Genomic DNA, 144,179 nt, shown 5'->3' on the forward strand with positions numbered 1-144,179 from the left:
TTGTAGGGGAGCTTGTGTTGCTTATCTATCCTTCCGGCCATCATATCGTATAGTAGATACACTTAATATGTGTCTCTACAAATGCGATATGATACCTGGTGCAGAAAGTGCACTAATTACCTGGCAATCCTCTTTTATTTGATTGTCTGCTCAGAAAATCATTTTCCGTACCAAAATATCACATGTGACGCCAGTGATAAATGGAGAAAACCACGAGGATGGTGGTAGAGCAGTGGGTACAAGGCCATATGCTCCTCGGATGGTACCAAAATGATAAGCAAAGGGAAAGTAAGGGTTATGTTCGGGGTCTGGAAGGAGAACATTTCGCATTTATTTTCATTTTTTTTGTCTTTTCATTTGTTTCTATTGCTACAATATATGCAACTCGGTGCAAGAGAACGTGACGGCCAAGGAAACGGAAAGCCAATAGCCCAAACAGATCAGGAACAGGAAGGAGGACTACGAACAAGGAAACAAACAACAGATGAGAAATCGTTTACTTATTTATTATAACTACGATACTAATCACAATCATTTTGGTTTTCTTGTCTCGTTTCAGCAAACCAAAATCTCTCTACTATCTCTTCATTTTCTGCCTCCGACTATCCTCTATGTAATGTATCTGAAACTTGTGGGACTGGTTAACAGCCGGCGCCTGCTTGTGGAAGAAACTATACGGACTAGCACATACGAACAGTTAGGCTTTGTAAGTCCTCATCTTGACAGAATCTAGATGGGCGGAGGAACGTCTGCCAGGGTGTGGGCTGAGAAATGACGACAATAATTCAAAATCTAAAAAGCCGTGGGTAACTACAATTTTTTTATGCTTAGAGATTTGTAGTGTTGAGACCTAGGATTCTGGTCATCCCTAGAATCTAGTAGCAACACGGCGCGTGCTTCAGATGGCCGATAGAAGCGAAGGGAAACCCTGACGACTGGCAGATTGAATTATTTTTGCTGTTAATTCAACTAGACCCAAACCGATGCAGTATCCTATGGTTTTTGGTTCATTACAAAGTAATTTTTAATTAGGTACATTAATCTAAATTAAATATTATTCTATTTACACAATGTATTTAAACTTAAGCGAATTAGCCAAAGTATTGGGATGACATCAATTCAAATCCAAATCTAAAGTATACATCATTCTATTGCACAATGTAATAAATTTAAAATTTAAGTGAACTATTCAAAGTATTGGGACCATATCTATTCAAATACTAAAAATCTGCCTAGTAATCTTGAAGAAGCATCATCCGCGCGAACTATGCCATCAAATAAAGTGGCTATGTTCCCATATGTAAACAACTTTGAATACGTCCCTCCCCTCGACTGATTGGATTGACTGTATTGCAAGCATCTTCAAGCGACATTACAGGAACCAGTTTTAACAAACTTAGTACATCAATTATCATTAATTAATACTATTTTATAAAGTCGCATATCTTCATTTAAAGTCTCATATTCTATTGAACATAATCATCCCTCCCCTAGGTTGACGGGTTTGACGGTATTGCAACCATCTTCAAGCATATTTCAGTCAGTTTTAAAGAAGTTCTAGCAGACAACTGCTTTAAGATGGTTATTGCATTACGCCTCGACAGTGGTGCATCGAGGAGACCGAGAGGGCTTATGGGCCTTTTTTATGTTTTGTGTTTTTTCATACACTGCACCAGCCCAAACTAACAGTCAACTAAGAGCCTGTGCACACTGGCGTGGCCGATTGGCGGGTCGCCGTGGATTGACTTTCTATGGGCTGTGTTTGCAGACATTGTTCAACAGATTAACGGCAGTATTTGTGAGCACGGCTCGCAGTGGAAGTCATTGTGTGTCGATTTATCGGTCGACCTCGTCAACGTGCACAGGCGCATTAAAAAAATAACAGTAGAACCCTATTAGTTGTGTTGTGTTGTAATAATTGTAGTTTTTAGTACTAGTGTGCAATTGTGTGCTAGCCGTGTGTCTAACTGTGTATGTGGGCGTCTGAGTATTTGTGACATATGGACCAGGGAATGGATGCAGAACTGGCTTATATGATGGAATAGTAGGTGATCCTTCTTGGGATTCGTTGGTCACTTTTTACTGGTGTTCAATTCGTGCATTAGATTCGATTCATTCGGATTGGATAAATGAAGGTACGATTAATTTACCGACGCACGTCAATCATCCATTCCCGTCCAGCATAGCATGAGAAACTTCTAACGGAATCAATTGTCGTTAATGGTAAATATATCATTTACTGGCATTTAGACGATTCCAAGTAGTTTTATTGCATGGTACAGTACTGCCCATAAAAGCATAAAAGTCCCATATTGAAAAACAGCAAGCCGAGAAAAACACTATTGAAGATTTACATTCTCATTGAGCCTTATGGATGGAACAACCATGTTTTGGTATTTTTTCGGTATTTTCATAACAAACCTGGTAATCTTATTTGTTCATTGTGATTCAGTGGTGATAAAGAATACAATCCAACAGATAACTCATTTTCGTCGAAAATCCATATGGGACTCTTATGCTTTTATGGGCAGTGTACCATGCAATAAAACTACTTGGAATCGTCTAAATGCCAGATAATGATATATATGTATATATATATATATATATATATATATATATATATATATATATATATATATATATATATATATATATATATATATATATATATATATATATATATATATATATATATATATATATATATATATATATATATATATATATATATATATATATATATATATATATATATATATATATATATATATATATATATATATATATGTATATATATATATATATATATATATATATATATATATATATATATATATATATATATATATATATATATATATATATATATATATATATATATATATATATATATATATATATATATATATATATATATATATATATATATTTACCATTAACGACAATTAATTCTTTTGTAACATGTGTTGTTCAAGTAATATTCAATTACAGTACTAACTCTACTCTTTATTTTATTTTATTTATTTTCGGTCTCATGCGTCATATTCCTCTGATAACTTTTCCGAGTTAATTTAACATAAAAGGACAACATTGCTGTCAACAATGATTATTCGCTGCCATCAGACGTCGCCAGGTTTTAGAAAAATTGAGATGTACTTTCATATTCAATTGAATCAGATAAGTAGGAACGAACAACAAACTGCAAGTAGCATATTACAAATGTCTTATTTTAACATCATGCATATTTGTATTAACATAATATTTACAGGTAACACACATATCTCAACACGCAACACTTCCCATACACACGTAAACATTCACACACGCAAATATACAAATGCTCGACAGGTGACTGGGCCAAGTGCATTCACTCGTAGGATCTATCATTTCGATGATCGCCTCGATTCTACGAAACCAGTGCACAATTAAGCTGATATAAGCTAGTCTCGTCTGGTGAATGCATGTAACCTGGAAGCCCCAGACACGACAGGACGAGACGGACAGATGACGGACTGGACTCGACGGGGCCTAGTTCAGAGTTTTAGGCATTCTTCAATGCACGGCTAGCGACCTCAAAAAAAAAAAAATTCTATTGAACATAGCTTTCCACATTGACCTATAACAAAATAACGGATGCAGGTTACACTACGCCTCGATAGTATGTCTGTGTGTGTATGTAGGTGTATGTGGCAGTTTCTACATGACAGTCGGAAAGCTAGCTGTGGGTCGAGTCTTCTAGTAGCTCTTCTTCTACGCCTAATTTACCGAGCCCTTGTGCCATTCAGCACCACGGTCCCTTGGGCTATTCAGCACTGCAACTCACTTGTCGTACCATTGAGCACCACTTACTCGATAAGCTCCCGACTTGTTCGCGGACTACTCGGTCTATTCCCCGACGATGGACCTAGCCTACTCCGACGGAGAATTCCCCAGCGAGAGAGGTTCTTTCGAGGCCGAGCCAGCCAACCAGGCATCGAGGTCAGTTCGGCGATTCCGTTTGGTGGTGTCCTGTCGCGGTCTACTCAGTCTAGTCCCCGGCGGTGAATGTAACTGACGCCGACGGAGATTTCCCCGACGAAAGAAGTTCTCCCGATTCGATTCTTCTTGATTTTCGCTATATTCTTCTCGGGTTAACCGGTGGGGTACCGTGGTCGGTCCGGCGATTCCAGGTGGAGCGTGGCGTCCGGTTTGCTGGCGCCCGGTGACCCATACCAGGTGCTTCATTGCGGTTTACTCGACTAATCCCCGGCGGTGAATCTAGCCTACTCTAGTTGGGAGTTTTCCGGCAGTGATTACTTCCCCGCAACTCGCTGTTCGTCACGCAATTTCCGTTGCAAGGCAGTCAAGATCAGCGCTGCCACTCTGTTTCTCGAGTTCCACGTGTTCACGTCGCTTGTCATTTTGTAAACGACATGCTACGATGTCTCCTCAACGTTTCCACACTCTGGGCACAACGGTGACGTTGCGTGCCCGAACCGATAAAGATATTTCCTGAAGTAGCTGTGACCCGACAAGAGCTGTGTGAAGTGGAAGTGCATCTCTCCGTGCTTCTATTGAGTCACGTCGACAGGTTTGGGATGAGGCGGTAGGTCCACGTTCCTTTTTCTGTACTGTCCTATTTCTGCTGCCACTTCGTCATCGAATCGATTCTCACAATCTTTTTCACGTTTCTGGTGTTTCTCCGATTGTAGCACTCGATATTCTCCGCCAGGGTGATGCAGATGAGGTCCCGGCAATAACGCATGCTGCATCCGATTATATGGTTCAGTACGCACTCGCAACTCGTACGGCTATTAGCCGGAATGTCCTGTTGATCTTTTCACGTTTCCGCTTGGTTTTCAGTGCAATATCCCAGACAGGAACCTCATATCGCATTATCGATGACGAAACAATAGAGATAGCAGATGTTTTGTGCTGCTTCTCGGTCCGCCGACGTTTGGCATGATTTTCGCTATTGCATTCGTTGCCTTCGCCGACATTCCGCAGGTGTAGTTGACGTGGTTATTGAAGCAACTGCAATCTTGGACAGACCGCACTCACCCTCCGAGCATTTCGTCAGCCTGTTAAGAATGATTCTTTCCAGAAATTTTCCGAGTGTATCCAACAGACATTTGGGCCTATACGAGGCCGGATCGCTCGGTGGCTTTGGCAGTAACTCCAGATTCTATACCTTTCACATTTCGGGGAAATTGCCTTCATTTAAACATTTCTGCAGCACCATCCACATGTTCGGATATACCAAGATCGCAGCTTTCAGCACCACATTTGGTATTCCATCCAAACCGGGGACTTTCTTTGATTTCAGGCACTCGATGCTTCTGCGAGCTCAGCGTTAGTCACTTTCCGAGCGTCCGTGTTTGCTCTTTCTTCTGCGCCGTACGGTGTTGGTGACCAGATAGTTGGATCGTGCTTCGGGAAAAGACCCTCAGTGATTATCTTCAGCTTACTGGGGCACATTTCGGCTGGCATCATTGAGCCTTTCATTTTCCCCATCACGACTCGTTACGCGTCGTCCCAGGGATTGGCGACTACTTCTCGGCAATGTAGCAATATTGTGCACTTGCTAAACCCGATCTCCCGTTTTAAAGCGGCCCTAGCTTCCCGAAACTCTGCAGGGATACACCATTTTGTGTTGGTTTCTCTACTACCCCACTCCACAGCCCACGCGTTGAAGTCACCACCAATGAATACCGGCTTTCGACCGATCAAATGCTCGGTAAACTGCTCCAGCATTTGCCTGAACTGCTCCACTGTCCTGCTTGGAGGAGCGTAACAGTTGCATACGAAGACGCCGTTGATTTTACCAATCACGAAGCCCTCGTATGAGCGTTCTACCACTTCTTGATTCGGGAATCTGCCCATAACTTGTATTACAGCCGTTCCCGATCTAATCGGCACTCATTTACCGCTATTCAGGGGGACTTGATACGGCTTTGCAATCTAAGCGACATCGCACAGGAGACTGCCACAACAGTTGCTGTGCGGTGTCACAGTGATTCAGATTTATCAGGATTATCTCCATTACCGTTGGTCTGCAGTCGCCCTCTTGTAGGCAGGACATTTAAAGCCACCTGTCTGATGGTAGTTTCCGCAAGCACGGCCTCTGCGTGCAGTATCGCGCAAGATGGGCCGTCTCCCCGCATTTCCAGCACATTCCGGATCTATCCGGGCCTTTGCAAGCCTGCCTGTCATATATCCAAAACCCAAACACTTGAAGTATTTCTCCACTTGTATATTCACTCGTGGGGCGGCTCTCAATTGGCATCTGGACCAGCCAACCGTAACTTGCCTTGTTTGCAGCGGTTACCGGTAAATGAATCATCGTTGCCTGAGTTCCTCCGTATCTTTTCTTTAACCGGATCGTCATGTGAATCTCGCTCTGGTTACACTGCTGCTTCAGTGCACCTCTCAGCTCGTCTTCCGTCGTGTTTTCATCAAGGTCCTTGCACACAATCGCCATCTCCGGGTTTAAGACTTTAAGTTCTGCCTTTTCACCCATTGATTTGGTAATAGTCTCCTGCAAGGATGAGCTGCTGAGAAGGTAGCCTCAGAAGACGCCTATGCTGGCTCAGCTACATCAGCCCTACGCGTTGCCGTGCCATACTCCTTCACGGCAGACAATAGTGCCTTTCGAGTTCTAAGAACCATCTCCTTAATGTCCTTATGGACATTGTTGGTGGAGCTCCTCCACCCAGCACTTCGCTGTCACTACTTTTGGCGTCTGTGGGGTGTGATTTATTCTTGATGAATGACTTCAGCTACTGCTGGTGGTGGTGACCTGACCAAACCACCTCTGGCGAACAGATTCGCTGCGCCTGCTTTCTTTCGCCCCATTTTATTGGGTCTCAACTCCGGGCCGCTATCTCCACTCGATGTACATAGTTACCTCTTGTGATTCCATGATTATCTATGCGAGCAGTGAGGTCATACTAGCCCATATAATTAAATACCATTCCAGAAAGCTTCGGAAATTTCCAATACAGCGCCAATTCGTTAGTTGGGTGTTCGCTAGTTCGGCTGTTCGTTAGTTGGGTGTTCGCTAGTTGGGGCATGCCCCAACTAAAAGACACTCTTATGTCAAAACTGAAAGTCAAAAACTGATTGACGTTTGAATGTCATTGATTTCAAGGGGTTCATTGGTTGATTTCTGTGGCGATCCAGGAATAATCATACTTTAAATTCAATGGAATTTTATTTTTTGATTTCATATTTCGGAATGATTTTAGTGAAATAAATGTGTTAAATATTTCGCTTCTTCCATTCAGCATCAATTAGTTTGTGTCGCAGAGACGTTAGGTTAGTAACTTTTGAAGGTCATCTCTGATGTATTCAATCATATTATCCAATCTTTTTTAGCTAGTGGCAACGTAGTATGTTTGTGCTTTATCGGCTTTTTCCCAACGGTGTATCCATTTCCTGTTTTATGTGAAGGAATTTATCAAAAAATAATTGATGGCAAAAAGAACACTAATGACATACTTGGTCACAAAAGAACAACTTTAAACTGGAAGGAAACAGCCAACTTTTGTGAATTGTAAAATATTTCTGTTTGTTTTTTTTATGAAACAAAACAAAAAATCAGCGTTTCCCTTGGGTAATTTTTGTCAGCTGTCAGTTGCTCCAATTAACGGATACTATTCGCTAGTTGGGGCGCAGTCGTGACCCAACTAACGAATTTGCGTTGTATCTGCCGTGTATCCTATATTGACGATCTGTATACTACAATGCCAATTTGTGTCAGTTTACCCTACTCAAAAAACCTGTAGATTAGCATGATCAAAACATCTCGTCTTACAATAGTACGACGATAACTCAATTGGATAAAGCGTCAGTCCACTCAGTGTCAACGAAGCTCTCTTCGGAAGATGGCGTGTAACGAAATATAATTTCATCAATCGATAGAATTGAAATGTGGAAGGGAAAAGATTTTTTTTATCCACCTACTATTTTATGCATCACTAGATCTAAAATCTACATGCCACCATAAGCTGTATGGTTCTTGAATGGTATGTTGTCAAAATGTATATGGAAAAAGCATATTTTGGTATGGTGACTGTTCTTAACAACCCGTTGTTTATATAGTCGAGTATGGAAAAACGATAATGATTATGTTCGATATTATCGTACATAATTATCGTACAAGGGGCGACTCCAGAAAAAACATTTCGAGAAGGATTCGAAATTTCGATTTTAGAATTAACATTGTACAATACGTAACACCTCATTTAATGAAAATCAGTATTGGTGGTCAAATTTGGTTTGAAATGATTTTGAGGTTGAAACTAGTATAAAATTCAAACTAATTTAAAATTTCTCAACAAGTTGAAAATTTCGGGAGGGGTCCGGACCCTTAGGACGCTCCCTCTGGATCCGCCACTGCAATGTACAATATAACTGCCTATTCTTCATAGTTCGCGTTAAATATATTATATTACATCATATTAAACAAAGTTGATTAAAATTTATTCGAAAAATGGTATGTTTCCCGTCCTTACAAGTATCCAAATTTCACAAGGTCCCTAATCATACCACGTGCCCTTTTTCTATAAATTGCATCCGCATTCGCCGTACTGCTAAACTCAATTTCTTCAACTGTAGAATCATCACCGCTTTGATGTGCTTTTTGTGCCTTCTCCATGTGTTGGTCTATATCGGGCAGTTCTTCACTCGGTGTGCAAATTACTGGCAGCACAAGGAAACTAATCAGCAAGGCGAAGCGCCCAAATCGTTTCAACTGATCCTCGAACGCCGATTGCGGAAACTGCCGCTCTGGATCTCCACCCAATAGAAGCAAACAATCACTGAGTGATTTGTAGTAGTCCTGCAACAGTTGGTCATAGTGGTTTGCCCGTAACACCTCATCCGTGCAGATGAAGATGAAGTAGACAAAATCCAAGGCCGGTGAAACGTAACGGCATAATTGCCAGTCCAGCATACAAATATCCGTTGGTTTCACATTCTGAAACAAAATTTATTAAATCATGGTTGTTGATCACTGCTAAAATACTTACTTCATCTTGATAACGGAACATTGTATTGTTAACCCAACAGTCTCCGTGTCCCAAAACTGCATATGGTTCAGCCTGACTTCCATCTGTATCATTTCTGTATAATTCGGTAACAACTCCCCGAATTGGTTGCATTTTCGTTCTACTTAGCTCGTCGTTCTCGTCGAGAGTTGATATCGCACGCTCACAGCTACCGTTCATCATTTTTGCCATAGCTTGTCTCGGTTCATACTGGATCAGAAGTCCTAGTGGATCTTTAAACTGTTTGAATCGTTCAAACAATTCCGGTTTCTGATCTTTTAACGCGAAAGAAATAGCATGAAGTTTTCCTAACTGTTCCACCAACATTCGAGTGTGCTCGTAATCCACTGGCTCCGACTTCTTCCACATTCGAAACTGTTTCTCCCGCAGATCCTCCATAATGATAACACCCTCAAGCTTCTGAACATCGCAATATGCGTAGTAGCTTTTGGGAAAGCTCCAGAATCCTTTGGGGTCACCCTCAGAAATTCCCATTTCTATTTGAAATTTACGCATCATCGGCAAAACCTCATTGTAAGCTTCTACTTCGCGATGGAATAACCGAATCGTGTACATCTTTCGGGCCTCACTCTGCGGAAGAGTTTTACACACGACTACCACGTCGTCTCGGTTCTGCTCCCGAATGATCACCTTGAACAAATCACCCATGAATCCATCTCCCTTCTTGGAACCATCCTCGAACTCGAACCGTACTAATCCTTCCGTGAAACCTTGTTCCGAAGCTACCGTATTCAAACCACTCTGAATGTAATCAGGTAACTTCGCAAACACAGATTCGTCAGTCATGTTTCAGTGGTTCTGCTTTAACGTACACGACAGTAACAACAGCCAGGCACCCAGTAGTGTTTTGCATTTTTATAATTGCAATCAAGCGTGCACTCGTTTTTTTTCTCAGGCATGATAAACCGGTATTTGATTAGATAAGGGTACCAGATGTCCGAATTCATCCAAGCATCAGATTGAACACCACCTGGCAATGGGTTAGGAGAATCTCGAATAATCATATAATAGACCATTCGTATCGATGCTCTTAAAGATTAGGCATCGCATGCGAGTGCAAAAAAATAAAACCTGTTTCTTTTTTTATTTCAGACTTTATTTTTTGTACTCAAAATTTTGCTTATCTGTACTACCAAAATGGCTAGTTGAGTACCTTTTAACAACACGAAATCTGGTTGATTCCCATTTGGACTTACACACCACACAGATAAAGATGAGAGTGAAGCTAGTTTATGCCATAGAGAACAGACGTCCATCTCGAGCGTTAAGTTGTATAAAATTTAACGGTCTATTCAAAAGTAATTGTGATATCATCTCAACATGTGTTACGAGTTTGATTGAATCGACACCTGATCACACAAAGATTAATGTTTCAATGGATATTCGTTCAATTGTCGAATAGTATTAAACTTTATAGTTCGAACATGGTAGTCTGTTCTCTTTGCATATGCACGTTACGTTAGGCCACAGATAACAGACGTTTAGGCTAGAACAAAATTTCTTAAAAAACCTGTGTAAACTTTCAAATTGATATACGTTGAAAATCCGTGTTTCACTATTGCCATCTGCGCAACTGTTTGCTACACGTGTTTGACAGCTGCACTCTAACTGCATTGTAGTGATCACTGCGCCATCTGCAAACGTTTGCCAAACATGTTTCAGATGTCTGATTTATTCGGAATTTCAGCAGCGGGTATTTACACATGATTCAAATCGAGCCTAAACGTCTGTTATCTGTGGTTAGGCTGACTGGTGAACTCAAAATAATGTCTGATCATGTACAATAGATCCTTTAGGAAAGTTGTTCTGAGCCATTCCAGAGGAATTTGACTCACTTTTCGATTATTCTGTACTATCTGTAGATATACCTACTATTCTTATTCAGCGAGAGTAGATATGGTGAAACTTAGAAAAGAATAGCGAGGACAAAAGCTTAATGGGCTGTGTATGAGACACGATCACGGTTACATTTCAATTTCAGATGATATCAGTGTAGACGAATTTCGCGCCAAGTCGAACAAATGTTGGCAGCACCCTCTCAGATTTTAATGAAACTTTCTGTACATGAAGACTTTGTCACAAAAAGCCACTTTGCCTTTTTTTCTTTTTCCAAAAATGATCTAGACTGTTTTTTAAAAAGGGCCAAACTTTTTTTACCAATTTTTTTCAAATGGTTATTGTCTAAAAATGCAAATCCTACAAAAAATATTGTAGGAGTGGTTTTCACAAAATTTGTCAAATTTTCTAATAAAAATATTGAAAAAAATCTTCATTGACTCCTACACTGAAAAAAATCGATTTTAAAAATTTAAAGTCGATTTACAAAAAGCCCCATTTTTGATTTGGTTGAAATATTGTTCCAAGATACATAATTATGTCCCCTACCTACCGTCAAAATTTTTGAGGAAAACAAGTTTTTTGAAAAAAACTTTACCTTGTCCAAACTTTTTTTCTTCAGTGTATTTTATCGAAAACTAAACCAATGAAAGTCAATCATCTCAGAAACTATTTTCTCAGCTGCTAGCTGCCTGATTCATGCAAAAAGTATCAGCAACGAATTTGGTACATATTCACAAACTTGAATGAAGACTGGATATCGGAAGACTGGAAGACTAAAAGACTAGAAGACAAGAAGACTGGAAGACTTGAAGACTGCAGTTCATTTATTCCTCTCAAAACTGATAAATTTTATGAAACAATTGACAAACTTTTCTAAAATTTATTTTATGTCTGATGGAGCAGCAGCACAATACAAAAATGAGAAAAAATTTGCAAGCTTGTGTAGATTCCAGTCAAAGTATGAGTTAAGGTTGGAGAGAGACTGGGCCAAAATCGAAAACGAAAAAAGCAGTTTTTTTCCACACCGAGTTGTAGATCTTCATACAAATTAATCAGCTTATGCAAAATGTTACAGTAGGTACTGCTGATTGATTTTTATGAAGATCTAACACTCGGTGTGGAATAAAACTGCTTTTTTCGTTTTTGATTTTTGCCGATTCTCTCTCCAACCTTAAGCGCAGAATGGCATTTTGTTTCAGCATCCCATGGAAAATGACTCTGTGATGCTATTGGTGGCATTCTCAAGCGAATGGCAAAAAAGCTAGTCTTGCTCGCGGCTATGGAAATATCATAACAAGTCCCCAAGAGTTAACTGGACAGTTGAACAAACTGATAAAAATATCACAAAATTAATTTTCTGCTACATATTCACTGAACAGCACAACAAAATGTCAGAAGAACTCTAAGAGCTGTATAATAACGCCAAAACAATATCTGAAACTCAAAAATTCCATAGTTTTCTACCTATTCCTGGGGCAAAGTAGAGACGAAAAGGTATTCTAATTCAGAAGATGAACCAAATTTTTTTTCCTTGCATAGAAATAATACAAAATAGCATGCATGAAAATAGTTTTAAGACAAATGTAATATATAAAAATAAATAAATAATTATGTAAAATTCAATACATAATATTGTGGTGGTTATTTCTTTCTCTAATTCTTCCTCAGCACTAAACAAGAAAATAAAAAAAGTAATAATGGAATATTTGTTTAACGACATAAACTCTTTTAAATGGGATTCTTGATTAAGGGGTTACATACCTTTTAGTGATAATAATGTCAAGAAAGTTTGAATTTACGTATAGAAATAAAGGAATGATTTCATTACATCAAACTTATAATATTTTGATAGTACATTTTTCAGTAAAATAAACAAGCATAAGTTTATACAAATAAATTTGGCGGAGTTATGGCTTTTTATCCGAAACCCTTTTTTTATTCAAGAGGATTGCGGTGATCACGATTGGAGACCAATAGATCATCGAAAATCACAAAACTCAAAAAATTCTATTAGTATATGAGTATTCCTCGTACCTTAATGATTAGTTGAATAAATAATATTTTTTTCCTGCATTCGAGAACGTTTTTAGCAAAAAATCGCTTATTTAAGCTCTAAAAATTGTATTAAAAAATTCTTATTGATGAAACAAAAATTTATGAATAAAAAAGGAATTAATTACGATCAATTAAAATTTTTTTTTAAAAAATGATTGAGTAGTTTTTTCGGCAATCGTGATCACGGAAAAACCATTTTTAGTAAAACGACATTTCGAGATAATCGAGTTTAAAATTTTAAATTACCACTGCTCTTGGTAGAGGAAGCGTGCTTGGAAGCGCTGTAACTTTCGATCTATTTCTTGGATCTTTATAAAAATTTGGGAAAACATTCGCAAGGAGTTGTACTTTCAGATAAAGTAATAAAAAAAATCGATTTCATGAAAAATGAAAAAATAGTTAAGCCCTTAATAAACTGCTTAGTTGCTAAATTTGACAATATCTTCTCACAAACTGAGTTTTATTGGATTCTGAGATGTTTATGACTTTCATTTGTTTATTAGTTTTCAATAAAAATACACTGAAGAAAAAAATTCAGTTTTGACAAGGAAAAGTTTTTTTCAAATAACTTTTTTTTCTCAAACTTGAATTTTTGACTGTAGGTAGGGAACATAATTATCTATCTTAGAACAAAATTTCATCCAAATCAAAAATGGCTTTTTTGGTAAATCGACTTTAAATTTTTAAAATCGATTTTTTGCAGTTTAGGAGTCAATGAAGAATTTTTTCAATATTTTTATACGTAAATTTGACAAATTTTGTCAAAACCACTCCTACAACATTTTTTGTAGGATTTGTCATTTTTAGACTATAGCCATTTGAAAAAAAAAATGGTCAAAAAAGTTTGCCCTTTTCAAAAGACAGTCTAGCTCATTTTTGGAAAAACAAAATATCCAAAGTGGCTTTTAGTGACAAAGTCTTCATGTACAGAAAGTTACATTAAATTCTGAGAGGGTGCTGCCAACTCTGAATACGATTTGGCACGAAGTTCGTCTATAGGTTTCAATAAATTCAAAAGTTACATGTATATACCATCTATTGTATCTTTAATATTTTGTTGGAATAGCATCCAACTTATAAGCGATTACTATTTTAATACGCTCTGCATTGTTTTCGATTTTTATTCCTATTATGCAAAGTAAATTCACAATACATTTCTTTAATTTTAACGTACCAATCAAAAAAATGTTGCTTGTCAGAACGGAAATGTTGCTTTTCAGAAAAAGAACATGAATTTCTCAACCCAAGTAACAAATTCAGTTTTGTGGTACACTTGTAGATATCTTCAAGGCTAATTTCATAAAACAGAACATAAAACCAATTACTCTACAAAGCTGCTTTAAGACAACCTTTTAAGACGAAAGAGAACCAAACTTAAGAAGGTTCTCAAGAGTATTTTCCAAGGTTCTCTTGAAACTTTTTGGCAGTGGCGTAGTAGTGGAAGGGAGGAGGGGGGTTGGGAACAAACCGCCCCCCTCCCCCCTGAAATATTCTGAAAAAATTTGAAAAAATTGAATATGTTCAACAAAACTATGCCTAATATTTGAAATAAAATTCTTAAAGTTTTTCATTTGCAAAAGTTATCTTCTGAGAATGTTTCCTAGTATTGAAACTTGGCGACAGACCTCGACACCTACCGGTCGGCTCGTTGTGGAGGATAGGTCTACCGCCGAGGACTACAACGAGTAGATCGCGGCGAAGCTGGCAGCTAAATGGCTACTGGTATCACGACAAAACTGGAAGCTTATTGGTTCACGAAACGGACATCGGTACCGAGAGAAATTCTGTCACATTCTGTAGTCCTTCACTGACGGCGAAAATGGACTGAAGTGTGCGAGAAGAATCCCCATGGCGACCACCAGGCGATTCGCTACCGCATCGGCCAATGGAACCTGCTGCAGCACGGAGAAGGACGACCGGCTAGCTAAAGTGGAAGACGAGACTTTAACAAAAACCTCTTTGTTGAGTCACTTCGGCGAAGAGAGGAATCAAGTATGTTGATGGGGCTGATCTAACAAGAAGGATTGTGACGTTACAATGCCACGAAAACTGGAGTCATGCAGTAGACGGTGTGCAGCTTACTGCTTAAATAAGTAGCTCAGTACGCTACACGCTGCTTGTCATAGAGCCAGAAGGCGGGCTTAGAGAGCACGATCGAAGAGTGAGAGAGCAGCGCAAACGACGTTTCGAGAGGCTAGAGACGCTTCAAAAAGCTTAGCAAGCCAGTTTGCCATAAGTAGCTGTGCTGAGAAGTAGACGTCAATCCCTGGGGAACGCGTATTGAGTCGTTATGACGAAGGTGAGGGCCCGTCGACACCTGCTGAAATATGCCCGGGTAAGCTAAAGATAATCGTTGAATGTCATTTCCGGAAGCACAATGTAACTACCTGGTCACCGACACCGTACTGCGAAAAAGTGAGAGCAAATACCCCGGTCCGGATGAAATACCAAACGTGGCGCTGAAAGCTGCGATCCCGGCATATCTGGACATGTGTAGGATGCTACTGCAGAAATGTTTAGATGATGGAAATTACCCCGAAATGTGGAAGGTACAGAAGCTGGTGTTGCTACCAAAGTCAGGGAAGGCACCGGGCCATCCAGCCTCGTATAGGCCAATGCCGCAGCACTGCACCGAAGAATGAGTCAGATCCTGAAGAGCTACTTCCAGAGTAGAGTACTGCTGTACGAGATGAACGAAGGGCAAAAGTCAATGCGAGTCGCAGCGGGCGTTCCTCAGGGCGCCATTTTCGGTCCACTGCGGCTGCCCGGGAAAGTGAAAATCATGCGATTCGCGTACGACGCGCACTAACGGTGATTAGTGAGACACTTGGAGAAGTGGAGGTGTTGGTGACGGATACAATAGATGTGATCGAAAGCTCGATGAACGGGTCAAGCTGCAAATAGCTCACCACAAGACGGATGTGTTGTTGGTCAGCAAAGCGGTTCAGCGCATACACGTCAGCGTCGAAGGGCACGTGATTGCATCGAAGCGTGCACTGAAGCAATTCGAAATGATAATCGACGACCGATGGAGCTTTAACAACCACGTTCATTATACCAAGTCAAGTGTTTCGTCATCGATACTTCGATATGAGGTTCCAACCTGGGGTGCAGCGCTGAAAACTAAGCGGAACCTCGAAAAGCTGAATAGGACGTTGCGGCTGGTGGTCGTACGATTGCGTACAGAATAATATCATCGGAGGCAGTATGCTACAATCAATGAAACGCAAGAAACGTGAGGAATATGACGAGAATCTATTCGAAGGTGGCGTGGCAGCAGGAATGGGACAATATGAAGAAAGGAAAGTGGACCTACCTGCTCATCCCAAACCTGTCGACGTGGGTCAATAAAAAGCACGGAGAGATCACCTTCCACCTGAAACAGCCTCTTGTCGGGCCACGGCAGCATCAGGATGTATCTTCATCGGTTCGGGTACGCAACGTCACCATTGTGCCCGGAGTGTGAGAACGTCGAGGAGACACCGAAGCATATGGTCTTTGAATGTCCGAGGTTTGCAAGGAGCTTCTTAAAACGGGAGGACAGGGCATCAACCCGGATAATGTAGCCTACAAAATGACAAGAGATGTAAAGACGTGAAACGCAGTCAGTAGAGTTATGATGTAGATCATGATCGTCTTACAGCGGAAACGGCGTGATGAACATCGAGCAACGGGAGAGCAATCACCCCCAGGGAACTCTCTGCAGGAATAAGATAGAGCCACCGCCGAAAACTAGTCGAGTAGACTGTAACAGAGCACCAAGCATGGGTCGTCAAATCCCCAGCGACCAACCACGGCACCACACAGATTATTCCGATAGAAATATAGCGAAATCCAAAGAAGAATTTGCATTGGGAGAACTTCTTTCGGGAACTCTCTGTCAGCGTAAGCTAGATTCATCGCTGGGGACTAGACTGAGTAGACCACGACGAGACACCACCAGTTGCGGACACCAGTGAACCGGACGCTCTGCTTGACCGGAATCGCCGAACTGACTTCGGCACCTAGCCGTATAGCTCCGTTTCTGGAGAACTTCTCTTACCGGGGAACTCTCTGTCGGAGTCCATCGTCGGGGACTAGACCGAGAGGTTCGTGAACAAGTTGAGGAGCTGAATGGCTCATCAAGGAAAAAGTGCTGAATGGTACAAGAAGGGAACTTAAGGGCTTAAAGAAGTTGCGGTGCTAAATGGCACCGGACACGGACCCAAAGGGCTCAAAAAGTTTTGGAACTGAAACCAAAGAAGAATCAGCATCGGGAGAACTTCATTTGCCGGGGAACTCTCCGTCAGCGTACAGTCAGATCCACCGCCGGGAACTAGACTAAGTAGACAGCGACGAAATACCATCAGTCGCGTCGGGGCTCCAGCAAATCGGATGCCCTACTCCGCCGGAATCGTCGAATTGAGCTTCTGCATCTGGCTGGTTGGTTCGCTTTCGAACTTCTCTCGCCGGGGAGCTCTTCGTCGGAGTAGGCTAGATCCATCGTCGGGGACTAGATCGAGTAGTTCGCGAACAAATCGGAAGCTCAACGAAAAAATGGCACAATGGAACCGAAGGGCTCTGTAAATTAGACATTCTGAAATTTACCGCCAAGATTGTCCTCGTAGGGGAAGAGCACTAATTCTCGACTCACAGCTAGTTTTCCTAATACCATACAGAAATTACCACGTTGTGAGGATGGTGTGGATGGTAGTGTGTCAAGAATGGGTGCTGTAACCCTACTAAAAGAACTAACTGCTAAGTCATTGGATAGAGTGTGTGCTCTGCACATAAAAAACATCTTCCCGAAGTAATGCCGTAAGGTAATGCCGAGGAGGAATCAGGTTGCGTGCAAGAGTAGTTGTATTAGCGGGTCGGATGGCTACCCAAATTGCACACAGCCAGCCAGTGTCAGCATTTTTTGTGCTTTGTGAAGCTTTCCGTTCACGCATCTGCGCCATTCTCCGTTTCCTAATGTGCTGCCAAGTATTTAACGCAAAATTCTTTTCTCAAACACACCGAGCACTCCATAGTCTGCTTCCTTCAAATCCCATGCATAATTGCAGGTCAGAGCAACAGGGAGTATCAGCATTCTTTAGCTGATTACGTAAATCATAAAAAGTCCTATTCGATGCCCCAATATTCCTTTTTACCTCGCGCATAATATCATTATCACATGTCATTAATATTCCACGAGATATTTAATTTTGTTGACAACCCTGTACGGTACCATATCCATTCTCACCGCTTCAACTACCTCGTTCTCTATTAACTACCTACGTACTTACTTTGAACTTTGTCTTGACAGAGTTTATCGCAGTCTCCCTGTTAAAAGGCAACGTGCCATTTCCACTGATCTGCGATTACCACCAACGATATCGATGTCATCATCGAAGTCAAAAAACATCGTGCAGATGGTTCCGTTCCTTTGTATATCAGATTTTCGTGTCGCACTCTCGAGCGCTATGTTGAACAACCGATCAGCGACTTTGTCACGCCGCTTCAATCCATCTAACGTTACAAACGAGTTGGATGTCATTTCGGTTATTTTGACGTTTGATTTTGACCCATCCAGAGTCATGCGAATTAGCTTAATCAGTTTGATCGGAAATCTATGTTCAAGCATTATCTGTTACAGTTCGTTTCACAAACAGATGATTAGTTCGCATGTTGTATTCCCGGATTTCTTCCAGGATATGACGCAGGATAAACATCTAGTTGATCGTATTCGCCCACAATGAATTCAACTAACGGGTGCCCTTACTGTTTACAAACTTGCGTAGAATGCTGTAGTATGTTGTTTCCTAACAGAAGGTCCAGCGATATGTGTAGTGTTAATAGCAACCAATCAACGAGTAGCCTATTCCGAGTAGAGTGGTTAGATCAATCCGGTTTGGTTGGACCAGAAACAGTAAAATATACTCCGAATAATCAACTTTTTCAACGAATCGACAAAATTGGAGATAATAAAACACAACGGAAAATGAAATTCATCTGGCTGATACTTTTATTTGCAAAACATAATTTGTGTATCTAGTTTAACCCATTTTTTCTCTTTTTACAATGTTATTTCTCAGAAAAAAATACAATTTACAAAATAAGTAACAAACACAAAACTATGAATCATAACCTTCACAGGAAATGGAACAGGAACAATGCATACTCGCCTGTGTATATTTCATCATTCGAGAAAATTTACTCCGTAATGCATGTGTCGTGAATTAATCTCCCGACTTTCCTAAAGTAATTAGATCTACATGTTTACTCCAGCCGTTTGTTCCTTATTTGTGACAATCAATTTTTCAGTAAACTCAAGTGTGATTTTACGTTTAGCATTAGAACGAGACTACTAGACACCATTTGTTTTCTGTTCTGCATACAACAGGTAATGTTTACTACCATGGCCCCAACTGTTGATTTATTTTGTGTTGTTCAATAACTAAACGTTGAAAGAATGTAACACAGTACGGAAAAAAGATGTTTGAATAAAAATATTCCTTACTTGAAATCTATTGTTTGATGTGATTTTATTAGTACAAAACAGTGTTGTTCTAAATCGTTATATGCATTTTAGTACTACACAATTTTGTTAGCATAGACAACAAATTTATTGTAAGTATATAGTTTATTGATTTCATTGTTCCTAGTTTTCATCCATTCCTCTGCTTAATAATTTATATTTACAAGTGTTTGTATAATACAGTAACGTTTTTATCTCTACTTTGATGTATCACGATTTTTGGAACAAGGGAAACTAAAGTCTTTCTTTAGTTTAACAGCTAGTTTATGTACAGTTTCTTTCACTTGTAGTATATCGATTAGCATTTGTGGCTTTTTCGTTAAAAATAGTGCATATCGTTTGACCAACTTTTTGCTTAAATATACATCATAAAAAGTGGATATTACAATTTACAAAAGCATATTTCCAAAACTGAACAATTGTCTCTTACATTTACAACTTTACTACTCAATTCAAATTGCCGAGTTTGATTACCTCTATGTTTCCACTCTCAATGTTCCATAAAAAAACGAATGTTCCGATATCGCTGTCGGTTGGATCACAAGTAATTTTTTTATTGATATTTTCAAGGTTTCTTGGGCTTACTCCTGGCCAAATCCTTCAGTCTCCTCGATTGCGTAGTTTAGCTTCTCAACCAGCTGATCATAACTTTTGTACGGTGGCAAATCTAACCGGTTGAAACACGTGTGTGATCGAGGTAACCACGTATCTTTACCGACCTTCTCAATGCAGAACCGCTGGGGACCGTTGGATCCCATCAATTCGGCGAACCCACCGACGGGTACTCGACACGTCCCTGTTACAAATTGCAACAATCTGGCCCGCTTCTCGTTGTCGGTTTCCCGGACGAACTAACAGAAAAAAAAATCGGTTGATTTGTTTCCCTCAACTATTCAACACCCTCAATTATACAAACCTGCCAAAACCAGACCACTTGTTTGCTGTTGCGGTTGTAATGACGGTAGATCGTATTTCGCTGCCAATCGTCTACGTCGATCTCCTGCATGCCACACAACATCAACTCCAGCTCTCGCTCATCGAAATATTTTAACCACTCTAAAGGTACAACCTCGTTGAAACCCTCTAGGAAAGTTTTGGTTTGTTCTTCAATACCTCTGAAAATACAAATCCGAAATCAAGAGTATTTCAATTTGTAACCATATTCATGACATACCTAGTCATCCGCCATTCGGTCATCAAGGAGATGTATTCCTCCTTGTTTTCTTCCGTGACTCGCTCCTTGTCACCCTCCTCCTTTAGCTCGTGATGAATAATCTGCCCTAGCACCTCAAAGTCCACACTGAACCACAGCTCCAACCCGCACTCATCAATGTTATTGTCCCGCACCCAGATCAATGAATTGTAAAACTCTGGATCAATCGATTCAATATCTTTGGTCGTTAGCTTTTTATTTAGCATTCGCTTGTAGAACGGCATCGTGAAACCAGAATAAATAAATCGCCCATGATACAGGGCCATCGCAATGAATCGCCCAATGAATTTAAAGTATTGAAGGTGGTCCGGATTAACGTAACTGGCCGGGTTAATCTGCAAGCTATAGTTGTTTTTGTTGGCATATTCAAACAAGCAGTACATCGGATTGAGAACTTCATGGGAAAGCAAGAAAAACCATTCACGCGAAACACCGCCATAATCTAAACCTTCCTCTCCACGGAAGATAATATAAAGCCTTCTTCGCAATTCATAGGCCGGCAAACGCATGATTTGATGGTACGAATCTTCAAACAGTGTTTGTCGAGTAAGCGTAATTTTGATATGGGAAGCAAGGGCATTGCTTTGACAAAGGTATCTGAATTGACTAAGTTTCCAACGGAATGAACGCTCATAGGCTCGTGGAACTCCATAAACTCCCTTTCCACCTTTGGGGGCACCTGGTCGGGGATCTTCAAAAGTTGTCTTCCGATTATTGTGATCTACGAAGAATCGTTCGCCAGTTGCAGTGTAACGAACTTCCCATCCGGGCGGGAGCGGACCTTCGGCAAGCATGTTTACTTCCTGGCCTTGTGTGCGGGGATCTTCCCATTGGGTGGTGCGATTTTTGTGATTCACAAAGTATACCCTGTTATCTGGTTGGACTCGTTTCTCCCAGCCATCGGGTAGTGCCCCTAGACCGTCATCTTCCTCGTGTGAAACTGAGGTCGTATTGGATTGTTGAGCATGCTGTGGATAAAGGAACCGTTGATTGCCTTGCGAAATGATGTGTTGTCGTTGTCCCTGCCAGTGTTGGAAGTGCATCAGCCTTTCGCTGTTTGGTCGTTGCCATGTTGTTGTTCGAGTGTTGTGATCGACATAATACACTCGACCGCGGGCGTCTCGTCGCATTTCCCAACCAGCGGGAAGGGGTTGTGGCTTTTCCCAGTAAGTCGAACGTGTATTGTGATCCACGTAATACCGGCGTCCGTATTTATCTACACGCATTTCCCAGCCGGCAGGTAAAGGCTCATCGTCGACCTGATTTTGCTGTGCGGCAGCTTGAAGCATCATTTGTTGATCGGTTAAGCTTCCTCCAATGGGAACCATTGCACCTGCTGCTGCTCCACCGGATACTTGAGGTGCTACTGCACCTCCGTTCATGGGAACCATCGTGCCAGCTATATTGGCTTGCACCGGACCATTGCTAGTACTGTTGATACCGTTTAGCAGTGAATCTTGCGAAGAGTTCGAATACACCGGGCCAAGTCGCGGGTGTCCACCCGAGTGTGGATGTACCACTTGCGGTTGTTGCTGCTGCTGTTGCTGTGGTTGCTGTTGATCCCAGTTAATACCACTACTTCGGCGGACGGCTCCAGTGGACGCGGCTGGTGCCATCGGGGAAGTCCCAGTCGCCACTGGCATTGCTACGCCGTTGCCCATAGAACCTGTTATTTAAATATTTAAAATTTGATCAAGTTCAAGTGAGAAAAATAGCCACCTGCTGCTACTGCTGAACCACAATTGCTGTGATTGCCCGTCACCGATGGGGAATGATGAGTCTGATGCTGTTGGCCACTGCCAGGACCCGGCGCAGGAGGCTGCAGTTGGGAAGATTGAGATGGCGCCGTAGCCGTTCCACGTAATCGCATACGTGCTCGAATGCCACCGTTAAGAATACTGCTGCGGTTGTTGCTGTTACCGGCTACATCCATTGACGAGAGCTACATATGTGAGTAAATGGGAAAGGGAGAAAAATAAATGAATAATGAATGAACAAGCACATTATGAATTTTATTGATTTTCCCACTCCGTTATCAGCAGTGCGTTTAGCGCTAGGGGAAGCTTCATTTTCCGAAAAATTGTCCAATACATCAGTAGCGTAAAAAGGTACTGAACTATTGAATTGATTTTTCCGCGAGACTTTCTAAATGCTTATCTTTATCACTTGTTTAGACAAAACACCGGTGTCCCAGTTAAGACATGATTGTTATCGCAAAGATAACAAACGGACAAGAAATAACACAACCCACTAAACGCACCGCTAATTCTATCACCTGTACCAAAACAATAAAGATGACATAGATCCCGGTGTTGATAACCTACCCCGTTTGTATTGACGTATACTGAAGCACCGGTGACGTCACTGCCGTGGTTACTACCAGAACTCATGCCAGTACTATTTCCCGCTCGCACCGCCATCGTACGCATATCAATTTTCAGCCCGTTCAACACCGCCACCAGTTCTCCAGTTTTAGACGGCTGTCGGGGTTCGTTTGCCTTCGAGGACGTAGAACCATCCGTCAACAGGTCCATGCTTAGTTCCAGATTTTCCAACGTTCCGTTGTAGTGCTCAAGAATGTTAGCCAGCACGACGGTTTGCTGACCTAGGAGTGAATCCTTCCGGAAACTGGAATGATCCAGCACTCGAAAGTGCAGCACTGAACTGGCCGAAACTATTACCGTAAAACGTTCGTTCCATTTGGGCGCGTTGGTGTTCTTCACGAAATCGGTTTTTCGTGTACTTTTATTATCGATTGCGATTTCCACGTACGGGTTCGGTTTCAGGAAGCCATTGCTGCGCAACGATGCGTGTTCAACTGAGTTGGGAAGAATAAAATGTAAAGATGAACTTTGGTGAAAAGATACTGCAAACATTTTCACTCGTTGTCTAAAACACTATTTTTCTATCGATGGTCGTCAATATGAAGAGAAGTCTGCTTCCAGCTTGTTAATATAGTTATTATATATACACTTTATTTTTTTGTTTCAAAAAGAATGTAATTTGAAGGAATGACAAGGAAAACATATTTAAACTTGTTTTTTTTGAGAGGCCTATTTGCTTGAGAAAGACATTTTCAGAGGGTGTTTGATTCCAGGATAGGAGTAACAGCAATATCAGCTACGGGGTTTAGGATGGACAACGATGATAGAGAAGAGGACATCAAGCTTACAGTTAAAGGCAAATGGAATAACATTGACGACGTTAATGACAGCCTTGGGCTGCCAACATAGCTCGCAAGGCGACGTTGGCTGGTCCGAAATTAGTGAGATCTTTAGGTCGGAACTGGTTTGACACAAGCACAGTGAAAATGCAAACAATCACGTAGTAGCTCTCTTGAGGCTCTCTTGAGAAAAAAGGAAAGAGAGGGAAACATTTGAATACTGATTGTTTTTAGACGAGACTTAGGTTAGGGACATATAGGAGTAATCGCGGTTTGCCTTCACATCCCGAACTTTAACCAAGAGTAATCTTTCTCAGACCCTGAGGGAATCTATTAGCCGAGACTTGGCGGAATGATACTCGGCCCTCATCCACCCGCTTGGTACAAGGTTTCGTAGATACTTTCGAGATTATCGAATGCAGCATCCTATTTAGTTCCCAGTTCCTCAACAAAATTTGCCACCTTTCGAGAGTCGTCTGATGAATAATGCTGAAAAATTTGCTTGGCGCCGCATGAGGCCAGCAATTTCATTCACAGATGTCCTGTTACTACTTCTTGCAAGATGTCAGGTGTCTTCTTGCTTACCAACTTCGTCCGGTTGCGCTTTGAGTTCAGCGCAGCAGTCCGGTTCGGAACGCCATACCTCAGTATTGAGGATGAGACACCCGCCAGGAAACGTCTCTTGCTGCATCTTGCTCCTCCGATGTTCGGCATGATCCTTGCCACTGTGTTAATTGTCCTCGCTGCTTTCTCACACAATTAGTAGACGTGGCTACTGAAAATTAACGAATCGTCGACCACCACACCCAGGGGCTTCAGCGCACGCATCGATGGAATTGAGGGTTCATCAACACTGATCACGGCACGTTGGATTTTTTATGGTTTGCTGACCAGCACTACCTCTATCTTGTATTGAACCAGCTGCAACTGTGCAGCACTACGGCGATAGCAACTCAGCTAGCGCTGTTGAACCTGTTGAACGCGTTCTTCACCTCTACTGTTCTACCGTGAAATCTCTTTTCGTAATCCAGACTGCCTCTGCGATAGCCCGTACTCACATTCCGCGTAGTTCGCCAGCCTGTTCAGGATGACCCTTTTCAGAAGTTTACCAAGAGTATCCAGCAGGCATATTGACCGATACGCTGCTAGATGGTGGCTTCCCAGGCTTTCATCTTCTGGATCTTCCACCCACCTGGTAGGTAACCTTCGTCCAGGCATGTCCGGAAACGCCAGGATCGCGGTCTTCAGTGCCACGTTAGGTATACAGTCCAGACCGGTAGCTTTCTTCACGTTAAGTCCTTTTTCCACTGTAAGGAATTGGTTGTTAAAGATTTCCACTGTCTGCATGGACGTACGGTGTAGGACGTTGGGTAGTGCTTCGGTAAGAGATTCCCCACGATAGTCTTCAATTTATCAGCCACTTATCAGCTGGCGTCGTTGAACCCTTAATTTTGGCCAGTACGACTTGGTAAGTTAGGGGTTGGCGTCTACTTCTCTGTACAGCGCCCTCTAACCGGTTGACTTGCGCTACACTATCTCACGTTTAAAAGCGGCTCTGGTTGCCCGAAATACACCCTTACGCTCTACTTTAACTGTCTCTGAACCTGCTATCTGAACGTGTCTTCTGGCTTTTATGCAGACCGCACCGAGGATACTGAGCCTTTCGTTCTACGAATACGCCAGACGGCGGCAGTTTCTCGTCTCCAATTACCTCGGCATTGTTCATGCAGAGAAATAACATATTCGAATCAAATATTTTGCGACTTTGATTCAAAGTTATAGATTTTGTTGAAACAGAAATAAAATTTCTCTGTTTCAAATACCAAACATTGTTGGTACAAAAATATCGGCATTAGTGACAAAATAATCTGCATTTTGATTCTAAAATCCCTGCAAAAAGCAGGGAATATTCGTATCAAATATATTAAAACTTTGATTCAATTTTTTTTTTATCCCTTTATGGGCAGCTAGGGCCGAGGGTGGTGGCTAACGGGTTTCATACATCCTTGACCTGACGGACAAAGCTATGGTGCCTTGAACACAGGCAACGCAGATCCAAGGCCATCATTGAAATGATAAGTTCTGCGTTTGAGATGTACTTCCCCCGGTTGCCAGACGAATATCTGTAATTATTACTTGTTGCTTTGTATGTATGAATCTAATGTTCAGTCCTGAGTGGTGTATGCGTGGAAGGTGTGGTTTTTAGCGTTCGAGTCCAGGAATGCATATCTGTCTGGGTTAGCGTGGGCGTTTACTAATTGTGTAATAGTGTGATCGCTAAAGGCTCGAGCATATGAATGCCAGCGTGTCTCCAACTTTGCGTGCATAAATCCGATTTTAGATCCGTGTTGCCATTCGCACATTCACGTGTATTCTCGAACGATCGCGCGCGGACCGTGAATCTAATAATTAATTTTCAGTGTATGGTAGAGAAACGTGTTGTCTAGTGAATCGGTCCAACTGAAGGCATGAGTCTAGGCTGATCGAGAGTAGAGAATTCCGAACGTAGCCGGTCTATGATCGCGCGAGTGGTGGGTTAATGCTTGAGACCGCGGTTGTAAAGTTATAGGTGCTGAAAAGTTCACTTAAGTAAAGGGGTGTTGGCGAAATTGCGAGCGTAGGTGTGTGTGGATGATTGAAATTGTAATGTAAGTTCGCGTTTTTCACCAGGTTTGTGTTATCGCGAAAGTTAGGGGCGTTTGCACGTTTTGGATGTGAATGTATATGGGAGAATATGCAATTGACTGTGCTAGTGAATATCAGTATGAACCCAACTCAAGATACAGTAATAAAAGGAAAAATATCATGCCGAATGTTTCTTTTTTTAGGTCAGTAACCGTGCATTGAAAAATGCTCAAAAACTCTGAACTAGGCCCCATCGAGTCCAGTCTGTCCGTCTCGTCCTGTCGTGTCTGGGGTTTCCAGGTTACATGCATTCACCAGATGAGACTAGCTTATGTCAGCTTACTTGTGCACTGGTTTCGTAGAATCGAGGCGATCATCGAAATGACAGATCCTACGAGTGAATGCACTTGGCCCAGTCACCTGTCAAGCATTTGTGTATTTGTGTGTGTTGAGATATGTGTGGAGCCTGTAAATAATATTTTAATACGAATAATATTTTATACTTCAAAACAAGAAATGTGCAATATACTACTTGCAGTTTGTTGATCGTTCCTACTTATCTGATTCCATCGAGTATGAGAATACAACTCCATTGTTCTAAAACCTGGCGACGTCCGATGGCAGAGAAGAATCATTGTGGGCAGCAATGTTGCTCTTCTTGGATGTATGAGCTCGAAAAGGTCATCACAAGAATATAACGCATGAGACCGAAAATAAATAAAAAAAAAAGAGAAGAGTTAGTATTGTTATTGAGTATTAGTAATATGCCGATTTTTTTCGAGAGTTGTCCTACTGGAACTGTAGAGCTAATTGATTTAATTAAGGCATGGACCTAGACTTCTGGAATCGAGGATAGAGACTTCCGGACGCGAACGATTCATGAATGCGCGAGTGCGGGGGACTGTAGGTTCACGCTTGAGACTGCGTTTGAGTGATTACAAGTGCCGAGACGTTCATATTATCACCGGGATGTTATAATGTCTGGAAGAGCGCGAGTATAGGTTGCGTGGATGGTCGCGAAGGGCTTAAGCATTTTTATATTTGTTTGTCGCGTGTATGTGACTTTGCATTCGATTTTTATGTAGCTTCGCGCGAACACGGGCATTTGGAGGTTCACTCTCGAGACCGGGATTGTTAATTTATAAGTGCTAAACCATTCACTTAGTCACCAGGGTGTTATACTTTTTACGAGATCGTGGGTGTGGTCGTGCGTGGATGATCGCGAAGGACTCGAGCGTTTGTATGTGGACGTTTTTGTCACGTGTGCTAGTGTGTAACTTCGCGTGGACACATTATTTTTATAAGCGTGTGGCCATTCGCATGTTCGCGTATTCTTCAACGATCGCACGTGGACGTCTAGTCTAGTTTTTATTTCTATTGTTCCAACTAAAGGCATGAATTTGGGCTGCTATGATCAAGGGCGGAGACTTCCGGACGTGACCGATTCATGATTGCGCGAGCTTAGGTTCTTAGGTTCCAACGTTCACCCAATCAATCGGGGTGTTTGAATATTGGCGAGATCGCGGGCGTTCGTATTTGTGACCAGGTTCGTGTTATCGCGTAGGCCACGTTTGTACGTTTGGAATGAGGTGCCTGCAGAGGTCGCCAAGTTAAGTACTAAAATTGATCACAATGTAGCTTAACTAAAAAGAAAATAATCGTATCCCAAGTTTATGTGATATCATCACTGTAATACTGCTTTGGTGGAAAAGCCCCCGGACCACATCAAGGTACAGTATCATGCCGAGGGATATTAAAACTTTGATTCAAATTCAAGTATTTAGTTGAACCAAAAACATTGGTTGGTTGTACAATAGCATTATTTAAAACAAAAATATTGCTGTTAGATTTAGAAATATTGCTTGAAATAGAAATATTGCTGTATCATACAAATAAAAAACTGGACGTATCGGAGGTCGAGAATAAAGAATTGGAGTTCAAGACGCTAGGTTTAGACTATGTGAGCATTATAAAAATGTAAATACAATTTGATAAGTGCAATACAGTCGTGAGTGCTTTCATAGGTGAGAAAATTATTTATTAATGGAGTAATATTTAAGAACCTAATATTATTATTATTCCAGAAAATTGATACACCGTCGAAATTTATCGAACGAGAGGAAGCAGAGGAGCTAAAACAGCTTTTTTAGCGGAAAGCTTGGAAAAGTTGTCATTTACGTAATTATGCAAATTGGAATTTGGGATTGGGATTCGGTGCAAAATATGGGTAGAAGAAAAAACAAAAATGAAGACATTAATATTAATTACACCTTTTTTGAAAACAAAATAAGTTTTTTGATTCAAATTCATAAGATTTTTTCATTGTTTTAAAAAGTAAAAGCATATTTCAACTAACAAATAACATATTTTGTTTCAAAAAAAGATATCATAGATTCAAATAAAAATATTATTGAATCTACACAAAATCCTATGAGAGCTTGTTAGTAGAAACAACAACCATTTTTTTGGAATCTAATAACAAATATTTTTGAATCTAAAAAATTTGCAATTAGGCCCTGATTCAAAAATATATATTTTTGATTTTTAAGCGAATTATTTTGGAATTTAATATACATTTTTCTGCGTGCAGCCTTACATTCTGCTTTACCAGGGCTTTCAACAAAATGTAACCTATTTCGTTGGTCAGCCTGCTACCCTACTCCACGGTCCAAATGTTATAGTCTTCTTCTATAACAACCGGCGATCGTCCGACTAACGAGTCGGTTGGTGCGTCCAGCATGGAAATCATTGTACTGCTCTGGTACCACCCATCACTTGGATTTTCGCTATTCCTGCACTATCCACCATTCTCAGTTACCGTTCACGGGAGGTGCACGATACGCCTCAAAAATAATTGCAACGTCGCAGTTTCTGTTTTCGACTACCACAAGGGTTTGCGAGTTTTCCACAATTAACATCTATTTAGCTCCAGACTTTTGCCTTGCTTTTTGTCATTCTCTCCATCTATTCCATCGTTTCAATCCTCTGCGTACTTGAGCCATTTAGCCACTTCAATCGGGTATTCTCCAACGGCAAATTACCCCAAGCCATTTAGCTCCGATTTCCGTGAACTATTTAGATTCCAGCTTTGTCGCGATCTACTCGGATAGTCCCCGGAGTTGAGCCTACCTTAGTCCGACTGATAGTTCCCTGTCCGCAGAATTTCTCTCGATAGCGATAACCGTTTTCTTGAGCGATAGTGGGATTTCGCGCGGCACCGATGTCCGTTTAGTGATTAATTTAGCGTTTTAATCTAGTCAACGGGCAGATGCCGGTCTGTCGACAATTTTCACAAATAAAATAACAAATAAAATATTCTTAGAAGATAATTTTTCCAAAATGAACTTAGAGAATTATATTTAAAGCATTAGGCATATTTTTGACGAACATATTAAATGTTTCAATACATAAAATCGTATTAGTCGGCTATACGCAAACAACAATACTGAATTCTTCCAAGTTTGATAAAATGTATATTCGCAGCGGAGTGAAAACAAGAATTTCCGTTTACTATTACCGACAGCATCGTTGTTTGATAAACTATGATTAGGTTTCCTGGGTGAGCCGCTTTGATCCGGTTATTGTACGAAGACAATTGATTCTTTGTTGATACTTCTGTTTCATACACCTTATATGACATACACACGTGCCTTACGAGTCTAACCAGACCCCGAAATATAGTATGGACGATAGTTTGATCCATACAAAAGCTATAATTGAGTTGGTCCACGTATTCTAGAAAATACAACAGTTTTCTCCTTGAAGAATTAATAGCCCAAGTAGATAAATTGTTCAAAGTCGTGCTCCTAGGTAACTTTGGGTACCATAAAAGAGACCACTGCGTTGCCTGCAAGTTGCCAATGTTGTAAAAAAGGGGGCTTAGGCTCACTACAATTGCAGACGAGAAGGGAAATGTCACCCGCTAAAACACTGCTTAAGGCCAATTTGCAGTGGGTCGTGATTCTGAATGAGATATTCATTGTACGGTTCAAATATGTGCCGGCGCAGGGACTTCGCGAGCGCGTGTATCATCGCGAAGGGTTCGAGCGTTTGTACGTTAACGTGTTCGATCGTGTGTGCGTTGGTATGTCGCGTGTGCTAACGTGTATGTAATAACTTCGCGTGCATAAATTCGATTTTGTAACTGTGTACCTTTCGCATATTCGCGTGTGTTCTTTGATTGTCGGGCAAGGAACGTGAATCTGATGCTTAATTTTCGGTGTATGGTTCAGATACTAGAAGAGAGTTCCCGGTCATGACGCAAATGTACTTTTATAACAAGCTTAAATGATATAGCCCCGTTAAACTACATTTCTTGACCGTTTTTTTCAAAAAGACATATCTGCAATGAGTTACTCTCTTTGTTTACTTTCTCTTCTGTTAATAATTCGGTCACTTTAAAATTTATCCCTCAACTCTTAGCATAATATGCTAGTGAAAACCACCGTATTTCGATCTGTACTGTAAAATAAGTGAAAAGTGTTATAGTGACGCCGTAAAAATCGAAAGAGAAAGTAAACAAAGAGAGTAACTCATTGCAGATATGTCTTTTTGAAAAAACGCTCAAGATTTGTAGAAAAATGAGTTACTTTGACGAGATGGCATAATCTCATTACTTTGGTATTCGATCTAGAAAAACTTAAACAAAAGAACAGAATAATACAAAATTCTGTTCTTTTGTTTTTAACAACTTATATCCCGGCGTCCAATATTATCTGGTTTTGTACAGTAGTTTGATTGGTGCTTAGCAGACGGAAAAACGTTCCAAAATGCAATCTACCTTCTTTTTGTACATTATGGTTTTTCTTAGTGTCGAATTTGATTAAGAGTACTCACCTGTAATGCTAAGCTGGTGGATTCCTTCTTCCATCTGCATTTGTATGTTTATACTATTTGTAATAGGTTGTATATCGCCCTATAGGATCACTTTAGTTGAATTTCGAGGAAAAATTCTAGAACAAAAGAAAAATGAAATTGTGTCATGTAGCATTTTCTGCATAACGATTCTACGATTGTTTTACTACCCATGAACGCATAGTTGTCCCGTTTTCTATGGGATTGCCTATCTTTATGGGACTGATATGCGATCATGGGCAGTTTATGACTATCTGATTAAGAGGTTTCAGTTTTTGTTCCTTTTACAACTCTCTTCAGATTTTGTAATTTAACGGAAGAAATTTTACATAAAAATTTACTGCTTGTCAAATACTTCTATCGCAGAATAGAACGGAGGAGGCACACAGTTTTCCTTTGCGCAGCGTTTGTTCAAATCGTGCGTCCTTGAAGTATAAAGTCGTTTAGATTTTTTTGGTGTATCATCACCGACAGATCCCTTGCCTCAATGGTGGTTGCTTAAAATAATTATATTTAAAGAATTCCTAGTGAAGTGGAAGTCAAAGCTGGCACCACATGTCGAAGTCCGGTAACCGCGCTCTGACGACCATAGTTGGTTCTCCTGAACCGTAATCCCAGGAGAAAGTTTTTCCATAGAGCTCGAATGCGGAGTTAAAGTTCTAGACGTCCGAGCATTGTAAAGTAATCAATCATGGCAGACAGTAAATCCGAGACGAACAGGGCTCAAGAGCGGATCCTCCGGATGCCTAGAGTATCGAAATGTCTATGGTTTTCGTAGCTCTGAAGTTGGAATCGGTTTCGCCAAGGACGATGTCGGACTGCAAAGCATATGAACTAGCATCGAACAGTCTCGATTCTGTCAACGCCGTTCTGGTACGGATTATAATACCCCAATGTTGACAGAACCAATGCGCAATAGAGATTTTAGACAGCGTACGTCCCTAAAGTTTTTCGCTAATCGGAAGATGAACCCAAGTTATAATCTTGATGCCCTATTTATGATGAATGAATTATGTGGTTTGAACGTTATACCGAAACTATGATGACTCCGAGATCCTTGACGAGAGTGTCATGGAATGCTCGAGTCGAACAAATACAAGTGATATTGAATCTAATAACGTCTCCGCCTGAATTTGACGATTGAGCATTTACTCGGATTCTCGAATAAACCATTCTGTTTAGATCAAACCACGTACTAAAGCTCCAGTACACTCAAATGCTTTGCGCTCCAGAACACGACGATTGTCGTCGACGAGAGAAATACCTAACATCTGGTCACAAGATGTCAGAGCAAAAGGCAAATTACTTGAAGTGAAGAATACATCAGCGCTTAAAGTGTTCGGAGCAGAGGTATACTTGCCATTTGTAGATGGTTGGAAGACTCTTTCACCCTTCACACACACAGAACAGGGACGACTGATGATCACTGGTTGTAATTGCTCGAAGATCGATCGAAAGCGCGATGTGAACAGCAGGAACGGAACATAAGTAGCTTACGGCTAGAGTCAGACGATGATGTAAAAGCGCGAAACCGTTCAGCCGTTGTATCATTACAATTTGTATAATAATTGCCGAGAATGCCGTTTTGGAAAACTTCTTCTTCACTCACACACAGGACCGGAACGACTGATGGACGCTGGCGGTAAGGGCTCGACTGTGGTGGGGAGATTGAAGAATTCCATAGTACCAACTGCGTTGGGACCCACTACGCACTCAGCATCAACACACTTTTACAATGGCCGTGCAGGGCATTGCCAATCGTTTCGGAGTCCTCAGGGCCGTTGGTGAGCCAGGTAGAATTAGCGGAGTAAAGGCTTCTTCTGAAGGCGTAGGAAAATCAGCCTATGGACACCTATGTTGTGGGTACAGCTATTCTCAAACACCCTGGACAGTACACCTTGCCGCCATTTGTCAGGGTTAAAAGCTGTCTCATGGTACTTTGGGTGAGCTCCAACTGTGAAGGGCAGGAAGTTCAAAGTGCTGACGCCTATGCCTCTTTTAACAAGCGGAAAGACCTTTATCTCCTCGTTGCCATTTAGTCCTTCTTGGGACATTTTTTCGACAGTCTCCTTGCTAATGCTGGGATGAAGATGGGAAAGATACAACCAAAGCAACGCTGTGGGAGCTATAGTTGACTAGCTTTCGACCGCTAACAAGAATATTGCTCGGATCAGAGTCACCCTCACGACGACATTTCTGAGTGGGTCGAGAGGTACCGGGATTTGGTCGGCCTAGAGTAGCTACCGAGACCTAGCGAGGCATGAAATTACGCTGAACCAAAAAAAGGGTTCTAAGATTCAGCGATTTAAGACATTATACGCCCCTAAACTGCCTATAATCGCAAGTAAGTCCCATGTAGATAGGGAATCCCATAGAACATGGGACTAACTTGCGATTATGGGCAGTAAAGTTGTTTGCTATCCTGAAGATAAACCCTATCTGTCTTGACATCTTATCAATGCAGGCATTGTGTGGTTTGAACGTTAGTGCCGTTAGTAGCATCCCTATTGGACAGTTTTTATCATCTGCCAGTCGTAAATCAAATTTAAATATTTTGAATTTATCGTGTTACTCCAGCTATGTCCCTGTCACTACGCCACCTTTCTAAAAATTATCTAGAACTTCTGGCGTCGCAGCTCATTATTCGAAATGTAATTACCAGTTACACAAAATAATTTGATGGCGATTTTGATTCAAATAACTATGTGTTGTCGCGTTATACGCTGCTGACAGCATTTTAAAATATTTTCCCTAACATTTGGATACATACTGCTTGCATTGTCTGCATTCTACACTGCTGCGATCATTGCTTTCTTTACCATATTGAACTGGTCGTTTGAATCTACTGCAGAGCCCAGTACTAACAGGACTATGAATCAACGCTCTTATCAGAATAAAAGCAACGTCATTGGTGATAATCAGATATGACGAAGCAAATCAAATTAGAAATAAAATTTATCTGAACATCGCTAATAATGTTATCTCAGGTGTTAGGTTTTTATATACTTTACTACACCCTAACGGAGTAACTAAATATAACTAACCTATTAGCGGTTTTTAAGAGATTTTTTTCACCAGGAGATGGTAAAAAGCAGACAAATTTACAGCTATTTTTACTGACTGCAATGTTCAGTTGTATTTCTGTTATTTTGCTGTGGTCATACTTTTGCAATTCAATTCCTTATTGACGCCTGATGCGCAACTGGAACATCTTTTTGAGTTGCTTCATTAGTTTATCTACTCAGCATTTTTCTTGTTCAAACCAGTCAACCAAAGTATAAACTACCAATATAGTGTACGCACACAAACGTAATGCAAATTATTCATCAGAATCATGTGATAGCAACATTTTTCAATAATCTCTTAAAAATTATTAATAAAAATGCATTTTCGTTCCGTAAGCAACTTTTGGTCACACTTCTTTGATTGTCTTGTCTGAGGTAATTATACCTTATATAATTTTACCACCCACTAACCTTCGATAAAATGTTATTCTTCTGCATTTTCTATCTCTAGAAAACTGACTACTGAATCTCTCAAAACAATATAGCAAAAAAATGCATGAATCACTTACTTTTCCTCGTCTGAACCCGAGGAGATTTTCCCTTTTTGTTTTATGTTGTGTCCACGAAAAACTTTATTTTATTCCCAGCGGTCGCTTCTTCTTTTTTTTTTCTCCGCTTTCTAGTTACAGTAATTGCAGGCCAGGCGCTGACAATCCCGATATTTTTTAGCACTTCTCGAAATTGGCCTTGCCTGCCTTCTCCATAGCCACATCTAGTAGAATACTTCTCTATGCGTTATTGCACACGAAACGACACAATTTGGCCACGGTGTTCGACACGGAAACAACACTTATTTTGGTGCAAATAGCGTAATGAACAATATTTTCATTCCGTCTTCCAAATTCAATGGCTACGTTCTCTCTTCAGCAAAAAGCATAAAAAGTCGTCACTGAGTGCAGGTTGGTGTACACGATTTGACAGAGGTGATAGAAACGTCAAGTCGCGATGCTGAATTCACAGATGCCAGGTACTTTTTTCAAATGTCTGCAATAATAATTTTAAAAGTCTGGGAAGAACAAAAAATCTCGACAAACATACGATTACGGCCTAAAAGCCAACTGTCAAAATCCACTTTGAATGGAAATTCCGGACAAACCTTTACACGCCAATCACAGATGTTGATAATAAACGAAAGAGAAAAGTTTTCTCTTTCATAAACTGTTGTGAACTGTGTTCGACTGGTAACGGTTTGTCTGGAATTTCCCTTCAAAGTGGATTTTGACAGTTGGCTTTTAGGCCGTAATCATATGTTTGTCGAGAAATGTGAGGCAAGCTAGTGTAACCAAAAGCCTTTATATTCAAAAATCTGCAAATATCTGCAACCAAACTAAAAAATCTGCAAATATCTGCAACTAAACGGAAAAATCTGCAAATATCTGCGTCATCGAAAAAATCTGCAGCTTAAATTAAAAGTCTGCGAATTTGCAGACTTGTCTGCAAATTTGGCATCTCTGGCTGAATTATTGATCAATCTACTGAACACTGAGAAACAAAAATCTACACTGAGAAATAAAATATGCAGAGAGCAAATTTTCTATTTCCGTCTCTTTTATTCTGCTGTAATTTTTATGCATTTGTAAGCATTCCATGAGAGGATAGATCGTATATGTCCAATGCATAAAATTTACAGCAGAAGAAACGAGAGGCAGATATGGGTTTTCCGATTGATGTGCACCGGTGTAGTGGAGTGCACTGGTTTTGCACTTTCTAGCAGAAGTGTCAATGGAGCATTTCCAGTTTTCTGTACTTCTGCTAGAAAGTGCAAAAATGGTGCAGTTCCAGTGCACTCCACCACACCGGTGTCAATCAACCGAAAATCCCAATAGAAAAGTATGCTATCACAGATAACAGACGTTTAGGCTGGAACAAAATTTCTTCAAAAACCTGTGTAAACTAATTAAGTTTTTTTTTTTTTTGTGTTTCGAATTCATCTCGTCAGTAACTAGCACCATCTGGGTGTCTAGTTAGACGATGTATCTAAACTAGTACCCAAATTAGCACTAGTTAGACACAAAAAATTCCAAACAGTTCACACGACATATGTGAACGCCTAAAGCCACATGTCCCGAATGATGTCCCGGGAAGCAAATATAGCTCTGGTTTGCTGACGAGAAAGCGAAGACGAACTCTTGTCTTTTGGTTCAAGAAACCAAACGCCTGGTATTATGCAATAAAAATTGGACTAAACCGTTTTGCGCGTTAAGGGCACAAGACCTAATTTTAATTAAGTTTTGTTTTTTTTGTGTTTCGAATTCATCTCGTCAGTAACTAGCACCATCTGGGTGTCTAGTTAGACGATGTATCTAAACTAGTACCCAAATTAGCACTAGTTAGACACAAAAAATTCCAAACAGTTCACACGACATATGTGAACGCCTAAAGCCACATGTCCCGAATGATGTCCCGGGAAGCAAATATAGCTCTGGTTTGCTGTCCAATTTTTATTGCATAATACCAGGCGTTTGGTTTCTTGAACCAAAAGACAAGAGTTCGTCTTCGCTTTCTCGTCAGCAAACCAGAGCTATATTTGCTTCCCGGGACATCATTCGGGACATGTGGCTTTAGGCGTTCACATATGTCGTGTGAACTGTTTGGAATTTTTTGTGTCTAACTAGTGCTAATTTGGGTACTAGTTTAGATACATCGTCTAACTAGACACCCAGATGGTGCTAGTTACTGACGAGATGAATTCGAAACACAAAAAAAAAACAAAACTTAATTAAAATTAGGTCTTGTGCCCTTAACGCGCAAAACGGTTTAGTCCAATTTTTATTGCATAATACCAGGCGTTTGGTTTCTTGAACCAAAAGACAAGAGTTCGTCTTCGCTTTCTCGTCAGCAAACCAGAGCTATATTTGCTTCCCGGGACATCATTCGGGACATGTGGCTTTAGGCGTTCACATATGTCGTGTGAACTGTTTGGAATTTTTTGTGTCTAACTAGTGCTAATTTGGGTACTAGTTTAGATACATCGTCTAACTAGACACCCAGATGGTGCTAGTTACTGACGAGATGAATTCGAAACACAAAAAAAACAAAACTTAATTAAAATTAGGTCTTGTGCCCTTAACGCGCAAAACGGTTTAGTCCAATTTTTATTGCTGTGTAAACTTCCAAATTGATAAACGTTGGAAATCCGTGTTTCACTATTGCCATCTGCGCAACTGTTTGCTACACGTGCTTGACAGCTGCACTCTAACTGCATTGTATTGATCACTGCGCCATCTACAAACGTTTGCCAAACGTGTTTCAGACGTCTGATTTATTCGGAATTTCAGTAGCGGGTATTTACACACGATTCAAATCGAGCCTAAACGTCTGTTATCTGTGATTTAATCTTAAGTCAAAATGTCACATATAGTGTACCAAAGTTTTGCTAGTATTTGGTAGATGTGATGTTTTGCATTGTGATGTTTTTCCAAGTTGACAGTAGTCAGCATCTTTGTCCAATGCCAAACTTCAAATCTACATTCTCGATTGTAATACAGTACAGGAAATACATCACAGCCTGTCAAACCGTCATAGTAAAATGTGCCAACTACAACCCGGTCAGCGTGTCAAGCAGAAAGTTAGCAAAAGTTGAGCAAAGTGAAATTGACGCTGGCAGAGTTTCTGCGAGCATTTTGCGCGATTTGTGCGAAAATTCTGGCAACGAATTCGCTCAAATGCAACAACCGTTTCTGATAGAAGCGGTTAAACCAAGCGATGCTGCTCACTTTTATCCAGAATCCAGCCAGAAATGTATCTTTGTACGCTGCCGCATCTTTGTCAGATGCTTTGCTCGATTCGTGCTAAATTCTACCAGGTAGGAATTGCCAGGATCTTTGCACAGTTTATGTCCGAGTTATGCCAGGGTTTTGCTCGGTTCCTGTCAAAATTTGCCAGAAAACGCGAGCGAAACCGAGTTCGCCCTAGCTCAACTAACCCGACAGGATACGCGCAGAAATCTGAATTTTTACATGCGATTTTCTCCGTTTGACGTTTCTGTTGGATATACCGTATTGAAAAACAGCTCTAGAAATATGCATGGTTAGCATACTTTCTATTCCCGTCTCTTTTATTCTTCTGTGATTTTTATGCATTTTCTAGCATATACTTCTAGTAAGCATTAAATGAGTGGATAGACGAATATGTCTAATGCATAAAATTTACAGCAGAAGAAACGAGAGGCAGATAGAAAAATATGCTATCGATGCATAAATAAATTTCTAAGTGTACACTAAGGAAAAAACCTGTTTTAATCCACCTAGCGGTGTAATTGTGCCTTTCTTAAACACAAATACTAGAGTTTCATCGTTGTTTATATTCATTGTAAACTTTCAAATGCAAAGATTACATTTTTATTATTCGGCCCATGACAACTATACAGCTGAATAATGATAATAAGAGTGTGCTTGCTGAATTCCTAGACTCTCCTGAAACACTCACACGAACAGGAACGATTCAAGCGACGTAGTTCTGCTGTTTTAACGTAGCGCCGAACAGTTGAATACCACAAGGCGAAAACTGAAGAAAAAAGGAAAGTAAAGGAAGAGAAACAAAGAAAAACTGAGCTTAGAAAGAATAACAAGAAACCACCTCGTAAACAAAAGAATTAAAAATTAATATTTAGTGCAAGAAGATTCCTGACGAACTTTGAATCTTGATTTATCATCCGCTTGAGGATGTTACTCCATAATACTGCTACAGATGAATTGTTACACGAAATATATTATTGTTAACTCTATTGTATAACATTTAATGCTGCTTTGTTAAGTCTGCAGTAACCTAATTGTACCGAAAGTTTTTCTATTTCTCAAAATGATACAACTAAAAAAATACTTTATGCAGTCAGCCTTCCATAGAAAGATTAATGTACCATTTTTGATTGGCAGTCACTGATTTGCTTATGTTCTTCTTCCATGCATTAAATATACTGCAAGGAGAACGAGTCAGTATGTCAGTTTAGTAGAAAAAACTTCACTGTTTCCAAAATATATTCAGTCACATTCAGTGTGTCCAAAATATGCTTGGAACACTGTCCAAATTAGTGTGGAAGGGTCCGAAATGTTAAAAATTCATGCTGTGAAGAAATGTCATTTTTAAGTTTATGTCAATGTATAAAACTTCCAATGACAGTTTTCTTTCAAGAACAGTAATTTTGGAGCAGACTCGTGCATGTATTGCATTAAAAACATAGGCAAGCGAATATTTTTTAACGTTCACGTAATTTCACTTCCTCTAGGAGTCCAAAATTGGTTGGTTACCCTATCAGATTCTGGTAATAGTCTAATCCACGATGACGTCATCAGTTTTAACTTTGACAGTAGCTGCGGGTGGAACTGTGTTCGATGTTTTTCTTCTTGTGTTGTGTTTATTTTTATTTGAAAATTGACAATCACTGCTTTTGTTTACCAAACTGTATTTGGATAGTTGTGATTTTTATTTAAAATGACTCATGACTGTGTAGTAGGTAACTGTAAGTCGACTGAAAAGACGTTGGAAGTTCGTTTGTGTTAATTCCTGCTGTAGGTAAAGCAGCGGAACTGTGATACACATCGATTGGGTACTCTCACATAAGTTGTTTAGATTCTGAGAGCAACGATGTCCCTGAAAACATGAAAATGTACAATCTTTTTGTAGAAGATTGTAGCGATAGAAAAAAGCGGATTTCATGATAATGCCAGCTCTAAGAGCAGTACACATTATTATTCTTATAGAGGCTTTTCGAAGATCTGAAAAAAATCATCGAACTAGAAAAAAGGTACATCGTGATGCATGAAAATCGCAACTCTCCACCAAATTATCAAAAAATTAGTTCAGACAGATTCCCGATGCGGTCGACTGCATCCGGGCGCTTTGCTTCTTCATGTAAATAGTTGTACCTGTATGAAAATTTCTAGTATATCCTTACAGTGGAAATATGAAAAGTAACTGAGTTGGTGCCGATTTCTTCACCCACACTGAACTTTTAAAAATAATGCGTGGGTAAAGAAATCGGACCTTAGTTTATTTAGTCACTATTTTTGAGTAATTATTCTCAGGCAAGAATCTGAGTATGTTTAACAAGATTTGTTTTCATTTCAGATGAAACACCAAATGTAGAGAATTCAAAAACGGATCATTCCGAGTCCATTCCGATGAAAATCGCGAGTGTCGATTGTTAAAACAACGATATCGTTTGCAATTGGCACGGTTGCAACAACGTGTTGACTTTCTAGAAACGGTGCTACGATAATTAAAACGACGGTTTATTGGCTGAAAAATGACTGTCATTAGCAAATATTCAACTTATTTACAATTTTGTAGAAAGTAGCCAAACCTTACTGTGTAATGACAAAGAATGAAGTCTTCGTAATGATATTGCAAAATCTTCTAAGTAACGTTTCATTTGATGAATATTACTCATTGTGCGCTACAACAATTTCGAAGCATTTTTACCGAACAGTATTCGCAATGTACGAGTGCTTAAAGTATGCAATCGAAATTGTATCAAAAGATACAATCGATAAGCATACGCCGCGATCGTTCAAATAACAGTATGGGGATAGAAAGATATTTATTATTGGCAGTTTAGAGATTAGTACAGAGAGACGGTCGAATCCTAAAGCTAAAGATCATCAAAGCGCTTACAAACTTATGCAAACTACAAAAATTTCTAATCGGCCCGGCAGCAAATGGAACGCTTGTGTTCATCTGTTGCTTATACGGGACGATGCTCTGATCAGTTCATAATCAAAAAAGTCCGAATTTCTCGATATTCTCGAATGCTAGTTCTTGCTGACAAAGGATTTGATATCCCCAATATAATCACATCTAAAGAAACTACTTCCTTAGTAAAGGGACTAAATTAAATTCGTTAAATATTGATAGAGGTAAACGAATCACGTCGCTTAGAGTTCACGTGAATAATTGGTGTTCTGAAATTCAAATTTACTTCTCTTAAAGGAACAATTCAAGTCGACTCTTGGAGATGGAATTAATGCCGTTGATTTGATTGTATATTTGGCTTGTATTTTAGTTATTTTTTTTTTCCTTGAACATTACCATCGCAATAAAGCGTTGAAGATTTCTAATGGGATTTTTGATTGATGTGCAAAGGTGTAGTGGAGTGCACTGTGCAAAAATGGTGTAAAACCAGTGCACTCCATTACACCAGTGTCAATCAATCGAAAATCCCATAAGTGTAGCAAATACGTTTCGATAACAACCCAGTAAAGTTTAGCCGGAATCCTACCTGTTTCTAACTCGCACTCTGACTCCAGTGTCCCTGGTGCCGGAATACTATTTAGAACCAGGTTCATTTTTCGGTATAAATTACTGGGAAATACTATGAAGCTCCAGATCAAACCATTCGGAATTTGATTCAGAATCCAAAATGGATTCAGTATGGCATCGAGCTCAAATGTAACAATAAACTCCGAAACTGGGATAAATCCTCAAGAAAATACATGAAATTTTTATTGGTAGGGCAATTCAGAGGTTCTTTTTTCACTATCCAGAAAACCTTGGCTTACTGGACACAACTTTCCGGAGACACTATCTTCCAAAATGTTCATTCTCGCATCAAGTCAAACCATTTTACTAGTAAGGTTTAGATTGTTGCAATGTAGCTAAAAACCATACAGGACTCATTCATGATTCCGATCACCGGGTGCCATTGAACTTTGAACCCATTGAACGATAAGTGACATTTATAACTAATTTTTTTTCAAATCCGTCTGTCCGTCGACTGTGCATGCAAATTTGCCGAGCAGATTATGGCATTCAAATGGGAGCAAGCAACACCATGGCAGTGTGAGGTCGGGACATTTTCTCGTTCATCCGCATTGAATAGATCGCTTGAACAAAGAATTTTCGAATGTTTTCTAAAACTATAGAACTAGCAAGTGAAACTATTTTATTGGTTAAACTTACTTTTCCCACAACCACCTATTTTACTCTACTATCATGTCTTCGACTGTATGTACAAACCAGTTTAATTTTTATTGTAGCGATCCAAACTACGTTTTTTTTTTATTATATTGCCAGTATACGACGAAAGTTCAAAAAGTCAACAACAAGTTAGTCGTCACGGATGTTGATAGCTCGCATAGTCGAAATACAACATAGTATGGATCAATGTTTCTAATAACTTTTATTTTATTGATGTACCATGATGTATCAATCGATAAATAAACTTCTGGTTAGCTATTATTAGATTTTACACATCGGAGGACAAAGAGGTACCAAGAACCGTAATATTAATTTCACCCACAAATAACAAAATGCTCTAAATAAAAACTCTAACCAAAGCTACTCTTCGTTGCCCTGATATTCAGTGCAAACTAGCAGATTGTCGCATTTAATAAGATTTCAAAATTTTATTAAATTACGAAAAATTACTACAAATCGTATTAACCAAATGTAAACAATCGAACAAAACGTTGGTCGCAGTGTAAAATGTACCCAACAAGCAAAAACAACAGCTGTCATTCCACCCGCAGCAAACGTCAAAACGGCCGGGAAGTTGAAATCGTGGATTGGACTATAATTCACAGTTAAACAGGATTGCTGCCTTAATATGCCCTTCATTTTCACAAAAGCGTAAAATTTGAATGATTGAAATTATTTTCAAGATAATCTGTCAAGTGTGTACCAACTTTAACGAAAAAACGTTCCCAATCTCTGAGTTGATTCGATGACTTCTCACTCGCCACCCATTCGTACTAACAATCCAAAGTAGAGACGACCTCGTTGAATTTTGCTGCGAATTTTGGTAAGTTTTTATGTGATTATGTATATCTTTTGAGCTTTTTCCCGTGTTTAGTTAGCAAAATTGCTTATTAAGATTCAAAATATCTTAATAGATTATTGGCATTTGTTAGTTCCGTTAGTTAAAATTGAAAAAAAAGTTGCTCAAAATTCTAAGCCATGTTGCATTCAAAATGGCGGGCGCCGCAGTCAGTGATTTTCTGAATGGCGTTGCTGATGTTCCACATGAATAATAATGGCATTGTAAAAATAAAAGTTATTAAAAATGCGTTTCCCAATTTACAGCTTCTACCGGATAAACAACCAATATGGCTGATAACGATGATCTTTTAGATTATGAGGATGAGGATCAGACTGAGCAGGTTACCACTGAGCCGGTAGAACAACCTAAAAAGGATGTGAAAGGAACGTATGTTTCGATTCACAGTTCAGGCTTTCGTGATTTTTTGCTTAAACCGGAAATTTTGCGTGCCATAGTCGATTGTGGTTTCGAGCATCCGTCTGAAGGTGAGTTATTACATTTTTAGTATATGATGTAGAAAGCAAACTTCCAATGATGAAAACAAAAACTCATTTGTAGATAGGGACATCTGATTATAAGGATGATTGATTTAAAAATTAGCTGAGTCTAAAGCGGTTTTTACAAGATACATAGTTGCGATAAAATTAGATCTTCTAAGAATTTTTTTTGTTTTCTATTTCAGTACAACACGAGTGTATTCCACAGGCGGTGCTCGGCATGGACATCCTGTGCCAAGCTAAGTCCGGTATGGGAAAGACGGCTGTCTTTGTATTGGCAACCCTGCAGCAGCTGGAGCCGACAGAAAGCGTCCCGTACGTGCTGGTTATGTGCCACACGCGCGAGTTGGCTTTCCAGATCAGCAAGGAGTATGAACGTTTTTCCAAGTACATGCCCAGCATCAAAGTTGCCGTGTTTTTCGGTGGTCTGCCTATTCAGAAGGACGAAGAAGTATTGAAATCTACAAATCCGCACATCATCGTTGGAACGCCGGGTCGTGTGCTGGCGCTTATTCGGAACAAGAAGTTGAACTTAAAACATCTGAAACATTTTATCCTTGATGAGTGTGATAAGATGTTGGAGCAACTAGGTAAGGATTGCAGATTGATTTGATATCAAGCTTATACTATGTGATGAAAACAAACACCATTTTGTAGATAGGGACATCTGATTTTCTATCAGTGAATGATTCAATATAGTCTTCTGATTAATTTTATCATTGCCAGTCGACTAATCAAACTTGCAAGATAATTTTCTAAAGTACGTTTTTATGTTTTCGATTTTAGACATGCGTCGTGATGTACAGGAGATTTTCCGCAACACACCACACGGCAAACAAGTGATGATGTTTTCTGCCACCCTTAGCAAAGAGATCCGACCGGTGTGCAAGAAGTTCATGCAAGATGTAATTACAACCAATTCTACTACTACTACTAGCACTACCACTACCACTGTCTCCAGTATCGCTGAGAGTATCTCTAGTGTCCGCTCCAAAAGCTATTGTGTTGGTGGGAATAGTTTACCGTACCGCTGGGAACCTGGGTTTCGTGGAGAACACTGGCCATCATCTAAACATAAATTTCAATCGCTAACACACCACCAAAACGTTAATAGTTGCAAATGGCAGGCGACGGGAATGGTCACCTGAAAAAAATTATCAACCTGGTAATAGATGAGCTTAATAACGTATTACGGTGTCGTAAAAACGGGACAAGTCGTGGAAAGGTTTGTATGTCCCGCGCGACCAAAATGCTACGAGTGAAGGAGTGACCAGTAGATATTATAATCCTCTAAAACCGATAATACAACACCTACCCGTTAATAGTTGGCTTTCAGGAATCACTAATTTTCATTCAACCCAAAAAAATGGCACAATAAATAATAACTATGTTAAAAAATCTACTGGTCATGCGGATCCAAAAACAAAACAGTGGAGGCGGATGTGCAGATACCACAGATTTCCTGACAGTTCAATGAGGGAGCCAGCGAAGAAGCAAAACCGACGAGGAATTGCAAATTGACATCCAGGACAGTTTTGTCCACCTATGCAGCAATTTGAGAGCCAAATCCGTATGTAGTTAGTCTGTATTTTCATAATCGCTATAGACTTTGTCTCTTTTCAGAAAGTTCAAATTTTACTGTTCAGTCCTAACTTCGGGTCCGGGGTCGAAAAACTTTCCCACAAACCAACAGTCTTTTCATGCGGCGTGTAAACTAATCTAGCAGATAGCGTTTAACATTTCGCCGAACGCCTGTTCTAGTATCCCCCTTAAATTACTTCTCGCGTGTTTGTGTGAAATACTGAAGAGTGCAATTGTCTTACTCAACTGTCAATTTTTGTTTCCCTCTGTGATATCCCCATTTCATGTAATATCAACCAGCCTATGGAGGTATACGTCGATGATGAAACAAAGCTTACGCTCCACGGGCTTCAACAGCACTACGTTAAGTTGAAGGAAAACGAGAAAAACAAAAAACTGTTCGAACTGCTGGATGTTCTTGAATTTAATCAGGTGCGCTTTAATTAGAAACAGCTAAAGTTGAGTTGTATTAACAGTTTCACATTCGTAGGTCGTTATTTTTGTCAAATCGGTTCAACGTTGTATGGCATTGGCGCAATTGCTGACTGAGCAAAATTTCCCCGCCATCGGAATTCACCGCGGCATGGTGCAAGAGGAGCGTCTTTCGCGGTACCAGCAATTTAAGGATTTCCAGAAGCGCATTCTGGTCGCAACCAATCTGTTTGGTCGCGGAATGGATATCGAGCGTGTTAATATTGTTTTCAACTATGACATGCCCGAGGACTCAGATACGTACCTGCATCGGGTAGCTCGCGCCGGACGATTCGGTACCAAAGGTTTGGCTATTACATTCGTTTCCGATGAAACCGACGCGAAAATTTTGAACGAGGTGCAGGATCGGTTCGATGTTAATATTACCGAACTGCCAGATGAAATTGATCTCTCATCGTACAGTAAGTATATTGGAATATGAGGTGTTGGTCAATCGATTTATTTGCGTTATTTCGTTGCAGTTGAAGGACGATAAATGCCACCAAGGGCAAGAATAGAAGATAAGTTTAGTTTATTGATTGAGTAAATGTAAAACAAACCTATCTACGGGCCAGCTTTTTATTACGAATATGTAAAGATGCCCTTCACACATTGGACACTGTTACATATTGATTTGTTTTGGAGCAAATCTCATTTTTAAAGAACTTATCTATTCTACTACTGTGTGTAGTAGATGGCAGTATTGACACTTTGAAGAAAACACAGGCATTACTAACAATTGGTTAGTTCTAACATTTCCATACCTAATAATAACGAATATGATAGGAGGTCAGCGCACAGTGGAGTGGTTGTACGCTAGCTACTAATTTCAATAAAAAAAACGATAAGATGAAAGTGTAAAACTTGAATTTACTATAATTGAGATGACCATTCCATAGTTATGAAGCAGAATTTTTTTATATCGATTATAGAGGTTTCAACCTTAACTCCCCATAAAAGCATAAGAGTCCCATGTGGATTTTTGTCGAAAATGAGTTATCTGCTGGATTGTGTTCTGTATCACCACAGAATCATACTGCACAAATAAGATTACCGGGTTTGTTTAGAAAATATAAAAAAATACCAAAACATGGTTGTCCCATCCATTTGGCTATGGATGACACAATCTTGAACAGCGTTTTTCTCGGTTTGCTGTTTTTCAACATGAGGCTTTTATGCTTTTATGGGCAGTTACGGTCATTTTCCTCTTCGAGTTAGAAAAATCTCTTATGAAAAATTTCCAACCCTATGGGCTTGGTCGGGAATCGAACCCAGATGCGCTGCGTACAAAGCAATCAGTTTACCAACTACGTTACGCCCACCCCCTCCGACGTAGTACACTCAGGATTTTTTTACGCCGGGGATACATGCTGCGTAAATGAACACCGCGTAAAATTCAAAATCCGCGTAAATGATGACCACTTAAATTTAAGAATTCGCGTTAAAGGGAACCTCGTTGATGGATACCGCGTAAATTCCAAAATCCGCGTAAATGAAAACCAGCTTAAATTACAAAATCCGCGTAAAAAATACCGCGTAAAAAAAATTGAGTATTGTAAATGTGCTCCCCATCGACGAAAAGGACCTTGTTTCATCGAAGTACGATTCACTTCGTAGCACGAAGTCAAGCGAAAAGCGCGTTACAGTCATCAAACTGAGTTGCGGAGAGAGAAAGGGACGTGTAGCCCATTACACTTCCGGAAGCAACGAGGAACGTGTTTTTGGCAGTACACATTGGGCCATATTCTCACAGTCACGTCACCTAGTGACTAGAAGAAAATTTCCTTCTAGTCACTAAGTGTATGATGTAGAAAGCATAACAGTTTTTGCAACCGGCTATGACAGTTGTGCCTCCAGCTGGAAAGTTTTGTTCTCGAGAGAACGCTATACGCGTTTGTGAAGTTAGAAAGAGAGACCAGTGGTCGTTGGCACTCTCGACAAGTGGTGTTTCGACAGCAAACCGCGGGTAGACGAATTTGCTTACCGCGGTGGCAGAAATCGACAATGATCGTGCCTGTAGTATTGGTGTCGTCAGGAAACTAATCGACGAGAGGGGAAGCATCATAGGTCGACCCATTTGTTCTATTTGTCTATCGCTGAAGCGGCACGACGAAGAAGGACAACAAGTAGCACCAAAAAGTGTGACAGTGGGGTTTTCACAGCAATCCACAGGTAATCAAATTTGTCTACCGCGGTGGTGGAAATGGAGAGAGCACGCTTGACGTACTTCACATCAGAGACAGCTGATAACAGGTATATTTTTCATTTTTTTGCAATAGTTTTTCTTGCTAGCAAAAATGGATGACGAGATGGAAGCACCGACAAACTGATCTGGCACTGGATTTCCAAATTTGGCAAGATATTAGAGAGTCGACGCAAAATTTTGTAACTCGTACTGTCAAACGGACGTCCGTTTGACAGTACGAGTTACGAAATTTTCAGTCAACTCTAATAATCACCGAAGCTAGGGTAACCAACCAATTTTGGAACCCTAGAGGAGGTGAAATTACTTGAACGTCAAAAAATATTTGCTTGCCTATGCTATTTACACATGCACGAGTCTGCTCCAAACTTACTGTTCTTGAAAGAAAACTGTCAATGGATGTTTTATACATTGACATAAACTCGAAAATGACATTTCTTCACAGCATGAATTTTTCACATTTCGGACCCTTCCACACTACAGGTCGGACTGGATTATCCGGGGATATCAAAAAAATCTCACCTCGGATAATCGAATCAAACTTTTTTGCGTTATTTTATAAATTTGAGCTTCATTCGTGGAGAAGTTGGGAATAAAATGGTCCGGATTTATTATTCATATTGGTAACGAGTTATCGGTATGTATCAGTTGTTTATAGCTATTTGTGTAAGATTTCTAAGATAAACTTTAATAAGGTGTGTCTTTTGCAATACAGGTCAAACTCGATTACACGGGTCTTCGATTTTCCAAGGTAAATGATTCGATTACTCGAATACCAGAAAAAATACAGTTAGTAAGTAAACTGGGGGTCGTCTGTTTTTTGGCTCCAGTTTAATTTACGTGGTGGTGTTACATATCATAGCTAACATGTCTTTTAACCTCATTCTAGTTAGAAGAGTGCGTGTTGCGCCCGCACAAAGAGATCCTTGTCCTTGTAGCATCATTTAGTTGACCAAAGTAGTACCGGAATGTCAGGTAATAACTACGCGTGTAGTCTTCCCAAACTCTCCCATTCATACTTATCACTAGCAAAGGACTACAGGGTACGTAGATGATGGGTTCCCGGCCGCCTCAGTGAGAAGTACTGCTGGCGCCCTCTTTACATAGCCTATCATCCATCTTTGCTTGAGCTACCCAAGAATTGAAATCACCTCCAGTGACGGCTGGGTCTCTTGTCAGAATCTCGTTAACCATTTCTAGACCAACGTTTTTCTACCGCGTATAGGGTCCCAAAACTATTTTTCCTTAGAATTGTTGGCGTGAAGAAACACGAAAAAAACTGGTTTAATAAAGAAAGGTGCTTCTTTTGCAGTGCTAGAAGCAGCTCAATATTTACCTTCCGATATAGTCCTATTGCATGAAAAAGGTAATTGAGGGAAAACTAAATTAGAAAGTTTTAGCAGATTTCAACAATATTGCCAAGCTAAGAAAATATTCCAAAATTTCATTCTAACCATTAACAGTAACTATCCCTGGCAGCACTGCTTCAGCGGATCCTAATCAGATTAATTGTAATAACTTCTGTTCTACTGATAATAAAGGGCGAGCACGAAATTATTGCGACACATTCAACAAGGCATAACTTTTTTACCATTGGGTAAAAATCAACCAAATTTTGCACACTTTCTCATTGATGTGTATTGTTTACATGCTGTCAAACTCGAGGTCGTGTTTTTCGATTCAACGAAAATGGAGGTGAACCAACGCGAGTCGAGAGAACAAATTCTTTCCAAACACCTGGCATTTCCTGACCTGTCGCACCGGCAGTTGGGAAAAATGTTGAACATTCACCAGACTGTTGAAGCTGTTCCAGGAGCGATTGACGTTGGACCACGGCAAAGGAGCTGGAAGAAAACCGGGACCGGAGAACAAAAAGTGGAAGCGGATGATTAAAGCAAATCCCAACGTCTCTAGCCGTGATTTGGCTAAAAAGATCGGCATGTCGCAGAGCTACGTCCAGAATGCAAAGAAGAGAGCTGGACTACATACATACAAGGTACAGAACTTCCCAAACCGCGATGAGCGGCAACAATCGACGGCTAAAACTTGAGCACGGAAGCTCTACGAGAAGACGCTGACAAAATATGGCTGCTGTGTGATGGACGACGAAACGTATATAAAAGCCGATTTTAAGCAAATTCCGGGGTTTGAGTTTTTCACCGGCAAGAGCAAGTTCTATGTGGACGACAAATTTAAGAAGAAGAAAATGTCGAAGTTCGCCTCCAAACATCTAATTTGGCAGGCCATCTGCTCTTGCGGAGTGAGGAGTGAGCCTTTCGTGACAAAGGACACAGTAAATGGCGAGATCTATAAATCTGAGTGCCTCGAGAAGCGCAGCACGACGAAGCTCCGCTATTTTGGACAGATTTGGCATCATGCCACTATTCTAAAAGTGTCCTGGAGTGGTATGAGGCCAATTCTGTCCATTTTGTTCCAAAGGACATGAATCCGCCAAACTGTCCGGAGCTGCGCCCGGTGGAGCAGTACTGGGCAATGATGAAGCGGGAACTTCGGAAGAGCAAGCGGACAGTTAAAGACGAGAAGGACATGTTAAGAAAATGGAAAAAAAACTGAGAAACTGGTACCGGATGACACTGTAAAGACTTTGATGGGGGGCATCAAGCGAAAATGCGTTCAATTTTACACTCAAGGCTCCATCGATTAACTTTTCTTTTGATTTTTGAAGTAAATATATGTAAAAAACTATAACCCAGGGAAGCTACTTGGAACCGTTGATGTTTCTGCTGTATTAAGTGCTGAAGATTCCTCTCCGGTCCTTCGCAAACGATGTCATGCTATTTCGTCCCATTCGCTCAATTGAGAATTACAGATTTCTTGAACAACAGCTTGAAAACTTCGCTGTTTGTGAGGGAGTATGAATCGCTTGTGTGTAAATGTCGAAAAAGAGTTCGGTAAACAAATTCTCAACAAAATACATTCTGGCAGACCTCGCCAGGCACGTAAAAGCGAAATGTAACGGGGGAGGGAATTAACTCTTTAGGCTGTCCTAGGATTTAACTCACCAGTTATGATCACCCTAGATAAGCAATTCCCCCAGATGATTTTCGGATTAGTTTGCATCAAAGAAAAAGCAACAAGAAGTCATGAGAAGCAAAATATTTATCTTTCTAGTAGACTGATGTCGTTATGTATTTCTGTGAATCGGGTTCCTTTGACAGTGGGGAAAGCTACAACAAATCAAAGATTTCGTATAGCAAAGCTCTAGCATTCGTCAAGGAGACCTTGTGTGAGGGGTCAACGTTGTTTCCAGTATCGGTAAAAATATACCGTTCAGCACATAGTAATGATGTTTTCATTGTCTGTTCACCACTAACGCTCACACTGGCTAGAAATTATAGTTCCTATATTTATAGTTCGGCGGAGACAGTGACGTGAACCAATCGAACGTGTTAAATATGCCGGCATCATTTAATGCTGTGGCGATAATACAAAAAAAAAAAAAAAATTGAATTCGTTTCGCTATACGTGCATGTAAGAATTTGCTCAGGACTTTGATAAAGTGAATGTGCGATTGAGCTTCAAAGTTTGCATTGGATGCTAACATTTAATTTCTGGAAGGTGTTACCAGCTCTCACATTTTTGTCTCCGCCCAACTACTAATGTAGCGACGACACTAGAATCTTACTACTGAAAACTTTGATGGTAGATAATGTATATATTTGTATAATTTATGACTTTGATTCAAATGTGGGATATCAACTGTCTTGTTTTCCTCCCCTTTTCCTTTTAAAAACCTATAATTGTTGAGTCAATAAAAAAAATTCTTACATAGTAAAAATATACATTAATTCAATATTTTTCACGTTTCCGAAAATATCTAATCAGTAAAACTCGCGCGATCACACCTTCGGATCGCATCTGCTGAGCCAGTTTGTAAACGTTCACCCTGGGAATAATCCCAGGTTCAACCACAGTCAACTGAAATTATTAGCACTAATCGCAAACTTATTCAATAAGACGCATAGATAACGATTTAACGTAAAAGTATATCACAAACTTCTTCTGGCCGAAGATGTACCGTGCACAGGTTGACAACAGTTGAACGCCTGACAGCAGGCTGGTTTTCATAACAGACGGGTGGCCATTGATCTTCGCCAGATTTCTGTAATACTGTGTCGTTCAATCGTCCGCCTTCTCTGCGCAACGGTGTCTTGGGTATAGTTGCTGTTGGATAAGGAAAGTAAGACTCGAACACTGCTTAAACTGATAATTACTAACGCTAGAAGTAAGTTACACAAATGGAAAACGAAAGGACATTCGGTTCGGCTACTAACGACTTTTGTTGTCAAGGGATACAGGGTTATCTGCTGTTGTTCAGTTTCATCAAGATCATTGATAGGACAGTAGTTGTTGATATTATCAATGTTACACTCAGAACGGTCATTGCACTCGCTAGTGGAGTGAAGTTTTGCTACTACTAATACTACACACATATTTGGCTCGATAAACGACAATGATGGCCGGTGGATGACTGCTGTCATTCCACGGCATGGGAAGTGAATGTTATAAGAGTAATGGGATTTCAACCGTTGATCTACTAGTACGGTAGTTAGCTCAATACGGTTTACTTGCGCTTGAAGTCACCAGAGGTTCTTCGGTAAGACGTAACCATTCTTGGAGTAGAGGTGCTTGCGGCAACCCTGGTCCGAATCTAGCAGCGCGTGAGCAACAGAATCGTTGCTATCCGAATTCGGCACCGTGATGCCCCCAATGAAGGGTTTCACCATCCCGGTAGACCCGCCTTCGTCGCCGTAAGTTGTTATGGTTTCCTTTTGACCATCTTTGGTCGAACGGGTGATGGTAGTTTTAGTGTGGCCCTCCGAGTCGCGAACCGTTTTGCGAGTTTCGTAAGTCTGGCGGAACAAACAGTTAGGCAAAGGTAGCTAAAACTATTTAACTTAGAAATTTTACTTACTCCATCAGGTTTCCGGATTGTTTGTGAAATTATACTCTGCCCGAACATGCGTGGCCCTTGGAATGTGCCTTCGAATATACCGTCATGGAAACGTTGAGATGGCATTCTGCGTGGAGCACGCGGACGCACTGCCGGCAACGGATCCGATTCTTTGTAACCATGAATCCAGTCCATGATCTTTTGCTCGTCAGTAAGCTTCATTTTCGGTTCCGATCTGGAAGGTGTGCCTGATCCGCGCTTCTTCGGTAGCAGCTCTTTTAGATCCGGTGAGATACGTTGCAACAGGGTGTGTAATTGATCCGGATAGATTCTGAAAATAAGGGTAGGTTAAAGAAAGGCACAACTTTAATTTACTCGCCACTCACTCTCCATCGAGATCTGTATCAACCAGATTTTCTTTCATGAGCTCTTTTTTGATTTCATCTTCGAAACCAGGCTTCAGGAAGTCCTGTTTCAAATTGTGATCAAAAGCTTTAATGGCACCGTCTGAAAACAGAAAACGAGCTAATAAAACTTTTTACTTAGTGATGACAGCACATACCATCAAATTCCTCCAAACTCTTCATCATTTCCTGGATCTGATGGTCGAAGTGCTTCTGAATCTCCAACGGATTGGTGAAAATTTGAACGCCCATAATTTTTTGATTGTCAAAGAGATCATCGTCGCTGTCATACTCCTCGACCCAGACGGGTTTACGGAATTCATCCTTTACGGTTGGTTTCTTTTTTCTGGCAAGAAAAAAAATGTATATTAGCATAGGTATATTTAAACAGTCGACTTTTTTTATTTTAGTATGTTTAAAATGCTGAGAGAAGGATAATAATGCCTATCACTTTTGTAAGCTGCTATAAAAAGCTGTTGAAAGTTGGTAAACTTCAACGTAAAACAATTTTTTTATACCTGAACTTAAAATAATTTGATTTTTTCTGATACGTAATTGGGTTCCCAGAGTTGGATATTGAATATCGATCGGTTCAATAACTACCAGAGAATTTTGACATTACAATATATCAAAATAAATATACGTCAACGTAAAAACAGAATCATCAAAAATCAATTTCTATCCAAGCCGGCTTTGCTAAAATCAGACAACTAACCAACAACAATAATAATATCCCATTATTGCGACATGTCTAGCCTTGAGCGAGTGTTCTGAGCAATACCAAAATTATTTAGGCACCTATTACATATTTTGTTGTGCATCATCTTCATAAAACAAACATGAGCAAAAAAAAGTAAACCGAATCCTCTCACCTTTTGTCATCGTCGTCCCCTGTGTGACCATCCAGGCCCATCATCTTCTTCAACAGATCCATCTTTACGACGCAAATTTTGACCGGATAGAAGAAACTGGTCGCAAGAGAAAAATCGGCAGGCTTTTGCACTATTGCTGCAGCAACTAGGTTTGACCTCTGAGGATGCGCTGATGCTTTTCGTTCGATTGATCGTTTCGCACGGAATTTGCTAGCTTTGCCGTCACTTCAATCTTTTCCGATTTCAGTATCCAATATGGCACAATTTGAGCACGGTTTAATACCTGCACAATTGGTATTTATTGGAGAAAATTCGAAAAATTTACTAAGCACAAAAGATCTAGAAAACGAGAAGCAGTTATCAACTGAAGAGCGAAGAAAAATCTAGCTACCAAACGATGTCAAAAATCCGACGGACTTGCGCAATGTGAGAGCGAGCTTTTGGCGAAAGTCACGTACGCGCATTCCCTCTCCGGCAGCTAGAGTTGCCAAATGTTATTGAGTATTTTTCAACAGAGTCAATACAAGAGTTGCGTAAAAAGAAATGAAAAAGAAAAATTATATATGCTAACATTTATTGCTAAAAAATTTAAAAAAATACAGCTTTCTTAATCCAGTTAGATCTTTCGGTATCGATACTTTACTGATATCGATACAATGTTCACGACATCGAAAAGAATCAAAGCAACTAGTAGGTTGAATTAAAGAGACTACAATGGCAAAGAGATGACATGCTCCATTTGGAATTCAACTTCAGCTATAAGCTTCTACAGCTGAATTGAAATTCCAAACGAAACATGGCGTCTCTTTGTTGTTCTATACTGAAAAAATTCAAACGTTAATTCTATTTGCTTCAAACTACTTAAGATCCATATGAAGAAGAAATGCACACATACCTTCTATGTGTCAACTGTATAAACTATCTATGTACACACTTAAGTTATGTGTGCGTATTGTTATAGAATCGGGTTTTATGAGCCTTATAATTATGAAATGTGAATGTAAGATTAATATTTCTTGTAAATACACACATTAGGTTTATGTGCCTGCAAATAGTGTCTGTATGCTTACGCTATTTGCAAAAATCTATGTGTAAAATCAATAGGTACAATTTTACATTTTTTTGAGTGTAGTCTCTTTAGGTAGAATAATATAATTCGGAATTTTTAACGATTTTGGAATGATTTTCTAGTTAAATGCAAATACCGATTCGGGTTACACCGGTGCGGTATTGGTTCTTGCATTTGAGTTGCTAAAATAATTGCAAAACCGTCCCTGAGACTTTCTGATCAGCTAATTATCGTCGACAAATGAAAGATGTTTGTCGAACGGGGTTTAAGTAATACAAGAAAGCCAAACGGTTACGAGGCCAACAGGGTGGGAAAACAAACTAAAGCTTGACCCCCATAGAGAGGTCTTGTAGTTCCTGTTTTGCTATTTAGAACCGACACGTAAAAGCTAGCTTGTTATGCAATAAAAAACTGCACCTGTACACAAAGTCGATCACAATGAGTTCCTTGATGTCCACATCAAACATACCATAAATTGCCCTAATACATATGAAAAAGAGTTCCTTAATCCATTTTGAAAGTACTGCGGAAAGGGAAACAATAAAATGATCAATGAAATGAGATACTTATAAATGTATACAGCTGTATCTTACGGGGTTAAATAGATTCTCCGAACGTAAACATGTCTAATCAGTTTGTCTCAGTGGCTAAATTTCTCGGGCTGGCAATATAAACATTTATTTCACTTAACTCGTGTATTCAAAAAACACAAGTCCCGAAGTTCGCGAAAACAAAAAAACACCTAGTCCCAAACCTTCAGAAAATGGTTAAGTGTCAGCCAACAGAAAAAAAATACAAGTTCCTAAAGAGGGCTGCGTTATTACGATGTTCACCCGCCGTTCACTAGCACCGGCGGACGAAATCAAAATTGCATTAGCCATCATGCTCTGGGTTGTCACTATGTTTCAAATAGTATCCCACACTACTTTTACAGTAAACGGCAAGTTACGGCGGGTAGCCTAGAACAAGGTTTCAATAGCCTACCGATCGCCAGCATATAGTTTAACCCGCCAAGCCGCCTTTTCATTTACTGGGATCTAGCAGACCAGCTAAAAATGTCTGGCAAAATCTGTCACTTGACAGTCATCAAAATTTATCAATCGATTTTTGATAAATTTGGGAAAATATGCCCCAATTTTCCAAAATGTGTGTGCAAACACTTCTATAATTCAAAAATCTGGCAGAATGTCCGGTTTGTCTTTATGTCTGTAAGCTGCAAGAAAACTCTGGCTGTGCCAGCTAAATCTGGCACAATGGCATCCCTGATCATGTCTGAGCAGGATGTGGGCAGTACTTGCATTCGATACCAGTATCGATTCCAAGTATCGATGTGTTTTAATATCGCAATGTCCCTTAGGTCCGATTTCTTCACCCTCGCTTAGCGCTTAAGCCAGGTTTAAACGTACTGGTAAACCTGGTTTAAAAGTTGAGCGAGGGTGAAGAAATCGACCCTTAGAAGTTCATTTCATCAACAAATTACGGAGTGTCGTTCCCCTTGCTCTAAACTCGGCGCGATTTCCGTATACCCCCTATGAAAAGGATATTTCAAAATTGTGCAATGAAGGGCTTCGCTGGACAAACGTTGGGCAACGTTCTACAAACCATTCAATAGGCGTCCATCGTTGGAGAAATTTTAAACAATTTTTTTGGGCGGGTATCGACTGAGTGCATATAAGGAGAGTGACGATAACTGTTAAAAATGGAACATTATTATTTGTCAGTTCCAAACGAGTCAAATTCATATATTTTGAGGTCTTTTGTTCGTTTGGAATATCACTGACAGATGATCATGACAATTGTCTCACTCTCCTTACTCTGGTGGGATTTTCGATTAGTTGACAACGATGCAGTGGAGCGTACCGGTTTTGCACTTTCTAGCAGAAGTGCAGAAAACCGGGTATGTTCCATTGGTACTTCTGCTAGAAAGTGCAAAACCAGTATACTCCCTCCGGTGCACATCAATCGAAAATCCTATGAGTATCGACTGTCACTGATAAAATAAAGTACCCATTAATGCGTAGAAAACTACGCATTTTCAATAAAAGTGGAATAACCCATTAAATGGGTAAAGAGTTTGTACCCATAAATGAGTACAGACCTTGTACGCCAACTGGATATTTTTTTGACGGCTGGATCTTTTGGCTGCTCTAAAAATGCCGAATTGGTGCATATTTGCAACATCCTCAGTAGTCTAAACATCCGTTGTTTTCGGAGCATTGCCGAAATGTTCTATTTCCGCCACGGACTCCGAAGCAGGCCGATAATTTGCAGGCTCCACTACGATCCTTAGCTTGCAGGTTAACTCGCTTGAAATAATTCGTAAGGATTTTTCACCCATTCTTAAGATCAATATACCCATTGACATTACCTCATCGAGTAGTTGTGAAATGGATAAAATGTACTCATTGTTCAAAGTCCCTCTAAACCCTAAACAAGGTCTTAGCATGCGTCAAAACTGTTAGTGAAACGGAGACAGCCTAAAAAACGTGATATTGATGACGTAGACGCTACCATTCGCCCTTAGAAACCGTCACACATACGATCACAGAGGCAGTTTTCGTTTTGACGCATGCTAGGAGCTTCCTATATTGAGATATCTGACGTTTAAAATACGCACACCGAGATCTCGCATTTTTATACTACCGCCCTCCCCTTAAGCGCACAAGCGGTTTGTTTTCCTCCCAATTCGCAGTGCAAATGATTTGTTTTCCTCCCAATTTAAACGTCAAAACGACACAATACTAACGCAGCTGGATAAGTCTATAAGGACTTTGCTCATTGTTAGAAACAAAAAAATCCCCTTTTTGACAGCTCGAATAACTTCCAAAAATGGGCAATTTGAATACATAAAAAGGGTAAGTTTTTTACTGTGGTTTTTATCCGCGTTTGCTACCGAATTGAAATGTTAAGGTGAAAGGCTTTATATTCGTTTTTTACCTGTCATAATGGCGATCAGCTTCGTCCTGTTTCTAATGTGCTAAGAGTTCTTATTTTGACAATAATCGTTTACGCCATCCAACCCAATAAGAGGACATTGTCCTCCAATGCGTCGGATGTTTGTTCAACAAACCCATTCATTCCTAACGAGGCGTAGTCAACTATTGTTAGAACAGGGGCTGTTTAAAAATACGAACCAGATATAAATGATCGCTATTAATTGTTATCGCAAGTAAAAATCTGGTTAGTCATAATTTTAGCCATAGCCATAGTTTTAATCCCAGAAAACAATGATAGCTGAACAACTATAACAAGAACTGTTCAAGCTATTATCCAGCTAAATTGTTTCATGAAATGAATGATAGATGCCCAAAATTAACCAAAGGAATGTAAGAGGGTAAACTTCATCTGTTCAGACTTCTAATAATTGTTCAATTGTTAAAATAATGAGATTGAAGTACGATCACAACTATTGGATAACTCCCATTAAATACAACCAGATTATAGTAATAACGTTTCGGTTTCTAGCAAACAAAGTTTGCTTCTCTTATTTCAATACAAGCTGTTTGTAGTTGATATCTTAGCACGCTTTTTGGAGCGCGGAGGAACTAAAGGTTTTTTTTTTTTCCATACGTTTATTTGACACGGCATTTGCAAAAGCTTTTTACGCCAGTTTCTTTTTTTACATAGCACGTTACAAAAATCCTTAAGACTAATTTTAACTATACTAGTACTTTGTCTAAAACTAACACTGAAATCACTTTATTGTTTGCTTTTTTCCTTACATTGTTGTATTTCATACTGATCTAGTATTTTCGGGTGTATTTATTTACTTTTTTTCTGTTATTGTCTAAATTTAAAAACTAAATATTCTAGGACACTTTAATTGGTGAATGATTAGCCTTGGATGAGAGTATGAGGAGACGAATTTAATTAAATTTTGACAGACGCTGTTTTTAGAAAATGATAGATAAGTTCCATGTATAGAGGATCGCGATACGCCAGGATGTCTCTAACAGGAACATGGATTGGTCTTCCTCGGACTTGTAAAGAATCTACTAATTGTGATCTGGCTTCACGATATTCAGTGCAGGACCAAACAACATGCTCAATGTCATGGTAACCTTCTCCACAAGCACAATGATTACCCTCAGCGAGCCCAATACGACGGAGATGCGCATCTAAAGTATAATGATTGGACATGAGCCTAGACATCACACGGATGAAGTCCCGACTTACATCCAATCCTTTGAACCATGCCTTCGTTGATACTTTAGGGATAATTGAGTGTAGCCATCGTCCCATATCTCCATTGTCCCAAGATGTTTGCCAACTAGTAAGTGTCCTCTGTCGAGAAGCGCTATAAAATTCATTGTAAGCGATGGGTCTTTCATATATTTCACCATCTAGTGCACCAATCTTGGCTAAATTATCAGCTTTCTCATTGCCCGCAATAGAGCAATGGGCGGGGAGCCACAACTAAAGGTTTTGATCGAATCTGTTATGTCCTAAGACCAGATCAAAAATCTACATACTCATACATTAAGGAATTTGTATTTAGCGCTAGTTAGTGACATGGAAATTATTTACAAGATGAGTTTATTAAATAAGTATAGAATTAGTTGGCAAAGCTTTCTCGACAAGTTAATTTTAATTTAAAGTGAAACAAGGACCATGTGTAACTTCCGCATTATGTTGCAAAATTATCAAAAGCAAGTTTTGCGATGTTAAATTTTCTATTGCAGTTTACATCTATACATTACAAAACAATTCTTTAGTGGTGGTGATCTTTTTTCTGGAAACGCTGTCCGCAGTATCCACAAGCGTGAGCTCCAGGTTTATCCTAAAACGGGAAGGAACTATTACTAACAAGCATGAAAAGGGAAACACTCGAGTGCAATACTGACCAGATTGATGTACACCTTCGGATGTCCTAGTGCCGGGTCAGTACCACCGTCACAGTACACAACCCGTTGAGTTGACTCGATTATCGGTGTCTCATCGATCAGCTTAATAGCCCAGCTTGGGTTGACAACTTTTTCGGCGTTTACGAAACGAGCGTTACGGTAATCCTTCTCGTCGTAGAACTTAACATACAAGGAGGATATATTAGGCGAATGTTTCCTTACTTGCGTAATCAATGTTGCTTGTTCTTACCTGGCCAGTATGGGTTATTTCATCCTTGATGATCGCACAGCGCGAAGCCAACACTTGTGTCGTAATGCCACGGATCCCTAGCTGACTGAGGACACGAGCCGCAGGTGGAATTATCATTCTGCAAGCCATTATTCACGGTTTATTTGGGTTTAGAAAAATTGGAAAATATTGTACAGATGAACAGCAGGCAATGAAAGCTAGATCTGTCAATCGTGATAAATGACTTTTCATTACAGCGGTACGGTTACCAAAATTTGACAGCTTCTCGGGAAAATGTGTGCGTGCAATGTTTTCAGGCAAGGTGAACGTTTTTCGCACAAACAGAGCGGTTTCTGAACTTGCTCTAGTGTTCGGTTCAGGAGAAGGTGGAGGAAAAAGTGTTCATGACAGCGAAAAAAGTTTAATATTTTGATCAAACAGTTGAAAAATTTGTTTTACAGTAATATACAAGTTATATTTTGGTCTATAAGACGAATATCGATTATGTCACTGGTGTATTAATAAAATCCCCGTCGGTAGCTGGCTGCCAGCGCCGAGCGAGAAAGTGCTACGTGAAAGTTTACGCGAAACAGCGGAGAGCGGAGGAGTTTTTCCTGTTGGTGTAAAGTGCTTCGGAACTTGGCACTTTCACTGCGACTGCTGCTGTTATTCGGTGGTTTCCCTTCTCCCGAAGGGTGCTCGGTCATAAATCGTCGCGAATATCGGAAGAAACAGCCAGACAGCGCACGGGAAACACAGAAAAACGGCACAGCAGAAAGTCGAGAAAAGTAGGACAAAACCATTTTCACTAATACCGTCCATCATCGCATCAACTGCAGAATGTAAGTCCGTGGCGCATTTTGTTTTCTTGCAATTATGTGCAACCTGCAGGTGACTGTATGAGCGCTGATTCACAGTAAGGTTCTAGAAAATGAAGAACCTTCCTACGCATGGTTCGCTAGTTAATTAGCCATTGAAGGTTAATAATTGAATGGCTTTAAAATGCTTGCTGTTGGCCACATAGACAATAATTTCTTTTGCAGCGCACTTCAAACAATAGTTTAGACAATTGCATACTATGCAGAATTTGCACTCTCGATTCAAGAGGATGTTTTTGTCAGATTTTTAACTTTTTACCTCGACTGAGTGTATAGCCAATTTAGAGTTAATTTCAGTTTTGAGAGTTTTATTTATTATTTGAAATCCTTTACTTGTTCTCACTAAGCGAGTTCAAATTTAGGGCTATGCCTTATCATGCAACAGTGGCATTCACTGTGATACACAGCAGGATTGTACTCAGTAATTTTCATAGAATATCTACACTAGCTATATTTCGTAAAAAATGCGTTTCACGTTTTTGTTCACGAGATTCAAAAAAAGTTAAACATTCACAGAATCGCTGAGCAAAATGACAACCGTGCCAAATCAGGAAGACCTGGAGGCAAGAATTGCTAGGATCAAAAAACGCAACGAGGAGATTGAGAAGAAGCACCGAGAAGCCGAAGCAGATCGTTTAATGGCAATGAAGGAGAACGCCATGGTGGAGATCAAACCTCCGAAGGATGATGATTGGCCACGGGAGCATAAATATGATAAGATTGAGTTCACGTACGATCTGGATGCAGATGCACTGGCAGAACTCGAAGGTAGGTGTACCAGCGACAAATAGGTTAGCAAGTGCAATGACTTCGCCTGCTAACTGTAAACGTGTTACGTTTAGTTGCTTTTTGCTGCTTCTCTTCCAACGTGTGTATTGAGGCTTGTCCGTTCGGCTGCTTACAATTTAATTAAAACTTTTCAGAGAAAAAGAAAGAGAAAAACGCATTCATTCAAAAAATTGCCAAGGATTATAAAGTCTTTGCCGAAGGCGAAGGGCCACCGCCGGATCCTGCGTACAGTTTTCTGGCAGATGTCGAACGGGATGGTGAAAAAATTATGCCTACGAATATTAACATTATCAATAAAAGCAACAAGAATAACTTTGAGCGAAAAAATCCAAACAATCGAAGTGGTCGCCTCTTAAGTGGCAGTGCCATCGTCGGCAGCAGCAATCGTGGACGAGGTGGAATTGCAGTCGGTGGCGGAAAGTCGAATTACAGTGGAAACTTGCAAAGATCACTATCGACTAATGAGCACGATGGCAGATCCAGGCCGGAACATAGTCGTTTCAATAACACTAGGACAGGCGGAATAGGAGTTGGTAGCGGCACCGGAGAAGGTCGCTGGCGTCGTGATTGGGAGGGCGATAGGAGCAAGGACGACAACTGTATCCACAATCAAAGCAATGGGTTCAAGGGTGAGCCAAATTTGACCGTATCTATTTCACAAGATGGGGAATTTAAAAGTGTGAAAGGTACATTCAAGAGGGTATTCAGAAAATGTTCTGTAAATCCGTTTTCTCTTATGCTTTTAGTGACATCACCACCAATTATTGGCAGCGGTCGGGTTGGTCCACGTCAACCAGCGAAGCCACAGTTCCAATTTCAAACGACTGGCAATCAGCCAATGGATTATCACTCTCAACATGGCCATCCCCAGCAGCAAAGTACTAAACCATCATCGCATCAACGAAGTAACAATGAAAACTTCAATCGAAATGTGACTGGGCGAAAATCTGATAAAGAAGCTAAACGGACACCTAGAACCGGTGGTCAACAAACGGCAGCAAATAAACTGGCTGCAGGTGGAAGCGTCCAGGATCGGTTGAATCGCAATCGGGTTGTAAACATCGATAGAAACGAAAACACCATAAAGGTCAGCACGAATGGGAGCATTCATTCGGTCGAAAATGGTTCTCACTCCTTAAAAACAAACGCTACATTAAAAACGATTTCCAAGATTATCGAAAAGAATGCTGAGATCGATGAAAAACTAGCCCGCCAAATGCATCACGAAAACGAAAAGATGGCTAGTCGTATGAAAGAGCTCCGTATGCAAGATGGAGCTTAGACAAACCTGGCACCGGGCGGGATCGACTTTTGTTAGATTAGTGCACAGCAGCCAATTTAACACTGCGAGATTCACTTCCCCTATCCCTGCTAACACTATTACTAGGTAATGAAGTATCTGCGGGGGATTATATTGGTACACTCGGCAGCTTTTGAACCATAATGCAAACCCTAGAACATGATGAACATCACAATCTAACCAGTCTAGGCGAAGAACATAACGCAATTCATAACTATCGGCGTGCAGGCTAACGCAACAACCAGTTTTATTCGATTGATACTGTCCTATTTATTATTTATATACACACTTAACGTATTTTAACCTAAATCTTATCGAAACGAATTTGCTGCATATTTAATTATATCAACTAATTATCAAGTATGCATGTTACATTTTGTCATTTATTTTACCTACACGTTATACGATCGGAAGCATTTAGACACCTACACCCATTTATCCCATTGAGGCAAGTTCAAAATTTGTTTCTTATACATTTCATTTCACGTTTTTATTATTAGCATGGCAATATAAAAATGCGTATTCGTAAAGTGTTAAAATATATTGCAAATAACATTTGATGATAAAATTTGGTGTACTGTTTTATTCATAGAGTTGTTAGAGAAACCGACCAAGTATTATTGGACGATCTCAATCTGTTGTTCGGTTCACATCTAATCACGCTGATGAACATTGTAGTTCATGTTGGAAGGATCGCAGTGCGCATGAGAACGGCGAAGGTAGTGAAATTCGCCGCCTGGGTCGCGTACGCGAACAGCATGTCATGAAGGGAAAGAAATGGTAAACATTAGTTGCGTTTGAAGCCTATATGAAGTGCTGTTTCGCGTGCAAGGTGACAGCATATTATTTAATTAGAAGATAACAAAAATAAAGCGATTAAGTGCATTTCTCATGAGAGCCACAAGGGACCTGTAAGGCGGAAAGTTGGCGAACGCTGGGCAAGGTACGAAATCACTGATTGATGTAGAAGTGTACATTAGTGTAGGGAATTAAGAGCGATATATGTAGTGTCATTTCAGTTCTTAACTTCGCACTCCACCGGTGTAATCGGTGCTATACTTATTCGAATGTGGGTGTAATCAGACTATCTCCTTTTGAAACTATGCCAATGTAATAACACGTAACGCTAACTATAAATCGGTGAATTTTAGTATAACTTCTATATAGCATTTTGGCACTCGAGTCTTACTTTTTTGCTTATATAAAAATGGGCTATGCAATCACTCCGAACCTTGACTTACTAGCCGAAGCCCGAAGAGGCGAGTGTCATACCCTTTGACTCAGTTGGTCGAGATAGGAAAATGTAGGTGTGTGTATGTATGTGTTAATCAACGTCACATAACCTGCTTAGAGATAGCAGAGCCGATTTACGCCAACTTACTTTTGGGGTTTTCGATTGATTGACACCGGTGTAGTGGAGTGCACTGAAACTGCACCGTTTTTGCACTTTCTAGCAGAAGTGCAGAAAACTGGGTATGTTCCATTGACACTTCTGCTGGAAAGTGCAAAACCAGTGCAATCCACTACACCGGTGTCAATCAATCGAAAATCCCATTTCAAACGAACGTTATAGCGCACTGATAGGCTGTTATTGGTCGTTGGAACGGGCATAGCGTAGTTGGTAAATTGATTGCCTTGTACGCAGCTCACCTGGGTTCGATTTCCAACCTCGCACATAGGGTGGGGAATTTTTTCAAAAGAGATTTCTCTATCCGAAAAGAGGCGAATGACCCTAAGGTTAAAACCTCTATAATCAAAATTTTAAAAAAGATTATTAAAACGTTCCGGTTCCGGAGTTGCAGGGTACACAGCGCGAACAAATTAAATTCTCATACAAAATGTTATTTTGCCTTGATATGCAGTTGAGAACCGCGATGGTTAGCTCCGTGTAAGCACCCTCAACTGCCATTTCGAATGAAGCAAACGACCAGAATACGTTTAGAAAACGTTTGTAGGTAGCGCAGCGATCTTAAACTACTTACAGCCAGGGATACCAGGTATATTTTTCAAATGTCTTAGGCCGACACAAAATTACTAGAACTAGAAGAAGAATTCATCTTGCTTGGTGCCCTACTTTCTTGCATGTAATTGTCGAATTAGTTTCGAGAATAGGGTCACCATCCTTCCGGGTTTGATCCGAAGATTCCGGTTTTTGGGGAGATCTCCGGACCACCGGGTTGTAAATCTATATCTCCGGGTCTGGCGAGCCAGCGGATAATTTTAATCTTTATAGTACAGAATTTATTTGTTTCTGTCGGTGTTAACGTTGGCTGCTCTTGCAGCGTTCCTGAACTGTTGGCCAATGAGGGTGAGCTTTACTTCTTTGTCCTTCCTAGTGACAGTGGTAACAAATATCCGGATTTTTTGCACCCGCAATAAACTCCAGAATACACCGTACACTGTTCTCCACACTATGTCGCTTACCTGATGCTTCACTCTGCCCTTCCCGTTTACTGTGGTGAAGAGAAATGCTCGTTCGGTTTATCCTCAACAGCGAGAGTGACTGGTGCTTTTGAATTATTTGCTGTTAGTCGAGGACGTAAAATTCTTCACCTATCTAAATTGCTTGAACTAACGCACAATTTACAATTAAGGGATTTCATAAGAAAGTGGCATGACCATCGTCGATTCGAACAAAGCTTTGCAGTTGTGTTCGGCTTATGAATGTCCATATTATCCTCTGGCAATTAGAACATTTTAACACAAAAGCCATTTTTGAAGGGAGCGTAGAATTGTTTGCTTGCATTTCTGTTAAATAGAAATTGTACTCTTATAGTGTTTTATACTTCTAAATACACCAAATCAATATTGATTGGATCACAGAGAGAGATGTTATTCCAAGAAGAACAAATTTTGAAACAATTGGGTCATTAAGCCATATGCTGTTTTTGATTTTTTTTTCCTATGCAGCTAACGTTAAAAATATGTAATCGAACTTCTCTTTCACTTCACGCAAAATAACAAATAAAAATCGCTTTATAAAATTGAATTATTACGACCACACCTGCCATTGAAACCTTGATCCCTATCCTCTTGCGGGGATACCTGTCAAAAATGCTAACCCGTGTGGGTAAATAGACCTTTCTCGTCAAAAAAAATTTTACATGATAGGATGCTTCCTTTTTTATCCCCAATTCGTTACTGCCGATTGCCGCGATGATTTGGTACCCCTAACTATTGAAAAAATCAAAAATAGTGCAAGCTGCTCATTTAACTCCATATTCTGAATACCTATCTAGCCCAGAGTGTATGTAAGGAGAGTGAAGACAACTGTCATGATTATCTGTCAGTAATATTCCAAACGAACAAACGACCTCTCAAAATACATGGATTTGACTCGTTTGGAATGACACTGACAAATAATCATTGTTCCAATTTTGACAGTGTCGTCACTCTCCTTATATGCACTCAGATCTAGCCCAGAGTGTATGTAAGGAGAGTGAAGACAACTGTCATGATTATCTGTCAGTAATATTCCAAACGAACAAACGACCTCTCAAAATACATGGATTTGACTCGTTTGGAATGACACTGACAAATAATCATTGTTCCAATTTTGACAGTGTCGTCACTCTCCTTATATGCACTCAGATCTAGCCTTGTTTCCCCGTATTTTTACACCATTTGGATGAATTTCCTGTGGGGAATACTACAGTCGTGATTCGCTAGTTGGACATTTTTTAACTGGACTGCTTTTTAGTTGGACCTCCGCTAGTTGGACCATTGTCCAACTAAAAAGCATCTGAACGCCAAAATCTCATGTCAAATTTACTTTGACAATCAATCTGACAATATTTAGAGATGTGAACAGATGCATTTACACTGCCAACATCTCCTTTGGAGAGTTTTTGACATTTGTCACTCGGTCCAACTAGCGAATCAAATCCGTTAGTTGAACAAGGCTGTGGCCCAACCAGCGAATCACGACTGTAAAGGATGCCAGATCTGCATATATATTAGTAAATCTACAGATTTTGCATTTTCACTGCAGATGTTTTGCAGATTACAAATATTTAGCAGAACAAAGCCTATGCCAGCCAATTTATATACAAGCCTTCAACATTTTTGATCATTTAAAATATATACATACTACATTTCTATGTCAAATTTATTGAAGATTTTTGTAGAAATCTGCAGACTTTTATATTTTCACTGCAGGCTATTGTTTAAATAGACCTGGCATCACTGATGCTGAAATGATTCATTCATATACCTGTCAAAAACATAGAGTATTGCATGAAAATGTATAACCTCACTTTTCTGACAGTTCAGTGTGCTTGTTTACCTAAGACTTGTTTACATGGACTTTTAAAATTTACATTAATTGAATACTTTCGTTGCTCTTTGAAAGACTATCAACTCAAGAAGGATGAGGATTGGAACAATGGGAACCTGGTGCCACATTATGCAACCAATTCGAATCGACCTTTTCACACAAGCTTGAATACAATAAACCTTTCGTTTCGAGATGAGTAATGTCACCCCTGGTTCATACATTGACCAATCGGCGCTGGATGCAAAACCCGGTGGCATATGCTGAATCGTAAGATCAAGCATTGGGGCTATAAAACGATTGCTTTCTGGATGATGGATAAGGATTTGTACACATTTGTTTGTTTGCTCGTGGGTTAAGTCCTAACAAGATGATCCGATTTATTACTCATTTTTAGGTGGTGAAGTTTACCTGAACTTTATAGGTAACGAATTCGGTCGATGATAAGTTGTTGAAATGATCGTTCAATGCCCATACCGAAAAACGTTTCCATTGCATTGGTCAGAATGCCTACCAGCGTATGATAGCTGCAAACATGAGGACAACAAGGTTATCGCTTTCGAATGGAACAATTACTTATTATTCGTGTTCAAGTTCCATTACAGCAAAAGTTTCGTCGATTGACGATTATCGCATTGTCGTTGATTTAGCCGGCAAATGCAAAACAGTGCTCGGCACTGACGATAAGGAGTAAGAAGGATTTGATAGGAGTGATAAGAATGCAGAGCATTATACATTCTGGAAGAATATCAGGGAGGAGAAATTATATGTAAATTTATATTATATCCCGAGTTGCCATCATTTTTGCACCGCAATAAAGCTTTCTGCAACTGCTGTTGTGTTCAAATTGGCAGGAAATAACTAGGCAGCGAATGATAAATTGCATAGTCAATTTATTTACTTTTTCAGAAGGATAAGTAATTAGTATGTTGTGAATATATATGTGTCGCCGGTGCTGTGTGTAATGGTGGTACCGGACGGAACCGTTGGTCAGCAGACCGTCCTTGTCGTACGGGTCATAGATGCGACGTTTTTTCTCATCTGATAGCACTTGACATGTTTCGGAGATCTGTCTTAACGCTCTCTACTTAGCGCAGGATACGCGAAACCGCTGCTAGCTTTCGAAAGAAAATTCCTAGCTGCTGCTACTCTATCAGTCTCTCCCTCTCGACTGAGGACTACAATTTCGGTCGACTAAATTGTGCTATGAAAATTGTACTTCCTGGAATTTCACCTAACGAGATCAATTCATTGTGAGGAATTTCGCTGCGTTCCAATATTGCTCGCCTCTGTAGGTGATAATGTGTGTGGATTCACTTCGGCAGCCAGGTCTTATGTTTTGGGTAATTTTGCTATCTTATTCTGCTGAATAAATCATCTGGCTAAAGCCTCTACGTTATACTATGGTCACTTTAAAAACGCATTGCTATTTAATCTTGTAGCTCTTGGTAAGTCAGTCCTGGCACTGTTCTCGACTAATCCTGGCACTATACCGCTGACGTCGCACTTATTACGGTGATCTAACTTGGCGAGAGCGGCAGTGATTTCGTCGGAATTGTTCACTCGACAAGCGGGAAGTGCAAGGGCTCTGCTACTTATGCCTGAGCCCCTCGTTGAAACCTTCGTCGTGTCGGAGTGTTGGCTTCGTCCGATACCGGAGCGTATTGCTGAACCGAAGCAGTCTGCTACTGGCGCTGCTTCCTTCGAATTGGAATCGCTGAATATTCCCGTTAGCCGAATGTCCAACGTGGCCGAAGGCAAACCGATTGCAGCAACACCACCAACCGTAGCTGAAATTTTGGCCTTTAATCTAAGTCCCTGCCATTGAAATAGCGACAGACGAGTGCGGCGCAGGTTGGGACCATCAGTTGACTCGGTGCTGGACAGGGCGAAACAGCTGCAACAGGAGCGGACCTAGTATGGGGTGTAAAGGTCATCAATTGCCATAGATCACCAAAATGCTCTGCGACTAACATTGTGAACAAAACAAACCAAACGAAATTGATCGCAACAACGATAAAATAATCTAAATGCTACCCAAACATTTGAAAATGAGAAAAAGGCAAAAGAAGTTTTGGTCGAATTCATTATAATTCTATTTAAAAATTGAATACTGTTTTATTTAGTTTGATTGCGCATATTGTTTACATCAGACACACCCCTTAATTCATTGAGTACGTATTTCACTGCCTTTATAATCCTTTTGGAATCAGTTACAATAATCCTTTATAATCATTTTATAATAAGTGTATTGCTAGTTAGGACTTTTATATCAGCCGTGCTCTTTTATAATTTGTTATAAAATCATTATCAAAATTCTTCATAATCCACTGTTGCGTTATGTTTATGTACATGGCCTGATAGATAGTTTTTAACTGGGACGGAACGTGTGGATACGAAAAAACCTAATGTCATGTCATGTCAACCTAATGGATCTTTAATTTGGAAAAATTGTGCCAGTTTTTCATATTTATTGATATCAGGTGTCCTTACGAGTGCACTCATATCATTCTTAAACCTTAATTATTCTTTTCTGATTTTTAAATTAAAAAAAACCAAATTAAATTCAACCAACAAACTGACAGTTGTCCGACTAAATGACGTATCTGCAAATATCTCGTTCGCCTCATTGTTAACCGGGACAGCACCCCACACAGCATGATCTGGTACTTTGTCAATCCGCTAACAGCCTGCCATCCCAAGTTTCATCTGCAAACTATGGTAGATCTGATAAGGCAACCTATAGAGTCGTGCAAGTCGCATGGGTTTGGATGTGTTATTGTCCTAAAAGGAAACAAACTAAAAAATGTTTTTTTCAATAGTTTCGGGCCAAAAAATTAGAAAAGTACTGAGATATAAACTCACGGTACTAATCTGCATCAGAATATGCCTTAACCCGCACATCCCTAAAGATCCCTATTGTAGTCAGGGGGAGCTGTCAAAAGCAGCCAAAGGGAAATGCAGTTAAGGGGGACTGTCAAATGTAGCCAGTCCATTTAAAATATGTGAGGAAGAAAGAGTGGCTATGCAAGACAAGAGATAAAATGAACAGAAAAAAGAAAAAGAAAACATCTATCCACAGGTTCTGTCCCAGGATTTTAATAGAGAACATCAAAATTCGATTTGTTTGCATTTGGCAGTAGGCCTTTTTCAAATGTTTGGCTAGAAATTCCTTGCTTCTTCAATGAATCATGTACAAGAAAAGTAAAAATATTAAATTTAACGGAACAATGTATGATGCCGACATCAATTAAAAAATACAGCTGAGCGACCTTGTTGGGAAAGTGTTAACATTTGGCAGCGAACCAAACCAAGTTTCTCATACTATGTTCGAATCAACAAAAATTCCAAGATCATGTAACCAATCTCTTAGAAATGTCAAAAAAGTGAGGTTAAACATTACCATGCAACGTTCTCCACCGAGAGGTTCACTTTAGTTTGTTTACATATCCAATGAACTTTGTACCGCGACTCACCACTTCATTTGCCGCGTTGCCAGGAAGCCAAGCAAAAATATTCAAAACAGTGCTGCCTAAACACATATTTTGAGTCCCACCATTCTTGCAAAGGTGAAAAAAATACTCAACATTCTTGCATTTTTCAAATTTAAAAAAATCATTAAAAAATCACGATAGCTCTAAAAAGTCTCATTTCAACGGAAATATTCTTAAAAATGTGTAGAAAAATAAGAAAAAAGGGGGTTAGGTCGGACGAGAAAGGTCTATTCACTGTCAAGGACAATTGATAGTGTCAAACGAAGACGTGTTCACATTTTTTTTAGAAAATCAATTAAGAATCTTTCTGAAGTGTTAAAAAATGTATACAGAGCCGTAGCGTGCGGTAGGCTAGGTTTTCCCCCGCCAAGGGCGCCAACCTTTAGGGGGCGCTAAAATCTTGATCTGCTTTATAAAATAACTGAGGTTAAGTCTTAAAATAAGTCAGGATAGGAGTATCATTCCCACGTACACACAACATTATTGTTTGAAAGTCGAGCTAAAAAAGAAAGTCAAAGTAGACAGCTAAGAGGCGCATAATTCCATATTAAATTTGCAAAAGGGCGAATAAGATTTGTAAACAAACTTTTATTTTGATGATTTCTCTTAATTTACTATAATTTCAAAGCAGAAAACAATTGAAATTACTTCTACGAAGGGTAAAAATTTACATTAACGCATATTTTTCATGAAATTCCACTCAGCAGCAGACTAATGAGCGAAACAAGTTTGTTTACAAAAAACAGTTTCGCCCTTTTGACGAATTAGTATTGAATTGATGTCGTTTTTCATTGAAAAACACCAGGGCAGTAGTTTGCACTGGTTTTGCACTTTCTAGCAGAAGTGGGAATGAAATACGTCTAGTGGCCTGCTCTTCTGCTAGAAAATGCAACACCAGTGCAATACACCGCCCCGGGGTTTTTCAGAATAATCAACGAACAAGACAAAGGCTTCAAATTTCAACAGAAATAGTGAAAATTATTGCAAACTTTTTCCGCTCGTTTTCTCAGTTTCATAGAGACAAGGGGAACGGTAATGTGGTCATGGGCAGTAAAGCAGGCCACCTTTTTAAAGCTGTAGCAAAGATCGTAGAGGAAGCTAGATTAACTATCATCGAGAAGATAACCCCATTCCGTATCATAAAAATTGTAGTCTCGTCAATGCCGGTATGAGTTCCGCAATATCACAAAGTTGCAGGTTCCTCACCCAGGTCCAACCAATACTGCACCAAGCTGAATCTGTGGAAGAAATTTCACATGAGATTTTTGGTGTTTCTGGAAGCGTTGGAAACTTCTTGTTTCTTCTCAAATGTCTAAGACTAGGTTCTGTTTGCTTCGGTTTTCTGGCAGAGCTCCCTCTTGCTGGTATATTTGGCGCCCTCTCAAAAGAGAGAAAAAGGGTGTCACAAAGACCCATTTGCTCGCTCCACGCATGCCAAGTTCGAATCGATAGCTACACCATCGATCTCAACTTTGTAAGCGGGCATATAAACGCATTAGTTCTTCTTGAAAGTCTTGTCCTCTTCACACGATATAGGGCTGGATGTAGCTTATTTTATTAGAAACTGGAACGAATAGTATAGACTAAATCAGCAATGGAGCATAAAAGTGACTTTGTTTCACATGCTTATGCAGAAAGACAGGTGGGTGCAGTCTGGAATATAACTGGAATGTCGTGGCGGCTCTTGGACTGGTAATTCAAATCTAATGATATGCATTGTAATCAACAATCCACCAATCAGTTCAAAGTTTTTAAAATTGTCTCCTCAGTATACTTGGTACACTATAGAGTGCCAATATTTATGGTCTTCCTGAATTTTCAAACCGGACACACCTCAAAAGATATGACACCTCGACAAAAAGTCCCCATGTAAAATTTGAGCGCAATCAAAAACAATGATATTTTAGAAATCCATGAAATGTCGAAATCTGGTGTCGACTCCAATTTTTTTTTAAATTTTCATTTGAAAATCTCAGTTAAAACATTAAAAGTACCTTAGAGGCATCTTCTGTCAAAACAATTTGTTGTGAAAACTTTTGGCGTAGAAAATAATATAAAAGCAACCTTTTTAAGCCCCAGTACTAACTCAAATCCAGAATTTTTCAAGTTCCATAAATGCTATCTATATAAAAAGCCCACTTGAAGATGCTGATTACAATACTCTGCAGTAGTGGTGTATCGAGGAGGCCGGGAGCCTATTTTCTGTTCTATACTTTTCCTCTCTTTATCAGCTCACAACTAACAATCAACCAAGAAAGAAATAAATAAATGATAAAGTATATGCTATGTGTGGGGGTTGGCTATTCAAGTATCAGTAGTGTTGGAAGTACTAATTTATATTTGTCACGTGATGATCGTGTTACATCTCTCATCTATTGCTTTTTATATCTTCTTTTCGAGTCCTATACTGCCATTCTACACACGCCTTCAGCTGGACCAGTTAAAAAATAACGCCAAATATCAACAACAGATAACACGTTCCATGGCGACATGACCGGGAACTCTAGATGATACGAGGGAACTCACTCCCTTCTAACATCTGAACTGCGCATTAAAAATTTAGTATCAGATTCATGGTCCGTGCGATCATTCAAAAACACACGCGAATATGTGGATGGTACCACGGTCACAAAATCGAATGTATACACGCGAAGTCACATACACGCGAAAAACACGTTAACATACTAGCGCTTGAACTCTTTGCGACCACCCTCACACACACACCCACGCTCGCGATCGCGCAAACATGATTACACCTCGGTGATAAAGTGAACGTCTTAACCCTCATAAATTCTCAAACGCGGTCTCAAGCGGGAACCTACAAAAATGTCCGCGCGCACGCAATCAAGGTTCGGTCACGTCCGGAAGTCTATCCACGATCCTAGAAGCCTTCGCTCATGCCTTCAGCTGGATCAAGAAAATACGCTCATATCTATTAGAAAACACGTACCATGGCGACATGACCGGGAACCCTAGCGATAAGAGGGAACCCACTCTGCTAGAATCTGAACCGTACACCGAAAATCAAATATCATACTCACGGTTCGCGCGACCATTCAAGAATACACGCAAATATGTGAATGGCTACACGGTTACAAAATCACGTCGGGATACAAACGTTCGAGCCCCTCGCGATCATGCTATCAACCTACTCTCGCGATTAAGACCCTGGTGATAAGGTGAACGTCTTAGCACCTATACATTTACAAACGCGGTCTCAAACATGAACCTACTATCATCCGTGCTCGCGCGTTTCTGAATCCATCACGTCCGGAAGCCTTTACTCTCGGTCCCAGAAATCTAGGTCTCTCCACTCCATCCTAGCATCTGAACCGCACACTAAAAATGTAGCATGAGATTCACGGTCCGCACGATCGTCCAAGAACACACGTGAATACGCGAATGGTTACACGGTTACAAAATTGAACTTATACACGCGAAGTCAAATACACGCAACAAACACGTTAACATACAAATGCTTGAGCCCTTCGAGATCATCCACGCAACCTACACCGGCAATCTCGCCAACATGGTAACACCCCGGTGATAAGATGAACGTCTCAACACTTATAAACTTACAAACACGATCTCCCAAACTCGCACGATCCTGATTCGGGCACGTCCAGCAGTCTCTATCCTCGGTACCAACCGTCTGGGTACATGCAATTGGACCAAATAATAACAAAACCAAAAAAAGAAATTAAAAAATTAAGAAAAAATAACTCTCATATCCACTGGACAACACTTTCCATGGCGACATGACTGGGAACTCTGCGACAAACAAACGCTTAGTACCTACGAGGTTACAAACGCCGTCCCAAAAAAAAACCCATAATTGCCTGTGTTCGTGCGATAGTGTATCGGTCATGTTCGGAAAAATTTGCCCTCCGTTCTAGTAACTTAGGTCCATACATTCAGTTGGACCAATCAAAAAACGTTCATATCCACTAGACAATACGTTCCATAGCGGCATGATCGGGACCTCTAGCGATATAGAAGAACTCACTTTCTTCTAGTATCTGAACCGTACACTGAAAATGAAGTATCAGATTCACGATCATCCAAGAACACACGCGAATATTCGAAAGGACACTGTCATAAAATAGAATTTATGCCCGCGAAGTGACATACACGGTAGCACACGCGACTTACAAAAGCACACGCGATCGAACACGTTAACGTACAAACGCTCGAGCCCTTCGCAATGATACACGCGCTCGCGAAATCCGTACACCCGCACATATCTGAACCGTACAATGAATATCACATTCAGAATCACGGCCCGCTGCAATTGGCCTTAAGCAGTGTTTTAGTGGGTGACATTACCTGTCCTGTTTGAAATTGTAGTGAGTGATTCTGACAGGGAGCCCTTCCGAGAATCTAGCTCTACAGCTCCAGTAGAACAACTCTCGAAAAAAAATTCAACTATGTCGAAGCAGAGGCGTCTATAGCTTAAAATGCGCGTCAATTGATTGATTGATCAGGCTATTGGTTTCAATAATCTGTATCATAGTTTAGTTTATGAACATGTTTTTCAAACCTTAAAAATAATAATTTCCCAAAGGCCTGTTAACAGTTTTCCTTTGTGGCGAAGAGAGATGAACAAGACGAATGATTCCATCAGGGACAGCAATTGATATAAAATTTGTGACTAATTTATCGGCTACATTAGATTCGGAAAATATAAAAAATAGTATTTTATGTAATAAAATGTCAGAGAAAAGAGTTGAAAAGTAGACGGAAGATTTATTTCTGAGATATTAACCAATAACTACGAAAAAAATTCAAAAAGACGTTTTTCAAATAGTTACAAAAACGATTCTTTGAAAAAGAAAATAGACAAAATTGCCTTGAACAACAATTTTTTTCTTAGCTTAATGCAATCACCCCCATTTGTAAGCTTTGTAGCTTGTAAATTAGCTTTTAAGGTTCGTTTAGCTCCCTTATTCACATGACAAGCAGACTTAAAAATTCTTATTGTAACAAAAATATTTAACTACGAAAGCTCATTAAACGAATCATTTAACTAATAGGGAGGAATAGCTACCACTTGGTCGGTGTTAAGTCAGACCGGACTAAGTCGCAAAACATCAAAAAATGAGATAATTATAGCAATGGATACATAATTTCGTCAGCTACATTCGACTCTTGCCAGATTTGAAATATGTAACAATAAACAAGAATTACGGCAAAAATTAATTTCCAATCATAATGTAAGGGATGCTGCGATTCAAACTTTAAACTCGTTTTTCTCGAAATCAATATTTTGTCACTTTGTCCGGTCTGACTTAACACCGACCACTTGTAGCTGAACACGCAATATATTGAACTAGCTAATACCCATCGCGCGTTGCTGCGATTTTCAACGAAATATGAGGAAAATACAATTTGTTCCAAAGCGCTATCTGGCGGGCAGATAATGTCCAACTAATAGCACACAAACACGCCCCATAATAAATACCTACTGTGTATAAATTTTTACGGATATCAGTTAAGCCAGTCAGTTAGCGAGTCTATAAATCATTTACATACAAACTTTGACTTTTATATATATAGACTTGCAATGTACTGTGAACTAACCCATATAATCAAATACAAAAATATATTAAAAACCTGTTTTAATCCGCGTATTGGTGCTATTGTGCCTTTCTCATCTATACAAACTATGATTTAATTGCTGGTTGTTCAATATAACCACTGTGAACTGACATACAAGTAAAGTTTTCAACTTGTGTAAGAAATAAAACTGTCGTTTTGAAATGACAACAGCAAGTAGCAACTTGCCACAGATTGGCGCTTCGATTCACGCATGCGAATAGTGATTCACGCATGCGAACCTGTATGCGATGATGATTTTCAACGCATTTTCATTTTGATATTTACACAGGTTTTTCGTGAAATTTTGTTCTAGCTTATATGTTTGTTCTCTGTGATATAACATTATAGAAATGTCTATTACATTCTTACTACACTTGGTAAGTATATATAAGTGCACGACTGCCACGAACCTGATGAGAAACATGTCGACGCTGACACACTTGAAACAAATAAAAATATAATTATGCTATATTTTACCCTAGGAAGAAAAACATTCGTAAACACTAAAATGTCTCGCTAGGACGAATTTTTTTTTGTAAAACCAGTCTTTGCACTTGAAGGGCACAAATCCTTACTTATTGCATGTGTGCGTTTCGACTTCGTCTCATCAGAAACCGACACCAACTTTTTGTCGGAATAGAAACCACCTAAATAGCGGGGTGGATGAAGGGAATGTGAGTGTGATGTTGTTCTGAGAGGGAGAGGAGGGAGAGGAAAGAGGGGTAGTGGGCGCAACACTCAACTACATATTATACCTTCCATTTGAGACTAGGTTAGCGAAAATTGGTTCAGTGATCACCGAAGTGCAGACTTCCCATGAACATGGACAAGTTTGTACCTGTGTACAAAATTTCGTGCACGCGTTCAACCTCAAACAAGCTTCGTCTCGATGTACAGGTACGCCTCGAATATCGAACCCAAGCGAACGATGTGCGAACTATAGTTCAAACATTCGTGTACGTACACCGGGTGCGTACACGAGAACGATTCGCACAAGGCAAAAAGAGTCAACGCTAGTGATGATAAGAGTGAGAAAGAGAAAACTGGTGCCACGAACCTATGTGTTCGCACACCGTGTACTTACATGGGGTTCGGTTGTACAGGTGTGCACGTATTTTGGTACAAAACAGCGTGTTTGAGTTTGTACACGAAGTATGGGTTTAAAATGAGCACAGAACCAGAGCAAACATTGTGTACGATGTTCATGGGAGTATTATATCTTTCATTTGAAAACAAGTTTTGCAAAAATTCGTTGAGTTTGCTGTGAAATAGATGTGACATTAGCTCAGGAACTTGACGAGTTCTCCAGGGGCTTGAAGAACCATCATAGGTGGCCAATGTGGTCAAAGCTACTTTGATTGGCCAACCCGCAAATCCAAGTAATATTGAGGCCATTTGAATATGTATCACATCATTCGGACATTACCAGTTTATGTGAAAATTTGCTGTGTGACCGCATTCTTCAACCCGCAACTCCGGAACAGGAGGTCGCATCAACTAGAAATTCAATAACGTCTGATGTGAGCGTTATATCGTTCATTTGAAACTAAGTTTGTAAAAATCAGTTTAGTCATCTCTAAGAAAATTGAATGCCATTATTTGACACACACATACATACACACATCTGTTTTACGATCTCGACGAACTTAATCGAATGACATATGACACTTCGCCCTCCGGACCTCGGTTAGAAGGTCGATTTTTGGAGTGATTGCATAGAGTTTCTTTATATAAGAAAGGGAAAAACGTATAGTTTTGAAGACATTTTCCCACTGTGAATTATATCGAAGTAATTAGAGATGAAGTAACGTCACAGAGACTTATAAACTAACACAAATACTAGGTTTGTTCTAGTACACGGATGTTGCTCCGGAGCAAACAAGAGCAAAAAGTACTTGCTCATTTCTACTCCGGTTCGCTACCAGAAGAAGAAGAGAAGAGAATACAGGAAAAATTTTCTCCCTATTACCTCTGGCTGGAGTATTTCCAGTTTCTTCTGGTACTGGATCAAACCTAATGTAAATATGCTGATCAAACCGAACAAATTAGAAGCAGGGATCCAAATCAGGTTGTATAGCCTAGATCAAAGATGGTATAGAGTGCAAGATACGCATTAAATTACAAGATCAAACGTCCCATTTTGTGAAAATTGTGCTGCCTGGCGTGTTATCATTTGCACCCAGCAAGTCCAACCGGCAATCTAGTTAGCATTCCGATCCTTTGATACGACCGATTCTAATTAACCGAATAACTTACTAAAGCCATACAGAACTCCGGCTGGACTTGCTGGGCATACGTGGAGTCTAGTCTTTTCAGTACTGATCCGTTTTCATCGTCAAAGTTAAAGACACACTTTATTTCTTGTAATTAGACGCCAATGGAACGTCTGCTTCCCGGAAGGAGAGGGCGGGAGTGGAAACAGACGATCTCAGGTGCGCTTGATAACCGCCTCTTATCATCTCTATTTTGACGGTAGCTGTATGCATTGTCGTTCAATGGCGCACTAGCGTTGAAGCTCGAATCGAGTCGAAGATGACTTCAATGCCTATAAGATTGCGATCTTCCGCTATCTTGACATTTGTTTGTTTTCGTTGTATAATGCGATTCTAGTTGTTCATTTTAGTATGTACACGTATAGGTAATTACTTTGTATATGTAACAAAGCTAGAATGCATCACTTATCGACAGTTGAAAGGAAAGGGGTTATCCATAAACTAGGGCATAATAATGATAGTGAGTGATCTCGCATGTGTAGTAGTATTCAAGTCGAATACTCAATGATACCGCGATGTTGTTAATGTTGATGTTATCGCGGCTAACATGATCATTCCATGTGAAGTGTCGCTTTGTTTATTTCAACATCAATGCAGCCGCGTTCTACCCAAACGAGTATAGTCGCATAAGCAGTTGATTGAAAGTGTGCTGTAGCGCCAGTCGAGTTGAAACCGTTGGCCAGAGCGGACTTTGTGTTTTGTTGTTTTTTTTCTCTTCTAATTCGGAATTTGGTTGCATTGACGCAAAAGTATGTTATAGTATCTATATTGCTATCTGTATGTACCACGGTGCTATCTTTACTTTACATTGTCACGGTCAACAAAAGTGTATTGAATACCATTTACAAACAATTATATAATTGCGGTGCTTCACATTGAGCCCATTTCGAAGCGTGATTTGATGGGCAAACTACTACAGAGCGTTCGTATTCTATTCGCGGTCTACGTCAAATCGGTTGTTTATTTATACCCTACCTACCACGTCGTGTTACACGGCAGAAACAGCGAAAAGAGGACTAACCGGTTGCAGTGACTCGAAGTCCAAAGTTCACCAATTGTAGTCCGATTACGCCGGTCGTGCCATTGTTTGCAGTGTTGATTACCTACTTGTGCGCGTGGTGATAACTGGATGACGATGCGTAAACACTTCTTTCCAATCCGTTGCCTACTTTTCGTTTACTATAGACGTTCTCTAGCGGAAGTGAAAGGATAAAGGATTGTACGGATATTTCAAGCACTTGGGGCATGGATAAGTATTTGTAGGATAATTGCTCTGAAGAAACCGGCTTAAACAGCTGGTTTTGTCGAGAAGATTTTAAAGGAAGAAAACATGTTTTCAATTTAAATACATAGACACAGTTGCAGCAAGCGGTGTGTGCGACGAACATTTTATCAGATCCGGAACAGTATAATGTTACTATCGTATGGTCGGTGTTAAGTCAGACCGGACCAAGTCGCAAAACATCAAAAAAAGAGTTAATGATAGCACTGGATAAACAATTTCTTCATCTACATTCCACATTTACCAGATTTGAAATATGAAACAATAAACAAGAATTATTGTAAAAATTATTTTCCAATTATAATGTAAGGGATGCTGCGATTCAAACTTTAAACACGTTTTTCTCGAAATCAATGCACTGTCACTTAGTCCGGTCTGACCTAATACCGACCATATGTACTGATGTGTTAGTTGTTCATATCAGTAATCAACGAGGTTCGCTGCCCTGTGGAAAATTATGCGATTCGATGTCTTGAATGAAAATTCTGAGTTTTCCATAATTTGTTTGAGTTTGCATACACGAACGTTAATGCGTTTTAACAGGCTTATCCGATCACCTTTAATCTGGTGTTATTTTTCATAAACCGATGCCTCTAAGGCGACTCCGCAACAACGTGCCCTTTCGTCACAATTTAACGGAATAGTCGCCTTCGTGTGATAATTCAACTCGATATGATATTGATACGATACTTTCTTACCTAAAAGACCGAACACAGTGGATGCAGTTGCTGCACGGTGCGTCGTGGGTGTATTTGCATGGATTCGTTGGTAATTACGCAGCCTCAACGTTTTGTTCATCGTGGGTTGATGCTGTAGTAAACACTTATTTAGCAATTCTTGTTTCTGGTGCAACTTTGCCCCATTCCATATTAAAAATTGAATATGTATTGAATTTGGCTCGTGCACGTGTTCTTGCCTATGTACCATCAGGAGTAAACAAACAAACGTACGCCAAAGGAAGGCCTCGTAAATATAATTGAGAATTGTTACGGTTATTTTGCAAGTCAATTGGTTGTTTTGCTATATAAGTACTTGCACTAAACAAGCATTGGAATTTTGAAATCGTTTAATTCCTTTCGATTTGATTTTGATCAATTAAAGAATGAATCACCATCACTTCGCTAGTGTATTTAAACCAGGTACGTGCCGAACATGACTATTAATTTATGGATTTTGGATTTCATTACACGACTAGTAAACATTTTTTCACAATTTTTATCGCAAAATATCGACAATTAGGTTATATATATATATTACAAAATTCATAATATTTTTGTTTTTGCAATAACATGCTAACCGATTTTTTTTTAGCAAAAAACGGACTTTCAATCGGAATTTCAAAAGTCTAGCAAAAAATTAAAGCTCCCGTAGTTACCAGGAAAATTGTGTATAGAAGTACTGTGCAAAACGATTTCGAAACGATTGATCCAGTAGATCTTGAGTTATGATGTACAGTGCAAAACAAGTTTTCGACGGGGCACCTCCGGAGAATCACTGTTACTCGTTCGATTTTCAGAATTTTGCTATGAAATTTTGAGAAAATATTCAATTGTGGCATTATTATATGGAAATTGAATGAATATACTAACAATCTCTGTATATTCGAAAAAAGTGTGTTTTACTGAGTTAACTTTACCCTTATCTTAATTGTGTTTGATTCGTTGTCTTTTCAACATTTGCTGATGGGAAGTATTGGGGAAGTGGTAAGGTTACGGATACGGAAAATAACGACACAGAAAACATAGACTATACGGAAATATTCTTCACTCTCAGGGGAATAAAAGTACCTTTCGTTGGGCGGATATATCAACACCTCCGAAGGGATAATAGATAATAGAACGACAACATCCCCGAAGAGATATTATCATTGAAATACGGCTTGAACTATAGCTCTTTACCACAATGGGTTAGGAACGCCAAAAAAAATTGCGAAGATTTCTGCTTGGAATACGGTACAGTATCTATGGGATTGGTCTAATCTCATTTCAAAACAATAGACATCAACACCGGCACGGCCCTCCAACAAAAACCGTCAGTTTAATAAACTAAGTATTATTCAAGCTGTCGCCGGGTATATCCCGAAAGCATGGCGAGAAATAACTGTTAGATTTATTCCGAAAGGGGGGCGCACAAGCTATGAAGAAGCCAAGAGTTTTAGGCCTATCAGCTTAGGTTCTTTTCTTCTGAAAGCTTTGGAACGGATAATCGATCATCACATCAGGAACGTTAGTTTAGTTGAATATCCACTGCACAAAATGCAACATGCATATCAGTGTGGGAAATCCACGATCACTCTGCTTCACGATGCTGTTTACAACATTGAGAAAGCCTTCTCGCTCAGGCAATTTAGCTTGGGTGTAATCCTAGATATTGAGGGTGCTTTTGACAATGTGTCCTTCCAGTCTATTCTGGAAGCGACGCGCGGCCTCGGGTTGGATAAACGCAATGCTTAGTAACCGCATACTTTTCTCATCACTGCGACAGGCTGAGATACGGAAGTTGAGTATTTGCGGTTGTCCTCAGGGCGGCGTTCTGTTATGGAACATGGTAGCCGAAGATATTACACTCACATGTAGTTTTCCTTACAGGACATTCCATGTGAAGATTCCCTCTCGAGAGGAGTGGTTGTCTGGCTATATGGAAAGACAACAACAAACACAAGCTAGTAAAAAATAACCCCAATGATGAAAACCTTAAAGCTCTTCTGGAACACATAACTAAAAAAGTTAATCTACTGAAAAAGCGGTGCAAAAAGGCGTACTTTGAAAACCTTCTATCCAACACAACTCATTCAAAACTTTGGAAAAATATTAATACCGTTTTTGGTCGTTCAAAGTCGGATGTTCCCATCAGCCTAATTTGCAATGAGTCACTGAGACTAAAGAAGTATGTAATGTTTTCAATGAATATTTCTCTAGTATTGGCAAAAATTTGGCTGACAATATTCCCACGAGTCACAACTTAATTCCTATTACAAATATACAACACGTCCAAGAAACAATCTTCTTGCGTCCTGCAACCATGAACGAAGTGATCCTTTTGATTAAAGGCCTCGAAAAAAATAACAGCTGTGGTCCTGATAAGATCCCCGGTAGTGTTCTTAAGAGTAACTGTACCACTTTTGCGAACATCCTAACCAAAGCCTTTAATTTAATAATTCAAACCGGTAGGTACCCAGACTCTTTAAAAATAGCCCGAGTAATTCCAATTTTCAAAGCTGGTGATCCAAACCAACCCTGTAACTATAGGCCAATTTCAACATTGTGCGTTTTCAATAAAATTCTTGAGAAATTGCTCATCACTCGACTACTCGAGTTTTTTAACAAACACAACATAATTTACAACTACCAGTATAGGTTCAGACAGGGCTGCAGCACTTTAATTGCAATGACCGAACTAATTGACTCAAACATTGATCAAATTGAAAGCAAAAGAATTGTTGGTGCCCTTTTTCTGGACCTAAAAAAAGCATTCGATACTCTGGATCACTCAATCCTGCTTAAGAAGTTAGAATGCTATGGTATCAGGGGATTAGCAAATCATATTATTCGTAGCTATCTGTCGTATAGGAACCAATTCGTATCTATTGGAGACTCGTGTAGCTCTTATAGACCAATAGAAATAGGAGTGCCCCAAGGCAGTAATATTGGGCCACTGTTATTTTTATTGTACATCAATGACCTAGGTAGACTCGGGTTAAAAGGGACTCTTCGTCTTTTCGCTGATGACACAGCGTTGTTCTACCCGAACAATAACTGCCTGGATATTGTACGCGACATTGAATCGGATTTAAAAACACTAACGACGTATTTCAACGAAAACCTTCTTTCCTGGAACCTATCAAAAACTAAATATATGCTGTTTCGTTCATCTAGAAGAGCTATAGGCGTGCATCCAGACCCAAGAATGGGACAGTCTGTAATTCAGGAATCTAACTGCTTCAAATATTTAGGACTTCACTTAGACCCCACACTCTCCTGGATTGAGCATATAACATCTATAGAGAGAAAAGTTGCATCGTTATGTGGGGCTATGCGTAAAGTATGCTCTTTTGTTCCCCAGCATGTACTTCTCAAATTTTACTATGCGCACATCCACTCATTGCTGAACTACCTTGTATCTGTGTGGGGCCGTGCAAGTATTTCGAATCTGAAAAAGCTACAAACACTTCAAAACCGATGTCTTAAAATTATTTATAAAAAACCAATTATGTACCCTACTATTTTGTTATACAATAATAATGCCCATAACATTTTACCTTTGCTTGGGTTGACTAACTACCAAACAATAATATACATCCACAATGCTTTGCATAATACTATTGCTCATAATAATCTAGAATTTACAACAGGCATTCGAGCTCACAGCACTAGACAAGCCAATCATTTATTATACTCCAGAGTATCAACGAACCTTGGTCAAAGACGCATTTCTTTCATCGGACCTAAGTTATTCAACCAGCTTCCTACTGATTTAAAGCAAATAACATGTCGCACTCGTTTCCAAGCAAAATTGAAACTAATTTTAAAAAATAAAATAGGAGAATTTTTAATTTAAACTTCGTTCACCTTGGTGGCTTATTCCTTTAGTTATAATTGATTAACATTTTTTTTAATAAAAACAATTGATAAATGCATTTTTTTCTAGCAATAAGTAATAAATACATTTAAATTATTATAAGCTTCCTGCAAAGCTACGATGGGACCCTTAAAAAGATTGTTTTTCCGCTGGGTACTCGCCGTAGCTTCTTGTCAAATTTTTGTTTTGTCGGTCTCGTATTGTTTTTTTTTGTTCTCAGCGTTTCCACGATTCGTTTGTTTTGTTGTGCTGACCTTTTTTTGTACGCTGAGAACTGATGTGTCCACTACCAGGGGGCTCCGTTTGTGAGCTTTTTGGTGTGGGGGTAAGAGGCGGGCTATTAAATAACAAAAAGTCTGTTAAACTGACGGTTCTCTGATGGAGGGACGTGCTGGTGCTGGTGTCTACTGTCGAGAAATGAGATTGTAACAATCTCACTTACTAGGTAGATACTGTACTGTATTCCAAGCAGGATTCTTTACGATTATGAGCGGGGTACAATCGGCCCTTCAACTGAGTTTGTCCGGCAGAGTCATAAACTTCTGCTCCGATAGTCAGGCTGCAATCAAGGCCCTTAGCTCAGACAAATCCCGGTCCAAGCTAGTGACCGCGTGCCGAACCCTAATCGAAGAACTAAGCATTGTCAACACTATCTGCCTTGTCTGGGTGCCCGGACATTGCGGTATTACTGAAAATGAATGGGCTGACGAATCGGCCAGGGCAGGTTCAGCGATTGACTTCGTTGGTCCTGAGCCCGCGCTGCCAATTTCGACAAGTTGGATAAGGGAAAAAATACGGTTCTGGGCTTCGTCCGAGCACCGCAATAATTGGAGAAATCTACAAACGTGTCGCCAAATAAAGGCGTTTCTAGAACAACCGTGCCCAGCGATTTCGAAAAATCTCCTACATTTTTCGAAGCTCCACTGCGGCATGCTGACCGGCCACTGCAAACTCAATTATCACATGGCAACTATTTAGCGCGCTGAGTCTTTTTCATGTGATCTTTGTGAATCCGACTACGGAACCTCATATCATCTGATAAGCAACTGTCCAGCGGTAGCGCAATTGCGATTTCGAGTCTTCGGCCGTCCTTATATAGACGAAACCATGTTTGGACGAGTGAAACTCAGAGACATACTGAAGTTTCTTATCCAATGTGGTAAAGAGCTTTAGGCTTATTCGCAGGCAAGTTGAACTACTTGTGAGTTTAACTTACCTGTTGTTTATTTTTTTTGTGCTGTTATTTTTCCCACCCTTCGAATTCTACTTCCCCACACTTTCCTTCCGCTCAGGAAATGCTGAAAACACACGGCAAGGCACAAATCCCCGACTACATACGGGGAACGTGCCATTTAAGCCAATATATTCTGATTCCTGAAACACCGGCTCGGCCCTCAAACAAAAACCGTCAGTGTAATAAACTAAGTATTATTCAAGTTGTCGCTTGTGTGGCTAGTTGCACGATCTATTAGATTACCGTCCCAGTAACCTTAAGACAGTATGCACAAGAAAGTGTTTTTTGTTTCAGAAACACATATAGTGGTTTTATGTTCATAAGTGCCTCTAGAAGAGCAGTAGGTGCTGTCGGAAACGCACCACTCATCGCCATCAAGACCATGACTTCTCCGTTCTGCCCTCAAACAAGGCATCCTCAAGCTAGTATTGGTCTAACAATTGTGGTGTAGATCCTCGTGTACCAGCATTTTGCGGTTGGAGGAAAAGGGCCCCAAATTCATGGAGTGTACAACGATTTGAAGGCTGCATTTGACAGAATAGATTACCGAAGAAAATGACACGGCTTGGTGAATCACGGAAGTTCAATGACTAGCTAAATTCTTACTTGTGGGATCTTGAGTTTCCGCCCTGTTTACGAACAAATCTGGAGTCCCATATGGTTGTAACATCAGAACACCATTCTTTGTGCAGTTCTTCAGTGATGCCGCTTTGCTACTTGGATGCAAGCTGGTTTACGCAAATGATTTGAGCCTGTACTTTTAGTACGTATGAAACAGTCTAGCACGTTTGTGACCTCGGTGTCTTGTTGAATGCTCACCTTTATTCTGAACCGCTCAGATTTAATCTTCAAAGCAACTCAGCGGTAAATATGCCGAACAATGGACGTATTTCCTGTTTATGTAATTAAGAGTCATATTGACTGTGACAGTACAAATTTTGCGAGTTGTGATGTCGGATAGAAGACATGCTTTAATAGTTCCATTTATTCGCAAGTATACACGCACGAGACTTTTCAACTGGATTTGTCATGCCATTTTTGTTGTAGCTTTCTAGACGGGGTTAAGTAGTTTTCCAACATCAAAGTTTCATCATGGAAATACGGTTTTGACCCAAAACTATGAAGACTTTTCTTTCCTTCACAATGCGGAATAGCTCCATACCTAGTTACTGTACGTAAATGCTGTAGATTACTTTGTGCCATGGTCGATCAGAGAACTACATATTTCTTTACCAGAACTTATTGTATGGCAACTAGAAGATGTAATGGGTATGAGAGATTCACTTGATACAGCAAGGGTAACTTGAGCAAACAGAAATCCCATAATAACCCATGTAACCACTATCACCATGGCCCAGTAGATCTCATAACATTCATAACATAGTGTATTTAGGAGTTATTCAGACTGTTTTATGGTGTGATGGTTATGAAACTTGGTACGGACCATATTTATGGTCTTGATGTCTGAGCCTATGAAAATTTACTCGGGAAGACCCATGATACTCTATGCGTGACCGTCATATTTTTGCCCCGCCAACAATATAGTCCTCGGTACGAAAATACAACTTCACTTAGGGACTCTTGTTCAGTTTTCAATCACTTCTTACGACGTGGGAGCAGGAATCCAGTGGATCAATTCTTGGTTGACATACTTCAACACATGGGACGCTACACAGTCTCTAGGCTGGTATTGTCCGGTAAAAGCAAATAAACTGTTATCAACGTGGCAAAACACTTGTACGACAAAATCGACTCCCCGATCACACTGTCTCTTCTTGACATTTGTGCCTTGCACGAACTCTACACTCTACTGACATTCTCTGCCTAAGATTTCATCGTACGACGTTTGGACTCAACGATCCATGCATTCAAACGTTCTCTAAAAAGGAAAATCTGCTTAATTTTGGTAAAACATAGCGTACGTTAGTACAGACTATTTTTTGTCAGATGGATCATATAACCGAATAAATAAAATAAATAAATATGCTGTAGGGGAATTATGGTTAAAACCGACACCTTAAGCTTAACGCTTTTTCTAAGTTACCACAAAACCAATAAAATTATAATTTTTATGCAGAATTCTTCTTCAGAAAATTCTTAACAAGACTTAATTTTTTCAGCGCTTCAAAAAATTCATTTCATTAAAAATTATTGGTTGTAGAACTTGGAAAACAAAGTGACTTTTTGTAGGCACTGCGGGTAAAACCGACACCCCATAGGGGTAAGATCGACACCCCCTTTAATTTATTTTCTCTTTACTTTACTAAAATCTTAATCTTTATTAAAAATTAGATATATGCGTGATTAATGAAGTGTGAGTAAGTATGATGCAAATATGTGCTTTTCATTGCTTCATCATGTAGTGAGGGGAAGAAAGTTCGAAAGCGTATTACTATAAATAAGAGTATTTTATACTATAGGATTATTTCTTGATATGAGTATTTCCAAATAATCCTTGCGCTCATCATTGCAACCTCCAGTGTCATTTTGTTTCGTAAGAGAAGATTTGCAAGCGTTCTACATTCTGCTAATTGGATTCATTCACTTGTAAGTGACACACACTTCTTAGTAAAACTATCTTTTTTCAGATTTGATTTTTCGGATTCTGATCATCAACGATCTATAGGGGTATACATAAGATCATTGCCTCATTGTGGTAAAGTTCGTCTATGACAAACCAAGAGAACACTATAAATTCGGTTTGATGAGCTTTTTGCAGAAATAGCAAAAGCTTCGGTACAATTAGATAAGCAAAAATTCCATTTTTTTTATTTTTAAAGAGACTTACAAGAAATAAACACAATAAAAGTATTTCTGTGTATTTCTGCTAATACTATAGTGTTCTAATAGGCTAATTGAAGTGTCACAAAGATCCCCAGTATTTTGAAATGGATCGCAAGTATACACAACCATCTTAACAGCGTGTCGGTTTTACCCTAACCATAGGGTGTCGGTTTTACCCCAACTGCGCACATTTTTTTATAAAAGCAATTAAACATATTGAATTTCTCAAACTCGTCTTCAATGCACCTAGTTGATCATAAGAAAGGCCGATAATAATAGGTGCTGAAAAATGTGGTAATATGAAAAGCTTTTGTTCGGTTAAAACCTTAAAATCAACCAACGAAATTTAACATCCAGACGAGTATGAACGCTGCTGTCGTATGTTTTGTTTATTTTTATGACATTCGGCGCACTAACGTAAATTAAATTTTTCTTCAAATGCTCTAAATAAACGTACTAATAATAATGTATCATTATGAAATCAATAAAAATTTGATTTCTAGGAAAAGTTGTGGGGTGTCGGTTTTACCCACAGTGTCGGTTTTTCCCACAATTCCCCTACTTGGTTTCACCTATAAACACATCAATTACTGTTGGTTTAAGTTTTATACATTACGAGACTAGCCATCAGATTGGCTTCAGAATATGTTTGTCACAGTTTATAGTGTGCAGTACATTTTTTTCATGTCATGGAATTGCTGTAGCGATGAGTTTCAGTTGGAAATAAAGAACGGCTTCACTAATTAATGTTTACTAACCTAACCGATACCGACCAACAATTAGTTTATTTGATGAGGGCGGAAAATTTACTGAAATCGCAAATAAATTACCTGTTTAGCACAACAATTGTAGATAAAGAAAATCCATAAATCTCGAATGCTGTTTTCTAATAAATCAGCGTTAGTCGCAAATGGTCAATAATTTGTCGGGGGCACAACGTAAAATCTTTGAATATTTAGAAAAGGTAGAAAAAAGATTTTAATTCTAAATCAGAAAGACATTTATATAGTTCAAAAAATCACCCGAACCCTCAGGAGCACCCCTCCTCCCCCTTCGGATCCGCCCCTGCCTCATTGCAATATCAAATACTGGATAGCCAAAGTCCAATTACACGACTTGATTGTGCCACGATTGTTTCCTTTGCAATCGCTAAATGATAGATAAACGAACCGGTTTTGTTTTGCAGATGTATTGATTAAGTTCAATTGATAGAAGTGGTCGATGTGGGTTTTTCGATGATGAGCTATAAATGCCCGATTGGATGTTGATGCTATAACTACTTGGAAGCGATCCAAGTTTCCTAGGGACACATTGTGGTTGATACTTTTTGACTATACTTACTTTTGTTATTAGCATTTATATACATAAATTGCGTACAACTTGAACTTCTGTGATTGGAAAGCAATCAATGTTTACTTGTACCTTAAAAGATACACGTGTTCATTGCGATGTACTTATTACGAACAGCGTTGCCCAGTGACGGCGCAAGCTATGTAAATGTCTGATTGATATTGCGATTTTGTGCTTTGTCGAATCACTTTGTATAGAAGATAAGCTCCAATTAAAGAAAATTTGTGGCTGACACTTTATGAGTTTATGATATACATTCAGGTGTAATATCGTAATAGGCATATATGTATTACGGTATCATCAACCTCTGTACCCCGTGATAAACTACGCGAAATGCCATGACTAGCAGATTGGTGTAAAATCATCACCTGTGACCAATTGGCTAGATAAGGGTTTTTATGACCTGCTTCATATAGAATATTTTGTCAGTCTGTTTGGAAATTTTTGTGTCCTGTCATTAGTTGTTTGTTATGTTTGAAATAGAAACGGTGCATACATCTAAAACCCTATTTTCCGTTTCAGATGTCGCTAGACGAAAGATGGAAGGATATGTACAAATTCGGCGTAGTTGATTATGGAGTATTTTCTGCGATGCTAATCCTTTCGGCTACCTGTGGGATTTATTTTGGATTTTTCCAACGTACCGTCAGCCAAACACCGGAAAGCAGCGATGACGAATGTGCTACTGGTAGCAGAAGTTGTAGTAACCGCAGGCGAACGGCCGCCTCTTTTGGATCTTCGACGATGGATGAGTATCTGCTCGGTTCGCGGAAGCTGAAAACGTTCCCGGTCGCCATGAGCCTGGTCGCTGGTTATATATCCGGAGTGACCATTCTGGGCACTCCGGCGGAGATATACAATTTCGGTACGCAGTACTGGTTGATTGTTGTACCGATATTGCTGATGGGAGTGGCAGTTAGTACGATCTACTTGCCGGTGTTCTGTTCCCTGAAGCTAAGTTCATCTTATGAGGTGAGTTCTCGATAGTTTAATTTTTGTTTAATATGTAGTTTTGTGAACTTTTCTAGTACTTGGAATTACGGTTTAATTCATCCGTAAGGTCGATAGCCTCCATAATGTTTGTACTAGATGAGGTAGGTGATTACATTTATTTCTACTGTGTAGTAAACATTATAATGGGATGTTTTTTTTTTACAGCTGTTCTTTCTACCAATGATAATCTATGTGCCAGCACTGGCATTCAATCAAGGTATAATTTTTTTTATAAATATTGCTTCCTCAATTTGCATAACAACCTAGTATGTTTACTACAAGTAGCACTAGAAACACTGTATAGTGTTTAAATACTGTACATGTATAAGATAATAGGATTTGTATACTCTTCCGACCAAATAATTTTCAAATCTTAAAGTACTACGTTTAGTCTTCGTTGGAAGTGTCTACGATTCTAAGTATCTAATCGCCTCAACATTGAAATAATTAATCTCAGGAACAGCAATGCTTTTTCCATTTACAACCATTTTTTAGAATGATCAGAAAATTGAAAAAATGGAGTATTTCTGACGATTGAGTAACTGTCCTTTAACCCTTAAAAACTTATAAGGTTTTATAATATGGTTTATTATAACTTATATCCACACTTCTAATTTCAGTTACTGGTTTCAACTTGTATATAATTGGAGCCATTGTCTGTCTCGTGTGCATATTTTATACATTGTTGGTAAGTAGTAATTATTATTAAATTTCCATAGTACATACCAACAGCTGTTGTTCAGAACCAGTACCACTAGTTTCCAAAAATGTAATATTTCAAACACAAACACGATAAACGGCATAACACGACTCCGTAAGAAAGGTGAACTTTGGGTTAGAATTTTCTGTCTAGCTATTTTAATTGGCACAAGCTTGTCATAACTAGACTGCATAGAAAAAAGATGTATTTTTGAAAACTCAATCAGCCCTCCCAGGGCCCCGGGTCGATCCTTAGATCATAAGAAAGGCCGATAATAATAGGTGCTGAAAAATGTGGTAATATGAAAAGCTTTTGTTCGGTTAAAACCTTAAAATCAACCAACGAAATTTAACATCCAGACGAGTATGAACGCTGCTGTCGTATGTTTTGTTTATTTTTATGACATTCGGCGCACTAACGTAAATCAAATTTTTCTTCAAATGCTCTAAATAAACGTACTAATAATAATGTATCATTATGAAATCAATAAAAATTTGATTTCTAGGAAAAGTTGTGGGGTGTCGGTTTTACCCACAGTGTCGGTTTTTCCCACAATTCCCCTACTTGGTTTCACCTATAAACACATCAATTACTGTTGGTTTAAGTTTTATACATTACGAGACTAGCCATCAGATTGGCTTCAGAATATGTTTGTCACAGTTTATAGTGTGCAGTACATTTTTTTCATGTCATGGAATTGCTGTAGCGATGAGTTTCAGTTGGAAATAAAGAACGGCTTCACTAATTAATGTTTACTAACCTAACCAATACCGACCAACAATTAGTTTATTTGATGAGGGCGGAAAATTTACTGAAATCTCAAATAAATTACCTGTTTAGCACAACAATTGTAGATAAAGAAAATCCATAAATCTCGTAAATGTAATATTTCAAACACAAACACGATAAACGGCATAACACGACTCCGTAAGAAAGGTGAACTTTGGGTTAGAATTTTCTGTCTAGCTATTTTAATTGGCACAAGCTTGTCATAACTAGACTGCATAGAAAAAAGATGTATTTTTGAAAACTCAATCAGCCCTCCCAGGGCCCCGGGTCGATCCTTAGTTCCATAAGAAAGGATTGCTCCGAATTGGAATCAAATCAGACAAGTCTACCTACTAAACAAAAGTGTTTGTAGTTTGTATGGGATTCTTCGGCAATTTTCATGAAGAAAACCACCAAGCAGCTCGAAATTTTACCAGTAGGTGGTACTGTTAGCCTGAGATTATCACCGTAAGCGAGAATAAGAAAGGGAGTATCATTGCTTAGATGTTTGTAGAAGAATACAAATCAATCCAGCTTTGTTAGAAGAAGCTATTAATCTATTAACGAGGCGAATTCATCATCTGGATCCCAGATATCGGTCCATCAACACATGGACCACGACTATCGGCTTTGCTTTCTTTTAAAAGCAAGACGTGACTAGAGAGATTTTTTTGCCTCAGAAGATCCTAACGACCTCGGCTATGTATGAAAAATGCAATCATTTAGCGCTATTATGTATATTGTTAATAAAGTAGTAGTTCATGCAAATTTGAAGAGTTGGCCATTTACAACTTCCAAAGACACTCCAAAACGAATCACTTTAATACAAGCGAAGGTTCCATTGACACAAACTGAGTGAGCATGACTTTCACTTTGATAAGACGTTCTTTTGTAAATTAGGAAGATTAAAAAATTCTCGTTACATTGCAGCTTGCTGTGTCCTGCGTCCATAAATAATCGGAGCATTTTCTTGAGCGACTTTTATGAAATCAGTTGACCTTAGGTGTTTGAAGGCGACATAGTAAATTGTAATCGTAAAATGCCGAAAATGCTTTAAAAATCGATACAAAATTGCTTCCTAAACAATTATGAAAAAAATAAAATCCTACGTACGTAGCTGGAGAAAGCTATTTTGAATGCATTGTGAAATTTTAGAACGTTGAAAAATTAAAGCGGTTAAAGTTTTCAGTATACTGAGGGTATACATAAAGGCGTTGCGGTACAATTGAACATCGTGGTTTGAAAACACATGTACATTGTACATGCGTAGCTTGTCGTATTTAGTTTCATGAACAATTTGTGAATTTAGTTAATATTTCGTATAAAGTAATTTAATTAAAGAATACCTAAACTTATTCAGAAATTTCAGATATTCGACCCTTGTATAAAGTATTACGTTGAACGGTGATGAAATATCTTCTATATGAATACACATATCACCATGTAATCCACTTAGCAGTGAGGAAATAGAACTTCTCATATAGTTAATATTCATGTTCTACTCATGTGTAAGTTTGGGAAGACCAAAGTAAATTCTAGTCTTATGCTGCTTCCGTATAAATAGATTTTTAATTTTTGTTATATTGTAAGAATTAGACATAGGTACTAAAATAAATAAATATACTAGACTTAATCGTGTCAGTAAGAACGCGAAAAGGGAAATTAGATAGCTAGCATCCATACGTTTTAATCTATCATTTCCACGTTTTTTTACTGAATTGTAAATTACAACTTTTTATTTTACTCTTCTAAACAGGGTGGAATCAAAGCGGTCGTTTTCACCGATGCCTGGCAGGTGGTCGTGATGTTTATCTCCGTAGTCGTTGTGGTCATTCTGGGTACCATAGCAATCGGTGATCCAACTATCATATGGGACCGATCGGAGATTGGTGACAGAATTAATTTTTTCAAGTGATTTACTTTCTGACTGAATCGCTTTCCTAAAAAAATCATATTTAAATTAATTTTCAGCTTCAACCCGTCGCTTTACGAGCGACAAACGTTTTGGGGTGTGTTGATTGGAGGATTCTTCTACTGGACCTCATTCAACTCTGTCAACCAGACTATGGTGCAACGGTACATGTCACTGCCAAATCTGAAGAAGGCTAAGAGGTTAGTTGAGCTTTTTTTCGCAGCTTGTCACATTAAACGTTTTAATCAAGTCCCTCATTTTAGGTCCATTGGCATGTTTACCATCGGAATGGCCATTTTTGTTACCGCTTGTTGCTACGCTGGGCTACTGATCTATGCTTACTACTACCAGTGTGATCCAATGTCGGTAGGATTTGTCCAAACGGATGACCAGTTGTTCCCTCATTATGTAATGGAAATCGTAGGACATCTGCAGGGGATTCCTGGTCTGTTCATTGCTGGAGTTTTCGGAGCTGCTCTCAGTTCACTATCGGTAGTTCTTAATTCTACCTCTGCGGTGCTATTGGAAGACATACTCAAGGGACTGTTTCGTGTGAATCCTAGCCCATTTGTAGCTAATGTGTTTGTAAGAGGAAGTGTCGTCGTCCTTGGTTTAGCCGCAATGGGCTGTTTGTTCATAATCGAAAAGCTTGGAGGTATATTGAGTGTGGCAACCTCTTTATCGGCTATTGCAGCCGGAACCACGTGTGGAATTTTTACACTTGGAATGTTGGTTCCGTGGAGTAACTCTAAAGGTGCGCTATTTGGTGGAGTTTCAGGAGCTATTCTATCTGGATGGGTTTCGTTAGGAGCTCAGCTCGCTACAGCTAGCGGTAATATTGTTCCACATAAACTTCCCGTGTCGATAGATGGATGTCCGGACGATTTACTGTCAAACAGTACTATCGTGAACCCGATTTATCCGGATGAATCAAATGTGTTCCCACTCTACCGTCTATCATATCACTGGATTACTCCTATCGGGGTTTTAACAGTGCTAATAGTTGGCACTATCGTATCGTTCCTGACAAATCCTAGAAATCTGAAGGACATCGACCCGGAGTTAATATCACCGATTATCCACCGTTTCTTGCCACAGGAATCCTTCGGAAACTTCGGGTCGGCATCCAAAGAAACTCCAGTTAATTTCAGTAAGGAAATGCGATCGTCCTATGGTTCTGATTCTGCGTTCCAGAGTGCCAAAATAAAACAATCCCGCTAAAAAGACAATCAGGCAACTTACTTAAAATGTTCGGTTGAGCGATGGAACCATGGTACTTAAGTTTTAGTCGAGTAAATGCAAATTTAGCAATCTCTTGTGGAAACAGGATGCTTTCTTGTGCAATAGGGTAGAATGGGTATGCACGAGTGCTCGTAAAACAATAGACTGTAAATCTTAGACGCTGTAGTAACCATTCGAAAATATTGAATTAGGCGACTATTAGTCGCATACTCCAAATTTAAGTACAATGTGCTAACATTTGCATAACTGCCTGTGATACAATCAAATGAATTGTTAGGAGATAGGTGCTGCAAAGAAGGTTTTATTTTTTATGTAAATAATTTTTACAAAATAAAATATTAGTATGAATCGAATTTTTAATAAAATGTATATCAATATGAATGAATTCTCGTTTACTGGTGACTCCCACTGTTTTACTTCTGGTATTATGTAGGAAGCCGTAATTATTCAGTTTTTCAAAAATTTTGTTTTATGTGCCTTTTTAGTTTTTAAAGCTCCAACTTCAATCGACCCGATTTTGGGCAGAAAATGCTAACTTTCTACAAGTGAGGGAAGACAATTTAGTGCGGAGTCCTTCAATAATGCTTTCTTTCCACCACTCTCGAACCCTCTTTATTCTTCATTTTCGCCAACATAAAATGGCAACATTGCATCACATGATCCACAGAATGGAACATTTCCCGCTAAGTGATCAAGGAAAGGTGAAAGGGTTAGGATGTATCTTTAAAACGGCGAGACTAAATGGCTACAATGAGAACTGCATCCAAAGGATCATCGACAAGAAGGCCAGAATTCAACGTAGAAAATAACTGACTACACTGAGTCCCATAAAGGAAGAACTGAGGAGGATATCAATAGAATATGACGGGGCTATAACAAGAACACTTCGCCAGAGAATGAGAAAATTTGGTATAGACCTCGTCTTCAGCAGTAGAAATAACAACTTAAAACAAGATTAGGACCCACGAAAAACTCGATAGGAAAATTAAACAAATCAGGAATCTATAAAATAACTTGCCCACACTATGACAAAATATATGGTCGGTGTTAGGTCAGACCGGACTAAGTGACAGTGCATTTATTTCGAGAAAAACGCGTTTAAAGTTTGAATCGCATCATCCTTTACATTATAATTGGAAAATAATTTTTGCCAAAATTCTTGTTTATTGTTTCATATTTCAAATCCGGTAAATGTGGAATGTAGATGAAGAAATTCTTTATCCAGTGCTATCATTAACTCATTTTTTGATGTTTTGCGACTTAGTCCGGTCTGACTTAACACCGACCATATATAGGACAAACAAAGAGGAATTTAGAAATCAAATTCAAAGAACACATCACAGAAACAACAAAGGCCGAAAAAGCTTTGTCAAAAGGAACTCCATACCACTTCAAATCAAAAGTAGCAGAGCACGTTTGCTACGAGAACCATCAACTTATACTACCAAAGATATCCGCATTATACGACAAATCTCAAACCACTGGAAACTGGATGTAGCTGAAAGTATAGAAATACATAAACAAGACCCCTGGTCAATAGGGACCATAGCAACGGATATTCATGGCTATTAAAATTTCTACCTAAGCCGCCGCAACAAGCAACAGAGAACGACGAGACACCTTCTACCTATTGAAAACTTTATTTCGTTTTTATTTACCGTTAAACATATTAGCTCTAAATTTATACCTAGTTTTACTACACGCTTATTTTTTATTACTGGGTACAGTAAAAATTTGCTGAGGTTTTGAACAGCCGACTTCTCAGCAATAAGAAAATAAGCTAAATGTCAAAAATAAACCGATCATTCAGTAAAATTTTGAAAACTTTTTCAACAAATTTTTAATGACAGATATATTAAATGCTGATTCAGTAACAAGAATAAACTAAATGTCAAAATAAACTGTTCAGTCAGTAAGCTTTGAGTTATTTTCCGGTAAGTTCCTGAAATACTGACTTGTTCCGTAATTTGAAACTGAAGTACGAGGAATATCCAGTTAAAATTACTTAATTTAATGATTGTTTTTACTGTTCAGTCAGTAAATTATAATAGAAAAGAATTATTAAAAAATCGGAATTTTCTCAGATTTTAAATGAAGTTAGGTTGGGAGACTTATTTTATAGGATTTATTACTACTCGCAATCATATGTATATTCGAAACAGATTTTTGGATCTCCTCCAGAGTTGTGAAAGAAGACAAATCTCCCTTTTCTTCGGCTGTTTGATAATTCTTTGGTTGTCCTCATGGCAAATGGATCGTTGAGGGTGTTTGTTTTTTATATGTCGCTTCAAACGGGAGAAGTTTTGATACGTTTTGCAAATTTGCAGTCAAATAAATGAAATTCAGGTCGAAACTTTTTTTTCTATTAAAGTGAAGATATGTGGAAGCCAGTAACGCACGCTTGTTGCTAGGCACCGACGCGTTTGTTTACATTGAGAAAAAATGGAATTCGAAGTGAAAATTCAAACGCACAAATGGGAGTTTTCGGACATTTTCCTTCGGTCATCTGCACATCGGCAGAAAATTTGAAGTTTTGTTAGTAAACGATTAATGTTTCGCGGGTGTTTTTGCAGTGGTGTGTGATTAAAATGCACTAAAAATGAGAAGAAAAATAAGAGTGTTTCGAAAAGAAACCCTATAGAAAGAGGGGTGATATTTTCGCACAAAATAAGAGCTACAAATGGAATTCCGTCTAAAACTCGGGTTGAATGTATAGGAAAATGTTCTAGCTTCCTCAAGTAGCAGTTTCGAGCAGCGCACAGTGGCGGATTTCCCCAAAAACCTGACCAAAAGTCGAAAATGGTTTTGATTGATCTGCAAAGGTGCATTCCACGGTTTTTCGGGGCGCAGATTACGATTTTGATGACAGATTTTCAAAATTCAAAATGGCGCATGCAAAATGGCCGACATTTTAATCTAAATAAAAGTAAATTTTCACGAATGAAGATGTAATGGTTCCAGTGTATGCCAATAACGTTTATAATGTATAGAATTTTAAATAGTGTGTAGCTAAATGATAGAATTTGTTGATTTGCATGCATTAAGAGGTTTGGTTGTCTAGATAATGTAGCTATAATGAGAATTGATGATATTAGTCATTTTAAACTATGTATTTTGAAATATTATGCAACATAGTTACAAAACTTATAAACTCGCAGTACGATTATTTTTCAACTGCTGATGCACATATTACTCAAAGAACGAAAAATAGTATTTTTCTAATATACAGAAAATAAGCCGATTCTGCGACGAAATGCATGGAGTGAAAATTGACAACAAGTTAGCAAGCAAATTGCAGTAACTAAAAATAAATATGAGAAAAATACGAAAATAAGTGAAATTCACTAAGATTGATAGTTTTATTTAAATTAAATTTGACCGAGGATTTGTCCAAAGTACATTAATATACGATGAAACGTCCATTTAAATTAATGCGTTATACTTGGTCAGAGCATGCTAGTACTGCTTCCTGCTTTAGTTCTGAGCAACCACGTTTTGTTATCATGCTTGCTGACATGCTACGACTGTCAACCTTCTCACAAACAAATTCGACAAACTGGAGTGTACGCCAAAGTGAGCTCTTTGGCCAAATCACGACCGGAGATCCCAGTATTCTTTTGCACTACTCTACTTTTTTCGATTGTAGTATCCAATCATATATTCCACCTCTAGATTGATATTGTTTTGCATGATCAAAGGTCATAGTTCCCTGATAACGTTTAATCATGGTATTCATAATCGATTTTTGATATTTGGAACCTTTGGCGATTACTTCTGTTGACCTCGTTGGATTTCAATACGAACGACCAAAATTATTTACGTCTTTTGCGTTCTACTTTTGATAACTTTTGAACATGTTTATGAATCTCGATGAAATTTTCACCACTAAATACCCAGCTCTCCCTTTTCAAAATTCAGTATTGTTCGACTCGATATGACGACCGGAGGGGCAGCAGTAATTAAAAGTACGAGTCCAAATTTTAACCTGAATGTCTTATAATCCATCTCCCTCTCCACTTAATCAAAGATTACTCATAAACGGGCAAATTCGGGCAAGAATTTTATTATGTCCCAAATAGAGAATCGTTCAAGGAACACAAATTGCCTTGAAACATAGTGGACATACGTGGACAAAAAAAGTATTTCAATAATTTAGCAAAAATGTCTGTTGAAACCGTCTGCTACAAAAGCGTGAAAGTTATTGACATTTTCTATAGACAAACAAAATAATGTTTTGGCATCAATACCTATAAATAAAGTACATACCGTCAGCATAAATTTCCATTATTACACATTTGAAACCGACACTTTTATCAAAAAATCCGACACTTTCAAATCAAAATAGCTACACTTGAATAATACTGATATTTCGGGCGCTCGATGAAAAATATGAGCAAAACGCGATGATTGAAATTGTTTGGATGTGTCAACACCTCAAATATGGAATTTTTGGAGTGTTTCACTTAAAATAGCATGTGGCAGCACCATCTGAAGGACAATATATGTACTAGACCCCAAAGTACTACCATGCAATTTGCGACTTTTGGCCAGGTTTTTAGCCAAATCCGCCACTGTGCAGCGGCAAGGTTAGTGTATTGAAAAACGTATTTTTACATTTGCTTATGTCGGATACATGGTTAGGCAAGGGAGAGGGATGTGTGCGGCGTAGGAGCTATGTTGTGGCTCGCTTGTATAATGTCTTTAATGTTCCAAGATGCATGACGCGCCCATTTCTGTAACCGGGAACATAGTCTGCCGAAAAAGCATTTCATTGAATCTTTCGAATGCGCCATATTGGTTCTGAACCTACAAGCTAATGGGGTTTTCGATTGATTGACACCGGTGTAGTGGAGTGCACTGAAACTGCACCGTTTTTGCACTTTCTAGCAGAAGTGCAGAACTGAGTATGTTCCATTGATACTTCTGCGAAAAAATGTTTTTTATTACATATATCGATAAAGCTGATTTTCGTGATCACAACAATGTTTTTTCCAACTCAGGAAACGTGAAAATAAAATTTAAATTTAAAATAAAGAAATATGTCTTGATTTGACACTATCAGAAGCATTCGACATATCGAATTTCACGACATATGATGCTCTGTCAGAAAAATGAATACATGTTTTCCCGGTTTTCTCGCAGGGTTATTTTAATTTGACAATGCCAAAGAGAATAGTGAAAGAGACGAAGAGTGAAAATCAGTCAAAACGGCAACACTCCCTTTATGATGATTTCAACACTAGAATTTTGGCAACCGCTTCTACAGGCAGCACTTTAAATGACTCCTATTATATTTTGAAAACAAACCGTATGTCGATCGATGGATTTGTTTATCAAACGATGTGCATTTCGAAACAAAGAGATGAAATAATTCTAAAGCTTATTTTTACTCATACATATACTCTAGAATGCACCTTACAATCACGATTGAACTAAATTCTGACGAAAATTCAAATTTCTTTTTTGATAGAAGTACAATACTTATCTCCTCCAACTCAGGCATGAGTAATGTTTATTTACATTGCACGATTGGTCTGCTCAATAAGGTATTTTTGGCTTCACACTATTCGTCTCTTTCCCTATTCTCTTTGGACAATGCATATAGTTTTTTCTCATTTTGGGTGTTGTCTTAGGCCAGATGTAAAAAACTGCAGTTTTCCTATGTATGGTTGTCTATGTTTACATAAGATTTATTTAAAAAAACAAAAAAATCGTTTTTACATATCACAACGATTTTTTTTAAATAATGTTATATTATGTATATTGGATCTAAAATTTATCGAATGGAATGGAAAACTATATATATAGCTTAACGACATAATTGTTGAAGGTGAACATGTAGCTCCACATAGCAGAAATTAGTGTAGTGCAATTCCATCATTTACGTCAGGCGGTACCGATTACGTTCAAAAACATTAGTCAAGCAGAATCATTCGCTTCGCAGGTTTATAATATGGTTTATTATAACTTATAATATGGTTTATTATAACTTATATCCACACTTCTAATTTCAGTTACTGGTTTCAACTTGTATATAATTGGAGCCATTGTCTGTCTCGTGTGCATATTTTATACATTGTTGGTAAGTAGTAATTATTATTAAATTTCCATAGTACATACCAACAGCTGTTGTTCAGAACCAGTACCACTAGTTTCCAAAAATGTAATATTTCAAACACAAACACGATAAACGGCATAACACGACTCCGTAAGAAAGGTGAACTTTGGGTTAGAATTTTCTGTCTAGCTATTTTAATTGGCACAAGCTTGTCATAACTAGACTGCATAGAAAAAAGATGTATTTTTGAAAACTCAATCAGCCCTCCCAGGGCCCCGGGTCGATCCTTAGATCATAAGAAAGGCCGATAATAATAGGTGCTGAAAAATGTGGTAATATGAAAAGCTTTTGTTCGGTTAAAACCTTAAAATCAACCAACGAAATTTAACATCCAGACGAGTATGAACGCTGCTGTCGTATGTTTTGTTTATTTTTATGACATTCGGCGCACTAACGTAAATCAAATTTTTCTTCAAATGCTCTAAATAAACGTACTAATAATAATGTATCATTATGAAATCAATAAAAATTTGATTTCTAGGAAAAGTTGTGGGGTGTCGGTTTTACCCACAGTGTCGGTTTTTCCCACAATTCCCCTACTTGGTTTCACCTATAAACACATCAATTACTGTTGGTTTAAGTTTTATACATTACGAGACTAGCCATCAGATTGGCTTCAGAATATGTTTGTCACAGTTTATAGTGTGCAGTACATTTTTTTCATGTCATGGAATTGCTGTAGCGATGAGTTTCAGTTGGAAATAAAGAACGGCTTCACTAATTAATGTTTACTAACCTAACCAATACCGACCAACAATTAGTTTATTTGATGAGGGCGGAAAATTTACTGAAATCTCAAATAAATTACCTGTTTAGCACAACAATTGTAGATAAAGAAAATCCATAAATCTCGTAAATGTAATATTTCAAACACAAACACGATAAACGGCATAACACGACTCCGTAAGAAAGGTGAACTTTGGGTTAGAATTTTCTGTCTAGCTATTTTAATTGGCACAAGCTTGTCATAACTAGACTGCATAGAAAAAAGATGTATTTTTGAAAACTCAATCAGCCCTCCCAGGGCCCCGGGTCGATCCTTAGTTCCATAAGAAAGGATTGCTCCGAATTGGAATCAAATCAGACAAGTCTACCTACTAAACAAAAGTGTTTGTAGTTTGTATGGGATTCTTCGGCAATTTTCATGAAGAAAACCACCAAGCAGCTCGAAATTTTACCAGTAGGTGGTACTGTTAGCCTGAGATTATCACCGTAAGCGAGAATAAGAAAGGGAGTATCATTGCTTAGATGTTTGTAGAAGAATACAAATCAATCCAGCTTTGTTAGAAGAAGCTATTAATCTATTAACGAGGCGAATTCATCATCTGGATCCCAGATATCGGTCCATCAACACATGGACCACGACTATCGGCTTTGCTTTCTTTTAAAAGCAAGACGTGACTAGAGAGATTTTTTTGCCTCAGAAGATCCTAACGACCTCGGCTATGTATGAAAAATGCAATCATTTAGCGCTATTATGTATATTGTTAATAAAGTAGTAGTTCATGCAAATTTGAAGAGTTGGCCATTTACAACTTCCAAAGACACTCCAAAACGAATCACTTTAATACAAGCGAAGGTTCCATTGACACAAACTGAGTGAGCATGACTTTCACTTTGATAAGACGTTCTTTTGTAAATTAGGAAGATTAAAAAATTCTCGTTACATTGCAGCTTGCTGTGTCCTGCGTCCATAAATAATCGGAGCATTTTCTTGAGCGACTTTTATGAAATCAGTTGACCTTAGGTGTTTGAAGGCGACATAGTAAATTGTAATCGTAAAATGCCGAAAATGCTTTAAAAATCGATACAAAATTGCTTCCTAAACAATTATGAAAAAAATAAAATCCTACGTACGTAGCTGGAGAAAGCTATTTTGAATGCATTGTGAAATTTTAGAACGTTGAAAAATTAAAGCGGTTAAAGTTTTCAGTATACTGAGGGTATACATAAAGGCGTTGCGGTACAATTGAACATCGTGGTTTGAAAACACATGTACATTGTACATGCGTAGCTTGTCGTATTTAGTTTCATGAACAATTTGTGAATTTAGTTAATATTTCGTATAAAGTAATTTAATTAAAGAATACCTAAACTTATTCAGAAATTTCAGATATTCGACCCTTGTATAAAGTATTACGTTGAACGGTGATGAAATATCTTCTATATGAATACACATATCACCATGTAATCCACTTAGCAGTGAGGAAATAGAACTTCTCATATAGTTAATATTCATGTTCTACTCATGTGTAAGTTTGGGAAGACCAAAGTAAATTCTAGTCTTATGCTGCTTCCGTATAAATAGATTTTTAATTTTTGTTATATTGTAAGAATTAGACATAGGTACTAAAATAAATAAATATACTAGACTTAATCGTGTCAGTAAGAACGCGAAAAGGGAAATTAGATAGCTAGCATCCATACGTTTTAATCTATCATTTCCACGTTTTTTTACTGAATTGTAAATTACAACTTTTTATTTTACTCTTCTAAACAGGGTGGAATCAAAGCGGTCGTTTTCACCGATGCCTGGCAGGTGGTCGTGATGTTTATCTCCGTAGTCGTTGTGGTCATTCTGGGTACCATAGCAATCGGTGATCCAACTATCATATGGGACCGATCGGAGATTGGTGACAGAATTAATTTTTTCAAGTGATTTACTTTCTGACTGAATCGCTTTCCTAAAAAAATCATATTTAAATTAATTTTCAGCTTCAACCCGTCGCTTTACGAGCGACAAACGTTTTGGGGTGTGTTGATTGGAGGATTCTTCTACTGGACCTCATTCAACTCTGTCAACCAGACTATGGTGCAACGGTACATGTCACTGCCAAATCTGAAGAAGGCTAAGAGGTTAGTTGAGCTTTTTTTCGCAGCTTGTCACATTAAACGTTTTAATCAAGTCCCTCATTTTAGGTCCATTGGCATGTTTACCATCGGAATGGCCATTTTTGTTACCGCTTGTTGCTACGCTGGGCTACTGATCTATGCTTACTACTACCAGTGTGATCCAATGTCGGTAGGATTTGTCCAAACGGATGACCAGTTGTTCCCTCATTATGTAATGGAAATCGTAGGACATCTGCAGGGGATTCCTGGTCTGTTCATTGCTGGAGTTTTCGGAGCTGCTCTCAGTTCACTATCGGTAGTTCTTAATTCTACCTCTGCGGTGCTATTGGAAGACATACTCAAGGGACTGTTTCGTGTGAATCCTAGCCCATTTGTAGCTAATGTGTTTGTAAGAGGAAGTGTCGTCGTCCTTGGTTTAGCCGCAATGGGCTGTTTGTTCATAATCGAAAAGCTTGGAGGTATATTGAGTGTGGCAACCTCTTTATCGGCTATTGCAGCCGGAACCACGTGTGGAATTTTTACACTTGGAATGTTGGTTCCGTGGAGTAACTCTAAAGGTGCGCTATTTGGTGGAGTTTCAGGAGCTATTCTATCTGGATGGGTTTCGTTAGGAGCTCAGCTCGCTACAGCTAGCGGTAATATTGTTCCACATAAACTTCCCGTGTCGATAGATGGATGTCCGGACGATTTACTGTCAAACAGTACTATCGTGAACCCGATTTATCCGGATGAATCAAATGTGTTCCCACTCTACCGTCTATCATATCACTGGATTACTCCTATCGGGGTTTTAACAGTGCTAATAGTTGGCACTATCGTATCGTTCCTGACAAATCCTAGAAATCTGAAGGACATCGACCCGGAGTTAATATCACCGATTATCCACCGTTTCTTGCCACAGGAATCCTTCGGAAACTTCGGGTCGGCATCCAAAGAAACTCCAGTTAATTTCAGTAAGGAAATGCGATCGTCCTATGGTTCTGATTCTGCGTTCCAGAGTGCCAAAATAAAACAATCCCGCTAAAAAGACAATCAGGCAACTTACTTAAAATGTTCGGTTGAGCGATGGAACCATGGTACTTAAGTTTTAGTCGAGTAAATGCAAATTTAGCAATCTCTTGTGGAAACAGGATGCTTTCTTGTGCAATAGGGTAGAATGGGTATGCACGAGTGCTCGTAAAACAATAGACTGTAAATCTTAGACGCTGTAGTAACCATTCGAAAATATTGAATTAGGCGACTATTAGTCGCATACTCCAAATTTAAGTACAATGTGCTAACATTTGCATAACTGCCTGTGATACAATCAAATGAATTGTTAGGAGATAGGTGCTGCAAAGAAGGTTTTATTTTTTATGTAAATAATTTTTACAAAATAAAATATTAGTATGAATCGAATTTTTAATAAAATGTATATCAATATGAATGAATTCTCGTTTACTGGTGACTCCCACTGTTTTACTTCTGGTATTATGTAGGAAGCCGTAATTATTCAGTTTTTCAAAAATTTTGTTTTATGTGCCTTTTTAGTTTTTAAAGCTCCAACTTCAATCGACCCGATTTTGGGCAGAAAATGCTAACTTTCTACAAGTGAGGGAAGACAATTTAGTGCGGAGTCCTTCAATAATGCTTTCTTTCCACCACTCTCGAACCCTCTTTATTCTTCATTTTCGCCAACATAAAATGGCAACATTGCATCACATGATCCACAGAATGGAACATTTCCCGCTAAGTGATCAAGGAAAGGTGAAAGGGTTAGGATGTATCTTTAAAACGGCGAGACTAAATGGCTACAATGAGAACTGCATCCAAAGGATCATCGACAAGAAGGCCAGAATTCAACGTAGAAAATAACTGACTACACTGAGTCCCATAAAGGAAGAACTGAGGAGGATATCAATAGAATATGACGGGGCTATAACAAGAACACTTCGCCAGAGAATGAGAAAATTTGGTATAGACCTCGTCTTCAGCAGTAGAAATAACAACTTAAAACAAGATTAGGACCCACGAAAAACTCGATAGGAAAATTAAACAAATCAGGAATCTATAAAATAACTTGCCCACACTATGACAAAATATATGGTCGGTGTTAGGTCAGACCGGACTAAGTGACAGTGCATTTATTTCGAGAAAAACGCGTTTAAAGTTTGAATCGCATCATCCTTTACATTATAATTGGAAAATAATTTTTGCCAAAATTCTTGTTTATTGTTTCATATTTCAAATCCGGTAAATGTGGAATGTAGATGAAGAAATTCTTTATCCAGTGCTATCATTAACTCATTTTTTGATGTTTTGCGACTTAGTCCGGTCTGACTTAACACCGACCATATATAGGACAAACAAAGAGGAATTTAGAAATCAAATTCAAAGAACACATCACAGAAACAACAAAGGCCGAAAAAGCTTTGTCAAAAGGAACTCCATACCACTTCAAATCAAAAGTAGCAGAGCACGTTTGCTACGAGAACCATCAACTTATACTACCAAAGATATCCGCATTATACGACAAATCTCAAACCACTGGAAACTGGATGTAGCTGAAAGTATAGAAATACATAAACAAGACCCCTGGTCAATAGGGACCATAGCAACGGATATTCATGGCTATTAAAATTTCTACCTAAGCCGCCGCAACAAGCAACAGAGAACGACGAGACACCTTCTACCTATTGAAAACTTTATTTCGTTTTTATTTACCGTTAAACATATTAGCTCTAAATTTATACCTAGTTTTACTACACGCTTATTTTTTATTACTGGGTACAGTAAAAATTTGCTGAGGTTTTGAACAGCCGACTTCTCAGCAATAAGAAAATAAGCTAAATGTCAAAAATAAACCGATCATTCAGTAAAATTTTGAAAACTTTTTCAACAAATTTTTAATGACAGATATATTAAATGCTGATTCAGTAACAAGAATAAACTAAATGTCAAAATAAACTGTTCAGTCAGTAAGCTTTGAGTTATTTTCCGGTAAGTTCCTGAAATACTGACTTGTTCCGTAATTTGAAACTGAAGTACGAGGAATATCCAGTTAAAATTACTTAATTTAATGATTGTTTTTACTGTTCAGTCAGTAAATTATAATAGAAAAGAATTATTAAAAAATCGGAATTTTCTCAGATTTTAAATGAAGTTAGGTTGGGAGACTTATTTTATAGGATTTATTACTACTCGCAATCATATGTATATTCGAAACAGATTTTTGGATCTCCTCCAGAGTTGTGAAAGAAGACAAATCTCCCTTTTCTTCGGCTGTTTGATAATTCTTTGGTTGTCCTCATGGCAAATGGATCGTTGAGGGTGTTTGTTTTTTATATGTCGCTTCAAACGGGAGAAGTTTTGATACGTTTTGCAAATTTGCAGTCAAATAAATGAAATTCAGGTCGAAACTTTTTTTTCTATTAAAGTGAAGATATGTGGAAGCCAGTAACGCACGCTTGTTGCTAGGCACCGACGCGTTTGTTTACATTGAGAAAAAATGGAATTCGAAGTGAAAATTCAAACGCACAAATGGGAGTTTTCGGACATTTTCCTTCGGTCATCTGCACATCGGCAGAAAATTTGAAGTTTTGTTAGTAAACGATTAAAGTTTCGCGGGTGTTTTTGCAGTGGTGTGTGATTAAAATGCACTAAAAATGAGAAGAAAAATAAGAGTGTTTCGAAAAGAAACCCTATAGAAAGAGGGGTGATATTTTCGCACAAAATAAGAGCTACAAATGGAATTCCGTCTAAAACTCGGGTTGAATGTATAGGAAAATGTTCTAGCTTCCTCAAGTAGCAGTTTCGAGCAGCGCACAGTGGCGGATTTCCCCAAAAACCTGACCAAAAGTCGAAAATGGTTTTGATTGATCTGCAAAGGTGCATTCCACGGTTTTTCGGGGCGCAGATTACGATTTTGATGACAGATTTTCAAAATTCAAAATGGCGCATGCAAAATGGCCGACATTTTAATCTAAATAAAAGTAAATTTTCACGAATGAAGATGTAATGGTTCCAGTGTATGCCAATAACGTTTATAATGTATAGAATTTTAAATAGTGTGTAGCTAAATGATAGAATTTGTTGATTTGCATGCATTAAGAGGTTTGGTTGTCTAGATAATGTAGCTATAATGAGAATTGATGATATTAGTCATTTTAAACTATGTATTTTGAAATATTATGCAACATAGTTACAAAACTTATAAACTCGCAGTACGATTATTTTTCAACTGCTGATGCACATATTACTCAAAGAACGAAAAATAGTATTTTTCTAATATACAGAAAATAAGCCGATTCTGCGACGAAATGCATGGAGTGAAAATTGACAACAAGTTAGCAAGCAAATTGCAGTAACTAAAAATAAATATGAGAAAAATACGAAAATAAGTGAAATTCACTAAGATTGATAGTTTTATTTAAATTAAATTTGACCGAGGATTTGTCCAAAGTACATTAATATACGATGAAACGTCCATTTAAATTAATGCGTTATACTTGGTCAGAGCATGCTAGTACTGCTTCCTGCTTTAGTTCTGAGCAACCACGTTTTGTTATCATGCTTGCTGACATGCTACGACTGTCAACCTTCTCACAAACAAATTCGACAAACTGGAGTGTACGCCAAAGTGAGCTCTTTGGCCAAATCACGACCGGAGATCCCAGTATTCTTTTGCACTACTCTACTTTTTTCGATTGTAGTATCCAATCATATATTCCACCTCTAGATTGATATTGTTTTGCATGATCAAAGGTCATAGTTCCCTGATAACGTTTAATCATGGTATTCATAATCGATTTTTGATATTTGGAACCTTTGGCGATTACTTCTGTTGACCTCGTTGGATTTCAATACGAACGACCAAAATTATTTACGTCTTTTGCGTTCTACTTTTGATAACTTTTGAACATGTTTATGAATCTCGATGAAATTTTCACCACTAAATACCCAGCTCTCCCTTTTCAAAATTCAGTATTGTTCGACTCGATATGACGACCGGAGGGGCAGCAGTAATTAAAAGTACGAGTCCAAATTTTAACCTGAATGTCTTATAATCCATCTCCCTCTCCACTTAATCAAAGATTACTCATAAACGGGCAAATTCGGGCAAGAATTTTATTATGTCCCAAATAGAGAATCGTTCAAGGAACACAAATTGCCTTGAAACATAGTGGACATACGTGGACAAAAAAAGTATTTCAATAATTTAGCAAAAATGTCTGTTGAAACCGTCTGCTACAAAAGCGTGAAAGTTATTGACATTTTCTATAGACAAACAAAATAATGTTTTGGCATCAATACCTATAAATAAAGTACATACCGTCAGCATAAATTTCCATTATTACACATTTGAAACCGACACTTTTATCAAAAAATCCGACACTTTCAAATCAAAATAGCTACACTTGAATAATACTGATATTTCGGGCGCTCGATGAAAAATATGAGCAAAACGCGATGATTGAAATTGTTTGGATGTGTCAACACCTCAAATATGGAATTTTTGGAGTGTTTCACTTAAAATAGCATGTGGCAGCACCATCTGAAGGACAATATATGTACTAGACCCCAAAGTACTACCATGCAATTTGCGACTTTTGGCCAGGTTTTTAGCCAAATCCGCCACTGTGCAGCGGCAAGGTTAGTGTATTGAAAAACGTATTTTTACATTTGCTTATGTCGGATACATGGTTAGGCAAGGGAGAGGGATGTGTGCGGCGTAGGAGCTATGTTGTGGCTCGCTTGTATAATGTCTTTAATGTTCCAAGATGCATGACGCGCCCATTTCTGTAACCGGGAACATAGTCTGCCGAAAAAGCATTTCATTGAATCTTTCGAATGCGCCATATTGGTTCTGAACCTACAAGCTAATGGGGTTTTCGATTGATTGACACCGGTGTAGTGGAGTGCACTGAAACTGCACCGTTTTTGCACTTTCTAGCAGAAGTGCAGAACTGAGTATGTTCCATTGATACTTCTGCGAAAAAATGTTTTTTATTACATATATCGATAAAGCTGATTTTCGTGATCACAACAATGTTTTTTCCAACTCAGGAAACGTGAAAATAAAATTTAAATTTAAAATAAAGAAATATGTCTTGATTTGACACTATCAGAAGCATTCGACATATCGAATTTCACGACATATGATGCTCTGTCAGAAAAATGAATACATGTTTTCCCGGTTTTCTCGCAGGGTTATTTTAATTTGACAATGCCAAAGAGAATAGTGAAAGAGACGAAGAGTGAAAATCAGTCAAAACGGCAACACTCCCTTTATGATGATTTCAACACTAGAATTTTGGCAACCGCTTCTACAGGCAGCACTTTAAATGACTCCTATTATATTTTGAAAACAAACCGTATGTCGATCGATGGATTTGTTTATCAAACGATGTGCATTTCGAAACAAAGAGATGAAATAATTCTAAAGCTTATTTTTACTCATACATATACTCTAGAATGCACCTTACAATCACGATTGAACTAAATTCTGACGAAAATTCAAATTTCTTTTTTGATAGAAGTACAATACTTATCTCCTCCAACTCAGGCATGAGTAATGTTTATTTACATTGCACGATTGGTCTGCTCAATAAGGTATTTTTGGCTTCACACTATTCGTCTCTTTCCCTATTCTCTTTGGACAATGCATATAGTTTTTTCTCATTTTGGGTGTTGTCTTAGGCCAGATGTAAAAAACTGCAGTTTTCCTATGTATGGTTGTCTATGTTTACATAAGATTTATTTAAAAAAACAAAAAAATCGTTTTTACATATCACAACGATTTTTTTTAAATAATGTTATATTATGTATATTGGATCTAAAATTTATCGAATGGAATGGAAAACTATATATATAGCTTAACGACATAATTGTTGAAGGTGAACATGTAGCTCCACATAGCAGAAATTAGTGTAGTGCAATTCCATCATTTACGTCAGGCGGTACCGATTACGTTCAAAAACATTAGTCAAGCAGAATCATTCGCTTCGCAGAACAACTTGAAACACGCCGTCGAATCTAATGACATTTTATACAGCCACGTATTGGGTATGGGAATAAGTTTCCGCCCTCTTGAAAGATGGGTCATCAGTAATACTACAGCTGTGTTAGCTCAACTACTATACCTATGATTTATAGTTGTATGTGTGAGGTCTCGATTGCAGTAGTTGATATTCGTTTCGAGTGTGAACATCCGTTTTGATTAGGTGTCAAAAATGTCAGCGTTTGTTCCGAAAAAGCAGCATTTGCGGGAAGTTTTGCTGCATTATTTTATTTTAAGGAAAAGTGCAGCTGAAACATACCGCACTTAAAGAAATATTTACGATGATCATGCCCCGTCCAACATAAGCTGTAAAGAGTGGTTTCGACGATTCTATGATGGTGATTATGACGTCAGTGGTAAAGAACGCGAAGGAGCACCGAAAAAATTCGAAGATGCACAACTACAAGAGTTACTTGATGAAGAGTCATGTCGGACTCTAGACGAGCTATCCAATGAGTTGAATGTTGACAGATCGACCGTCGGTAAATGTATGCACGCGATGGGAATGGTGCAAAAAATAGGAAATTGGGTACCACATCAATTGAAGGAGAGGGATATCGAGAGACGTTTGGTGATGTGCGAGATTCTCATTGAGCGCCACAAAAGATAAGGTTTTTTGCATCGCATCGTCACTGGCGATGAAAAATGGATCTACTACGATAACCCTAAGCGACGAAAATGTTGGGGGATGCCAGGTGAACCAGGTCCATACACACCGAAAAAGAATATTCATGCTTCCAAGGTTATATTGTGTATTTAGTGGGATCAGAATGGTATAATTTATTACGAACTCTTTAACCCATCCGAAACAATCACTGGCGATTGTTACAGATTGCAGCTAATACGATTAAATCGAGCTTTGAGAGAGAACCGGATTGGGCTGGTCGACATGATAAGCTGATTTTGCAGCATGATAACGCAAGGCCACACGTTGCTAAATCTGTCAAAAAATATTTGGAAGCGCTGAATTGGGAAATCTTGCCCCACCCGCCGTATTCCCCAGACATAGCGCCATCTGATTACCATCTCTTTCGATCTATGCAATCAGCCCTGACTGGAGAAAAGTTCACATCTTACGAAGGTATCGAAAAATGGCGTAATAATTTGATCGAGTCGAAAAACCCTGACTTCTTTCTTCGAGGAATCCGTATGCTGCCTGAAGGATGGGGAAAAGTTGTTGCTTCGAATGGTGCATACTTCACATAATATTATTTTGTATAAAATATTTTAAATTAAATTATTTTCGTGCAAAAAAGGACGGAAACTTATATATTGATAATGACAGTATTAAAATAAAGCTATATGACCTGGCACCACGAACTGATTCCACCACTATCAGAAAACTCTTGTCAAACCCAGGGCAGATTCCTACGTGCCAATATTGCGATCAGCCGCTACAACACGGAAAACCTTTCGCAGAGGCTGCTAAGGAAATTCCCCCTGCTACGACCAAAGCCGGTATACAGTCGTCGTATGCTAAACCACAAACGGTTGGTAAACCAACGACTGCAGACCGGATAGTAACAAACACCAGCAACGACAATCGGGCCCAGTACCACTAAACAAAATTCCATTACCAACATCGAAAAAACAACGATTACTCCAGATGTCTCTAAACCAACAACCAACACCACTAATAAAAAATCAAACACTAACGATGAAGGATTTACAAAAGCGACCCGGAAGTACATGAAACAAACAAGAACATCCGTCCGTGAGCATCATGAATGCAGTACCGATGACGTCATGGACGTGAACAAAAACGTGAGAGAAGACGGACAGAATGACCCTCAAGGTTTGGCAGACAACGCACCTCATTTTTCACCACCAAGGAAAAGGATCTCAACATGCAGCAGCAAGCTGCGTCAACAAGACCCTATGGATATTTGAAAGTAAATTTTAATTTTCATGCATTGAAAATTTTTTAAAAGACCCACGGCTTAGTTATACTAACGCATTGAGCCGTGTCAAATAAACAAGAAAAAAATTCAGAAGATATTCGCAATGATTTATACTTACTTATGCTTGTTTATTTCACTGAGAAATGTACTACCAAAATACTATAAGTTTGATGTAATGAACGCATTGCTTTACGCCTTTGCGTAAATTCAAAATTTCATGACATTTTTCTCACAAAAAGGTATGTAACCCCTTAATCGACCACTACATTCGTGATGTTAGCTTGGGCGAGCACCTGCTGCATGCAATGCAACCTGCATATCAGCGGGGGAAGTCTACTACCACCCTGTTACACAGTGTTGTCTACAACACTGAAGAAGCTTTTTCACAAAAGTAATCAAGTTTAGGAGTTTTTCTCGATATTGAAGGTGCTTTTGACAACGTGTCTTTCGGATCCATTTCATATATCACGAACTGGATACCTGCAACCGGCATTTGTGCTCATCGTCAAGACAAGTAGAGATAAGGAAACTGAGTGTCTGCGGATGTCCTCAAGGTGGTGTGATGTCTCCACTTCTATGGAACCTTGTCGCCGATGGCTTGTTAAGGAAACTTAAACATCGAGCTTTGAAGATAGGATGTAAGATATATAAGTTTTTTTTTTGTTTGGCGCACGAAAATGAAATCGTGCGACTAACGAAACATTCGTGATATATATGAACATCTGGTAAAACTAACGAAACATTACGTGTCAATCACGAAAAATAGCTTCATTTTGTACAATGAATTTCGTGCAATGTGCACTAAATATTTAAAAATCACGAAAGTTTTCGTTTAAATTACAAAAAATTGGTTCGTTTTCACGGTGATTTTTGTGCAATATGCACTAAATATTCACAAGTCACGAACATTTTCGTTTAAATCACGAAAAATTGTTTCGCTTTTTACGATGAATTTCGTGCAATATAGCGCCTTATTGATGCTTGCTCCAAAACTAAGTTAGTGTCGGATTCTGATGAGACGAAGTCGAAACGCAAATTCCATAACAAATTTAGTTATAGGTTTTGTGCTACTCATGCGCAAAGATGGTTTTAAATAATTTTCTCCTTAATGGCGAAAATATTGTTTTTACCAGTGAAGCCAATTTTCATCAAAATTAACACTCATCACCCAATCAAACCTGATAGTAATCCATGGTTTCGATGCACGAATATGTGTACAGACGAAAATCTTCCATGGTAACCTATTTTCAAGTTGCAAACAAATCAGTATCGATGAAATGCGTAACCAAGTTCGCTTGTTTGCATTCCCTCCATTCATTCATTCCGCATGATCATTTTTCAATCTGAGTATGCTTCACTATGTTCGATTCTTATCCATTCAGAAGTGAGGCACGAGATCCAGAATTTTTTTCGAATTCAATCGAAGTGATTGAGACAATTTTGACGCTCTTATGCATAAGAAGGGCATTTGAAACCTATAGTTACGAGCCTTTATGGTACTAGAGCCTCGGATAGTACTATTGATATCTAAAATATCTTAATTTACATACCAAAAAAAATGCAACGAATGCTATTTGATTCATTCATTAAGCATCGAAAGTTATCGATTGCGATGAGAAAATATTCATCTTGGACCAATCTTCACTCAATGCTGAGTTGCCTCTGACAACAGGTAGTACAGCATTTATTGGCGAATGAAAAGTTCTATTTGGCGCGTTATGTATTTGGATTTTATCGCCTACTACAAATAGGATGACCTGATAAGCAAGGACCAATTGTTCAGTATACAACATTCAACGTTGATATGCATCATTTTAGATCAACCATATTTTCATCAATCACCATCACTGGTTTTTACCAAAATTGTTCTCTATTAAGGAGAAATATAGCATAGTGATAAAAATGACAACAATTAGGCTGGAAGTTCAATGTCATACCAGAACAGAGAGCTAGAAAAAACTTCACCAGCAGATGACCCGACTAGATGCAAAAAATCGTGACCCGAATCTGTTTCATTAAAGTCAGTGCTCAAAAGCTTGGCCCTCCCACACATGTAACCTTACTCAGCTCAAGAACGTTGATCGAACTAACAAAAAAGTTCAAATAAGGCTTTGTTCCGAGGTACAGAGTTCTGCATGGGCTGCATAAAATTAACATTTCCCACATGTGTACTGAGCTAATTAAATATTTAACTTTTCATTTTTGTGTTCGGGTTGCTACCTACATATACAAAAAATTGGAGGGAGAATTTTTCAATTATTTCCGAAATGAGATCCGCTAAATGAAGAGATTGTACTGCCCGAAGTAAAATTAGATATGTACCTATCTCAATGGAAATTCAGAAACACTGCAATACTGCTATTTGACTTCAGATATGTTTGCATTTCATTATCGTATTACAATTGCGTACAGCTTTAGGTCTATTCTATCAAAAGTTGCAAAACGTCACCTTTGAATTCCTCATATGCTAAAAAGTGCGCATGGAAAAACTGTGAACTATAGGGGGACTAACGTAAATTAGTTGTTACTCCCGATTCGTTACATATTGGTAATTGAATTCCAATGATGGCCAATTTTGAACAAGTTAAAACACATTATTATTATTTATTATTACCATTATTTCGCATCCTCTCTCCCTAAAACCTACTATCCGACCGCAAACTGTTCAAAAATAGTCTTATGTTTCCGGTATGAAAAATCGCCAATGAATAGCAATTTATCATTATAATAAAACTATATAATGTTACTGCTCCGTCACATGCCCAGCCAGAGATGCTGGTCCGGAAGCCGTATAATGAAGCTTCTTCGGTGAACCCAGCAACGGAGGTGGTGAAAAATTCAAAACACTATCAAAAAATATTATTTCACTTGAAAAGCTGCCCCCCATGCAACCCTCCCACACTTCGTTCGTTTTCAGTGGCACCGCATATATTTTTCCCGCTGTTAAGCATGTACACATATTTTCCGCAAGGTTTCACGTCGGTTAAAAAAGTTTTATTCTATTATGTTTACAACATTTTCCAGAATGGCCTTTTATGAGGATAGAGATGGATGGTTCGAATTTCTGCTCTTATCGACGATACTTGAATCTGGAAGTTTTCAAAGGTAACTGGCAAGTTTCAGTTTTTTTACGATATTTTATTGTCAATAAATTGTACGAAGAATATCATTTCACAGCACTGCGTGCAACACGCAAGAATTAACAAATCATTGTTCTCTTAATTTTCTCGGTTAGTTCAAAGACCGTCGCGACGCGTCGGTCGCGATGTTGCCAGAAGACCGCACAAACGAAAATGTCACAGCCGAGAGGGAAATAGCTGTACCGCATACGGAACAGGCTTTACTTTCAACTTGAATATCATATTTTTCCTCGTGCCGTCAGCGGCACAGAGAAAAGGATTCCTTTAGCTTTTGGACACATGGTTCATTTTCACGCTGCGTCGTTGCGGTCCTGTATAGTGACGAACAGTGGTACTTCGTTTGGCCACAGCCCCTGGCCAGGGGTGGTGGTTTAGAACGACGTCTACCGCGATAAACAGAGGGCGAACTGTACAACAAAGCATTCGCTGATGGCAATAGTTGGAAGGAGTTTTATGCTGAGCTGGGGAACACACTTTGTGCATGTGTGTACCCATAATTAACGTTGCATATTACATTGGCTTTGGCATTTATAATAAGTGGTATTTAGTGCTTCTACCATCCGTTGTGAAGTTTCTCGGCGTGAGGCAGCTTTGTAGCGGAGCAGGAGAAAAATGATATTTTTAAGGCAACTTTCAGAATGTTTCCTGCATTGTTGCTAGATTGTTTCAGCAGAAAGATGAAAGTTTTAACTCGGGCTTCAGTTTTTATAATTAGGGTACAGTGTGGTTTGATTTTGGGATTTTAATGGCAGGGTAGGTTAACAATTCTCGGATTCAACTCAACTTTATTATATTTGGATGTTGACTCTGAACTTATGTTTGTGTAAGGGTATTTTTATTTGTAGTCATATTGCTTGTGGCACTAAAAATTGGATTCCAACCTCACTGCGAACTTAAAATTTTTCTAATAAATTATTCTCATAGACTGGTTAGTTCGCCTGGTCTATCTATGAGAATACAATCTCTACCACATGAAATGAATGAGTTTTGAAAGCTCACAGTATTCAGTAGCAGTTTGATTGCTTACTTGCACTTTGAATCTATGGGGTCTAGGGTAATGAAAAGTGCACAATATTGAGTAGTAATTTTCGTAATATTTGTGCTGTTAAATTAAATACGCAAGGAGAATTGTTGAAATATAAATGAGTTCTTTATTGTAAATTTTGATTTGATTAAATTTAGGATATAATTCATCGAATTTAGATTTTAGAATCTCACTTAAAATAAATTTTTGTCTTTTTGAATGCCACAATGGAACCCACAGTCTATGAAAATGCTCGAAAACATAATTTCAGGGGAAATCTGGAACATGTAGCCCTTTTTGCCTTAGATGAAGTTTGGCATATATGCCTTTGATATGGAAGGAATATTTTGCACCAGACACATCTCTTGAACGAAGAATAAATTTTAAAATAGGGTGCATTCCAGAGACGGATTTGTATAGAAATAATAAAATTGTGGAAAAAATACGTAATACGTTAATGATGTAGTACGCAGCGGCGTAGCCCCCCCCCCAATCCAAAATTAGTTGGATTGAAAAAAAAACAAATTAATTGATGCTGAATAATTTAAATCAATATTGCACAATAATAATTTTGGAAGTATGTTTTTTTTAAATTCATTTATTTGATTTTGCCGTAGATGAGTTGGCAATCGGTTGAGATGCATTTTCCTCTGGATCTTCCGCGCAAGGTTGTCCATGATGAGCTGTCTGATTACAATACTTGCACGTAGGAGTTTGCCCCTCATGAGTGCCTAGCGTAGTTTGCATAATTATAGTTCCGTGAATTTTGAGTTTTATTGTCTAGTAGGAGGGTCTTTCAACCCGCATCCTCACTACAAAAACGCCGTTAGGAGTACCCGGGAAGAAGTTCTACTAGTCAGGAGCGGATCCAGAAAAAAATTTCGGAGGGGGTCCAAAATTTCAACTTTGAAATGTTCATTGTGCAATACGTAATATGAAATACCCTCATTTAATTAAAATCAGGTTTGGTAATCGAATCTAGTTTTGAATGATTTTGAACTTGGAATGAATTTAAAATAGAAACAATTTTAAAATTTCTCAAGAACTTAAAAATTTTCGGGGGGGTCCGGACCCCCAAGACCCTCCCCCTGGATCCGCCACTGCTACTAGTGTTTCGTTTTAAAGAACAACTCAAGGTTGGACAGAGAATGCGCAAAATTCGCAAACGAAAAAAGCAGTTTTTTTCCACACCGTATGTCAGATCTTCATAAAAATCAATCAGCAGTACTGTAACAACATTCTACATACGCTGATTGATTTTTATGAAGATCTGACATACGGTGTGAAAAAAAAACTGCTTTTTTCGTTTGCGAATTTTGCGCATTCTCTGTCCAAACTTAAGTTGTTCTTTAAAATGAAACACTCGGCTTGTGCTAACGTGTTGAATGACACTGCATTGCGAAGAAGATGATACTGAAGGTACAAGACTTCCGCAAGCCTAAGTTGCATTTTTAGCTTCAGAAGGTATTCCACTTCACTAAAACTTGGTCGTTTTAAACAAAATTTTAAGTCAACGACCGCAGCGTTGGGTCGGAGTAGAGCTTTTTCGTCAACTTTACTCATGATGACAAGAATAATCCGATGTTTCCTTTGTTCTCGAGACAATGCACAGAGAGGCTGTTCACTTGGCTCGATTGAACATCTGACTGCGGCAGAAGTAGAAAGTAGACTGTTTGGAAGTATGTTGTATGCTCACTACATTGAGAACTTATAGTTTTAAGCATCATGGGGCCTTTTGGCAAATTGTGGGCATTAGATGTGGTAACTGATCTCTTAGCCGAGGTTCCATAGTTGTCAAATTATCATGAGCTCTTTTTTGAAGAGATGCTCCGAAATAAGGGTTAGAGACAATAATTTGAATGGGAAGTGCTTTGTGATGTTTGTTAACAAAAACTTACTCACCGAAAAGTTGTCAACAATCCATTATTTGCTAAAAAATGTATTTTTCGAGAAAGCCTAGGGTTGAGACAAAAACTCAGTGTGATTTATAACGACAATATTATTTTGAAAAGTAACAGGAAACTGTTTAGAACAGTTTTCGAGTTACAGTAAAAAAAATGAATTTCACCTTTAAAATAAAAAGTACGTTTAGGAAAATCCAAATATCTTCATTGATATGAAATATTATTATGTTGAATTAAAGGTAATTGAATGCACTTTTAGTCGTTTGAACATTTTATTTTAGTACGACTACTGGTTCTGACCCTCCCCTAAACGTCACAACACTCCGGTCCTAATACCGTAGCTTAATTCATTGGTATTGATTGTTATTGATAAAAAAGTATGAATAAGAGTGGCCCCAATTTATTTCCTTGAGGAACATCCTAGTTGTTGAAAAATGGGGCATCCAATTTTTGCTACAAGTTGGCGATGTCTCAGATCTGATGGGAGCCATCGAATCAGATCAAATGATACTCCTATTAACTTCAACCGTTCCTAAAGTATTGTGTGGTTAACTCTTTCAAATGTTGATTTCAAGTCGGTATACACCGTTTCGATCTGAGCACCAGTGTCCATATTACTTAAACAGAATGAAACGAACTGAGCGAGGTTCATGGAGGTTGATCTTTTTGGGATGATTCCACGTTGATCAGAGGATATTTAACCTTGGTAAGACGCAAAGAGCACATCGTTCATTATGATCTCAAAAACTTTAGAGCAAGCACACAACGAAGTAATTCCTTTGTAATTTTCAACATTTCGTCTATCCGCACATTTCTAGAGAGCACATATTTTAGCTTGGCTACACTGCTACATTGGAACCTTCATTTACGAACCAAATCGGGGGTTCGTAAATTGAACTAATTCGTATTCGTTATTTGGGATTCAGTTGATAAAAAAGTTCGTTTCACATTTTTATTGAAATTCGTTGGTTGAACAATATTCTCGATAACCCTAAGGCCGCTCACAGAGTGGCGGCGGGAAGCTGAGCTGAGGGTGGAACTGACATTAGAATGCGAGATGCGAGAAACCAGCTTACTGCAAACCAAAGGGAGCATGTCAGAGTGAAAGCCGAGCGGATCGGCGCCGACTGCCTGCTTTTACTCTGACAGGCTGCATTTGATATGCTGCGAGCAGGTTTCTCGCATCTCGCATCCTAATGTCAGTATCTGCCCCAGCTCAGCTTCTCGCCGCCACTCTGTAAGCACTCTAATAATGTGAGTATTTTTGGAACGGGCTTGGTAAGTAGATGTTGAAAATGCATGTTTTGTCCGATTTTGAAACCCAAGATGGCGACTTCCGGCAATATTCTCGATTATCCTAACAATATAGGTATTTTGTACAGCATTTGATAAGTAGATGATGAAAATGAATATTTGCATGCTTTTTGAAACCCAAGGTGACTACTTCCGGTAGAGCAATATTCTCGATCACCCCAAGAATAGGGTAGTTTTGAACTCGCGTGACAAGTAGATGATGAAAATTGATGTTTTGCTTTATTTTGAAATTCAAGATGGCGACTTCCGTTCAGCAATATTCTCTTATCGAGGGGTATTTTTGGAACGGACCTGACAAGTAGATGATGAAACTGGATAATTGATACCTTTTTGAAAACTGAGATGGTGACTTCCGGTTCAGAAATATTCTTTGATAACACCAACAATTTGGCTATTTTTCGGACGGACTTGACGAGTAGATGGTGGAAATGGTATTTTGACTCAATTTTGGAATCCAAAATGGCAACTTCCAGTTGAGAGAAATGTTGTATTACCGGGGTATTTCTGATATGGGTTTGATGAGTAGCTGACGAAATGATTGTATTTTTAAGGCCAAGATAGAAACTTCCGGTTGAGTGAAATTTTCTATAATCATATCATCACTAATCACTAAATCTATATCTGCTCTATAATTGTCGCATTCCGAAAATGCCCTTATTGTTCAGATAATAGAGATTTTACCGAAACCGAAAATCTTGGATTTCAACATAGCTTCAAACATCCATTTCCGTCAGGTACTCATCAACTCCATTCCGAAAATATCCATATTGTTGAGGTTAGGGGCCATTAATAAATTACGTAACGCATTTATGGGGGGGGTTGAGGTAGTACGACAAGTCACCGAGGAAAATTTTTTTTGTGGGAATTTCTTACATAATTGGGGAGGGGGAGGGGGAGCCAATTTTGGGCAAATTTTGCATTACGTAACTTATGAATGGTCCCTTATTGAGCTTTTATCTAAGCCGGAAGTCTTCATGGATTTCAAAATGGCTTCAGACATTGATTTCCGTCATCTACTCGTCAACCCCCTTTCGAAAATACGCGTATTGTTGAGGTTATAGAGACTTTCTGAACCGGAAGTTGCCATTTTGGGTTTAAAAATGGCTTCAGTCATCGATTTCCATCATCTACATTTCAACCCTATTCCGAAAATATCCATATTGAGGTTATAGAGATTTTAACTTAACCGGAAGTTGCCATTTTGGGTTTAAAAATGGCTTCAGGCATCGATTTCCATCATCTATATGTCAACCGCTTTCCGAAAAATCCCATATTGTTAAGGTCATAGAGAATTTATCTAAACCGGAAGCCGCCATCTTGAATTTTAAAATGGCTTTATACTTCGATTGGCGATTCGCCAACCTCATTCCGATAAAACCCATATTGTTGAGACTTGTTAGAGACACTTTTTCTAAACCGGAAGTTACCAAAATTGGGTTCATACATCGATTTCCGTCATGCACACGTCAACCCAATTTTGAAAATACCCTACTTTTAGTAGTGCCCGTTAGCTAAGAATATATTAAATTGTATACAACTTCATACTGTACTATACGTACTCAAACTTTTTTAAAGAAATTGGTTCGTAAAAAAGGGTTTGTTATTTCGAAATTAGTTCGCAAAAAATACGTAAATCGATTATTACGTAAAAACCTGTTTTAATCCACTTAGTGGTGAGATTGTGCCATTCTCATTTGTCCAAACTACGATTACATGGCTGGTTATGTTCCATATAATGGTGGAAATGAATATTACATATCTAGTACGATTTGCACATACATATAATAGATCGACAGCCACGAACTTGAGATTCTATGTGCCGATGCTGAAACACTTGAAATCAGCGGTGGAACTAGGAGGAGGGTACGGAGGACCGTACTTTGCCGAAAATTTTCAACTTGTTAAGAAATGTACAATTAGTTCCAATTTTAAAGTAGTTTCAAACTCAAAATCTTTTCAGTGTGAAATTTTATTCTGGATCCGCTCTTGTTTGCCAATGAAAATATATAATATATTTAATTAGCTTATTTAGCATTAGCTCAATGTTGTCTTTTGGCTAACTTCTTTTATCATGCGGAGGGTGTGTGAAGAGGATTAATAACCCACAACCGAACCACCTTCAGTCTATCTTGGTATGCCTACTGGGTAAAGGTGATTGGGATGAGAGAGGGGTAGGTATGAAGAGGGTGAATGAGGTGGCATTTTGATGGGGATCTGTTAGGGGGAGGACCTGATGGAAGGATGAGGAAGGATTTAGGGGAGAGTGGTGTGTAATGTGTAGAGAGAGAGAGTGGGTGAACCCCTTACCGCATATTCCTAGCCACGCCCCTGTTGAAACACAGAAAAAGTATATTAGTAAATTTTTTTTCGAGATTACATCAAATCTAGACATTTCGTGCATTTTTGAGACAATTGGCATCGTAAATTCAAATTTTTCTATTTTGAAATTTTCCACTTTGAGCATTTTTAGTTTCAGTTTATATGGAATCAAGAATCGTCGTAAATGACCAATGTGGTCAAAGCGACTTTGGTTAGTCATTATCGATCTAGACTGACTAGTCCCAGTAATTTTGCACCCATTTTAAGAAGTTTTGCATCATTTTGGTATCATGGTGGTACCAGTTTATATGGAAATTTGCTGTGTGATCGCACTCTTCAACCCGTAACTTCGGAACCGGAAGTCCGGTCAATAAAAAAGTCAATGGCTACCGATGGGAAGCTTGTACTTCTTATTTGAGACTAAGTTTGTGCAAATCAGTTCAGCCATTTCTGAGAATCATAGGTGACACTTTTTGTCACATATACACATAGACATTTTCCGATCTCGATGAACTGAGTCGAAAGGTATATGATACTCGGCTCTCCGGGCCGGGATTAGGTAGGCGATGGTCAGAGTGATTGCATAACCTTTCTATATGAGAGAGGCAAAACATTTTTGGGATTTTCGGTACCTAAAAATTAGCTACATTGTAATTTTTCAGCAGATTTTCGACTTTTTTAACAGTTCCGGATAGAAGAGGAATAGATCGTTCCAACGGTATGCTATATTATGCTGTTTTTTAAATAATATTGTGCAACAACAGCATGAAATTTGCCATTTCTTTGCGATTTTTAATGAAAAATATACAAATGGTTCAAAAATTTTACAAAAGCATGTCATTATGCTAATGGTAATTCAAAATAACTTTTAATAACTTTTTATTGACGACTGAAAATGAACCTGATGCGACTAGTGAAGAAGAGAAAAAATATTCATTCAAAAATCCATGATGAATTGAATATCGTACAAAAATATTCATTTCACTTGTTATATAGGAAAATGTTTTCAAATGTTGTCAAACCATATAAAATAATAATTATCTTCGCTTTCATCATGCCAGGGCCTACTTTGATTCGTTGTATGATCAATTTTCATCCAATGAATTCGAATATTTGTAACTCTGATTGCACCATAGCGGTTATTTTGAAAATGTATTTTCATCTTAAGAGTCCTTGAGTAAGAATACCTTATTTGAGAAAAATTTAATAACTCTGCTAGTTTCCTACTATTATATGCCTTTGGACGAATTTTGAACCATTTGCATATTTTCCATGAAATATTCCTAAAAAATGACAATTTTCATATTGTTGCTCCAGAATAGCGTTTTATTTCTTACAAAACAGTATGTTATACATCTGGAAAGGTTTTTCTTCTTTCAGAACTCTTAAGAAATCGAAAATAGGTAGGAAAATGACAACATGGATAACTTTTTTGTGCCGAAAATCCCAAAAAAATGCTTTTTTTGCCTTTCTCATATAGAAAGGTTATGCAATCACTCTAAAAATCGTCCACCTCATCCCGGCCCGGGGGGCCGTGTGTCATATGCCATTCGAATCAGTTCGTCGAGATCGGAAAATGTCTGTGTGTATGTGTGTATGTGGAAAAAATGTCATCTCTGTTTCTCAGAGATGGCTGTACCGATTTGCACAAACTTAGTCTCAAATGAAAGGTACAACCTTCTCATCGGCTGCTATTGATGTTTTATTGATTGGATTTCCGGTACCGGAGTTACGGGTTGAAGACGGCGACCACACAGCAAATTCCCATATAAACTGAAATGAAAAATTCTCAAAGGGGGGGGAGTAAGCGAAAATTTGACTTTTTTGATATTGGCACATTTTTGCCTTTCTCATATAGAAAGGTTATGCAATTGCTCTAAAAATCGTCAACCTAACTTTGGTTTGTATTGGCTTAGCTAGGAGTATGCAGTAGGGAGTTGCTACTTTAAAATTACAACTAGTTTAAAATTTCTTAACGGATCTTCCTCTTAAATCCGCCGCTGGTTTCAAGCGATGTTTCAGTGTCGACACATAGTATCTGAAAATCGTGGCAGTCGATCCATTGTATGTACTATGTGCAAATCGTACTGAATATGTAATATACATTTCCACCATTGTACTGAACATAACCAGCTATAGAATCGTAGTTTGAACAAATGAGAAAGGCACAATTGCACCACTAGGTGGATTAAAACAGGTTTTTTTGCTGTGAATCATGATTTTGGGAGTATATAACATATTTGAACTCTGCTCGTTTCAGGTTAATTTCACGCATCTATTAGTTCTCCATGCATTGCTTGTGCCCAATAGGGTGGAACAAAAATTAGATTCCTGCCCCGAGCAACTTTTTAGGTACCATTTCGGTCCTAAAACAACTGTGCAAATTCTTAGCTCCATACCTGAAACTATATTTTTATGCCCACTGTTTAAAGTTTACATGGTATTTTGCATGGGAAAGTTAACTTTCGCAAAACAATTCCTGCAGGAGTCGCCCATTGCTCCCGAAAAATAAATCGTTATATGGCTTTTACAGGAAATTTAATAAACAAACAAAGTCCCAAAAACTACAAAACGATCTGACGCTTGAGAAAAACTTTTTCAAGCGGAAACCAATTTATGCTCTGAAGATTGATAAAATATTCATTTTTTCTAGCATCACTGCTGTTGGTTGTCCAATTATATGAAATTTTGTTTTGAACTTCTCTTCGTGTGTCCTAATCAATTATCTGTACTGTTTGGCCATTTCACGAGAGTTTTGAGAGATAAATCGAGGCTTCTTTTGAATATAATAAGAGAAAGCAGTGATGCTATGAAAATTGAAATTTTCAACAATCTTCAGAGTATCAGTCAGTTTTTGCTTAATAACTTTTTTCACAAGCATCAGATCGTTTCGTCGTCTTTGAGACTTCCTGTCCTTGATGAATTTCCTATGAAAATCAGATATCTATTTATTTTTAGGAGGTAACGGGCGACTGTTGGAAGAATCGTTTTGCAAAAGACGATTTTTACATACGAAATTCCATGTGAACTTTAAACCGTAGGCACAAAAATATAGCTTCACCAATCGAGCTTACAATTTTCAGAGTTGTTCTTGGAGCTAAATGGGACCCAAAAAGTTACTCGGAGCAAAAATTTTTTTTTTCATGTAACCGTGTCCCACTTAGTGCCCAACTAATCTACTAATTGGGTTAGTAACTTGACCCATGCTTAAAAAATAACGCACTTTTCGAAAGCTTTTAAACACATTGCCAAAATTATTCACACAATTATTATGCATATTTTTCATAAAGTTGTAGAGCAGAAACATCAACGAACACGTGCCCACTTTATAAAATGAATGGAGTGAAAAAACTAAACATAATTTTCAAATCTCTCAAAAATGCAAAGTCAATTTTGAAAAAAATGTGGCGCGCCTGCCATTCAAATATGGGTAACCACTGTTATTGTTAATTTAACATTCGCTGCAACATCAAATGATATTATTCAGAAACCAAAAATTGTCCGAATGACATGTTGCATTCTCCGCGGCTTCCTCGATGACCAGAATGATGCACTGTTATCGCAATCAGTTTGCCATAAACTGCGCCGATTGAATAAATCATATTAATGGATTTCCAATCACATTCAACTTGCATTTCGCGCATTCAAGCGCACGCAGTTGTATGCATTTTATAGACTCAATCAAACGAGAATCGTGGTACATACTTCTTTTGAACCACACCGCACCGTCGCAGCACATCAACATCAGTTTGGCATATGTGGCTGATGCAAATTTCAGCACATGTGTGCGAATGCATCCTGCCCAATTTCAAGTGAATATTTAGCTAGCTCCAAGTGGCAGCTGGCCTCGTGTTGACGGATACGTAGCGTTGTAGAGTGGCTTAGCAATGATGCGACAGCATAGTGGACGCGTCATCACACAAAAAAAAATGTTCATAGAAAATCTGTCATGCGAGCGCGAGCGATAAAAGTGCAGTTTGAATAAAATATTAAGTCTTGATGCAACTAACAGAGCGGACGCTTGAACTAGAAGTGTCCCTGATGCATCTGCGTTGCATGCTGACGGTCCTACAGAATTGCCTTTTCTTTTACATTTTCATTGTTTTGGATGGTGGGAGGATTTTTTTTTGTTTCTAAAAACGCGTCCGGCAGTTTTGGAACATTCACTGCACCGTCGATGCAGGTTGTCGGAAGCAATTAGCACGTGTTTCATGGATGGACGTTATTGAAATGCTACCTAACTCGCACAGGGTTTTATTCTAGAGGAGCTTAGAATGTGTAAGCAGGCGGTAACGTTTTGGTTCTAACAATCAATTTTACGCATTGGCAGCAGTTGCTAAAGTTCATTTGAGCCAACAACTGTTGCCATTGCTTCAAAAATTACGCAAATACAATATTCGTGGTAAAAAGCACATGCAGAATAATCTGTTGAGTTGAGTCTGTCAACGTGGTATGTATCGGCTTCCCACCTGATGTATTGCGGATTATCTTGTTTACATTTTAAAAACTGGTGTTGGTTAGAAATTTTCCAGATTCTAAATATTTGAAAAGTAGACTCGTGCACGGAAAATAACTACTGTCCATTTTAATTCGCACTCAGATGGATTTGATGTCATTGTTTTTTTTTGTTCTGCACACGTATGACGCTAACAAAATTTCACGTGCTCAAATCCACTACACAAACTTCCATCTAGAAAACCCTTCCACACATAAAATCAAACTATGTCATTCGGCATGCTACCAGAACCGTGAGAGTGACCGTTTTGTGCAGGTTTTTGTTTCAATATTTTATAATATGAAACATTTTGCACATCATAATCATGTCACACTGATCTAGACCATGTCTGTCTATTGCATTTTTCACGGCTTGGTGCGTTTGTCATGAGTAGAAAAAAGTTGTCACAAACCTACCCAGCTTTAACCAAGGAAAGGTCTTTTTCAGCAGAATGACCATTAGCTCGCCTAGACTATGTAGTGCACACAGCATCAGCGTTGATTTCATTTACACTTTTTGTTTATCCCACCGATGCAGGTTTACCCAAGTGTGCTGCAGAGGTTTTATCTTTTCTGAAAATGTCCCGCATGTCCGGTGCTTTTGTGCACTATGTTGGTAATGGTAAGCTTATGCCGAGGATGTATGCTCTGGTAAACTTTGCTAAGTGGTCACACTTCTGAATGCGTCACGGTTTGGCAAAGACAGCTTCATAAATTTACCTTCGTTGCTCTTGGAAAGAGTGTGACCTAGCATCCTGTACAGCATCCTTCTACCAAAAGAGAAATCTACAGTGAGTTAGAAAAAAACTAAGCTTGACAGGTTGGTTAAAAAATTTAAATTATTTGTCGATTATGGATACGATTTGATATGGATCCAGTATTTTGAGTGAAATGAGTTTATAAGGTGATCCATAGAAGAATCATTAATCTCTAGGGGGCTAAAGCACTCGGCGACTCTTCATACACTCGTGTCTAGTGAATACGGTAGAATGGGTTTGAATAAAGTGACGAGAAAATATTTAAGAAGAAATTTTGAAGAACCTTGAGTACTAAAATTCTCCAAAAAATCATCACTTGCTAGTTAGTGATTGTCACGTTTTATAAAATTTGTCGATGCCAATGACGAGAGCAAACTATGCTTTAAATTTTAATTTCTGTCAGAAAAAGTTTGTTGTTAAAACACCTTTAACACTTTTGTTGTAAGTGAGTACCCTGTGCTCTTTACAAACACACCAAAAATCACAATAAAGTTTGCTCGCTAAAAAAATATTTCTGTTTTGCTGAAAATAAAATATAGCATTTTAATGATTTTATTAATTTTATTCATTTAGTTAGTTTCATTAATTTAGTTCATTAGCTTATTCATTCATTTTGTTCTTCCATTCATTTAACTCATTTGATTCATTTGATCCACTTAATGCATTTAATTAATTTTATTTTTTGATTACTGTTTTTTTACTTCGTTCATTTTATTAATAATTTTTGTAGTTGTATAATCTTTATAAATTTTTGAAATATTACTAATTTTATTATTTTTTAGCAGACGGATCGTAGCCAAATATGACAAAATTTTTGACATTTAGTGTTTTCGACCAATTCCAAAAATAAATCTATTCGAAATACCTTAGTTCCGGGGTAGTGTGCATTGTAGCAGTGTCCGTAATAGAAAGATTTAAGGATACTTTGAAGTATGAAGTGCGAAAAAATAACGAGGAAAGATTTGCGGCTTCAAGACTGATTAGGATGTGCAAAATACTGGACGAACCCATCGTACTTTTCATCTCCTGGATTTTTTTTGATAACACTATAGTATAAAATTACTATTTTAGTTCCCTTTTATGCTTCGTTTATAAATCACCGTTCTTCAATATTTATCTTTTTCCAGTATACTAACTAAGGGACCATTCATAAATTATGCAACGCAAAAATTGCCCAAAATTGACTAAACTCTCCCGCTATGTAACAAATTGTCACAAAGTTTTCTATCCCGTTCCCCTAATACGTAACATATTCTTTGAAATTTTTTCTTCAGTAAAACATATTAGGTAACATTCTAGTTTGCTCCCTCTCCCTTATATATCACAACATGTCACAATTTGTGGCACCCCCTAAAAATGTTACGTAATTTATGAATGGTCCCTAAAGCGGAATTCTACGAGGGTTCGTCCGAAAATCATTAAAATCGTGACAAACCATCTTTGATTCCAAACAAACTTTACACGCTCCACAGTGGCGGATTTGGCTAAAAACCTGGCCAAAAGTCGAAAATTGCATGGTAGTACTTTGGGGTCTAGTACATATATTGTCCTTCAGATGGTGCTGCTGCATGCTATTTTAAGTGAAACACTACAATATTTCCATATTTGAGGTGTTGGCACATCCAAACAGTTTAAACCATGGCGTTTTGCTCATATTTTTCATCGAGCGCCCGAAATATCAGTATTATTCAAATCTAGCTAGTTTTTGATAAAAGTGTCGGTTTCAAATGTGTAATAATGGAAAGTTATGCTGACGGTATGTACTTTAATTATATGTATTAATGTCAAAACATATTATTTTGTTTGTCTATAGAAAATGTCAATAACTTTCACGCTTTTGTAGCAGACGGTTTCAACAGAAATTTTTGCTAAATTATTGAAATACTTTTTTTGTCCACGTATGTCCACTATGTTTCAAGGCAATTGGTGTTTCTTAAACGATTCTCTATTTGGAACATAATAGAATTCTTGCCCGAATTTACCCGTTTATGAGTAATCTTTGATTAAGTGGAGAGGGAGATGGATTATAAGATTTTCAGTTTAAAATTTGGACTCGTACTTTTAATTACTGCTGCACCTCCGATTGCCATAGCAAGTCGAACAATACTGAATTTTGATCAGGAAGAGTTGTGTATTTAGTGGTGAAAATTTCATCGAGATTCATAAACATGTTCAAAAATTATCGAAAGTGGAACGCAAAAGACGTAAATAATTTTGGTCGTTCATTTTGAAATCCAACGAGGTCAACAGAAGTAATCGCCAAAGGTTCCAAATATCAAAAATAGATTATGAATACCATGATTAAACGTCATTGGAGAACTATGACCTTTGATCATGCAAAACAAAGCAAATCTAGAGGTAGAATATAGGTCTGAATATAACAAGCGAAAAGAGTAGAGTAGTGCAAAGGAATACTGGGATCTCCGGCCGTAGTTTGGCCAAAGAGCTCACTTTGGCGTACACTCCAGTTTGTCGAATTTGTTTGTGAGAAGGTTGACAGTCGTAGCTTGTCAGTAAGCATGACAACAAAACGTGGTTGCTCAAAACTATAACAGGAAGCAGTACTAGCATGTTCTGACCAAGTGTAACGCATGAATTTAAATGGACGTTTCATCGTATAATAATGTACTTTGGACAAATCCTTGGTCAAATTCAATTTAAATGAAACTATTAATCTTAGTGAATTTCACTTATTTTCGTATTTTTCTCATATTTTTAGTTACTGCAATTTGCATGCAAAATTGTTGTCAATTTTCACTCCATGCATTTCGTCGCAGAATCGGCTTATATTCTGTATATTAGAAAAATACTATTTTTCGTTCTTTGAAAAATATGTGCATCAACAATTGAACAATAAACGTACTGAGAGTTTAAAAGTTTTGTAATTATGTTGCATAATATTCCAAAATACATAGTTTGCAACGACTAATAACATCAATTCTCATAATAGCTACATTATCAGACACCCAAATCTATTAATGCGTGCAAATCAACAAATTCTATCATTTAGCTACACACTATTTAAAATTCGATACATTATAAACGTTATTGGCAAACACTGGAACCATTAAATCTTCATTCGTGAAAATTTACTTATATTTAAATTAAAATGTCGGCCATTTTGCATGCGCCATTTTGAATTTTGAAAATCTGACATCAAAATCGTAATCTGCGCCCCAAAAAACCGTGGTACGCACCTTTTCAGATCAATCAAAACCATTTTCGACTTTTGGCCAGGTTTTTAGGGAAATCCGCCACTGTGCGCTCCTCCGGCGTGGAAGACTAAACATTTTCCACAGTTAATGAGATCATTTTGACTCAAGAGCAATATTTTAAAAGGACGTAGAAGTCTTCCAAAAATAATGTTCGATTACGAATTTTATACTGCAAAATAATATGAAAAATTCTGCTCGAACGAATGAGGTATGCACTTAAAAATGTGTTGTGTTAGTTTTCACAAAAACAAAAATTTATGTTATAAAAATAAATTACAAAAAAACCCATTTTCTGAAATTTTCCATCTTTTGTCAATAAAAACCTGAAAAACGAAGGAACTTTTGAAATGTTATTGACGAATGCAGAATCTATCAATAAAAAAGTTTTTCTAACGATAACTAAAAACATGTTTGTAAATTTCATACAAATTGACAGTCAAAGCTATATTTTTATCTGAAATGGGGTGCTAAATATAATTTCAAATCGAAATTAATTTTTCGAAAATCCTTCAAAACGCGATAGTTTTCGAGATATTTAGAATTCTATTTCAACAAAAACAATTATTTCGTGCAATTATGTCTTTTTTGAAAGTTATTCGCGTTTCTCCATCAAGAACTATCAACAATCAAATGCTGACATCAAGATGATATTGCGAACTATATGAAAGCTGCAAGAAAATAATGAATATATGATTCAACTGTACTGTCTGATGATCAAACTATGAATAGTTGAATCATATTTTTATTGTTTTATGCAGTTTATGGTTTACAATATAGCCTTGATGACAAAAGAAATGGTTTCTTTGTAATTTAATTTTTAACATAAATTTTTGTTTTCGTAAAAAATATAATAACAAGTTACTGTGATATTTTATTAGTGAGTTTGCTATCGGATTTTTCTTTCGGAGTAACGTGATTTATGTTCATGATTACAGAATCTTAGTCACGATTTTGGTAATTTCTATTTCGTAGTATTTTGATCATGAGTAGAGTGATTCATGCTCATGATTTCAGGATACTATAGTTACGATTTTTGTGTGAGTAATGTGATTTATATTCATGTTTTCAGGATCTTTGCCAGGATTTTCATATTTTCTATTCATGTTATCGTGATATTTTAGTCACGGATAGAGTGATTTATGTTCATCAATTCAGGATTTTAGTCACGATTTTTGATACTTTAATCAAGAGTAATTTGTTTTATATTCATGATTTCAGAATCTTAGTCACGATTCTCATAATTTTTATCACGTTATTTTGATATTTTAGTCAGGAGTAGAGTGATTTAGGTTCATGATTTCAGGATCTTAGCCACGATTTTTAATATTTTTGTCACGAATGGTATGATTTATGTTTTTTATTTTAGGATTTTTTGCACGGTATCATGATATTTTATTCTAGAGCTTACTTTAGAATTTGACACGTGGAGTGAGGTGACTGATGTTCATGACATCAGCAGTTTTAGTATGATATTCTTGATTTCTCTTCGTTTTATTGCCATCTGTTATTTTTTGGTTTTTAACGGTTATTGTATTCGGAGAATCGCGAAAATATAAACAGGAACATAAATGTGTGACTAATAAGCGGGATCTTGTTCCATTAACTATATCACGAACACGATTTGTGGCTCAATAATGTATTTTTGGAGCTCGGTGCAGTTTTCTTTTTCTGTCGAGACACCTTATCAAATGAATAACGATGTTCTAGGTCCTAATAGTTTTCTTATATTTATTACTTTCACCAACAGGCCCCTTGGCCCCAATGGTGGTTGCTTAAACTAATTACATTTTAAAATTGCGAACATGTTAGCTTTTATCGCATTCCGCGTCCGGTTGAAGTCGAAGGCCGTCGCCACACTGTTAAAAAATCGCTGGAGTCCGGTAACAGCGCTCTAGCAACCATAGTTGGTTCTCCTGAACGGAACTCGCAGAAGAGAGTTATTACGTAGAGCTCGAACGTGGGCTTGAACATCCAGACGTCCGAGGATTGTAGGGCAATCCACTCTGGCAGAGAGTAAGTCCGAGACGAACAGGGCTCGAGAGCGGTCCATTTGAATGCTGAGTGTATCGAGGTGTATTAGCTGGCAACGGTTTTCATAGCTCGGCAGCTGAAATCTGTTTCGCCATGGGAGATGCCGAAGGGCGAAGCGTATGAACCGGCGTAGGACAGCCTCGATTTTGTCAATCCCGTTCTGGTAGTACGGATTCCAAACAGCAGAACAATATTCTAACGTTGAGCGGACCAACGCGCAGTAAAGCGATTTAAGACAATATTCGTCCCTGAAGTTTTTCGCTATTCGGAAGATGAACCCAAGCTGTTTTGACGCCTTATCTACGATGTATGAAGTTTGAATGCTAGTGCCGAATCCATGATGACTCCGACTTCTTTGATGTGAGAGTGTCTTGGAATGCTCGAGCCGCTGAAATGCTAGTTAAACTGAGTCGGATGGCGTTTCTGCGTGAACGTAACGATTAAGCATTTGCTCGGGTTTAAAACCATTCTGTTTAGATCACACCACGTACTAAAGCTGTACAGTTCCCTCTGAAGAAGCTCGGCATCGGTTTTATCCCGCATTTGTTGAAAAATTTTCATGTCGTCAGCGAAAGATAGGCGGGGTCCTTGTAATGTGATATTGATGTCATTAAAGTAGAGGAGGAATATTACTGGTCCGAGAAGGCTTCCTTGTGGTATGTCGGATGTAGCGAAGAATGGTGCAGATAGACAGTCCTTAATGCTGATTTGGAGTTACCTTCCTTCGAGGTAGGAACGAAACCAGCGCAGAAGTTGTCCATGAATGCCGAGTTTGTCCAGCTTCGCTATTGCGATATCATGGTTGATTTTGTCGAAGGCCGCGGATAGATCCATGTAAATAGCATCGGTTTTCAATCCGTCAGCGAATCCATCCATTACATATGTTGTGAACGAGAACAGGTTTGTCGTTGTCGATCGTTTAGGCATGAAACCGTGTTGGTCATCTGCAATGTAGTGTTTGCAGTGAAAGAAAATAGGATCTAACACAACCAGGCCGAACAGTTTTGATACGGCACTTAAACACGAGATTATGTCTACTACTCGCGCTTCTTGCTACTCGCGAGCCGCTGGACATATATAACATTTCATGGAATAGTGCATGGAACAAAAATCATTCTACGAATAATACTCTAGGGTTTATGAAATAGTTTCCGTGAAAATTTTATGACCATATTGCATGCTATTGAAAATAATTAGGGATATTTTCTAAATATCAGAAGCACGCAAGATAGATCCTAGGTCAAGCACTAGGAATCATTAACTGGTTCACGAACCAATGAATAATATTTCAGGATTTTGTGAAATATTTTAAGTGCACGAATGGACAGTCATCAACCAGCTCACGAATACAAGAAAAATATTTTGTGATTTCGCGAACTATTTCACGAGCACGAATGGTAAGTCGTGACTTTCAGTTCATGAATACATGAATAATATTCTATGATTTCGAGAACTATTTCACAACCACGAATGGTGCATCGTGGTTATTATACTAGGAATTATGAACTAGTTCACGAATACATGAATAACATTGTATGGGCACGTGAAATAATTCACGGCCACGAATGGTAAGTCGGGACTATTATACTAGGAATCATGAACCAGTTCCCGAATATATGAATAACATTTGATGATTTTGTGAACTATTTCTCGAGCACGGATATTGGATTGTGACTAATATATTAGGAATCATGAATTAGTTCACGAGAATTGTATGAATAGAATTTCGAGTTTCGTGAAATGGTCCACGAGAAAGTATCCAGACTGTCTTGATTTTGTGAACTAATGTTCCTGAATTTATGAATAACATCATATGTCAACCTTTGGTTTTATTGATAATGTTCTTAACCCTTTCATGCCCAACTTTTTTCTAGTACAGGTCCCAGGTCAAAACTAATTTTCCTTGAAAACGAGGGAGTCAAGAAACATAAAAAGCCGTTATCTATAAAGATAACTGCTTCCCTCGCAGTGCTAGAAGCTGCTTAATTTTTAGCTTCCAATGCTCAATACAATTCTCCTAGAATATTTACACTAGTTCACTTGCGTGGGAAACGTATCCAAAGACAGTCTAAATTGATGTTTTATCAGTTTTCAATAATATTGCAACATAACGAAGATATATGTTTTCTCTATCATTATTTCAGAGAGCAAGTAAAGGCTCTATATTTATTTACATAGTTATTTATAGTTTTCATAATTTTATCAATTTTCTTAGTTCCAGGATTTTTATTAATTTTAGTAATTTGATTAATTTCGAATATTTTACTAATGTTAATAATTTTTTGAATTTTATTATTTTATTAGTTTTAATATTTTTATGAATTTTATTCATTTCGTTTATTTTATTGAATTCATCGATTTAATTCATTTTATTTATTTTATAAATTTTAATATTTTTATTCGTTTTGTTCACTTTTTTAATAAAATTAATTTTATTAATTGAATTAATTTGATTATTTTTATTATTATTATTAGTTTTATTAATTTTATTTTTTTATTAATTTTCATTAATTTAATTTTTTATTTAATTCATTTCATTTCATTCATTCATTCACCTTAATTCATTAAGGTTTAATTAACTTAATTCATACTTAATTCAATTAACTTAATTCATACAAGCCTTTTACTATCGTTTATTCATTTTAATCCATTTAAACATTTTTTAATTGTTTTCGTTTTAATAATGTTATCCATTTTATAATTTTGGTAATTTTGCGCGCTTTGTTTTCGTTTTATTCATTTGATTCATTTTTACCAGTTCATGAATTTTATTCATTTCCTTCATTTGGTTGATAATTTTAATTCTGTTCAGTCATCCCTTAAATTCATTTAATTCAATTTGCAGATTTGATGTATTCTAATGATATCGTAGTAATTACCCTATTACTTCCTTGATTTCAAATGAAAGATATAATACTTCCATTGACTGCTATTAAATTTCATTCTGACTTTAGGTTCTGGATTTACAGCTTGTTTATTGCGTTAAAAATCTATTGAAATGAACATCAAATTACTTCGATTCGTTGACCTAGGTCACTGATGGTGAATTAAAGGTTCTTTGAATATATTGTCCACTATCGATAATTTCGGAAGTCACGGGTTCCGGCCATATCCCAGAACTAAAGCCACTTCGGCGGTAACTGAACCAATTTTCACTAACCTAGTCTGAAATGGAAAATATAATATGAAGTTGGCTGTTGCATCCTCCATCCACCCTCCACCTCTTTCCTCTCACATCTCTCCAAAACTTTTTCAACACCCCCCCCTCCCTCAGACCAACCTCACACCTTCCCAACGTATCCTCCCCTCCCACTAATTTTCTCCCTATCCTTCCCCACATTTCAAAACATGTTAATATGAAGACAACATTGAACTCACGCTGATTAAGCTAATTCGGTATTATATTTTTTGTTTGTTTCAAGTGTGTCAGCGTCGACATGTTGCTTGTCAGCTTCGTGGCAGCTATTAAATCATAGCTTTATTAAATGAGAAAGGCATAATTGCACCTCTAGGTGGATTAAAAAAGGTTTTTTTTAAATTTCATTCGTTTTCTTACATTTAAAATGGTTTGTTTCTCTTTAAGCTTTCGGCCACAAAAGATGAAAAATTTAAAAAAATGGTTTTTTGCAATTTTTTTAACACAAATTTTTGTTCTGTGAAAAAAGTACTGCAAGCAAACCCTTCAACATTGTTTAATTACTCTTGAGTTGATCTGATTGACTGTGGAAAATGTTTAATCTTCCATGTCGGTAAAACGGTGAAAGTTTCATCGGAATCGAAGATGGACGGTCTCGATTTTAAAAATTTTCGAACGAATCTTAGTGGAATTCCTCTCGAACGTGAACATTGTGTGGATGTGTGAGGGTATGGGACACTTGTACAAGGAGGGGAGGGAGCGTGCTAAAAATTCCTATCTGATTTCATATCTGACTGAAACAAACAATAGGTGGTAAGTATTACATGGTGGACTCCAGCGAGTATTGCATGGGAACGAGCAATTTCCGACTGCCACCAAAGCAAACCTTCCCGCTAAATGCAACAGGACAAAGCAGCAGCGACCGAGTCATTATTCACATTTGAATATAATACATTTTACCGGATTAAACATCAGCTTACCACAGCTTATGACTAATTTATGCAAACAGAGTTCTGACTTCACGCATACGAGTAACATCCCCAGACTCATAATGAGTAATGTTTACTATAACTTTCTCTGTCACTAATGGCGTAGGAAAACAAGTGCAATAATGCTCTTATTTTCGGGGCTCAGTATGAGCTGTGCGTTGTTCGTGCTTGAAAGCAACAGGCTGTAAAAGTGGCGAGTGTTTGCAATTGGACATGAAAGCTTGTATTAAATGGTTTTCCATGACAAGACAGAAACCAGCTATACAATCAGAAAAAAGCAGCTGCAGAAATTGTAGATATATAAGAAGCTTACCGCATTTTTTGATGCTAAATGGTCTCTCGCACTTTGATGATTTCGTTTGATCTCCCGCGAGGATTCTATTGCCATTGTCGTAATCTGAGAAAAGCATATCAATTATCGTTGATAAACAACGCGAACTGGACAATTGTAACGAATATTTTTTGTATTGAATAATGTGAACATCAAAGAAAATCTATTCGAGGTTTTAACTGCAGAACCACTTGTACGTCTGCGTATTGGAACTTTTTCACATCTTCAATAATTGTAAAAATAAAATATCCCTTGGTTTTGCGTTTATAATTAAAATGTGCACTTACCAAAGAACAAATTCATGCTATTTATTGTGGCAATGAGCCCAATTATATGCTTGAAATAAAAATACTTCTTATTTCTCTATCGATATTCAATTCTAAAGTTATTGGTTGAGTTCCTATTCATGCCACGTTTGGCAACAAGAATACAATTTCCCATTCAAACGCTAGCAGTCATTCTGAATAGTTTACGCTATCTTCAGCTTAATGCCGTCTTTGAATACATTTTCTCAAGTGATTTCACTCAGCAAGAAGCTCATAAACGGTTTTCTCACAAATGAATGTCGCAGAAAAGCTACCATAATAACATACATTATTTCGATAATCATCCTATTCGTGAAGATTCAAAATGGTATACAGCAAAGAATCGGAGAGCGATACGAGCATAGCATAATTAAGAACATCATTCTAAAGAACTCTTTTCAAACGATGTCGAAAAGTCGACGAACTACTTCACCGTGCGCTTTTTCAATGGCTTTGAATGGTATCCTATACCGTCGCTCCAAGTACAGATTCGCTATTTTCCGGCGTAAATAAATTAAAACTAAAATTTTCGTTCACTTTGCCAGGATCGGCGTCTCCATAATGTAAGGCATCACTCGGTGTGAGATGAGTCAACCGAGAACGGGAAAATAGCAAAGGAAACCCTTTTTCTTTCTCCAAACGGATCCGACCATCGGCACACCATTCGCTAATGATTCTTCATTTAACCGAAACTGAGTACGAGAGCACGCCGAGGTAAATAATACACATGCCGCAGCCCGGAATCAGGACTTTTTGTAGACTTCCACTTTGCCGGGTTCGGAATTTAACATCATTAATGTTTATTTAGTTTTCGTAAAAATCTTTTTATCTAATTTCCCTACACTCGCTATGTAGTTTACCTTTTCCCGACAGGCAACCTGGCTGACTGGGCGTGATTTGCCAGCAACGGTGCTACCTTGGGTTGGGGGTTTCCGTTGAAAAGGATGCTGCGGTTTCGAAACCGGAAAAACAGAGAAGGAATGTTTTTGAAAAATTGGCTCAGCACTTTTAATCACGTTTGAATTACGTACGCTTTTGGAAGAAAATTAAGTTTAGGTAGGTACCAGTGTATAATGAAATCTGGCTGCTTCTAAAACGTCTGTATTTGCACTCTTGGTTTTGTGAAGTTGATTGGGGAAAAATCAAGAGTTCGGTTTCGGGTTGAGCTCTCGTGAAAAGGTTCAGTCGTTTAATTATCCTGTTCAAATTCCGGATCAACTCAATCAACATTTTAGGAACGGTGGAATTGAGAGCCGCTTTGATGTTCTACTTGTAATGATCATAAGTGAAGTACGACGATTATCTGGCAATAGGAAATAGCAGACTTCTTGTTAGTCAATCTCGTTAGTTTTCAAATGTTTTCTTATTAAGTTAAATTTATTGTTAAAAACAAAATTATCTAGTGTAACAGCTGCATTGTAGCAGTCGATTGTATTATAAATGGTTTGTTAGCTATGTTATATTACAATTAAATTGTATTTTATAAATAAAATTAACCAGATTTAATTTCTTTACCTGCTGGAATATTTTTGCTTTCTTTCTCCGCCCGTAATCACATTATTTATTTGTGAATATTCCACGAACATCAAACCATTCACTACGGATGCCAGCAGCACATCGCATTAAGTATTTAAAACACGCAAAAGCCAACATGCATCCTGTCAAATCCTTTGGCTGATTCTGGCTTATCCTTTCGCATCACATCACGAAACACCAAACTGCCGGTGATGCCTTTCCTCCAGGACTATTTCATCTCATGTGACTTGATGTGTGCGTTATTTTGTTTTTATTTTGTGGAAAGGGAATCGACTCCTCCCGTGTTCTCTAATTTTGAAAAGGGTCACTGCGCTGTTTTACATGTGTGGAATTTTTCTACTGCTGCCAGTTTATAAAGTGTTATTTTATTTAAAATTTTATTACGAGATTTCTCTCCCCACTATGAAAAAGTTCTCCACCCATGGGTCGCTCTCTTGTGTTTAGTTTCGATCGAGATATGGAGCGAAAAAATGGAAAAAGAACCTAAAACATATTTAAAAAACAGGCGACCAAGCCCAACCCTCATTTTGAGAGTGGCGGTGGGTCTGTTGCGCTGGGAAAAAACAAATAAATTACACATAAACATCCTTTCCATGAATGGCAGTATGAAATGTTGAAAAAAAGACAGCTACTGGAACTGGGAAGCATGATTCGAAAGTGGGCTGGGAATCCGAGGATCGCTGAGAAGATTTGTGCAAATAATGCTATTATATTATACAAATGAGAGCGAGTGTTTGCTGTGTACTGACGACTATTTATTTTATTTTCATTCTTTTATCGCTCGGATCCTTTTGAAATGGTCATTCTGGGAAAGCGGCGGTAAATGTGGGAAATCAAGTGAATTTCAAAAGGAATTTTCAAAGGAAAATAAACACACTCGTGCCTTTCGGTTGCCCAGTTTCGTTTAGCCTGTGCGGCGTTGGTTAACCTAAACGTTGGAATTTTTCAACGCGGAATGTGCAAGGTCCTAGAATTTTATGATAATAATTGATGTACTCTACAGCAGTTGGAAATTGCTATCTACTATTTGTTTCTAATTGGTACTATTTTCTCTGCTGCACGTATTGTGTGGCAAACGCTTTTTATTTTCCACCATAGTCATCTTCGCATCTATCTTGATACCACAGTTATCTTTATGATATTCCGATCAGCAATACAAGAAAACAATATATCAAGATTATATCTTCTGATGATATTGGTGATTGTATTATGATATGATATTACACGGTGTGTTTGGTAGAACAAATTTGTTCGAAAAAAAACCGGTATGTCTAAAACTTCTTAAAGAATGAACTTTTCTCTTTAATTTGCAATCAAATGTAAAATAATTGGTCGGGAGCTTCAGAACAACTTTTTATTTTAAAGACTTTTTGTTTGAAAATTTAGGGTTTTGCAATGAAGCTGTTTCACATTTTTGCCTCTAGGTATTGCAACGGACATTCAAATATTTCAAAATGTGAGAATCTAATGGGAAATTTCATTCTCTACAACTACGTAGAAAACTATAAATTTATATAGTTTTAGGTTCAAGTTTGTCAATTTTTTGGGAAAATTGGAGGATTTCTGTTCATCGAACGATATACCTACAAGGCTTTTCTCGTACTTCAATCACACTTTGGCTTTAAATGGAACAAATTTCACATAACCTAGGAGAAAGGTGTCAAAGCCTACTGTCACAATTCTCTTTGAGAAGAATCACTATGCAGCAATATTGCGAGAGCTAGTTTTTACATTTTTTAAAAAAGAAATGTATAGGATTCGCCCAAACTTTCAAAATCTTTTCCGAGCCTCGCATGCCAATCGACTAACCTCGACAAATTGGGACAATGTCTGTACTATCAAACTAGAGGGTGTAAAAATCCGTTCTCGAACACCGGAGATATTTAGATTTAGATATTTTAGATTTTTATTCCTCAATCACCAATTTTCAATATCGAAAAATGTGATCGATACACAAAGCGTAGGGGAGCCCGGGGCTAGTTGGCGGTTGGGGTAAGTTGGCGGAATCCCTTTTTCTCCTTTTCTATTAGACATATAGCGCTGCCTCTCGTTGGGTACCTCAAGTTATGTGAAACGCATTATCCGATGTGTTTTTGTTGCAAAACATTTTGTTTTGTAGAAGTCGTGGGCGATATTGTGTTTTCGACACTTTGTATTATTTAGGTTGATTTTCAATCTATTTCCCGAATGATTATATTTGTCGATAGTACTTGAAAAAAGTTTTCAGTATCCATATAGATATTACACCTATCCGCAAACAAAAATTATTTTTTAAATAGTTTATATAGTTTTTTTTTAAATATGCGGTTGTTTAGAGTGCAAATATAGTCATCAAAAACTTTTTTTCTGGAATTCACTACAAAGTACGAAAATCTTTTTCTTGTGTATCTTGTATTTACTTCGGTTAATCGCCTGTAGAATTTCTAAAATTTACTTTTGAATATGAAGTACGCGTCAAAGTCAAAATGCCGGGGTATTGAGACTGAAATATAACACCAAATGTCGGTTAATGTACAGTTTCCTTAAAAAGACATTCAGCACGTTCTAAAAGAACCTCTGAAGTATTTGAATTTCCATTTGATTGCTTATTTTTTGGCGTATCCATACATACCGCCAACTTACCCTGGGGCCGGGGTAAGTTGGCGGGTTTTCCGCGTCACAAATTTTTGTCTCTAAAAATGGAAACGATGCATTAATCATTTTAATAAAATTCAGAGATGTTGCCAACAGTCTGTCCTTTGATACCACGTGTTCTATTTTGCAAGATGTACCTACATCAAAGCGCTAAAAAATGAAAACTGAGAACACCGCCAACTAGATCCGGTCTCCCCTATCGCTCTACTTGTGTTCTAGGGGCAAAACTAATCCGATTTTGAATATCGAAACGGTATGAAAACATATCTACGTGATTCAAGAAATCCGATTCCGATTTTTTTTTGTAAATTTTCTCAATAATGATTTTACTATTTATCAAAAATTTGTATGTTTGTTTATTACAAAGATGAAGAGTAAACGTTTTAATATAATGAGTTTGACCTTTGCATTGGACATTGCGATCAACCGCGTTTTTGATGTTTATTGGTATATGAATGCACAGATCATCATGTACTCCTCTTTGTAGTGAAGTAATAGCAAATAATGAAAGCTACATAAAATACCATCTAAATGATGTTGACACTCAAATATTGACCGTTGATGCTACCTGATAATTTTCGGAAAATCCGAAACATCCGTAAAACTGGACAATTCGTGAATTTAGTTCTTCAAGTGTAGTTATGCGGATGTCCCGCGTCTACCGGAAGATTTTCCGGTAGGGGTTAATATTTAAGTTAAAGTATCCATCTAAAATATCTAAAAGGATATTTTAGATGGATTTTTATAGTTTCTTTGATAAATATTGCAAAATTTTGGGATCAGCTTCATTGATTAACCACAGTGTCACTTATTCAGTATTATGAGAAATACTATTGTACCGTCGGAATCGGTATCGGAATCTTAATCTTGAGCATCCAAGATAGGTGACACCGGTCACGTCCGAATGCAGATCTTCTGGGAAAGGAAAGAATGTTAATCCAAGACACGTCGCTGGGATCGAGGAATCCACCGCATCTACACCTGTATGACGGGAAGGGGATAGTTGTTAGTAAGTATGCCAATAGCGTTATCATGTAATAATTGCTCTGGGCAGTCGGCTGCCGAGAATTTGGGAAATTTATCATTTGTCGTATCAATAGGATTGGCCAAATAAGCAACTTGAACTCCTGATAGCCTGAGTTATTTCCGTAGCATATAAGAGAGTACCGATTCTGTTTAATAAGCAAATAATAGAATGAGGGTTCAAAGCAATCATTTCAACATCAGCTACATTAAGTCGCGAAGAGAAAAAGAACAAGAGTGGAAACGAACAGTGGCCACCACTAAAGAATATCGACCGTTTTCGTGACAGGTATATGAAAAAAAATTCTTCGTGCTGATATGACTGAGGAAAATTGATAACTGCTCTTCGATCCCTCTCGCGAATGGTTAATTTTCAATTTTCATGCATGACATTCCACTCAGACAAGAGCATTCGTCCTCCCCACGAACACCTAATGCCCCGAAGATTAATTCCCTAGTAGGTC

General features: G+C 38.4%; 8 protein-coding genes across 12 annotated transcripts; 4 read left to right on the plus strand and 4 right to left on the minus strand.

Moving 5' to 3' along the window:
- Positions 1–8,441: 8,441 nt before the first annotated feature.
- LOC131684378 (uncharacterized) lies at positions 8,442–9,991 on the minus strand. Its single transcript, XM_058967217.1, has 2 exons — positions 9,012–9,991; positions 8,442–8,959 (listed from the first exon to the last, which is right to left on the minus strand). Exons 1-2 carry the CDS (start codon positions 9,834–9,836, stop codon positions 8,492–8,494), a joined length of 1,293 nt encoding a protein of 430 aa, XP_058823200.1. The 5' UTR covers positions 9,837–9,991; the 3' UTR covers positions 8,442–8,491.
- An 8,921-nt stretch (positions 9,992–18,912) lies between these two features.
- On the minus strand, positions 18,913–35,237 carry LOC131684389 (E3 ubiquitin-protein ligase Su(dx)). 2 transcript variants are annotated; one of them, XM_058967235.1, is made up of 7 exons: positions 34,775–35,237; positions 31,281–31,396; positions 22,981–23,474; positions 22,376–22,598; positions 20,618–22,322; positions 20,360–20,558; positions 18,913–20,294 (listed from the first exon to the last, which is right to left on the minus strand). In XM_058967235.1, the coding sequence occupies exons 2-7, from the start codon at positions 31,318–31,320 to the stop codon at positions 20,025–20,027; spliced, it is 2,931 nt and encodes a 976-aa protein (XP_058823218.1). In that variant the 5' UTR covers positions 31,321–31,396; positions 34,775–35,237; the 3' UTR covers positions 18,913–20,024. The 2 variants fall into 2 exon arrangements, with proteins under 2 accessions (XP_058823218.1, XP_058823217.1); XM_058967234.1 differs by having other exon boundaries at positions 34,873–35,236.
- A 7,730-nt stretch (positions 35,238–42,967) lies between these two features.
- On the plus strand, positions 42,968–46,530 carry LOC131684397 (ATP-dependent RNA helicase WM6). The gene is made up of 7 exons (XM_058967239.1): positions 42,968–43,100; positions 43,382–43,603; positions 43,801–44,205; positions 44,402–44,520; positions 45,497–45,628; positions 45,687–46,089; positions 46,150–46,530. The coding sequence occupies exons 2-7, from the start codon at positions 43,405–43,407 to the stop codon at positions 46,161–46,163; spliced, it is 1,272 nt and encodes a 423-aa protein (XP_058823222.1). The 5' UTR covers positions 42,968–43,100; positions 43,382–43,404; the 3' UTR covers positions 46,164–46,530.
- Positions 46,531–50,972: 4,442 nt separating this feature from the next.
- LOC131684402 (uncharacterized) lies at positions 50,973–54,458 on the minus strand. Its single transcript, XM_058967248.1, has 5 exons — positions 54,062–54,458; positions 53,348–53,535; positions 53,172–53,292; positions 52,807–53,116; positions 50,973–52,744 (listed from the first exon to the last, which is right to left on the minus strand). Exons 1-5 carry the CDS (start codon positions 54,121–54,123, stop codon positions 52,472–52,474), a joined length of 954 nt encoding a protein of 317 aa, XP_058823231.1. The 5' UTR covers positions 54,124–54,458; the 3' UTR covers positions 50,973–52,471.
- A 5,326-nt stretch (positions 54,459–59,784) lies between these two features.
- Positions 59,785–60,445, minus strand: LOC131684408 (NADH dehydrogenase [ubiquinone] iron-sulfur protein 6, mitochondrial). Its single transcript, XM_058967259.1, has 3 exons — positions 60,225–60,445; positions 59,975–60,154; positions 59,785–59,910 (listed from the first exon to the last, which is right to left on the minus strand). The coding sequence occupies exons 1-3, from the start codon at positions 60,351–60,353 to the stop codon at positions 59,842–59,844; spliced, it is 378 nt and encodes a 125-aa protein (XP_058823242.1). The 5' UTR covers positions 60,354–60,445; the 3' UTR covers positions 59,785–59,841.
- Positions 60,446–60,553: 108 nt separating this feature from the next.
- On the plus strand, positions 60,554–63,719 carry LOC131684407 (uncharacterized). 2 transcript variants are annotated; one of them, XM_058967258.1, is made up of 4 exons: positions 60,554–61,045; positions 61,598–61,849; positions 62,005–62,499; positions 62,617–63,719. In XM_058967258.1, exons 2-4 carry the CDS (start codon positions 61,612–61,614, stop codon positions 63,150–63,152), a joined length of 1,269 nt encoding a protein of 422 aa, XP_058823241.1. In that variant the 5' UTR covers positions 60,554–61,045; positions 61,598–61,611; the 3' UTR covers positions 63,153–63,719. The 2 variants fall into 2 exon arrangements, with proteins under 2 accessions (XP_058823241.1, XP_058823240.1); XM_058967257.1 differs by having other exon boundaries at positions 62,005–62,556; positions 62,617–63,717.
- A 232-nt stretch (positions 63,720–63,951) lies between these two features.
- On the plus strand, positions 63,952–96,028 carry LOC131684406 (sodium-coupled monocarboxylate transporter 1-like). 3 transcript variants are annotated; one of them, XM_058967254.1, is made up of 8 exons: positions 63,952–64,113; positions 90,559–91,008; positions 91,065–91,130; positions 91,195–91,246; positions 91,650–91,717; positions 94,254–94,408; positions 94,469–94,609; positions 94,673–96,028. In XM_058967254.1, exons 2-8 carry the CDS (start codon positions 90,559–90,561, stop codon positions 95,628–95,630), a joined length of 1,890 nt encoding a protein of 629 aa, XP_058823237.1. In that variant the 5' UTR covers positions 63,952–64,113; the 3' UTR covers positions 95,631–96,028. The 3 variants fall into 3 exon arrangements, with proteins under 3 accessions (XP_058823237.1, XP_058823238.1, XP_058823239.1); XM_058967255.1 differs by lacking the exon at positions 63,952–64,113 and adding an exon at positions 79,438–79,557; XM_058967256.1 differs by lacking the exon at positions 63,952–64,113 and adding an exon at positions 79,640–80,027.
- Positions 96,029–101,640: 5,612 nt separating this feature from the next.
- On the plus strand, positions 101,641–106,044 carry LOC131684417 (sodium-coupled monocarboxylate transporter 1-like; the record flags this gene model as incomplete). Its single annotated transcript, XM_058967272.1, has 4 exons — positions 101,641–101,733; positions 104,270–104,424; positions 104,485–104,625; positions 104,689–106,044. Coding segments are annotated over 4 exons (1,347 nt in total), but the record flags the coding sequence as incomplete, so codon positions are not given.
- Positions 106,045–144,179: the final 38,135 nt, after the last annotated feature.

This window comes from Topomyia yanbarensis, chromosome 2 (assembly GCF_030247195.1).
Source record: "Topomyia yanbarensis strain Yona2022 chromosome 2, ASM3024719v1, whole genome shotgun sequence".
Lineage (NCBI taxonomy): Eukaryota > Metazoa > Arthropoda > Insecta > Diptera > Culicidae > Topomyia > Topomyia yanbarensis.

Coding starts and splice junctions, on each gene's coding strand:
- LOC131684408 (XM_058967259.1), bottom strand. CDS start 60,353: ATGGCTTGCAGAATGATAATTCCACCTGCGGCTCGTGTCCTCAGTCAG. Junction 60,155..60,224: donor AAATAACCCATACTGGCCAG/GTAAGAACAAGC, acceptor TTGTATGTTAAG/TTCTACGACGAGAAGGATTA. Junction 59,911..59,974: donor CGAAGGTGTACATCAATCTG/GTCAGTATTGCA, acceptor TTCCCGTTTTAG/GATAAACCTGGAGCTCACGC.
- LOC131684402 (XM_058967248.1), bottom strand. CDS start 54,123: ATGGATCTGTTGAAGAAGATGATGGGCCTGGATGGTCACACAGGGGAC. Junction 53,117..53,171: donor GATACAGATCTCGATGGAGA/GTGAGTGGCGAG, acceptor CCTTATTTTCAG/AATCTATCCGGATCAATTAC. Junction 52,745..52,806: donor CAATCCGGAAACCTGATGGA/GTAAGTAAAATT, acceptor TTGTTCCGCCAG/ACTTACGAAACTCGCAAAAC.
- LOC131684389 (XM_058967235.1), bottom strand. CDS start 31,320: ATGCAGATGGAAGAAGGAATCCACCAGCTTAGCATTACAG. Junction 23,475..31,280: donor CCACCAGCTTAGCATTACAG/GTGAGTACTCTT, acceptor TTCCCAACTCAG/TTGAACACGCATCGTTGCGC. Junction 22,599..22,980: donor TATACGTCAATACAAACGGG/GTAGGTTATCAA, acceptor TCACATATGTAG/CTCTCGTCAATGGATGTAGC.
- LOC131684406 (XM_058967254.1), top strand. CDS start 90,559: ATGTCGCTAGACGAAAGATGGAAGGATATGTACAAATTCGGCGTAGTT. Junction 91,131..91,194: donor TAATGTTTGTACTAGATGAG/GTAGGTGATTAC, acceptor TTTTTTTTACAG/CTGTTCTTTCTACCAATGAT. Junction 94,610..94,672: donor AATCTGAAGAAGGCTAAGAG/GTTAGTTGAGCT, acceptor CCCTCATTTTAG/GTCCATTGGCATGTTTACCA.
- LOC131684397 (XM_058967239.1), top strand. CDS start 43,405: ATGGCTGATAACGATGATCTTTTAGATTATGAGGATGAGGATCAGACT. Junction 43,604..43,800: donor TTTCGAGCATCCGTCTGAAG/GTGAGTTATTAC, acceptor TTTCTATTTCAG/TACAACACGAGTGTATTCCA. Junction 44,206..44,401: donor TAAGATGTTGGAGCAACTAG/GTAAGGATTGCA, acceptor TTTCGATTTTAG/ACATGCGTCGTGATGTACAG.
- LOC131684378 (XM_058967217.1), bottom strand. CDS start 9,836: ATGACTGACGAATCTGTGTTTGCGAAGTTACCTGATTACATTCAGAGT. Junction 8,960..9,011: donor TGTTCCGTTATCAAGATGAA/GTAAGTATTTTA, acceptor ATTTTGTTTCAG/AATGTGAAACCAACGGATAT.
- LOC131684407 (XM_058967257.1), top strand. CDS start 61,612: ATGACAACCGTGCCAAATCAGGAAGACCTGGAGGCAAGAATTGCTAGG. Junction 61,850..62,004: donor TGCACTGGCAGAACTCGAAG/GTAGGTGTACCA, acceptor AAAACTTTTCAG/AGAAAAAGAAAGAGAAAAAC. Junction 62,557..62,616: donor GGAATTTAAAAGTGTGAAAG/GTACATTCAAGA, acceptor TTATGCTTTTAG/TGACATCACCACCAATTATT.